Source organism: Solenopsis invicta, chromosome 3 (genome assembly GCF_016802725.1).
Source record: "Solenopsis invicta isolate M01_SB chromosome 3, UNIL_Sinv_3.0, whole genome shotgun sequence".
Taxonomy (NCBI): Eukaryota; Metazoa; Arthropoda; class Insecta; order Hymenoptera; family Formicidae; genus Solenopsis; species Solenopsis invicta.
Genome location: NC_052666.1, coordinates 7,311,449 through 7,455,627, shown reverse-complemented (window position 1 = coordinate 7,455,627; position 144,179 = coordinate 7,311,449). Strand labels below are relative to the sequence as shown.

Sequence of the window (144,179 nt, the reverse complement as noted above, 5' to 3'; positions counted from 1 at the left end):
TATGCTGTGAATTTTAGAATAAATACCTTAGTTGTTGAATCAATTGCAGGGATCCTTGTTTGAGAAGTTAAATGTGGTTCAACAACATTGATAACGTAACTTGCTGCGGCTTTACTCAAACAAAACAATATAATAAATTGATTATTAGGCAATTCAAAAGGATCATCTGTAATATGGAATATTCTCTTTCGTTGTTCCGCTATTTCAGCATTTTCTAATGCATTTATAACTAGCACATTTAATATTACGTCTTCTAGACCAATTTTTAATAATTATATTTTTCTGTATATGTAAAGATGATGCTATTCTTCTTCTCTGTCTTTCCTATTCGCATAACCAAAGTTGGATAAGTTAATATATATATATTTTTTCTTTAAACTTAATTAAGCTAAAGTTAATGGCTTATAAAATTAATTTATTTACGTTAAATACTACACGAATAAAAATTAATTTGTAAAAAGTTGCGTTAAGATTAAATTAAGTTAAATGAAAATTTAATTTTTTAAAAACATTATTTATATAATATTAAAATTTAAAAATTTGTAAGTTTTTAAAGTTATATTACTCACAACACTCTTCTTCTTCTCCTGGCTTCATCTTTCCTCTCCGTTGCTCAAGACCGAATCCCACTCACAACACTCACAAACGTATACGTTTCGAGAGAAAAGTATGGTATGACCCATTCGTTTCATTGCGAATGGTAAGTTGCGTATGCGACTGTCAAAAACCGTTCTAGAGATTTTTTATTGCGAGTATTCGCAACTTGATATTTGCGTATACTCAACTATTTCAAGAATAGAGATCAGTAGTAAGGCGGGTTCAAAGCCATGGGGCAATGAGGGGGGGTGAGGGGCGAGGGGGGAATGTAGGCGCGGGGGGTACCAGCGGTACATACCGCGGAGTGGGTGGTGATCCGCGAGGTCTGACGTGGGAGGTGGGGGTCAGTCTGCTGTACTGACCTGGCAGGTGAGGGTCAGCCCGCTGAACTGACCCGCCGTTGGGAGTCAGCCCGCGGTCCTACCCGGGAGTAGGGAATGATAAAGGGAGTGGGTGATGATCTTCAAGATGCAGTGGGTGGTGTCACCCACTGATCTAGAGGTGGGATTAATTGACAGGTGGGGGTTACCCGAGCGGTATGTACCGCCGAGGATGAAGATGATGTTGGGGAGAGAAGGAAAGCCCGCAATTAGAACCAGCGTGTATTTTTAAAATACCGCAGCGCGTATTTTCCGCGGCGGTTCTCCGCGGCGTTTCCCGCGGCGGTTCTCCGCGGCGTTTCCCGCGACGGTTCTTCGCGGCGTTTCCCGCGGCGGTTCTCCGCGGCGTTTCCCGCGGCGGTTCTTCGCGGCGTTTCCCGCGGCGGTTCTCGCGGCGGTTTTTCGCGGCGTTTTCCGCGGCGGTTTTCCTCGCGCAATTTTCGCGGGGCCCGCCGCCGTCCGCGCAAAGAATAAATATAATAAATTGTATATCCCACCCAAAAGTTTCCAGCCGCGCTCGGATGAAAAGTAAAAAACAAAAAATGTTATTGTAACCCCCTGCAAGGCGAAGTTGCGGACCCCCGTAGAGGTCTGGAGTCGTTTTGGGGCCTCCCGAGGCTGCGGAACAGCCTCCGGGGCAAGGGTGGGGTTCCCCTCGTTAAACAAGACCCCATTAATGGATAACTACATGGGCAAAAAGAAAAGGAAAGTACCGCCCAAGGGTAAACGGACACCCCAGGGCCGGCATGGGGGGGGGCTATTGTCCCGGGTCCCCCCTTGTCGACATCGAGCGACGGGCGGTCGAGCGGAGTGCCTGCAGGCTCCGCCGACCATAGGGTGACTGCGGAGACCAGAGTGTACGACCCTGAGTACGGCCCTCGCAAAACGTACTCAGCGGCGCGTTGGAAGTACCTCCGGAGAGTCATTCGGAGGACACTCGGACGCGACCATGTGCCAACCGATAGGCAGGTGTGGCGCGCGCATGTGCTCGAAGTTGAGGCGCGAGACAGGGAGCGGCGGGAGTATTGGAGCTCTGCCGATTCATATGAGTGGTCGGAGGACTATTCCACCTGGGAAGAGGAGGTTCATGCCTCCTCCTTGGGGAACGGGCGTGGGGTTGAGCCGGCTCAACGAGCCGTGCCCCCCCCCGGACGCCGGGGATGGAACGGTTTCTCGCTGCCCGGAGGAGGGCCCGGAGTGAAGCCGGCCGATAAGGCCGAGGCCCCCGTTCCTCCCACTGGGGAGCCTTTGGGCCGGTCAACCGGCGGACGCCGGTGGACCTGGCCTTGATAGGGAGGCGCGTCGATCGCGCTCCCTGTTTCCGGGTCGGTTGCTCGGCGGACGCCGCATGGCGGATGCCGAGCAACCTGGCGGGGACACGGGGGAGCATCGATCGCGCTCACGCTCGCCGATCCGCATCCGCGGGGGTGGCCTGGGGAGCAAGGGTGAGCCAACCACCCAGTGAGTCTCCTCAGGGCGCCGACGGGGATATGGATTGGTCCGACAATAAAGAGGGTGGGATGACTGGTGGCCCCAGGGTTCCGGTCCCCCCCGGCCGAGCCTCCGGAAGAGGTGGTGGTATCCCCGGATATTCCGGGACTACCTGCCGAATCCGGGGAACGGCGGGGTAGAAAGCGGGGTCGTGGCCGTCCCCGTCTGGGGACCTTTCAGGTCTCCGTCCCCGCTCTCGGACGGGGCGGACACGGAAGACCGCCTCCAGAGGGTACCCTTGGAAAGGTTTAGGGCCCGACGGCTCAGAGCCAACGTAACATACGTGACTCTGAGTCGGAGGGCGAGACGTCACCGGGGAGATTTAATGCGCGACCTCGGCAGCGCATCAAATCCTCCACACTGTCTTCACTCCCCGGAACAGAGACGGAGCTGACAGGAGTTAAGAGGTCATCTCTCGCAGCACGACGATCTGGCCGGCTTGGCCGACGGTTGGCTGCGGGAGGTGGAAAATGCCCGGACAAAGTGCATCAAGCTCGGCTGCATGGTCGGATGCATGGTGCTTTGTCCGGGCAGATCAAAAAGAACACGCATCTCGCCCGAGAGGCGGTCATGACCTTGGCTTATCGGGCCCTGGGCCGGCTTGGGCGAGATGACGGCCAGGACGAGGTCTCGGCAGCGGCGCGCGAGGAGGAGATACGATTCCTTCGTGCCGAGGTCGAGGAGCTGCGGGGGCAGCTGGGGGTCGCGAGAAGAGCACTCGTGCTCGGATCGGGATCCTCGGCTGCGTCCCGCAGCGATGGGAGATCGTCCCCCCGCCGACTCCGGCGGCTGTTCCTGCCCCCGACCCCTCTTCTTTCGAGGAGAGGGTGCTCAGGCTGCTGGGACAGCTGTCGGGCTCGGTGTGGGAACTGGAGAAGCGCCTGGCGCGGGTCGAGGAGGGGTCTGTCTCGGCCTCCTCCCTGGCTGGCGCCAGTGCGAAACGGGTAAGGGGGGGACGTCGGGGAGATTGGGCTCCGCGGGAGGAGTCCCCTGTCCCCGAACCCTTCAGCGGCCCCATGGTCTCGCCTGCTCCGGCTCCGTCCACGGACGGACCGTAGTGGGCGGCCGTAGTGGGCCGCAAGGCGAAGAGGAAGGCTGCATTGGGGGGGAGGGCGCCGGCGAAGAAGCCGGTCCCCGTCCCTGCGGCCTCAAAGACCGGCCGGGGTGGTCCCCTTCTCTGGCAAGGAGTTGCTGGTTCTGGTGTTTTGGCGAGGGGGGGGTGCGGCCCAGTCGCTCCCCCCTCCCCCTGGGCCCCGGGCTGGTGGTAAGAAGAAAAAGAAAAAAAAGAGACCAAAGGGGGGTGAACCGAGGGGAGGGGGCCGCCGCCGTCTTGAGCGGCGACCGCTGCCCTGAGTAATGTGGGGAGGCGGATCCCGAGGTCCTCCGTGGTTGCGATCACGGTGGATCCGGAGTTCGCCTCCTACACCGACATCATGCGGAGGTCCAGGGCGGCGATAGACCTGAGGGACATCCTCCCTCAGCCCGAATTGGGCCTCAAGTTTAGGGTGTCTCAGGTCGGGGGTGTCCTTTTGGAGATCCCCGGTTCGGAGAGCCGGCCGGCGGCAGAGCGCCTCGCGGCCGAGATGATGCGTTTCGCGGGGGGCCGGGCATCAAGATTACCTGCCCTATGCGTAGGGTGGGAGTCCGGATGTTCGGGTTCCTCGACTCCACGAGCCGGAGGAGGTGGCGGCAGCGCTGGCAGGCGCCGGGGCCTGCAGCGCTGCTGAGATTAAAGTCGGCAGGGTTACTCGCGGCCGCCGGAGCATGGGCTCTGTGATCGCACAGTGCCCGATCGCGGCGGCTGCGAGGCTCACCAAGGTGAGGTGAGTGGCCCTAGGCTGGGCGGTTGTACGCGTGGAGGAGCTTAAGGCGCTTCCTCAGCGGTGCTACCGCTGCCTGGCTCAGGGCCACATGCAGCATCGGTGTCCCGGTTACACAGACCGGGCCCGGTGCTGTTTTAACTGCGTCTGGGAGGATCACACTCGGGCTGGGTGCGCGAACCAGCCGTACTGTCCCGAGTGTGCCCTGCCGCAACAGGGCGGCCAACCACCGTCCTGGTGGTATGGGCTGCCCCAAGATACCCCCCATGCCACGGAGGGCTGGGGGGCCTCCTCCCTCTTCCCCGGATCCGGGGAGGTCGGAGGAGATGGAGGTGGAGCGGCCTCCGTCACCGCCGGACGCCGGCGCTGTTCACGGCGCTCAGGCGTCGGAGGCGACGGACCGGCGGAGGCCGAGCCGCCGATGTGTGTCGTTAGCACCATCCGCGGGAGACGCCCGGCTGCCGGGGCTCTCGACGGCGGAGTCCGGGGAGAAGCCCCCGCCGCCAAAGACACGCACGGTCGGACGAGACTGGCGCTCTGACGCGCTCGCTCGGGAACACGTTTCCGGGAGAACCTCCCTATGGCCGGGTGATTTCTTCATCCCTCCCCCCAACCCCGCAGAGGGAGCGGAGGGGGAGTAAGGCCTCGCGGGAGTAGGAGGCCTAAGGGAGCGCCCAGTGCGCTCCACGACGCCCGATTTTAGGTGGTATAGGAGTGCCAGCCCTCGGGTGCCCGCCCCCTAGATGCCCCTAGCGCTCGGGGGATGCAACGGGAAGGGGCCCAGGCTGATGGGGCCCGGTGCTAGGCAAGATGTCTCTCTCCCCTGGCGCCCGGCCCGGCCACGTAGAGCGCCGTGGACGGGAGTGAGGTGGGGTGGGCGGCAACGATCGCTCGTCCCTGGGCGTGGGGCTCGCACCGGCGATGTGTCGGGAGCGGCCCCATGGCCCTAAATGAGCGGAGGGTGTGATGCCTGATCTGCACCCGTGGTCGGGCTAGGCCCATCGCCGACGTATATCGGCTGGGCCAGAAAGTCAACTCCCAATCGACGAACTGGCGCGTCGGGGAGCTTCATGCTCCGAACCTCTGTGGAGGGATGTTGAGAGTATACCTTCGTATATCCCGGTCCTTCCAAACACTGGGGTGAGATGGGCTCGGTAGGTTTGTAGTGGGTAGGCGGGCCGGGCCTCGCCACTTTTCTGCTATGCAAGCGATCTGTGCCGGCAAAGGGTACCGAATCCCGAGTCCCACACTCCCGTGGTCTAGCCAACCCGGGGAGCTATGAGCATTTTCCCCCTGTTAAAAAAAAAGGCAAAGTTGCGGACAGAGAAAATGAAAATTTTTTAAATTTACCACTTTCGCCACCGCCACCATCGCCGCCGCCGCCGCCGCTGCCGACACCACCACCACACCACCACCACCACCACCACCACCACCACACTGCTATTAGTTTTTCAATCGTTCCATGGTTACCATGCATACCACGCAATGTCCCGTTGTGGTATCCACCAACCACAACAATGTAATTTCTGTAATATATCACACGTTGTCCACTTATGGTGAACACCACAACGATATATGGAACGAATTCCTGCTCCATTTTTTTTCTCGCGACCCAATTGCGCGACGGTATAATTACGACTGACGAAGAGCTCGCTCAGCGTAATGTAAATAACCACGTTTACCTCGTATGAAGGCTTATTTTCATCATCACCTATGATAAACTTGTCGATGAGATGTACTTTATTACTGTCGTACTCGTATCGTTCCTCGATAACCACTTAAAATTTTCTTTTCCATTCTTCTTCTCGCTGAAGGGTTTCATTGTCCACCTCGTCTTCTCCTCTAATGGGTGATGTTTGCCCGACGAAAGTAGCTAGCACCTGTGTTCTCTCGTGTCTTCTTTTACATATGCGCCTAGAATTTCTGCCTTTTTTTCGGATATTTTTGTCGTAAATTTCTTGTTCCTTTTTATAAATTGTCTTAACCATACTTTGTCATATGGTGGTTCGTCTTCCATGGCTTCTTTTACTGATTTCGGTCATTTATTAACTGCTACTACTAATTTTTTGGCTTTCCGCGTTGTCTTTCCACGTGTCTGGGGGTCTATTTGTGAAATAGTTACGTATACGCAAGTAGCAAGTTACGAGTGATCGCTATGGGAAATCAGTAAATCTCAGTAGTAAGACTAGGCGGGTTCAAAGCCATGGGGCAATGAGGGGGGGTGAGGGGTGAGGGGGGAATGTAGGCGGGGGTACCAGCGGTACATACGTGGGAGTGGGTGTGGCACTGGCGAGGTTCGACGTGGGAGGTGGGGGTCAGTCAGCATTAACATGGGAGGTCGGGGTCAGCCCGCTGAACTGACCTGCGTGTGGGAGTCAGCCCGCGGTCCTACCCGGGAGTGGGGAGTGATACAGGGAGTGGGGTGGTGATCCTCAAGATGCAGTGGGTGGTGTCACCCACTGAACTAGAGGTGGGATTGATTGACAGGTGGGGGTTACCCGAGCGGTATGTACCGCCGAGGATGAAGATGATGTTGGGGAGAGAGGGAAAGCCCGCAATTAGAACCAGCGTGTATTTTTAAAATACCGCAGCGCGTATTTTCCGCGGCGGTTCTCCGCGGCGTTTCCCGCGGCGGTTTTCCGCGGCGGTTCCCCGCGGCGTTTTCTGCGGCGGTTCTCCGCGCTCAATTTTCACGGGGCCCGCCGCCGACCGCGTTCGCCGCCCACGCAAAGAATAAATATAATAGATTGTATATCCCACCCAAAAGATTCCTGCCGCGCGCGGATGAAAAATAGAAAACAAAAAATGTTATTGTAACCCCGTGATTAGAGAAAATGAAAATTTCAAACTTACCACTTTCGCCACCGCCACCACCGCCGCCGCCGCCGCCGCCGCCGCCGCCGCCGCCGCCGCCGCCGCCGCCGCCGCCGCCGCCGCCGCCGCCGCCGCCACCGCCACCACTGCTGCCGAGGCCGCCACCACCGCCACCACACCACCACCACCACCACCACCACCACCACACTACTATTAGTTTTTCAATTGTTCGGTACCATGCATACCACGCAATGTCCCGTTGTGGTATCCACCACAACAATGTAATTTCTGTAATATATCATACGTTGTCTACTTATGGTGGACACCACAACGATATATGGAACGAATTCCTGCTCCATTTTTTTTCTCGCGACCCAATTGCGCGACGGTATAATTGCGAGTGACGAAGAGCTCGCTCAGCGAGAGAATCCTCCGTCGCATCGCGTATTTTGACGGCGGCTAATCTCAAAGGTATACGATTACATCGAAGACGAAAGATATATGATTACATTGTAGGCGAAGCAAACGCCGCTACTCTATGCTTGCAATTATATTATTAATTGTTTTTTCTACCTAATTTTTTATTCTTCCTGGATCCAATTGGAAGGCAGTATTCCAATACGCATAACTTTTCAAGTCTCATAGTTTTCTAGCCTACCGTTCGAGAGATATAGGATATTCTTTATTCAAGTTATATTTGCCGATGCAGCTCTCAGGCATGGCCTTGGCAATGCTCGATTCTTCCCCTGTCGAATGTTATCGTTCGCGTGACACAATCACTGTCAAGGCTATTTTATAAGAGACTAAACGCAACTTGTAACACTAATATGCATTATAATATGGGAAAGGTTTATAACGAGATAAACTCTTTTTTAAACGTTTCACAATTTTTTTATTGAGTATGTAATACATCGTGGACAACCATTCTATTAAGTAGTTAATGCATCGTATATAATAGTATCAATAGCGTAGGCTATTAATTCGCACTCAATTTGTGAACTCTTATTGTAAGATTTGCGCAATAGTTCTGTCGCGTCTGGTTTGTTCATGGCAAAGTTTTGATGCAGAAATGTTACAAAATATTTAAATTTCTCAGTCGCGGTTGCAATTCTTTGATGCAGCGTATAATATACGTGCTCCACACAGTGCTCTAGTTCAAACATGAATAGCATGGTTGTAGGCTTGAGGTAAATACATGCATCGAGTAAAGATAATTTAACAATACTTTGATCACGCAATTTCACGAGTTGCACGGTAAGGTCATGAATCGGTAACGATGGTGCTTCGGTTGACTGGACGAATCGCTTGAAATCCGCTCTTTTATCTAACAGACCTTTCCACGTTCTGTATGGTAGGACAATCCGGTTGCCGCGTGTACCCCCAACCCTTGCTCTAGTTGTTTAAGATACAATGGCGCATGCCACATGTGTCATTGAGCGAGATAAATAAACTTTCGATGCTCCGCACATTGGAGAGCGGACGTTACCTGAGCATGGATTTCCGCTCGTGGAATTTGTACGAGTATCCGCTTTTTCAACGCACTACCAAACATTCGTGAGCAATCAAGACCGCTACTCAGCTCGAGAAGCCGCGATACGTCATCTTCTCTCTGCAAATCGGTCGAAAAAATATCATGGCTGAGGACTCGAGCCGATTCGATCATTGCAATTTGACTAATGTGAAACTCTATCTGAACTCTGAGTGTTATCCGAGAGAGGATATGAATTTGAATTATGGTAAAAACAGATGGGCTATTGTGTACGACATGTACACGCGTTTCTGCAGAGCCTACCTCGGATACGAGAATCTCCAGCCGAGTCTCTCCATAACGGAGTTTCTATACAACGGTCCATTCACGGTGATCGACTGCTGTCGACAAAGCGAATCGATTTAAAGCGCAACCATCGACGTGCGATTGGAATTCGAGACTAATACTAACGTGCCGGCAAATAGTAGCGCCTATTGCCTTATAATACACGATCGCGTGATTCAGTATAACCCGTTGACAAACATTGTGCGCAAAATCACTTAATTTCACGCATGTATATATTTTACGATACATCGACGTAAACCACAGTCTTCGTTTCAGCCGCGACATGTCCGTACCAACGTTCGTGGATCTGCAAGGTTTCCCCCTTGAACGAATAAGTGGTTTCGTCGTAAAAGAATTTGCGGCGTTAAGAGGGGGAAACGTTCTCGCGCATTATATCTTTGACAATCCCCAGCCATGGGATTGGTTGATGAAATCCGAAAGATCCTGTGCTTCCTGGCTCACTGCCTGTCATCATGGGCTAAGATGGGGCACCGACGGAGTGGTTCCGTACCGGAAAGCGAAACAAATGATTACAATTGCAGTATTGGGTACTGAAAATTCTGACAACAAGGAGATTGTATACGTCAAAGGGCACGAGAAACGAGAATGGCTGGGAGAATTGCTTCTGGACAGTCGGCGAGAATACGCATATATCGAGAGCCTGGATGTGGATTACGAAAACGTAGATAATCTGAATAAACTAGATGATACTAATACTTTTCAATGTGGACAACACCATACGAATAGACATTGTGCTTTACAAAATGTATTCAAACTTTTCAATTGGTGGACACAATTACATGAATAAACATATGTAATATACGTTTTTTATTCCTTTCCCTTTCCATTACATCAACATTTCTCTATTACATCGACGTTTCTCCAACGTTTTTTTTTCATGTTTCATTTAGTGTTTCACGTACACCATGCACGTTATGTATAACGTTTTGTTCTTGTACAACGTTGTCGCGAAAACGTGTCGTGACATGTAATACCGACGATGTTGATGCAATTATTGAAAAGAGAGGGAAACTATCCCCTCTCCTTAAAAAAAAAAAATGCAGAAGAATAAACGTGTCGAGACATGTTCAAGGCTACCAATGAAATTGTTGGAAAGAATGGGGGAAACTATCCCCTCTCCTATAAAAAGATTCAGAAGCATAAACGTGTCGAGTCACGTTCAAGGCTACCGATGAAATTGTTGAAAAGAGTGGGGGATGTTATCCCCTCTCCATCTATACGTTTCCAATACAACATTAATAACTGCAAACATCACCATTTGGCAATCAGTATTGCATCAGTCGCTCGTTTGAACAGTTTTGATATCGCTCTTGAAATACATACAATGGCAAACTATTACGTTCCAACCGAGGCGCGTGAAAAGTCGTAAGTATCCTTTTTGTTATACGATATAAAACCTTACACTTTTTATTCATTTATTTCACTCATCTCCGTTTCTTTTTTCAGAGCGTCTTCGAATATACGATATACGCCACGTATACTGGGCAGAAGGTTCGCGCTAACATCAACTTCCTACAAATAGATTGATGTAGCGATCAACGTGGGATCTATTTCCTGCTCCGTGGAGATATCGCTCGGCAATACACGCGGCAACCGGATTGTCCTACCATACAGAACGTTGAAAGGTTTGTTAGATAAAAGTGCGGATTTCAAGCGATTCGTTCAGTCAACCGAAGCACCATCGTTACCGATTCATGACCTTACCGTGCAACTCGTGAAATTGAGTGATGAAAGTATTGTTAAGTTATCTTTACTCGATGCATGTATTTACCTCAAGCCTACAACCATGCTATTCATGTTTGAACTAGAGCACTGTGTGGAGCACGTATATTATACGCTGCATCAAAGAATTGCAACCGCGACTGAGAAATTTAAATATTTTGTAACATTTCTGCATCAAAACTTTGCCATGAACAAACCAGACGCGACAGAACTATTGCGCAAATCTTACAATAAGAGTTCACAAATTGAGTGCGAATTAATAGCCTACGCTATTGATACCATTATATACGATGCATTAACTACTTAATAGAATGGTTGTCCACGATGTATTACATACTCAATAAAAAAAATGTGAAACGTTTAAAAAAGAGTTTATCTCGTTATAAACCTTTCCCATATTATAATGCATATTAGTGTTACAAGTTGCTTTTAGTCTCTTATAAAATAGCCTTGACAGTGATTGTGTCACGCGAACGATAACATTCGACAGGGGAAGAATCGAGCATTGTCAAGGCCATGCCTGAGAGCTGCATCGGCAAATATAACTTGAATAAAGAATATCCTATATCTCTCGAACGGTAGGCTAGAAAATTATGAGACTTGAAAAGTTATGCGTATTGGAATACTGCCTTCCAAATGGATCCAGGAAGAATAAAAAATTAGGTAGAAAACATTTATAATATAATAATACAATAGTAAGCACATGTGTATATTACAATAGCGGCGTTTGCTCGCCTACAATGTAATCATATCTTTCGTCTTCGATGTAATCGTATACCTTTGTGATTAGCCGCCGTCAAAATACGCGATGCGATGGAGGATGCTCTCGATGAGCGAGCTCTTCGTCAGTCGCAATTATACCGTCGCGCAATTGGGTCGCGCGAAAAAAAAATGGAGCAGGAATTCGTTCTATATATCGTTGTGGTGTCCATCATAAGTGGACAAGACAACGTATGATATATTACAGAAATTACATTGTTGTGGTGGATACCACAACGGGACATTGCGTGGTATGCATGGTACCGAACGATTAAAAAACTAATAGTAGTGTGGTGGTTTTGGTGGTGGTGGTGGTGGTGGTGGTGGTGGTGGTGGTGGTGATGGTGGTGGTGGTGGCGGCGGCGGCGGCGGTGGCGGTATGGTGGTGGTGGTGGTGGTGGTGGTGATGGCGGCGGCGGCGGCGGCGGTGGTGGCGGTGGCGAAAGTGGTAGTTTAAAAAATTTTTATTTTCTCTGTCCGCAGGGGGTTAAAATAACATTTTTTGTTTTTTTATTTTTCATCCGCGCGCGGCGGAAAACTTTTGGGTGGGATATACAATTTATTATATTTATTCTTTGCGCGGGTGGCGGCGCCGCGGAGAACCGCCGCGGAAATCGCCGCGGAGGATCGCCGCGAAAAACGCCGCGAAAAACCGCCGCAGAAAACTTCGCGGAGAACCGCCGCGGAAAACCGCCGCGGGAAACGCCGCGGAGAACCGCCGCGGAAAATATGCGCTGCGGTATTTTAAAAATACACGCTGGTTCTAATTGCGTGCTTCCCCTCTCTCCCCAACATCATCTTCATCCTCGGCGGTACATACCGCTCGGGTAACCCCCACCTGTCAATCAATCCCACCTCTAGTTCAGTGGGTGACACCACCCACTGCATCTTGAGGATCACCACCCCACTTCCTTTATCATTCCCCACTCCCGGGTAGGACCGCGGGCTGACTCCCACGCGCGGGTCAGTTTAGCGGGCTGACCCTCACCTGCCAGGTCAGTGCAGCAGACTGACCCCCACCTCCCACGTCAGACCTCGCGGATCACCACCCACTCAGCGGTATGTACCGCTGGTACCCCCCGCGCCTACATTCCCCCCTCATCCCCCCTCATTGCCTCATGGCTTTGAACCCGCCTAGTCTTACTACTGAGATTTTCTGATTTCCCATAGCGATTACTCGTAACTTGCTACTTGCGTATACGTAACTATTTCACAAATAGCCCCCCAGACACGTGGAAAGACAACGCGTAGATCCAAAAAATTAGTAGTAGCAGTTAATTAATGACCGAAATCAGTAAAAGAAGCCATGGAAGACGAACCACCATATTACGAAGTGTGGTTAAGGTAATTTATAAAAAGGAAAAAGAAATTTACGACAAAAATATCCGAAAAAAAGACAGAAATTACAAGCGCATATGTAAAAGAAGACACGAGAGAATACAGGCGCTAGCTACTTTTGTCGGGCAAACATCACCCATTAGAGAAGAAGACGAGGTGGACAATGAAACCCTTCAGCGAGAAGAAGAATGGAAAAGAAAATTTTAAGAAGTTATCGAGGAACGATACGAGTACGATAGTAATAAAATACATCTCGTCGACAAGTTTATCATAGGTGATGATGAAAATAAGCCTTCATACGAGGTAAACGTGGTTATTTACATTAAAAATATAAGGGAAAATAAAAGAACAGGCCACGAGGGTGCATTCTCGAATATAAGATACGTAATAAAACTGCAACAAGGAATTATAGATTAGGAGATAAACTTGAACAAAATGACGAGTTCTAAACCACAACGGAAAATACACAAGAAGTTGCGGAACATTTTCCAAAACCACAAAAGCCACAATAAAAACAGCCTATGTAACAAACGTCAAAGCTACATAATTAATAACCACAGTTACACCATCATCATCATGAATGATCACTCCATATCCAGAAGTTAGAAGGGAGAAAGAAATCGATTACGAAAACAGAAAACGACAAGCAACGTCAAGGAAATCTAACACGAGCAGTGAAAAGGAAAACGGAATTACCAGATATGAGAGAGCCGAGGTAATAAAGTCCGAAAAGAAATCTTTAATCGCTAAGGCAAAACAATGTGGTGAAAGTGGAAGATTTGTATCCAAACAACTACAAATAATTAGCCAAGAAAATATTATTCAAAAATATACAATAAAACAAAGAGAACAGCAAACCAAATTAGAAAAAATTACTCTCGAATCAAGATTAGGAAGTAATTTGGCGGGAAAATTGCAGCCGCAGGTAAAACTACCTGTGGTTGCAATGCAGAGGCTGCCAAGGGCAAGGGAGCCCTCTATCGCAAACTGTCATGACTACAAGCCAGGAAGAAAAATCAATGAGCCAAATGACGGAGCTGGACAGCGATCTGGTCATCTCGAGGGAAAAAATAGTAAATAAACCATCACAGGATCTGCAACCTACAGGGAAGCCGGACAAATCTCAGGAGAAGGATTCAGAACGCTCGACGGAGGTCCCAAAGCAGGATGTCCAGAATAAAAGCAAAACCGAAGATGAAACGAACACCCTAGATAATAATTATGGTTATAATAGTTTATTTTTTCTAATCTAACCTACAAAGCTTACTTACAATATCTTAATGTTATGGCCACTAAGTTCATGGATTAAATATTTGAAAATCAATACATTAACTTTGTTTTTACACACACACACACACGCACGCACGCACGCGCGCACGCACACGCACACACACACACACACACACACACACATACACGTATACACACACCCGCACGCGCGTACCCAGGCACGCACGCACATATAGTAAAAAAGGCCATCGCGTAATAACAGCAATAATAACATTAAATATTTAGTTTAAGTATATAGTGCTCGAATTATTAGTGTTAATATCATATAATGCTTTAAGTTTACCGAATTCATTAATATATGAAACAGATAATTTTTTATAATAATTATAATTTGCAGTAGCTTTTTTTTATTTACACATTGTATTTTATGTTATAACCAGTTGGTTTTTTATTAACAAAACAGTTTTAGCCACAATAATAATATTTCACCACAACAAAGATTTGTGGATACCCTACAATGGGTAAAGAGTTAATAGGCGACACAACAGATGGCGCCAATACATATACCACTGTATGAGATAAGAGACAGTCCCACGTACGTCGAGTGCCTGCGGAAGACTGCAATAAGACTCAACCACTTTAATATAAAGAACGAGTATATTTTTGTAAGAGAGGATACAAATCGTATGAGCTTGACTGGTGCTCGGAGAGATCTGAATAACGCAGACTCGTTCGCAGGCAGCATGTCGCTAACTGTTGCTAACTAGAAACTCCTAGCTTGTTCCTACTGCTGCGCTAAGGAAGAATGATGGTGATAATCCCCATATACTCCCCCCCGAGTAAAAATAAATTAACGTTACGTTAAATAATAATATTATAAAGCGAACGTAACTTCTTTTTTAGGACGCGAATACGTTTTTAATGCAGGACGTTCGACGGTTGACAAGTTAGATTACTACTTAATGTAGGGTTGGTGAGATCATCACGAATACAATATGCCGGTTTATGATTCTTCATGGACACACTGTGTTGGGTGTTGTTTACATCAATGTCAAAAACGCGGTCGGAAACACGCTTGATTACTTGATGAGGACTAGTATACGAACGATTTCTTTGTGACCCCTACGCAGAGAAATATATGCGAGCACGAATTTAAATTCTTGAAGCAGAATGCGCGTTTTTTATACTTGTGTTCCACCGCACTGGCTTAATTTTGCACACGACTTCTCGGAATTCCTCAACAAACGCATGCGGATTTGGCGCAAAGTCGTCGGGTAGTACAAGTTCACCTGGAATACGTAGGGTGGTTCCGTATACAAATTCCGCAGGCGACGCGCCGGTATCAAGGCGGACGTGCGTAAATCCAGCAAAACAGTCGAAAGCACACGCGTTCAATCTTTATCGGCGTGACAAATGATCGCAGCTTTAAAGTTTCTGTGCCATTTTTCTACTAAGCCATTTGCAACCGGATGGTACGCTGTCGTGTAAATGCGCTGACACCCGATTAGTTGAAGAAGCGATGCAAAAAGTTGCGACTCAAACTGACTGCCCAGTAGTAAGAGTTTGAGGTGCTCCAAAATTGACGATCCAGTGATCGTAGAAAGCTTGCGCGACTGTTGTTGCCTCTATGTTTTTAAGCGGAATAGCTACTGACCAGCGCGAATACCTGTCAACGAGTATTAAGCAATATCTATAGAAGTTAGATTCGGACAGGGGACCCAATATATCTAGGTACACGTGCTCGAAACTACCATCCGGTGCGACAAACTTCTCCGGAACAAAGTGGACATGCTGCTAGATTTTCGATTGCTGACAGTCTATTACATTCGATTGTAGACAGCAATTTTTTCCATTTTTACCATTTGGTGATGTCGCAATGCATATTCGGTCACACGTAGCGTTGGCGAATTACACGATCTGTGACTTTAGGACCCGGATGAGCTGTGTCGTGGAACATGTGGATAACGCAATTGCGTAGAGATGCCGGTATGTAAGGCCGGATGGCTTTTGTGACCAAACGATAGTTTGATCTTTAATAAATCTTCTTATTTACTTACTATTTCGCAGTCGCCAGGTTTGACCTATTAACTACTAAGGTATTATTTTAATTTACTGTTCTTTTACGTTTCAAGAATTCTGGATGCTGATTGACCAGGCTCATCCTTCCTCTCAACGCTCGTTGTTACTTTGTTACGCAGCTATTTGAACTTCGTCGATTCACAGGTAATTGTTTATTTCTTTACTGTTTATGCGTTGGTCTAAAGTTCGCGCATTTATAGTTTATAAGTAGTCACATAGAAACAGGACGCATTGGATCGGGTACGCAAGTGATTTAAGCACAGGTCACTTATAAAAGATGATTATTTATTTCACACGCGTATACAAAATTATTTAAAAAATATCAACATTGTTTTCTTTGATCACAATAAAGTTCGCGTCTTTCTCCTCTATATCAAAATTAAATTTTGAAAGTAATCTTAAATTATTAATTAACCATGCAATCTTACATGCGTTGATGCAATTGTTGCATCATAATCATCCATGTCCGCTGACATTGCTGATGCCTATCTCTCGGTTCCTGCCCGACTGACTCTCTCCTACCTCCTTTTTTTGTGTGTTTTTTTTTCTTCCTCATTCTCAACACAAAATACCTACTAAATCCTCGCGGCCATGTTTATGGATTATTTTATTGCACCATTTTGTTTAGCATAAAATACAAATTCAATTTTGATAAACATAAATACTGGTGGTCACATTATCCATCTTGTGGTTTACTATATTAATTTAACTATGTGTAAATACCATATTAAAAAATAAAATCTAACGGTTATCTTTTTGCGGTTAATTTGTGCAAAACTATTTAAACATAAGTATTTGTGGCTAAATAAAAAGTAAAAAATAAAAAATAAAAATAAAATGAAATAAATAAAATAAAATAAAAATAAAAATAAATTTAATATTAATGCTGCTTTGTGGCTTAACATGAAATAATATCTTATTTGTGGCTAAATATACGTAAAAGGAAAGTAAATTACATAAGCTATGGTATACTTAAAACTAATTTGTTGAGTTGTGGTCTTTGGTTTCTTGGTCCCGGTCATACGCTGCCACAGGCTGAACAGCAATACAGTCCCTCTGCGATTTTGCAACAATATTGCAGTCGTCATGTCGTGTTTCGGCAGATAGCTGTTCTTCGCCCTTAGGTGCCTGTTCTGCGCGGCTGCCAATCCTTGTCTGCCTTGTTCCATCCTCTAACACATTGTCGGGATTATTTGGGTCAGACGCTCCTCTGAACACTCCAAGTTCCGATATGACAGCGCATCTACTTATTGCCAACACAGCCTGGCTGTACTTTACCGGTAATCTCGCAATATAATGTAGTGTGGGTCGGACCCCACTGTATACGTTTCAAAAAAAGCGGAAAGTCCGCGAATGGACCGTAATTCGTCGTCTAGTTTCTGCTGCTCAGCGAGCTCGATTTCGGTGAGCAAACGAATAGGTTTAACACGGGACAATGAGTCGGCGTCAACATTGTGGCTACCCATAACGTGTTCGAGTCTCGTAGTGAATTGAGAGATAAACGAAAGCTGCTTTAGTTGACGCGGTGACGCTATTTCCAAACGTTGTAAAAATGCATAAATGAGAGGTTTGTGATCCGTTACGACTTTAAAATTGCGGCCTTCTAAAAGATGCCGGAAGTATTTAATAGCTTTGTTAATGGTTATAAGTTCGCGATCGTATGCGCTGTATTTGCATTGCGCTACCGTGAAAAATGAAAGAGGTTTCCATGCGTTATCAAGATATTGCTCGAGCACGGCTCCCATAGAGAAGCGTCGAGCGTCACTTATTTCGCATTTTGACTAAATCGGCTAGATGCAAGAGCATCGTCGCGCTGACCAGACTATTTTTGCATTTATTAAACGCTTTCTCTGCCAATGGTGTCCACGCAATCATTTCTTCGTCGTTTCTTCGAGAATCGCAAAGATATACGTTTAACGGCGCTTGTTTGCTGGTGGCGTTATGCAAAAGTCTGTGCTAGAAATTGACGAGGCCTAAAAAACGACGCAATTCGACAACTGTGCGTAGTTTGTGAAAGGTAACGACGGTTTGTAGTTTGGTAGGAAAAGGCTGGCATCCCTCGCTATTAATGACGCAACCAAGAAATTCCATTTCTTATTGCGCAAACTGGCATTTCTCGACGTTGAGTCGCAAATTATAATCTTGTAAGCGTTGCAATACACAGGTGCTTTTTGTGCTTCTCGAGTGAGGACGATGCTATGAGTACATCATCTATAAACGCGAAAATAAATTCCAAATTGCTCAGTGCGCAAAATATGTGACGCTGAAAAGTCTGACTAGCATTTCTAAGACCGTAAGTCATAAACTTGTAACTCAAAAAGGCCAAAAGGCGTAATAACAACCGTTTTGAGAATATCTTTGGGCGCCATTGGAATTTGATTGTACGCTTGCAAGAAGTCAAGTTTTGAAAAAACGCTTTTACCACGGAAGTTGGACGAGCAGTCGTGCAGATGAGGGACGGGAAATCTGTCAGGTGTGGTTACCGTGTTGAGACGACGATAGTCGCCGCATATTCTTCACGATTCGTCCTTTTTTTTACCATGTAAATGAGACTTGCCCATGGACTACTGAACGGTCTGCAGATACCAAGCTCCGTGAGCTGCTTAAATTTTTTTTTGCTATTTTTAATTTATCCGGTTTTAATTTATCCGGACTTAATCTTCTAGGAGGCTCAGCCACCGGTTAACCGGTAGTGCCAATATGGTGCTGCACGTTGCAGTTGCTTGATAGAACTAATTGCTTAAGCCCTGTAACCTCTGGAAATTCTGCTAGAAAATGCGCGAATTTCGTGCCCGGATTGACTGTACTGATTGCTACGGCAGGCGTTTCTCTAACGATACCTGAAGTAAACACGCTGTTACGCTGGTCGATCAGTCTACGACCTTTGAGGTCTGGTAAGAGACCGTAGTGTTTAATCAGGTCGGTCCCAATGATCGGGTATAGAACCGATGCCACACAGAAATTCCACGTAAGTAGGCGTAAGCCGGGATGTAACATACGAAACATTTGATCATACGTTGTAATTAACGTGTCATTTGCCGCGTACAACTTGAAATTGCCGGGTGTTTTGTTTGAGGTGTTGCCAACCGTAAGTAAAGATATTTCCGCTCCTATGTCAATTAAGAACTTAAGAAATTAACTCCTCCGTGACACGATCACGAATATGAAGGCGTACGGAAGAGTCGAGGTCTGCTACGCTAGCCTCCAAGATAGCAGTCCTACTTATTCCCTCTTCTTGTTAGCTGTGGCTTTGTTTTTAGTCCACTTGCATAGAAATTTATCAGTGCCTTTGCACATGTGCACCTTTTCACCAAAAGTTCTATACGGCCAGCAGATTTTCGGGCGCCTACTGTTTGAGCGTTCACAACTTTGGTTTAATCTGTTCCTGCTTCGCGACCTACTCGATCGTTTAAACTGAGTCGAAAGAGTTGCGAGCTCTGCGGCGAGACGGTCGATCTTGCTTTCAAGATCTGTTGACTGCGATGTCTTTACGGACACGCAATGCCGCGCATTGCGCAGATTCATTGGACGTTTCCACGATTTTGTCAGCCATCTTGGCTAATTTATCTAGATTTGTGCAATTTGAAATCGCGAGAATTCCTTGCATATAGGGCGTTAAATGTTCGCAAAAGATTGTTTTAATTACAGCGTCGTCGCAACGTTTACCGGCATTAAGGTTTTGTAGACGACCAAGAATCTGCGAAGGTTTCCCAGAGAGTTAGAATTTAACCTTTAATTAACTGACGAAGCTGAGTTTTGGTTGACGCTGAAAAGGTTTCAATGATGCGCACTTTTAATTTACTGTAACGCTCTGTTACATCCGCTTCCGTGATAAGATCTCTGCAACACGCGATTGCTTTGGCATCTAACGACATAATTACATGATGTGTTTTGGTTTTTTGGTCGATAATGCGGGCAGTTTTGAACGTTGCCTTGACTTGAATAAACTAAATGACCGGATCTTTTATCAAGAATGGCGGAATCTTAGGAACTCTGTAAGAGTCACGGAGCGGTTGCACTGGCCTGTCCTTGCATTTGCTACAGAGTGATTTGCATTCGCAACAATTGCTCCTGCAACTCTTCTACGGTGGGAAGAGGCATTATAATTACGATGCGTTAAAATATTTTTTCAATACGACGCTTGCGAGTTGATATGATCGCTATTATATGGTTACCCTTGGTAGTGACTGTGTAACGACCGTACTTCGCGCACGGACGGTTGGCGGTGCGGGAACGGGCGCGAAAGGTCGCGAAAGGCCTGGAGGAATTAGACGTGTGTTTTAAGTTGGTAGATACATATACGTTTATTTCACGCGGTTAATTTTACATTAATTCGGTACATTCACGGTTACGGTTACTAGTACGCAGTACGATCAGCGGTACGAGACTCTAGAAATCCGGAGATGCGATCGGGCGGTGATTGAAACGCGGATTTTAATTAACCATCTAGACGCGCGGACAGACGTGACACAGAAATTCGGAACTTATCGATATATACAAGTTTGGCATACGCGGTATGGGAATCTATTTACAAAGGCTTGGGCGTATGCGGTACGGGAATCCATTTACATAGGCTTCGGCGAGCGCACCTGTCGCGCGAGACGCGGTTCGCGGAACTTCGTCGGGTGTTTTTCTCCGAATCGCGGCGGCCTTGCTATTGTGACCGTGACGCTCGTGTGAGACGCGGTGCGTGGTGCGGTGAGCGGTGCGGTGAGCGCGGCGCGTACACGGATCCGTGCGTTGTTGTCGGTTCGGCGCGCGGCCCGTCGCGAGGCGGTTAAGACCGCGAGTGATTACCGGGGGACATCCCCTCACGCCAAGTGCGCTTGGTGGAGGCACGGAGCACCGTACCCCCGTACGTGGGGTGGCGTCGGACTCGGGAGGCTGGTTGGATGGACGGTCGCCTTCGCGTCAAGTGGCTTGACAGGGCCCAAGTTCTTCTTGAGCACAGGTCGACGAGTCGGGAAACGGAGCTAGGATCGGAGGCGGAAGCGGTTGCTAGCTAAGTGGCTTAGCGGAGACCGAGGCGCTCGATCTCGATGGCAACCTAGGACTCCTAGTCGGCGGACCAGCCAGAAGCGGAAAAAGGTCGCTGCCTCCGACGACCGTTGCCTTATATACCCGAGGATCGAGGGATGTGCGGCGTGTTACGGCGGAGCGGTCCGGCGGCAGCATCCCTGCCACTCGATCTCGGGTCTCTCGCTTTGGACCACGCGCGTAGAGCGTGGCTGCGGACGGCGCGGGAACGAGAGTGCGTGCGCGCGAAGACGAGAGCGCGAGAGCGATCGCTCGTTCGCTCTGATATGACAGCATTTATTAGGCGCTATGTGCCGCTAATTGCCGTCCGGCGGATGTTCGGTCGGACGGTTAGGTGGTCCGGGGTTGGGGGTCCGGGGGGTCGGAAGGCGGTTCGTTACACCACCCCCTCATTTAATAAGGCCTGAACATAGAGGCTTACTGCCCGTGTTTATCGTTGGCGGTGTTCGGTTTGGGTCTTCCGGGTCGTGGGTAGGATTTCTCCTTACAGGACCGTAATTTGCTGGTCCTGTCGAAGCGCAGGTGCCAGCGTCTGTCCCCGATGCAAGGTTTATATTCGCGGGCGGAATGTACCGCAAAGTGGGGTACATGTACGACGACCCCGGGTTCCACCTCCACCGGGATGTCAGGTGGCGGAAGCGGTCCCACGATTGTCAGCGGGGTAGGCGTACTTCTGGGCGGTGGCGGTGGCGGGGTGACCCGTGGTGTTGGCCGGGGCACTTCCTGCGTTAGCCACGTGAATTTCTCCCGTCGCCGCCGATCGGACGGTTGATTCAGCCGTCCGCGGCGGACCCCGACGGTGGCGGGCGGTCTCCGGGTGTTCGGGAGGACTGGGCGGCTGTCGGTCGTCGTGATGCGGTGGCAGATAGCCGGCGGTAGCACGGGTCGGCTTACTCCGTTCATTTCGGACTTTGCCGGATCGTACGCTTCGGCGGTGGTCTTCCCTAGTCATGCGTCGATCGCTGCCAGAATATCGTTCTCGCGTTCCATGGTGCGTCGCAAAATGAGCGGGTCAGTGCTCAGTAGCCGTCGTGCCACCTCTCTGTCGTCGCTTGTTGACGCCTCTCAGGAATTCGGCGGTTGCGGTCGTCGAGCTTTATCCGTTTTCTTGTTTGTCGCGCTTATTCGGTGTCGGAGTCAGATTCGCTCTCTTCTCCTTCGGCATCCGGGGGAGGGGAAGGCTTCAATTCTTGAATGTGTACGTGTCGGTACCATTTTCCCCCCCGCTTCGGGCGGTCTACAATCACCGGCGAAATTATTCGCCGCACTTGTAACGGCCCTACGAATTTCGGCGCGAGCTACACTAATGGAATTTAAAAATACATTAATTGAATTGTATAAATGCAGTATAAAAATGAAACTAATTTCTAACTAATTTTTTAAATAGTTTTATGTTAGTTCTCTTGTTGTTAGTTGATGAGCCGGCGTTAGATAGTGAATTCGTAATAAAATAAGCTTTATTTTGCTTATAAAAAAATAAAAATTTTGAAAAAAAATAGGTAAGTGGTGGGAAAAAGTATTAAAAAAAACTAAAAAAAATTTTTCCGCTGTTATAAATTACTCTTCAAGCCATTCAACTTTCATTTAAAACATTTTTTTCTATTTCTTATAGTTTCGACGGCATACGCTTCGAAAAAAAAACACCGATTTTCTTCAAAGGGGTGTTTCACTCCCTTAAAGTGCGTATGGGCACGTATAAAAAAAATACGTGTCCCTTATTTTTATCTGTACTACAACATATTAAAAACTCGTTTTAATCTGAGGCGGACACTTCCCTGTATTTCCTTGTCAGTGAGAAAAGTTGCACAACATTCAACATGTAGTACTGTTAGTAATTTAATCAAGTGAGTTTATACAATTGAAGTTAAAAGAATTTTAAATAACGAATGTAGCGGACGGATGTTAGCGCTAAGATACTCTTCTTTGTTATCGTTTCTAGGATAATCGTCATCATTTCGTTGTCAAGTTTGAATTATAACTGTTCTCACATAATTTAAAAATAAATTGTATTATTTTCAAAAGTGATTCTAAGATAAATAATTAAATAGTTTCTAAATCAATAATTCTAACAGGTTATGAACCCAGAAGCTTAATCGCCCAAAAAGAAAGGAATTATTTAAAGAGTCGAGAAAATACATTTATTAGTGTGAAGAATGTCTGAATCAAGTTCAGCAGTACATTTGGCCTTTGAAAAATTAGATGGCCGAGAAAACTACAATAACTGGAAGTTTGGTATAAAGATGACTCTTATTCATAAAAATTTATGGGGTGCGATTGAAGGATACCCAGATGAAAATACTTTGTCAGTGGCTGAGAGAACAAGGAAAGATCAAAAGGCTCTAGCAATATAAAATATGCCTAATGGTGAAACCTTGTGCTTATCCTTACGTTTGATCGGCGGAAAACGCAAGAGAAGCTTGGTTAAATCTTTAAAAGGCTTATGAAGATAAAGGTTTATCAAGAAGATTAAGGCTACTTCGTACACTCGCCGGGAGTTGCAGAACTTTAAAAACATGGAGATTTATGTAAATGAAATAATGTCTGCTTCTCAAAAATTGGCTGATATAAATACTCCGTTAGATGATGAATTCCTTGCAGTAATAATGCTGAGTGGTCTTACGGAGGATTACGATCCAATGGTAATGGCTTTAGAAAGTGCTAATATTAAACTTACAAGTGATTTTGTAAAAGCTAAGTTATTACAAAGTATTAAACATACTTCTTCGTCAAATGACACAAATGATAGAGCGCTTTACACAAAAAACAAAGTCTTTAACAAGAAAAAAGTTGTATGTTTTAGATGTTACAAAGAAGGTCATTTTAAAACTAAATGTCCTCTTAATAAATCATATAAGGACACGAAGAATGTTAAGGATAAAACTTCGAATTTTTCAAATAAGTCCAAGGATAAGGATAAAGCTTTGCTTGTATCATGTAAGAATACTGGAACATCTGAAGATTGGTACATAGATTTAGGCGCATCTATTCATCTGACAAATAAAAAAGATTGGTTCCAAGATTTTGATGAAGAAAATGGGCATTCTGTGGCAGTCGCAAGTGGACAGACACTTAATTCACAAGGCAAAGGAAATGTATTAATATCAACTAAAAATGGTGAAAAGAAGATTTCAAATGTCGTCTACGTTCCAGATTTAAAAACTAATTTTTTATCTGTAAATAAGATGGTAAATTATGGTCATGTTGTAGTCTTTAATTCAACAGGGTGTTAAGTCTACGATGCTGAAAATTGTTCGATAAAAGGTAAGATTGTTGTTACAGCATCTTATCACAACGGTTTATATCGCTTAGATATTTCTTAGATTGCGAATCTTGCTAAGTACACAGATAGCGAAGAGATTTGGCACAAGAGGCTTGGACATCTAAACAAAATTAGTACCAATTTACTAAAGAAAAATTTTGGAACAAGAATAAATTTTGATGACGAAAGGAGTGAGCAATGTGTCGTTTGTTTGAAAGGCAGGCAGACGAGAAAACTTTTCAAAAATATTAATGCAAAAGAGCAAGTAATTTATTACAAATAATTTACTTGGATTTATGTGGCCCTATGCCAGAATATTCGTGGAGCGGAAAAAGATATATTCTGAATTGTATAGACGATTTTTCCCGAAAGATTCACGTTTATTTCTTAGTTTCAAAAACTAAAACCAAGAAATAATTCCCGAGATTTTTTTGAAAAAAATGTTTTTTAAAATGTTACACAAATATTGTTTTGTTCATTGAAAATATGTGGTGTAATAATATTTATGTAAATATTTTGGAAAAATTTATAACATTGCAATGTTGCTGGGATGTTTTAATGCAATATTTCAAAAAGCGGACATCTTAATGTTGCTGCACTCTTCTAACAATGTTGCAGCAATGTTTTGCAATCAAAATGCAATATTACAATGTTTCAATGCAAAGTTCCTGCATTCTCTCTGTGCTGTCTGGAGTAGCTTGTATGTATGAAATGAGACCAGCCGGGACTTCAGAAAACTCTAACAAACAACATTAACTGTGTGTTATTCCAGTCAAAAACCTAACAAAAAAGTTTAATAGGTAAACAGCTGTAGTAGCTGTACGTGTATAAATTTCGCTTAGCTCATGCAGACGATGGCAAACAGAGCAGTGATTGCGTCCAATAGTAATTGATAGGTCTTTTTGCAGATGGCAAAATAATCCAAAAACAAAGACAGATCTATGCGTTGGACAAAAAGCGATAGCTAGGGGTTCTAATCTTGAAATTATGCGATTAATGTTCGTATACGAAAATGGAAAAATAACCAATAGGAGAATATCATTAAATAATTCCATTGGTTATTCTGCCATTTCCGTATACATGTACAACAATTAATTGCATATTTTCAAGAATAGGGCCCCTCGAAAAATAATTTACAGTGCCGACGTCGAGGAAGTTCTTTGGTTACTGTAGCATTTTCTTAAAGTGTCAACATTTACTTTTAAAATAAATTTTGTTTAACGCCGTACGTTTTTCCTTTACCGAGTTAATGTTATTTTTGGCACTTTAACCTCATTTTTCTCAAAAATCTGACGTGACAGAACAATTTGCTTTCCAGATGCGTGTTTAGCGCGCAAAAATACATGAGAAATGAAATCTTTTATTCAAACAATAGAAACCACGTCGGCCTAAGAAATGTTGGTTGTGGTGTGACTATACAAAGATTATCTCGGTAAAAGAAAAACGTATAGAGTTAAAAAAAATCTATTTTAAAGGTAAAAGTTGACACTTTAAGATGGCATAAGCGGAAGTAAAAAAAAAATTTACTTTGCTAGCAAAAAAATCACGAATATGTCAAAAAACGTCGATTTTCATACCTTTAACCTCACTCTTCTTAAAAACCTGACGTAATAAAACAATTTGCTTGGCGAATTCGTGTTCAGCGCGCAACAATACATGGAAAATGATAAAGTTTATTCAAACAACAGAAGAGAAGTTAAAAAACGGAAATGTGATCAAGCAGTTTTCATATTAGCCCTCATTTTAATAATCATTTGAACTTGATATATAAAAGCAGCTCGTCGTTGAGGAAATCAGTGTCACTTTTCATTTGTAATTTGAATGCTATCATAGTGATATTATACAGATAGTGATATTAAAACCAGGTGCAATATAAAAATATAAAACAATATAAAAATATAAAACAATACAAAAATATAAAACAGTATGAAGATATAAGTACATAAAATAAGCATAACATTGTTCTAGATTATCTACATAAATAATTAAAATCATGGATGACAAAAAAGTATGGAATGGTACTGATTCCGGCGAGGAGGTCGTTATTTCTGGTATTGCTGGTAGATTTCCAAATTCAGATAATATGCATCAGTTACGAGAAAATTTATTTAACAAAGTGGATCTTGTTAGAGAAGACCATGGTCGATGGAATATAGGTAAATAATTTGGATGTAATTATATACAATAGTTTGAAGTAGTGAAGATATTGGAATGTATTAGTATAGTGTTCTCTGTTTCGAAACGTGCCCTTTCTGATTGTACTGCGGTTCAGTCGTTGGCTTGCTTTAAGTTATTATACGCCCCGAAAGTTAATGCAAGCATAGCCACAGCCGAGACAAATACGTAGTAAGAATAAAGCCATAGTAATTCGAATAGATAAAGAATATTTCTTCCCTTCACCTTTTATTAAAGCTTCTCTCAGGGCCTTTCTAACAGAAATATTTATGTCTGTTAAAATATATCACTTCTGAAATTGTATAAAATACGTACATAATTCAATTTATTTTTGCATTTATTTTATCTGGACTCTTTCTTAATGTTTATATCCATTTGTTTTTATGTATCAAACACAAGTTTACCTTGTGGAGAAACTAATTCTAAATTAATGTATCAAATTATAACAGATTAATTTTATTAAGAAAGCATTCTTCGGTTGCAGCTAGATCTTAGTGCCTATATTTATTCGTGTGATTTTTACATACTTCTTTGAATTCAACCAGAATGTGCGCCGAATTTTTTCCGGTCATAAAACACTAATAAATATAAGCACAAAGATCTAGCTGCGACCAAAGAAGGCTTTCTTACTAACATTATGTTGTTACACTATCGGTCCAAAACATACTTGTAAGCTTAATTTTAATATCGAATTACTTTTACACTTTTTCTAGTATCTATAATTAAAAAAATAAAGTAATTAGTAAATAATTAAAAAAATAAAGATTAATTTTAATTAAAGATTTACGTTTTCAAATATTGTAAACTGCATTTGTGTGCGATTTTTATTTCACGCTGTACAACTTGGCAAAGTTTTTATAAAGGTGGACATTTGTCGGATTTTTTTTACGAATTTTGTAAAGCTTCACGGCGTAAAATAAAAATTCCACAAAAATACGGTTTACAGAAATCAAAAGCGTGAATCTTTATTTTTTATTTTTTTTTGTTGAGCTTTGTACGATTTTTATTTACTGAATTATTCAACATTGAAGGCCATTTTTGCTTCAATGTTGCCTAACTCAGTGAAAACAAATTGTTCAACGTTAATTACAGGTAAAGGTCCACGCTTTCAAATGTTGTAAACCGCATTTGTGTGCAATTTTTATTTTGCGTCGTGGAGCTTTGCAAAATTTCTAAAACATTTTGAGATTTGACGCATCCCCATTTGAATCCGCGTAACTTCGTAAACAATCTGTAAATTGTTTAATGACTTATCAATCTCAAAACTAAAGATTTCGAGCTTCAAATGGCTTTTCTTAAATTCTTTTTATATTTTTGGCAAAGTTACATTCTCTTAAATTACGCCTATTTTTCGGAGTCAGAATAAGTGGTCTCTTAATTTTGCTGTCGAGTGTATAAAAGGTACTTGAGCCGAATAAAGTCCAGTACTAAATAAAACCTACTTTTAAATTTATCATTTAAAAATGGGCTTGATGTTTAAAATATAAGCTTAAAAGATATATCATAGAAAGTAGATAAAGAGAGAGTAGGAAATTAATACCGGTAACAACACGTTTATTTAGCGCAACAAAAGCTTGTAATAAAGTGGAAAAATCAACCGTTTTTATAAAAAATTTATTGTGAATTTAATAAATTATTTTATGATTTATTACAACATATAATATTGTTCAATTTTCTGACTATAGAAAGAAACAGATATACAATATATTGATTTTTTTGGAATGAGTGTACTTTCTTATAAATAATGTATTATTAAATAAGGCCTATTTATATATTTATTATTATAGCTATTGCCATTTGTCTATTATGTATGTGGCTTGCAACAGAGAATAACGATTTTCAATACGCTAACATTCCATAAGTTAAAATTGCATTAAAATAGCCAGAATTTCTTAAATTTAAAATATTAATTATAGACAAAATTAAAAATAATTGTGATGTTTTACAATAGATTTAAATTTTTTTTGTATTTGTTATTAATAATCGTTTTAACAGTGAGTTGAAAAATAATGTTTAATTCCTTTGTTATTTTTAAGGTTATTCAGTTTAGGTACTTCACGTCCGATTATTATGAAACTAGTCTCATTTGACGCGTTTTCACTCAAAACGAACGAATCTGGCTATAAAAAGTGTCGCTCTGCCCCGCGAACCGTGATATCAATCGTTAAAGTTGGCGATTGTGCAGGTTAGGATACATGTCATTGGCGTATTGTAACGAACTGAGCATGCGCTGTGATAGAAATGTGTATGAAATTTGAAATGTTTTTTTATTAATAATTACATCACTCCCACGTTTACTATACTTGATTACGCAATGTATATTTTATCCACTCCCCCCTGTTAATTATAAAATATATTATAAAAATGTTTAATAAAGTGTCAACACTGTATTAGATTAAAGAATTTATTAGTTTTCGTGCAATGTAGATTTTTTATTAAGGCATTAAAACAATTTATTTTATAAAATATATTGTTTTAAAGCCTTAATTGAAAAATTTACATTGCACAAAAACTAATAAATTCTTTAACTCAACACAGTGTTCTGGCAAATACATTCAAGTGTAGTAGATGTAGCAGTGATTAACATTTCAAATTTCGTGCACATTTCTATCACAGCACATGCACAGTTTGTTACAATACGCCGAGATGACATGTATCCTAATCTGCACTATCGCCAACTTTAACGCTTGATATCTCGGTTCGCGGGCAGAGCGACACTTTTTTCTGCCAGATTCGTTTGTTTCGAGTAAAAACGCGTCGAATGAGACTAGTTTCATAATAATCGGACGTGAAGTACCTAAACTGAATAATTACCATTTTTAATTTATTTTTAATTCTGGCCTTATTAAAAGCACAAGAATTTAATAAGGCCCCATGTCAGAGTTTAAAAAAAAATTTTTTTTTTATTAAAAATGTTTTATATACATGATAATTTTGTTTTGACGAGTGATTGAAATAAACATTTTATTTTTATTTAGTTTATTTCAATATCTTTGTAAATAAAATTTATAAAAAATAAAATATGTTAGGTGGGCTGTATTTGGCTCAGGTACCTTTTATATATACTAGAACAACACGAGCGTGCGCTACACGCGCGCAATTTACTTAATTTCATGTTTACATATAACTAAATACAAATAATAAAAATTACAAAACGTAACTAAACATTTATGATTAAGAATCACAAAGTTCACGATAACAAATAACAAATTATCTTCTTGATGACAGATTACAAATAAATAAAAATAGAATATGATTTGATTTATTATTAAACGTCTATAAAATTATCATTAATAAATAAAATACATTAATATCACATTCTTGTAATTGATATGTATAACATTTTTGTCTTTCATATAACAAATTCTATAAAAAATTTAAAATATAAACACGTTATAATTATTTATTTTAAAATTATTTAATATACAACAACGTTTGTAGTTAGCACGTGAAACAATTGTATTTTTGTATTAAAAAAAATATTATACACGAGTCATCAACAAAACCAAGACATCAGTCTAAGCACACGAGATGATCATAAATTAATAACATTTGAATCGATCAAGTTCTACATACTCTCAAACGATACCTTGGAAAAAGCTGTATGATAAAACTGTCATTACTTTTTCTATCCGTGTTCTACGGGTGGAGTAATGAAAATTTTAATCCTCTGAAATTTGATTTTCTGAGGTGCACTGGTATCACAGAAGTATCAGTGGGGATCACACAGTGGTCATTAAAAAAATTTCAAACTTGTGTTCAATTGTATTCTTAATTTCTTTCGTCCGTTATGTAAAAGTATTTACATTCTTAGCCGTCTTTAAATCCTTTCCACTTTCTAGTTTTTTTCTATTTATACGCTCACAATACTTTCTTCTTCTTTATTACAATATTTCACACATTTCTTAGGTTCACATTATTTATATTTAACCTGAAGTAGAATGAAAATCATATGTTAACTGAACATGGACTAAAAAAAAAAAACGTCAGCGAGACATAAATTAAAAATCATACGTCACCCCGACGTAAATAGAAAATCATACGTCAACCGGATATGGATTGAAAAAATACGTCAACCGGACATAGATTGAATAAGCCATAACAGCACTGCCGTGACGGCACTGCCGTGACGGCACTGTCATGACGGCATTGCCATGACGGCATTCCATATTATTCTATTCAAAAGTCTTTAACTTTCAAACATCTTCAATTTTTTCTTCTTTTCATTTTATTTTTATTCTACAATCCCTCGATCCTTCCTTTTACCTTCCTACCTTTTTACACTATTTTATTCTACTCCTTTTCTTTATATTCAATACGCATATTTAAATATCTTTAATAAAATAGATACTATTTCATTGCCATGACAGCATTTCCATGATAGCATTGCCATGAAGGCATTGCCATGGCGACATTGCCATGGCGGCATTGCCATGGCGGCATTGCCATGGCGGCATTGCCATGGCGGCATTGCCATGGCGGCATTGCATGACGGCATTGCCATTACGGCAATGCCATGACAGCATTACTATATTTTAACCGGACATACATAGAACATCATACGTCAACCAGACATGAATTGAAAATCACACGTCAACCGGACATAGATTGAAAAAAATACGTGAACCCAACATAGACCGAAAAAAATGCAACAACTGAACATAGAGAAATATGTTTAAAGACTTTTTTTAGCCTTTTTATTTTATTTTTTACTTTTTATCTTTTCAGTTCCATTTCCATTCTATACTCCTTCGATCATTCCTTCCTTTTTTCTTTCCTTCCATACATTATTCTATTCAAAAACTTCATACTCTAACATTCATACTCCAACATCTAAAATTTTTTCTCCTTTTCATTTTATTTTCATTCTACAATCCCTCGATCCTTCCTTCTACTTTCCTTCCTTTTTATACTATTTTAATTTACTCCTTTTCTTTTTATTCAGTACACATATTTAAATATCTTTAATAAAATAGAAAATAAATAAATTTCCAATTTTATAAATTCAACATTTTTATCCCTTAATTTTCTGAACTTATTGAGTTAGAATTTAACCAATATTCAATAGCATTCTTGATTTTATTCACTTTTGATTTAAAAACCTTTCTTTCTCCAGTACCTTCAATTCCTTTCTCCTTTCAATTATATTTTCATTATATACTCTTGCAATACTTCCTTCTTCCTTTCTACCTTCCTTTTTACACTTCTTTATTTTATTTTTTTTCTTCTTTTATTTTCATCTCATATCTTTTAGAATCATTAATAAAAGAAATAATATTCTATTAAAAATTTTTTTTTTTATAATATATAATATATAAAAATATCATGTAATATTCAACTATTATTAAAAAAAACACCTTTAAACTCGTATTCAATTGAATTTTTAATTTCATTCATTTTTAATTTAAAAAATCTTTACCTTCTCCAACCTTCAATTCCTTTCTCCTTTCAATTTTACTTCAATTATACACTTCATCAATCTTTCCTCTTTCCTGACTTTCTTTTTATATTATTCTGTTCCTCTTCTATACTTTATAATCAGTTCACATTTTGAAAAATATTTACTAAAAGAGATAAAATTTTATCAGAGAAAAATTTTAAAAATTTATAAATATTTGCTAAATTTGATAATATTCTATTAGAAAAATTTTTATTTTTTTAACACAAAATATCAAATATCACATGATATTTACCTATTGTTTCTTTATTTAAAAATCTTCAAATCATTACCTTCTCCAACTTCTTAAATTCCTTTCTCCTTTCTGTATTAGTGCCATTTCAAAACTCTTTTTTCTTCTCTCATTAATTTATTCTTATACTTTTTCTAATCCAACCTCACAATAATAATGTTTATACACAAAAGAACATTTTAACAACAATAATGTAATAAATGTTAAACGAAATCGCTATCTGAAAATAAAGTACAACACAAAGTGTCAATTTTTTTAAAGATAATTTTCACAACCATAAATAAAAACGTTTAATAAAACTTATCTAAAACAATCATGAAATCCTCCAAAGGAAAAGAAAACTCTTTAGACGCAAGAAACAAAACCAACACAATAAATAAATTTGTAATAATTAATTTGATAATATAATAATATTACACTATTAACCTCTTTATGACTACTAACCTCTTCATGCATGTAACAGTTATTATGTCTATAACTGGCAACACAATCTCCGCTATGACAGCCGTTCACGAAGTTAGCACAGCGATAGTACCAATCAGCACTTTGAAAAGCGATAACAATAAATTCGAGAATTCGAGAATCGATGCAATACATTTTTTCAGAAAGGATATTTATATGTACACACACACACACACACACACACACACGCGCGCGCGCGCGCGCACGCACACACGCACGCACGCAGGCACACACAAGATGTAAATTTGACCGTGCAAACTTTACGTGGTATATCTCGGATAACGCTAATACCGGCATTATCGTAACTTTTAAACCTCACAACTCGAAAAGTACTTAACGAAAATAAATTTTTTTGTAGTGTTTTGACAAGGTTTCGAGATAAGTTATAAGAATATGCAATAAAAAATAGGTAGTTTTATTGAAAAAATTGAAAGTGACTTTCACATTACTTTCAAACAGCTATTCAAGGTCCAATTAAGAATACCATTTTATGATCCCCTTAAAACTATACAACTTTTGTTTAAAACATTTTCTTGTCAAACGCAAGGAAACGGAAATATTTGGTGTGAGAGATTAAAATAGTACACTCTGTGTGTATACAATATATGTTACTGTAAAAACCCGAACTACGGTAAATCCTAAAATTTTCCAGTAAAACCTAAGATTTACCAACTCTTAATAGTAAAAGTCCGAACAGTTCTATGATCATCGTTGATTTCGAACTTTTACCACCATTCACTTGGTAAATCTTAGGATTTACCTCAAAGGCACGGTAAATGTTGAAAAAGACATGTCATAACGTGTTTGGCGCATCGTCTTGTACTCGTGGGCAGTCTGTAAGCGTTATGTTTGTAAGAAGATAATTTTATTTGTGTTATTTTTTACTATTCTAGAAGTATTTTAAATATATTTTAAAATGACTAGGTACTAAAAATTAATAAATAAAAATACCAAATGAAGATAATTTAAAATAGGTAAGAATTTGAGTGATTAGTAATATAAATGATTAATAATTACTCTCATATGATACATAAAAATATGTAAGGTTTTGACTGATAGTTAATTGAAGTAAATGATTAAGAAGTACTCATTGTTTTATTCCCAAAACCAATATTTACCAGCCGTCAGTGGTAAAACCCGGCATGTACTAAATTTTAATAATAAAACCCGTAAAAATCGTCCCTTTTTTATAAATCCTTACATTTACCAACTCATGTCGGTAAATCCTAAAATTTACCAAATGAATGGTGGTACAAGTTCGAAATAAACGATGATCACAGAACTGTTCAGGACTGAACAAGACTTTTACCATTAAGAGTTGGTAAATCTTAAGTTTTACTGGAAAATCTAGAGGCGCGGTCGCGACTTGCGCCTATGTAGGAGAAGCGAGTCGCAGACCGACCCTCTTTTACGCGAGTCAACGAGTTCCATGCATACAAGATTATCAGATCTCAGTAACGGCTGAACCGATCAAGTTCTGAGTAGACTCAAACGATAGCTTGGCCCCGACTTGTATAATAAAAGTGTTTTTATTTTTTTTCTCCGTGCCCTACGAGCGGTGATATCACGACGCAAAGTCCAAATTTGAATTTTTACATTTAAGAAACGTCATCGTCGCCAAGATTTTCTTGTCCAGTACATATTTTCGACACAGAAAGGCGTTCGCTGTTATATTATATTAGCTATATTCAATCAATCATGTCATGCACCTTCATTTAAGCTGAATAGTAGTTGTCACCTAACGCAACTGACTATTGCGTCACGGCGATTCCGGTGGAGCGAACAATCTTTTAATCCGTTTTCGGCCCGGTTAAGAATAATCAGTACAAAATTACCGTTTCAAACAAAGGTAAGAAAAGGCATCAAGTGTATGCGCGCGCACCTAATAACATTTACTTTTTTCTGCAAAACTCAAGTGGTACTATCTCTGTGTTAATTGAAAAACTTACTATGCCAGCGCATGTCGTAATATCTTGAACTTTAATATACCTTTGTGAATTACAATATTACATTTTATTCCATTTTTTTTCTTATAATTTTGCCAAGTTAAAATCATGTCTTTTATTACAAAAAAATATAAATTGCTTGACACTGCAAAACGCATGATATTAAAATTACTTTTTTAAAAAAAGGTAAAGAAAGGCACCAAGTCTGCATGTGCGTGCACTTTATCTTTATTTTTCTTCTAAACCTAAGTGATATTATTTTCGTATTTTTACAGAAAAAATTTTTTATGCTAATTTAATTCTACAAAATCCTAGTAGTACTACTTTGTACTTTATATTTTCATTGAAAAACTTTTTATTCTAATCCAATTGGTATGTATTTGATTCCATAAAACCTAAGTAATAGTGTAAATCGTGTCTTATTACAGAAAAAAGATACACATTGTTTAACACTACAAAACACGTGATATCAGTACAAAATTATCTTTTCAAAAAAAAGGTAAAAAAAAGGTAAAAAAGCGCCTATGTCTGTTGCACGCAACTTATTTTGAAATTGTGTAATCTAATAAAAATGATATACGTTTATTAAAAAAAAAAAAATGTGTGAAATCTTTTAAAGTGCGCCTGTTATAAAGAGAATATACTTTTTCTACAAAATTAAAGTAGTCGTATTTGTATTTTCTTTGAAAAACATTCCTATTCTAACTCAACTAGTAGTATCTTCAATTTTTATACAAAACCCACGTGGTACTATCTCTGTATTGTCATTGAAAAATCTTTGTATTTTAAAAGTCAAGTGATAGCATCTTTAATTCTCCTTGAAAAATTTTATTTTAACCCAAGTAGTATTTCCTTAAATATTGTGTAATTTAATTCAACCTAAATGCATTTTTCCAAAAAATCTTTTAAACAATCAAAGTACTATTTTTGTATTTCCATTAAAAAATCTTTCAATTTTAACCCAAGTGGTTGCATTTAATTTTAATAAGTTTCAATGAAATATATAACATTTAATTTAAAAAATTAAAGAGGAAACGGTACAAAATGAAAAAATTTTATTAAAATAAAAAATTTTTAATGTACATACAAAAACATGGCGCTGCTAGATAGGAAAAGCAATGAGAAGAATTGAATAATTTCTGTACAAAACCTAATTGCTACTATCTCTGTATTGTCATTAAAAATCTTCCAAACCAAGTGGTATTTAATTAAAAATAAATAATATATTAGAATTTTGTAATCTAATTTAACCTAAATAATTTATATTTTAACAGAATCTTTATGTTTTTTTAATAAAATTTAAGTGGTATCTTAAGTTTAACTTACGATTAGAATTACTTAACCCGGCGTGAATGTGGTGGGGTATGACATACCCCACCTGTTGTTTTTATCGATATATTTTTTTATTTGTCATTGCGACATTTTAGCAATTTCGAGCAGCTGGAGCTAAGGGAGTGTGGGAGGGGATAGTGACGTGGTCGCAGTGTTGCGTCAGCTTGCGCTCATGATACACGCGTGTAAACGTCTTTGGGGTTAGTCACACCCCGCCACATAGCTCGTGTGTGCATTTCGTGACAAAATTATTTAGTGCTTATTTCGCTTTCTCTGCTTAATATCGGCTTTTTTTAGCTAAAAATGGATGTGGAAAGTGATGAAAGGCGACTTAGGTCTATGCTGCATGAGGTATTAGAAAATTCTTCGGACGAATCAAGCTCGTCAGAAGTATCTGATAATTGTAGTGAACATAACCTCGAATCTGATACGGAACAGGAGATAAATGATGATCAAGTAGAAAGTGACAGTGATGGGGATTCAGACGACAATATCACACTTTCATCTCTGAGAACACGTCGCTCCTCTGTCCAAGTTCATGCACCTCATTACAAATGTAAAGATGGCCAAAAGTGGTACAAGCAAGCTCCACGAACAAATATACGAACTCGGGCTGAAAACATAATTAATGAGAAGCCTGGAGTGACAGGAGCAGCAAAAGAGGCAAAAACTGAAGTTGAATGTTGGAAAATTTTTTTCACCGAGGAAATGAAGAATGTTATATTGATCCATACAAACGAAGAAATCTTGAGACGACAAGCAAATTGCAACGATCCTAAAAGGCTATATTACATGAAAGAAACAACAGCTACAGAACTTGATGCGTTTATTGGGTTGCTATACATTGCTGGTCGAAATAAATCAAGCCGCCAGAATCTGAACGACTTATGGAGGACGGATGGAACAGGAGTCGATATATTTCGGACGACTATGTCATTGCAACGATTTTACTTTTTGCAAAATTGCATTCGCTTTGATGACAAATCAACGAGGGAGGAGCGAAAGAAAACTGATAACTTGACTCATATAAGATGGCTGTTTGACCAATTTGTTCGGTGCTGCCAACAATCCTATATAGCACATGAGTACATGACAATTGATGAGATGTTATTGGCGTTTAGAGGGCGATGCTCGTTTCGTGTGTACATACCAAGCAAACCTGCTAAGTATGGCATCAAAATTCAAGCACTTGTAGATGCTAAGTCTTTTTACATTTTTAATTTAGAAGTTTATGCAGGGAAGCAGCCTGCAGGGCCGTACGCTGTCAGTAACAGCGCTTTTGCTATAGTGGAAAGACTAATTCAGCCCATTTCAAAGTCGAATCGCAATTTAACTTTTGATAACTGGTTTACTAGTTACGAATTGATGATGCATCTATTAGCTGAGCATAGGCTGACTTCCACTGGAACAGTTCGCAAAAACAAAAGATGCATTCCACCTGTTTTTTTGAAGACCAGAAAAGAACCGGGAAGTTCAATGTTTTGTTTCCAGAAGGATATTTCTTTGGTCTCTTATGCCCCTAAAAATAATAAAGTGGTAATTGCAATGTCTACCCTTCACGATGATAGGATTGATGAAAGCACTGGAGACCAGAAAAAGCCGGAAATTATTACGTTCTACAACTCAACAAAAGCAGGAGTCGATGTTGTTGATGAGTTGAGCGCTACTTACGATGTTTCGCGCAACAGCAAACGCTGGCCAATGACAATCTTTTATGGAATACTGAATATGGCTGCTATCAATGCAAACATAATATTTCAAGAAAATGTAAACAAAAACACTACACGAACAGAATTTCTCCGTAATATGGCATTAAGTTTGGTGTATACGCATTTGCGACTACGAGTAAATAAAAAAAATATCCCCGTAAACATACGTCAGAAAATTTTTTCTCAAATCAATGAACCATTGCGCCCATTACTCCAAAATACTCCTGGACGTTATTTTAGATGTCTTGACTGTTCACGCCGCAAAGATCGAAAGACTAAATGTGCATGTGCATGCTGTGAAAAAGCCATATGTTTGGATCATGCAATTTTTTCTTGCAAAGACTGCTAATTTCGATTCTAGTTCCTAAGATGTTTCTCAATGATATAATAAGATTTTATATGTTTAGTTTGCTCAAGATCTCATGTTGTTTATGTTTTTAGAGTTTTTTTAGTTTAAGTAAAAACTTATTAATCTTAGTGGCTCTTCTAAATGAGCGTTTTGATTTTTGTAACCAAAAACCAGTGCCATTGCTATCTCAAGTAATTGTATTAAAATACAATTAATATTATTTGCTTGTTATTGAAATTGTTTCTTATATTATCCCCTTTTATAATATATTGCAGTTATTTGACGTGATTCTGGTGCATTTAAAATTTTACAGACACTATTGTGTTGGGGTATGTCACACCCCGCCACATACTCAAAGTAATCTTTTTCCACCACACTCACGCCGGGTTAAATGTTAAAGAAACTAAAACTTATTTCGCAAATTTCTTTTATAACACATTTCTTACAAGTGTTACATTATTTTATATTTTCTTATGTCTTTTCTGCTTTTTCTATTTAGCAGCGCCATGTTTTTGTACATCAAAAATTTTTTATTTTAATAAAATTTTCTCATTTTGTACCGTTTCCTTTTTAATCTTTTAAATTAAATGTTATATATTCCATTGAAACTTATTAAAATTAAATACAACCACTTGGGTTAAAATTAAAAGATTTTTCAATGGAAATACAAAAATAGTACTTTGATTGTTTAAAAGATTTTTTGGAAAAATGCATTTAGGTTGAATTATATTACACAATATTTAAGGAAATACTACTTGGGTTAGAATAAAATTTTTCAAAGAGAATTAAAAATGCTATCACTTGAATTTTTAAAATACGAAGATTTTTCAATGAAAATACAGAGATAGTACCACGTGGGTTTTGTATAAAAATTGAAGATACTACTAGTTGGGTTAGAATAGGAACGTTTTTCAAAGAAAATACAAATACGACTACTTTAATTTTGTAGAAAAAGTATATTTTCTTTATAATAGGCGCACTTTAAAAGATTTTACACAGTTTTTTTTTTAATAAACGTATATCATTTTTATTAGATTACACAATTTCAAAATAAGTTGCGCGCAACACACATAGGCGCTTTTTTTACTTTTGTTTTGAAAAGTTTTAGGATTTACCGCAGTTCGAGCTTTTACAGTAACATATATATATATATATATATACATATACACATACATACATATACAGAGTGTTTATTAATGGTTGTACCCACTTTTTACCATAGGAGCATAATTTATTGTCGGATATGTATTTCTAACATATTATTATATTATTATATTAAAAATAACAAATGCGTGCTCCTAAACCAAATCCAAAAGGGACACTCCTGTGCCTTTGATTGTAAAATTAAAGATGTTGAAACTATTAAGAATTTGGACTCTCGTGCCTGAGCCTAGTGGCCTGATAGTTCTAAGATACGGATGCCATCTCTAGGCTATTGTGTTCAACCCTTTTTTATGTATCTCTCTGCGCATTTTGTCAGTTGAACACCGACCTGCGTTTGTAACGGTTGCGTACATGCAACGGACGTATTGCACGTATATTAACATAATGCCAATTGTTAAATAAATATCCATAGAACCTTAACAGGTTATGGGCCCAGGGCGCGTGAGTGCATAATATTTTGTGAACAATTGGCATTTTGCGTTGTATTTTGGATAAAATAAAACATTTTTCCTGCGTACGCGTCGTGTGAAACACGTGGTCGAGCTCAAGATGGCTAGTGATGAGATTTCGCTACGTAACATCGTGAAGTTCAACGGTACGAATTTCCAACCGTGGAAATTCCAAATGAAAACATTGTTCGATTACAATGATTTATCGGCTATTGTCGAGGGAAGTGAGATGCTTCCTGAAGAAGCTACAGGCGCGAATGCGGCGGCGAGAAATGCCGAGCGCGTGGCCTGGAAGAAGAGGGACGCAAAGGCGCGCTTCCTCATAATTACGGCGTGTGACGAGATACAAATGGAGTATCTTACAGTGTGTGATACTGCTCATGATATGTGGAAGAAATTATCGACGATCCACGAACAGCGATCATCAACGAACAAGGTGTCGTTATTAGAGGATTTCCATGGGTACGCGATGGAGCCGGGCTGCACTATGGCGCAGCACGTGGCGCGTGTGCAAAATCGTGCCTTCCGGCTACGTGATATCGGGAAGGAGATCGACGACGACACTATCATGGCCAAAATTACGTCGACGCTACCGTCGAAATATCGTGCTTTTAAGACCACATGGGCCAATGTTCCGGAGAGTGCGCAGACCATCTCAAATTTGCTTGATAAATTACTACAAGAAGAAAAGAATGTACTCAAGGAGGAACAAATCAGTGAAGGGCTTGCTGCTATGGTGGTCAATCCAGCGAAAGGCACGAGGGGCAACGCGGAAAATAAAGGCGGGAATAAGGGCAAGCAATTCAAGAAAGCCGAGAAGAAAAGAAATGCTAGATGTTTCCGATGCTCTGAAAAGGGACATTTCGCATGGAAATGTCCGACGAAACCGAAGAAGAAGCCTGCTGAAAATGGCGGTGCTTCCGGTAGTGCATCGAGTGGCTCTGGTGCAGCGTGCGCGTTCGCGTTCCCGGCCATGTTTGATCATGAGAATATGGCGTCGGAAGACACGTGGTTTTTGGACAGTTGTGCATCACTACATTCCACGTTTCGTCGAGAGTGAATCAGAGACTATAAAGATGGAGCACTTGAGAACATAAAGGTGGGCAACGACGGAATTTGTCCTGCGAAGGGATATGGCTATGTCGAAATAATAAAATGCGTCGATGGAAAATACGAAAAGGCTCGCATCGATAATGTGTTTTTTGTGCCGACTTTGCGTAGGAACCTTTTGTCTGTGGGACGCTTAACGGACAAAAACATATGTGTGACTCTCACGGAAAGGAAAGCGGAACTAATGCACAATGGCGTTAAGGTAGCTGAGGGTGTGAAAGCGTCGAATAATGTGTATTGCGTAGCATTTAAGACTATTCCTTGCAGCGAGGCGAATGCTGCAGAGTGTAATTCAGATTTAAAGACGTTACACGAGAGACTCGGGCATGTGAACGTTGGAACTATTGAGAGGATGGTCAAACACAAATTATTGCTGTCGGTCAATCTCAAGGAGGTAAAGTCATTCTTTTGTGAACCATGTCAAATGGGAAAGATGCATCGAAAATCATACAAATCGACCGAGGTTAGACGTGATACTAAACCCGGTGAGGTCATACACAGTAATGTGGTGGGACCAGTGGAAGTTGAGTCAATTGGTCGATCGCGCTGGTATGTAAATTTTAAAGACGATGCTACTGACTTTCGCGTGATTTGCTTTATGCAAAATAAATCTGATGTATTTGAAAAATTTAAAATATTTGAAGCTGCGGTGCGAAATCGCTTCGGAAGATCTATTAAAATACTTCGAACGGACCGAGGTCGCGAATACGTCAACAATGAAATGAAAAGATACTTGGAGAAGAAAGGTATTGAGCATGAAGTGACAGCACCGTTTACTCCTGAGCAAAATGGCAAGGCAGAGCGTGATAATCGGACGATTGACGAGTGCGCGCGTACTCTTCTCCACGCAAAAAATCTACCGAAGATCTTGTGGGCAGAAGCAACAGCTTATGCAGTATATATTCTCAATCGTATTGCTAATCGGAAGGACAGAGATGTGTCACCTTACGAGATGTGGACTGGAAAGACACCAGATTTATCGAAATTGAAAACGTTCGGTTCCGATGCATATATACATGTTCCAGGTTTATTTCGTAAGAAATTTGACTCAAAAGCTCAAAAGGGGATCTTTGTAGGTTTTCAAGGCGAATCAGGGAACGCAAGAGTGTATCTGCCAATAACGAGAACTATCAAGGAGTCGAAAGACGTGACGATACACGAGAAAGATGTTCCAGTGAGCGACAAGGAGGCGGCGGAAGTACAAGTAAAAATTCCGATTAAAGAGGATGTTGGTCCTATGATGGAACAAGAAGTTCAAGGAGCAACTATGCTAAAAGAGCTTCCGATGATTGAAGACGAACAGGCTAAGAAGGCGCATAATCTCTTGATGGAGGAAGCAGCGAGTGAAGGTGTACGGCGTTCGCAACGGGAACGCAGAGCACCGGTTCGCTATGAGGCGTGTTGGGCAGCGATTGAGGAGCCGAGAACATTCGTCGAAGCTATGACGGGGCCAGACAGTGAGAAATGGGAGAGAGCAGTAGAAGAAGAACTACATGCACATGAAGAAAATGGTACGTGGAAAATCGTGAAAGATGTTGGGCAGAAGACGATAACATCCAAATGGGTTTTCAAGGTCCAAGATTTAAAGGACGGCCGGCGTTACAAGGCTCGTCTTGTCGCACGAGGTTTTATGCAGACGCCGGGAATAGATTACAATGAGACGTTTTCACCGGTGGTACGTTACGACTCGTTGCGTAGTAGTAGCATAGTATTGCTGGCGATGGTGGCACAGCACGATCTTGAATTAGTACAATTCGATGTCAAAACAGCCTTTTTGAATGGAAGGCTGAAGGAGAATATTTACATGAAGATTCCAGATGGTCTCAAAGTCGAGGACGACGAGAAGGACTGCGTCCTGAAATTGAAAAAATCGCTCTACGGGCTGAAGCAAGCGTCGAGATGCTGGAACGAGACGTTCAACGAATTCCTGTGTAATTTCGAATTTGTGAAAAGCCAAGCAGATCCGTGTGTGTTCAATGGTCGCGTCAAAGGCAGTGCGGTGATTTTAGCTCTGTATGTAGATGATGGATTAATTTTATCGAAAAACAGTGACGCTATAGAATATACGATTAAGGCTTTGAGTGATTTTGTAACCATAAAGATTCTAGACGTGAGTAATTTTTGCGGGATGCAAATATATAGAGACTCTAAGAATGGAATTGTGTTTGTAAATCAAGAAAAATACATTGAGAAAATGTTGGATAAATTTGGAATGAATGAGTGCAAGAATGTGAGCATACCGATCGATAAGGCTTCGATAGACAGTGTTCACGGCGGAGATACGAATGATTCTTCTAAAATTCCATATCGCGAGGTAGTAGGATCGATAATGTTTATAGCGGTTGTTAGTCGACCTGACATTGCATTCGCGACGAGTTTTGTAAGTCGGTTCTTGTCAAACTACAATAAAGCGTGCTGGGTTGCGGTGAAGAAAATTTTGCGTTATCTATCGGGTACGAAAAGCGTAGGCATAATGTATTGAAAAAACAAATTCGATGTGCTTGTGAGCTATAGTGACGCGGATTATGCCGGAGACTCTGAAACGCGCAAGTCGATGAGTGGTTGCATGAGTTTTCTAGCTGGGGGTCCAGTGATTTGGTCCTCACGTAGACAGGATTGTGTTGCTCTAAGCACCACTGAATCTGAATTTATAGCGGCGAGTGAAACAGTGAAGGATATCGTGTGGTTGCAAAAATTGCTGACCGATATCGGGTACGAGCATAGAATGCCGGTCGACTTGCGGATAGACAATCAGGGTGCTATGAGACTCGCAAAGAATCCCGAGTTCCATAAGAGAACCAAACATGTTCACGTTAGATATTGTTTCATACGTGACATGTGTGAAAAGAATATTGTAAACGTGACATATATTAAAGGCGAGGACCAGGTAGCTGATATTCTGACAAAACCTTTGGCGCGTGTCAGATTTGAATACCTGCGAGACAGAATGAATGTAAGAGTGAGAGAGTCAAATTCTGGAGAGAGTGTTGAAACTATTTAGAATTTGGACTCTCGTGCCTGAGCCTAGTGGCCTGATAGTTCTAAGATACGGATGCCATCTCTAGGCTATTGTGTTCAACCCTTTTTTTATGTATCTCTCTGCGCATTTTGTCAGTTGAACACCGACCTGCGTTTGTAACGGTTGCGTACATGCAACGGACGTATTGCACGTATATTAACATAATGCCAATTGTTAAATAAATATCCATAGAACCTTAACAAAAGATAATCTGCGTTGGAAGAAATAATAATAGATTCTATACGTAATTTGTTTCTTCTTTTGATATCCATTGTAATTTAAAATAGGGAATTGAAACAGTTGCTAAAGTATAGTATATTTATGATTTTGAGTTTCAGATTTGTACGATCATTAAATTCTCTTCCTTTACAACACTGATATTTATCTTTATTTTTAATAAAGTTAAATCTAATTAAAATTAATCAGTAGTAAAAATTTATTTAGGTAATTGTGCACTGTAAGTGGCCCAGTTCCAATCACATTGACTTTGACATATGTTATAGAAGCAAAGATACTGAACAACTTTTTCTAATAAATTAATTGGCGCTTTTTTACAGATTTCAAGATATACTTAGAGAAAGAAAAATCAGTTTTTCTTAATTATTTCAGAAAATATTCATTTTACAAAAAAATGTGTCAGATAAAAAATGAACCCACATAGAAATTGACCTCCAGTGGATGTCCATCGCCCTTCCATACCTCCATGGGACGTCTATCTCCATGGTGGAAGTCAGATGGACGTCTATTAGAAGTCCATGAAACCTCCATAGCTCCATGGGATTTTACTTCCATCATGGAAGTTAGATGGACGTCCATTAGAAATCCATGAAACCTCCATAGCTCCATGGAATTTTACTTCCATCATGGAAGTCAAATAGATCTCCATTAGACATCCATCCAACCTCCATAGCTCCATGGGATTTTATTTCCATCATAGCAGTCAGATGGACATCCATTAGAAGTCCATGAAACCTTCATAGCTCCATGAGATTTTACTTCCATCATGGAAGTTAGATAGACATCCATTAGAAGTTTTTAAAACCTCCATAGCTCCATGGGATTTTACTTCCATCATGGAAGTCAGATAGATCTCCATTAGACATCCATCCAACCTCCATAGCTCCATGGAATTTTACTTCTATCATGGAAGTCAGATAGATCTCCATTAGACATCCATTCAACCTCCATAGCTCCATGGGATTTTACTTCCATCATGGAAGTCAGATAGATCTCCTTTAGACATCCATCCAACCTCCATAGCTCCATGGAATTTTACTTCTATCATGGAAGTCAGATAGATCTCCATTAGACTTCCATTCAACCTCCATAGCTCCATGGGATTTTACTTCCATCATGGAAGTCAGATAGATCTCCATTAGACTTCCATCCAACCTCCATAGCTCTATGGGATTTTATTTCCATCATAGAAGTCAGATGGACGTCCATTAGAAGTCCATTAAACCTCTATAGCTTCATAGGATTTTACTTCCATCATGGAAGTCAGATGGACGTCCATTAGAAGTCCATAAAATTTCTATAGCTTCATGAAATTTTACTTTTATCATAAAAGTCAGATAGATTCCGTAAAGCGTATAATGCGCATGACGTTATTCTTGTTGATCACTAGAAGTTAAACCCTTAAACAAGGATAAAATGTTATATTACGTATATCATGCGCTCTCTTTACGGAATTTGATCATTATCTCTTTATCAAAACAATTATGCAACTAATTTGTTTATAACAATTATAACAACTATGACAATTAAAAAAGCGTCATATATGTTTTTTTAGTAATTCTTTTTTGGTGAATCGATCGGCGCAATCAATTCTCCTCTACAGTCAGTTTTGACAATTTGTTTATAACAACTAATTGCAAAATTAACTTTGGCAACGGACTTTTTACGTCATTAATGTTTTTTCATGCTTTGAAACTATTTCTAATTGTTGTTTTTTGACTGATTTGGCCATGGGAAGAAACAAGTTTTAATTATTTATATAATTTATATTAAAAATATCTAAGGCTAAATAAACAAAAGGTTAATAAGAGTGTTCGCGCGATACCCAAGACGCCAATTTTTTCTTGTTCAAATCAGCTTTACTTCAAATATAACTTTTTATTAACAATCTCACAAGTGTACGTTTAGCTCAGTGTTAAGATACTAGGTTATCATTTTGAAGATCTTAGGTTCGAATTCCGCTGGCGCCGATGCGTTTCAAAAATTTATAAAATAATACGTAATTGTCATTAGTAAATTAAAATGTTATAGGTGAAACAGTGAATACAGATTAAGCTATAAAAATAATAAAATTTGTTTAAAAAAAAATTTTTTTTACCGTCCATTAGCAGAGAGGAACCTGAGAGCGGTCACGCTTCGATTTTAGGTGCGACTTTATTTTGAGAGGGCCTCTGTGATTCACGAAAAATGGACCTTGAACTACGTAGCCAAGGTCCATTTTCCACGTCGGTAATGTCCACGTTTTCGTGGTTTTCAGCAGCGCTATGTCGATATTACGGTTCTCCTCCGTGCTATGTGCAGGAGTGAGAGATGCGTTAGTCAGATAAAGACGGACAATCGGTCTCTGTCCGTCGTCTGTTTAGACCATCAGTTCGAGAGAGAAAGCATCATGGTGGCAAACACGGAGCGAGCTGCGATGTTATCTCTACGGATACCTTCCTCTCCACTCCCCTCTCGCCCATCTCGTTTTCCGCGCTACGTTTTGGCCGTAAAATTCAGAAAGAGGATTTCGGACGATTTCTGGACAGGGACGTAGAGAGACCGGAAAGCGCCCACTTTTTATACATGTCTTATATTTTGTTACAATGGCCTATGCGTACAATTCTTACACAAAATAATTGTAATCACAATGAATCAAACAAGTTTATACAATATATATATATACATATTCCATTTAAAAAAACGTATACATTTTCCTTTAGGTATCTATTGCTTTAAAAATTCTTTTTCTGTGAATTGCTGTCTATTTAAGATAAAACTATGTAAAAATGTTTACATCTGGAAACGTAAGAATATCACGAAAAATTTCACTTTGAACAAATTATTCATAAGTCTTTCACATATGTAAAAATATTTAATTCTATTTATATGATATACGCAGTATAATTTTTTGGAAATGTTTTTGCAAGGCAAATGATAACAACGAATATATAAACCCGTGTGATTTTTACAATTATTTTATAATCATATGCATACATACATGCATACATACATACATACATACATACATACATACATACATACGTACATACATACATACATATATATATATGTACACATGTGTGTGTGTGTGTGTGTGTGTGTATCTGGCCAGAATCCAGTGTCATCTCTTCATCGTCACGATACAGCAAGACAGAGAGTAAACGAAAAAGGATAAACGCTATCAACGTGCCTGAATTGGAAGCTCTATGCTTTTTTGTTTACTTTCCGTCACGCTCTATCGAGGCGACGGACAAGTGCTTTGACTCGCGAGCATTATACACACACAAGCTTGCCGGGTTTTCGGCAAGCTTGTGTGTGTATAATGTTTGCGGTTGTTCCTGTAATTTAAAAATCTGAATTGTTATACTAATCTACTTAGAAAACAATAAAAAATTAGAAAATATAATATTTATTTTATTACGTTGTACTTTACATAAAATTATACAATAAAAGATAGGATGAAAGGTGTAGGCTAAGCGTACAAAATAAGCGTACAAAATAAAATAGAATATACAGAATAGATATAAGTATAGAGCTAAAAGTGTTAGAAATAAAAATAAATAAATAAGTTCCTTTCTACATATATTTATTTTTTATTTTAACGTTTATTTTTACATAATTTTAATCTCTTTTGCTTCGAAAACGTTTCTTTTTTTTTATAAACTGCTAAAATGACAATTCATTTCGAATTCGCAATTATAAATATGCATGTTTTTATTCATACTCGCTCATTATCACTCGCACATAGTATACAATAAAGCACATGTTAACATGCAATAAAATATATATATAGAAAATATTCTCTTTCATTTATCTTTAAAAAAAAATTCTTTGTGTCACACACAGTACACACACACATACACATACACACAAACACACGGCACGTGTATGATGTACAGATTGAAATTAATATAGTTACGATTTAATTGTAATAATATTCATTTAATTGTAATAATTTACATAATTCGTAATAAAACTTATATACACACATGCGAATTAAATTATGTTTGCATCATACTCGTACATGAGAATCTTAGCAGCTTAAATAGCTGAGCCCCTTCACCACGTCAAGGTGATTCTCATGAAGGGGAAAAAATGGGAAGCAACATCAGCTAGAAATGAAATTTGTATTTTTTTTTTAAATATAGAAATAGAGAAAGAAGACGTAAGAAGTTAGAAAGGGCGTACCTCCTCTCTTGGTTTGTTAAATATAATCTATGTATCTATTTTTAACGTAGAACGCAAGTTTACAGAAATACGAATTTCTTTAAAACTATAAAATTCTACTTAATGTTGGTATTTTTGTTACTAAGCATGTCATAAAGATCGCAATCACAATTGAAATAATTGCATAAATCTAAGACTAGCAGATGTTATCACAGAGAAGTTTACTATGTATACTTCTTTGAAATAACTGATATAATGATATCAGTTATTTGTGTTTGTTTTTCTGAAATATTTTGTATATTTTAATATACATGTGTATTAAAATATTTTTGTATTTTATTATTAAATACTGTGATTTGTAAAAATCACGGTATATAATATATGTATATACATAATACATACATATTAACATATGTATATATTTGTATATGCGTCTGTGTATAATTTATTACCAACATAGAATGTACTTAATGTATTTCCTTTCATTCTTTTTTACTTTGTGTCTTGCATTACATCATTAGTAATAAATAAATGTATGATTTTACAATTTCGTAGCATGATCACATTAGTTTGTTATTTGTCCTGTGATAACATCTGCTAATCTAAGATTTATGCAATTATTTCAATTGTGATTGCGATCTTCTACGAGATTAAAAAATGCATACTTATTTTACACATTACTCGAAAATAATACTTGCTGCACAGTAATATGATTTGTAAATATATTCCACTCTATTGAGCTGTTATATAAATACAATCTACATAATACACATGCAGCAATTTATTTTCTGCAATGATAAAACTATGAAGAAACTAAGAATAAAAAGAAATGGAAGGAAATACTTTGAGATATATAAAAATTATTTATTTTTCATTTTTATGCGTTTTACGTTATTTTATTTGTTCAATAATTTCTGCATCTTTTTACGGGATACCTTGTCTGTTTTTTCAACACGATTATTGTATCGTGTACGTGAATATAGTTTTACACGGATTAAAAGTTGCAGTGCTTTCAATCGATGTTTATAACATGAATTATTTTCATGAAACCATTCTGTATGCGTATTATTCGTGACGTTTATGCATTCCTTTGTAATATTTTGTAAAATAGATGTAGACGCCCAATAGCGTTCCCAGTTGCAATCAATTGCATGTAATTGAATTTCAATCACTTTTGCAAAAAGACTTGTCGGTCGTAATAACTTTTTTACTGTAGGAGCATCTTCATCAGGATTTGCAAATTCTCGCAGCTCTATATATATTTCGTTTGCTGTGGCGTCATCCATTGGCGTTTTCGTCATAATATTACGACAATTATCGCATTTAGTTTCCGCAATGCTTTTCCGTGCTACGTATCCAGCAAAATATGCAATAGCATTGTAATCGTAACTACTTAATAAACTTTGATTTCCAACGTTATCATATTCTTCAAGAATATTCACATCATCACTAAGTAACTCGTCCTCAGGATCGATTTCGTGTTGTACAGAAATATTACTGTCAGTCATTAAAGTCTCTATTGACTTAATTAACTTTGTCGGTGAATTAATAAGACACTCGGCTTCTGGACACTGTACATTGCCTTTGTCACTTGTATGGATATACCCTACGCATATAATGAGTCTTACATTACATCGGATTACTCTTGCAGTTGGATTATTATTAAATCCACCACGTTGTCTAAATTTTGAAAATAAGTGTTCAACAGAATCTTGGTTACACAATCCTGTCGCAAGTTCAAATGTTTTATTTTCCATTTTTATATCATTATATGTTCCTAAGAGAGCTTGTACGGTCACAATAAATCCTTTTAAACATGGAATTTTCAAGATTTTTTCAGGTGACGTCGACCATTTTGAACACCATGTGACAAATTCTCTTAACAAATTTACAATATCAGGATGTTTATCAGAAACTAATCGTTTTCCACCAAACTTCATATTATAACTATATGAATTGCAAGCATCAATTACATTATTCATGCATTCTGTAAAATTTGCCGTCGCTTCCCATGTACGAGGTGTGTTCAAAAAGTATCGCGAATTTTGAATTTTCGCGGGTTACGTATATTCGAATTTCGATCTTTTTGTGGCGTTATGTTGGTACTCATGTCTCTCACTTATGCCGACAAGCTCGGCCATTTTGAATGTTCACTTAATTGTTGACAGCTGCTTTGCTTGCACGTGTTTTGGATCGTCTTCGATTTTTACCTATTCAAAAAAATGGATCAAAGAACCTATATCAAATTTTGTGTGAAAAACGAAATTAAGTGCGCGGATGCATTCCGAATGTTGACTGCGGCATACGGAGAAGCTACCTTGGACCGAAGCAACGTTTATCGGTGGTACAAAATGTTCTCAGAAGGCCGAGAAGATGTGAACGACGAAGAGCGTGCCGGACGCCCGAGCACTTCAACAACAGACGAAAAAATTAATGAAGTGGAGAAAATGGTATTGGCCAATCACCGTCGAATCACCGTTAGAGAAGTTGCTGAGGACCTAAACATATCGATTGGCTCGTGCCATTCGATTTTTATCAATGATTTGGGCATGAGACGGGTCGCCGCGAAATTCGTACCAAAATTGCTCAATTGCGACCAAAAACAGCATCGCATGAACATTGCTAATGAGATGTTGGACTCTGTCCGCGACGACCCAAATTTGCTCCAGAGGGTCATAACTGGTGACGAATCGTGGGTTTATGGTTATGACGTGGAAACCAAAGCTCAATCATCTCAATGGAAGCTGCCGCACGAACCAAGACCGAAAAAAGCGCGCCAAGTTCGGTCGAATGTGAAAGTTTTGCTGACAGTTTTCTTCGATTGCAGGGGCGTGGTGCATCATGAGTTCTTGCCACAGGGTAGAACGGTCAATAAGGAATATTACCTGCAAGTTATGCGCAATTTGCGCGAAGCAATCCGCCAGAAACGCCCGGATTTGTGGAAGAACAAAAATTGGCTTTTGCACCACGATAACGCCCCTGCTCACACATCGTTGCTTGTGCGCGACTTTTTGGCCAAAAACAACACACTAATGATGCCGCAGCCACCGTATTCCCCAGATCTGGCCCCCTGTGACTTTTTCTTGTTCCCTAAACTGAAGAGGTCCATGAAAGGACGACGTTACGCTACGCTTGACGAGATAAAGACGGCATCGAAGGAGGAGCTGAACAAGATAAAAAAAAATGATTTTTTGAAGTGCTTCGAAGATTGGAAAAACCGTTGGCACAAGTGTATAATATCTCATGAGGATTACTTTGAAGGGGACAAAATAGATATTCATGAATAAATAAATAATTTTTGAAAAAACACAAAATTCGCGATACTTTTTGAACACACCTCGTATCACTTTGCAATTCTCCTCCATAGCCCGCTGTTCTCATTGCGGCTGTAAACCTATTACTCAATATTTGGAATGATCTTTTGACGTTCATTGATTGAAATTTATTGGGGTAAAGATGTGCCTCTGTAATGTGTGATAATAAATTTGATCCTCCTTGTGCAGCATTATCAATGCGCCATGTCTCTTCATAATCGCTAAAAGATGCCACAACTTCTTTACCGCAATATAAATACTTGTGTGTTCTTAGTAAACTCACTAATTGTTTTACTAAATGTGGAAAATCAAATGACGCGTAATATTTTTTTCCTTTATGAATTAAGTATGGATTGTCTGTGCTTACACCTAGTTGATTATAAGCACTTTGATTTGATGAGCCTTGATCACATGTCAAAATTCGCACATCAGCATCTGTATTGCTCAGTCTGTCCAAACATTCTTTTAATAAATATATTATTTCTTCCGCTTTCATGCATTTTCCAAGAAGAAAATATGCCAATGGTTGACGCCACGGATTACGCGCGTTAATACTGTCTAAGCAAAAGACAAAAACACATTTAGCATTTTCGTTTCTTCTTCCCAAAGGTCCAAGATCTACAAGTCTTTCTACTTGATCTAAATGATGTGAGTATTCTTGATAAGATTTTATTGCCATTTCGTCCCATTTTAAGGCACATACTCTCTCTTCCACAGGTAAGTCTGCGAGTTTCTCTTGTAGTTTTACAAAAACAAAATCACAAAATCCTGGCATGATATTATATTCTTCATGCCATCTTCTAATGGTTCGTTCAGAAGGGAACGTGCAACCTGCCTGTCGTAAGCGGCGCAACGCAGAAGCTGAGTAATAAAAAAACTGTTGCGCAAGGTTTTTCTCTTCTTGCGTATATGGCGCATTTGGTGTATGCAATTGCAAATTTATCATTGCCTGTACAACAGGATGTAAATTTTCTTTCTCTATCAGATTTTGTAGAATTCTTTTCTTGCTCCTTTTAATTGTTGGTTTTCTGGGAACTTTTCGTTTACGCAAACGATATTTTAAATGTTTTATTATTTTATGCAAACGAGCAATTTCTTGCTTTAAAATATTCACTTCTGATTGCGATTTCTCGCTTGCATTACATATGTTTGTTTTTTTAATTATAGGTGCCGCGTTACACGCGTCTTTTATCTCTGATGGTTCCCCATTAATCCATTCCATTAAATTTTCTTCTTCATCCGAAGTATCAAAATGAATCTCTTTTGCACGTTGGTACGTTTTAATATATCGATTACTCGGAACATCTATTTCTTCTACGTTAACGTTATTATTAATTTTTTCTGACACTATTTGTGTGTCATTGTTTATTTCTCCTATACCTATTTCAACCGGTATTTCTAATAATGTTAAATTTGGATTTGTACCTGTATTTCTTGTTTCCGATTCTTGTTGTGAGTATTCCTTGAACTTTATTGGAACAGCATCGCGTTTCAATGTTTTAAAATTTTTCTTGCTTGTTGGTCCTGTCTTGAAGGAACTTGGATCAAAATGATCTTCACATAGACCAGCACGACGCAATGAGTTGGCAGTCCATGTTTCCAATGTAGTATTTCCTGAAACAAAATTATAAAACGATATATTAGTAAAATGTTACACAATTGGTGTGCCGTAAAAATTGTAGAAAATTTAAAACTAAGCAAAAAGAGTTATAAATAAATATAAATATGTGTACCGCATAAAATGAATATATGTTATTTTTAAAACATTAAAAAAAAATTGAGTAAATGATGTTGGAAAGATGCAACAGAAAAGTATAAAGTTAGTCTCTTAATAATTTCAATTAAACAAGTTAAAAATACATTTTCTTTAATTTCTTAAATTTTCATAATTTTTAATTTCTTAAATTTTTTAAATTTAAATTTGTATCTTAAAAATGTTTTAAATTTTCTAAATGTGTATTTTAATGACTAGAAAGTTACTACTTTTTTTTATAATTTGTTGAGAATTAGATTTGAGAAAAAATATAACTATTTATTTGCTATAAATATTTGCTAAAAATAATTCTATTTATTTGCTATTATCGCAATAATAACAATAGGAAGCTAATGATTAACGTATGATAAGTGTATTTTGGCGTGGGGCAAATTTCACATACGAATCCGACTATACCCGTTATAGTATAAAAAAACTGGCATTTCTAGACTTCTAAAATGTAATAAACGGTATAGCCGAATTTATACATGAAAACTCCCCACCCGAAAATAGATTTATCATACGTCATTCTTTAATCCTTTATGAAAGAAAAATTTTCACCAAGTTTTAATCCGCTATCTTTACTCTTGCGATAGTAACAAATAAAAACATAATTATTCAATTACATTTTTTCCAATCTTCTGATTTATAACAAATTATTAAAAAAATCATTTCAGTTATCCAGTTAAATATTTTTGGACATTTTTAAGATGCAATTTCTAATTGTAAAAAATTCAAGAAGTTTAAAATTGTTAAATTTCAAGTGCAATTGTTAAATGACAAAATTTATGTTTTTTTTTTGTTACATCTTTCCAACATTATTTACGTCAAATTTTTTCAGATTTTAAAAAAATAAACGTCAATATTAAAATATAAAAAAAAATATATTACGTAAGTTTATATGCAAAAAATTAATCTGATTATTTAATCCACGTATTTTCTAACATATTTTATTTTATTTATTGTTCATAATAATGAATTTTGTATTATATTACATAATTTGAGTTTTATATGTATATAAAAAAAAAATTATATACAGATTTAAAAAAAACAATGAAAACTCATTTATTTTCTTGAAATTGTATTTGTCTTGCTTTTGAGAAAATAATATATATATAATTAATTTTACATATTATCTTTATTAACTTTTCATACATTATGATAAAAATAGTACGCTAATGTAAAATAATTAATATGAATTAAATAATAATTGTTTAATCTTCATAGCCATCATCATTAATTACAGGATTTACATTTTCAAAACAAAATATTCTACTTACAGGAGGAAGACGCGGTGACTCACCCTACGAATTTGACCTTAATATTTTTAATTTTTCTGGAAAGAAAAAAAGACTTACGTCTCCCGGCGTTCAAACGCCGGGAGACGTAAACATTTGTTTATCTCCTGAATAATTAAAAAAATTAGGTTCAAAATCCTAAAGTGTCACTGCGTCATCCCTTGTTAATATTTCTTGTCTTTTAATTTTTGAGATATTGACTATAAGATAGATTAAATTACTTCAGATATATGTAAACAATATCCGATAGTACGATTTTTATAAATATGCTCCATTTTCGAGTTCTTGATTGAAATATTACTTTAAACAAATGTCAATCAATTAATATAATAAATATGATAAAAAACTTACCGCTATTACGTATCCATAATTGACATCTAGCGTCAGTAATAACAGGAAATCTATATAAATGTGATCCCGTTGAAAATCTTCCGTTACGGCAATTTTTGTACATACACTTGTCGTATATACGTTTCACACAGTTTTCACTCATTGTTACACTGTTTTGTCAACAAAACTCTTTGCACAAAATAAAAGAAAATAATATAAATTAGAGACAGAGCGTAAACTAAAAAGAATAAGCGTAAACAAACTCGATTTTTTTCGTAAATCAAGCAGTTACTAAATAAATAAAAGAAAAAGAAAAAAGAAACTTATAATTGCAACCAAAAATGCGATTTGGTACACGAGTAAAAGAACAGGCTATCGAAGTACTCTGTCTCACTATCAAATGCGGACTGCGCCGAACAATAGCGTGCTTCGTCGTCACGTAAAGTCGTCGCGCTGGTTTGTTTTTCTTCTTTTCTAACGCTTATTTTTAAACGTTTACGTTTAAACGAAAAAGACGAATTGAACCAATAAGATTCATTGTATCATAATTTATATTTAAAATCTAAAAATTACAGCTTAAATAGGCATTTTTTTATAATTAGGGAGTTTTAAGAAATCATATATACAAATCAATTTTCTATACATGTATTATGCTTATAAGTTTATTATAATTCACCAAATTTTTGTATGATAATGTTATAAAAAATTATATTTAAAGTAATGCTGAAAAAGAGACAAATATTCAATAATCATACATAATGTTATTAATACAAATATACGAAATCAATCTTCTTCCCAAAGATTTATAATAAATACAATTATCCAGATTTTTTTACATACTTTGAAATATTTCAGAACTATTGAAAAATTCTGCATCTTTTTTCCAAATTTTTCATATATCTAAGTTTAAGAAACATTATAACAATAAGAACACTTTAAACTTGGTCTGTATAAATTTTAATAATATTGTTTGTGTGTGAATAATTACTAAATTTAAATCTTTATTAAGTAGGAGAAAACGAAACGCTTAAATGTTTCTCGAGAAAATAGAAGTAAATAAATAAAGAATAGTAAAAGTAAGTTTACATAAAATTATTGAAGAGTACATATTAAAATTGTAAAAAAAATTTTTTTTAGATTAATAAAATTTTTCTCAGAATTTTTCATATTATTTTTCACACTTTCTATGTAAATTTCAAAATTTTTCATTTCTATATAATTTTAAAACTGTATAAAATTTTTCAAATTTTTCTATATACAAATGTTAAAATATTTTTTAATTTACATCTATAACAAATTCTGAGAAAAGATGTATATTATTTCAGTATTAATAAAAAGGATTTCAATCAATTAAAAAATTCTGTGAAAAATTTTCACGACGCAAGATACTCTAACATGCATAAAATAAAAAATCGTATGTAAATTATGACGATTATGACAAAAATATAATATAGCTACGTGTATTAACTATTTTTCTATAAAAAAAGCATTCAAAAAAAGATTTCGATCATTCAATGTTCGACTGTCGACTGTGAAGGTGACCATCGCAAGGACGAGCATCGCAAGGCAGATCTAGTAAGTATATCTATGTACTTAAAAAAATATACGACGGCGACGGAGACGACGAATGATACGGCCGAGTCGACGGCGATGACGACGACGGCGACGGAGACGACGAATGATACGGCCGAATCAATGGCGGCGACGGAGATGACGACGGCGACGATGTCGACGACAACGGCGACGATGTCGACGACAACGGCGACGATGTCGACAGCAACCGTGCCAACGGCCAATCCTGGTCAACTCATAACAATAAATGTAAGTGTTTACTAAAGATAAATGTTACTAAATGGAAAGCATCCTATGTTTTTGTTTGTGAGTTATATATGAAATATCAAATTTGGTCACCGCAAAAAAATTCTTTCTTGGTTCATGCTGTTTTTAAATATAGAAAAAAATCTAATAATTAGCAGCGTAAAAATTTGAGCACAATTCTATTATTGGTTTAGAAATTACATTACATTATTATTTTGTTTATTGTACAGATGAGCATTTTTATAAAATTATAGAGCTTTTTATTTTTTAAATTATTTTTATAATTAATTATTTCAATTTTTATTTAAAATGCTTTAACGTAATTCTTGAATTTTTTGTTTCAGACTGCTGATCTACAAAATATTATTTATGCTGCTCTCGCGGGCACTCGCGGGAGAGGACGAGGAAGAGGACGAGGAAGAGGAAGAGGAAGAGCAGGAAGAGGAAGAGCAGGAAGAGGACAAGGGAGAGGACAAGGAAGAGGCAGGGGTGGGGGTAGAGGTAGAGGAACAGTGATAAGAGGAAACGGAGGAATTCAAGTTTATTTTTATAACCAATGAATAATGTAAAAAATAAAAGTTAATATAAAAATAAAAATATAAAAAATAAAAGTTAATATAAAATAAATATAAATGTATCTATAAAAGAATTTTATTGTCAAATTAAATTATCGCCCTCATCCATATCCATATGCCTTCGCCGCTCACGTGCTACCTACATTTTACTCCTGCCTTTTCCATAATTGTTATGCCTCTGTTAGGAACAACCGCAAACATTATACACACACAAGCTTGCCGAAAACCCGGCAAGCTTGTGTGTGTATAATGCTCGCGAGTCAAAGCACTTGTCCGTCGCCTCGATAGAGCGTGACGGAAAGTAAACAAAAAAGCATAGAGCTTCCAATTCAGGCACGTTGATAGCGTCTATCCTTTTTCGTTTACTCTCTGTCTTGCTGTATCGTGACGATGAAGAGATGACACTGGATTCTGGCCAGATACACACACACACACACACACACACACACATGTGTACATATATATATGTATGTATGTATGTACGTATGTATGTATGTATGTATGTATGTATGTATGTATGTATGTATGTATGCATGTATGTATGCATATGATTATAAAATAATTGTAAAAATCACACGGGTTTATATATTCGTTGTTATCATTTGCCTTGCAAAAACATTTCCAAAAAATTATACTGCGTATATCATATAAATAGAATTAAATATTTTTACATATGTGAAAGACTTATGAATAATTTGTTCAAAGTGAAATTATTCGTGATATTCTTACGTTTTTATCTGTAAATAGACAGCAATTCACAGAAAAAGAATTTTTAAAGCAATGGATACCTAAAGGAAAATGTATACGTTTTTTTAAATGGAATATGTATATATATATATATTGTATAAACTTGTTTGATTCATTGTGATTACAATTATTTTGTGTAAGAATTGTACGCATAGGCCATTGTAACAAAATATAAGACATGTATAAAAAGTGGGCGCTTTCTGGTCTCTCTACGTCCCTGTCGAGAAATCGTCCGAAATCCTCTTTCTGAATTTTACGGCCAAAACGTAGCGCGGAAAACGAGATGGGCGAGAGGGGAGTGGAGAGGAAGGTATCCGTAGAGATAACATCGCAGCTCGCTCCGTGTTTGCCACCATGATGCTTTCTCTCTCGAACTGATGGTCTAAACAGACGACGGACAGAGACCGATTGTCCGTCTTTATCTGACTAACGCATCTCTCACTCCTGCACATAGCACGGAGGAGAACCGTAATATCGACATAGCGCTGCTGAAAACCACGAAAACGTGGACATTACCGACGTGGAAAATGGACCTTGGCTACGTAGTTCAAGGTCCATTTTTCGTGAATCACAGAGGCCCTCTCAAAATAAAGTCGCACCTAAAATCGAAGCGTGACCGCTCTCAGGTTCCTCTCTGCCATTAGATGTCCACTGAAGGTCCGAACCTCCACGGTACAGTCGTGTTCATTATAGTTGCGACACTATTTTTTAGATGCGTTTCTGAACGCACAACTATAACGAGAACTGAGAACATGATTGGTTCTTACTTGTGGATCCAACCAATTACGTTCGCCGCTCGATGAGCAAGGCTACATTCCAAAAACCAACGAAAAAAAAGTGTTGCAACTATAATGAATACGACTGTACACGTCCATTAATAATCTAAGTAACGTCTGCTGAGACTCCATAAAGCCTCTACTAATAATCCACGTGACGTCGGTTTGTCATCTACTAAGACTCTATGAACCTTTTATTAATGATCCACGTAACGTCTAATGGACATCCGTTGTTAACGTCTAATGGACGTCCAATGGACGTGCGCAATGCGGAACTGTGGATGCCTAGTGGCCATCCATTGGATGTCCACGGGACGTCCACTGGAAGGTCCGAACTTCCACGACAAACGTCCATTAGACGTCCATTGGAGGTTTTAGTTCTATGTGGGAAGCTTGTGTCAAGCTCTACAAATAAGGTTGTATATCATATTTTACCTAACTCTAATAATTTGAAAGTTTTAATCAAAAAGCCATTTTAAAAAAACTCTGACAAATTCAAATTTTCACAAGTCGTACAGAGAACGCGTGAGGAAGGGAGGAGCATTCCCTCCTCGTATTTTTTCTAACCTAACCTACCACGTCTCAGTTGGTCCACTAATGACGGGGTGGATGCGGGAGGGGGTGGGCCATAATTTCTAATCTAATGTGGCAACGTGGTCAATTGGATATCCTTGGCTAAATCACAACTAAAATAGGATTAAGGTAGATTTAAAAAAATTCGGGGGAGGGGTGCCGGGGAGGGGCAGAGCCCCTCCCTCGCCTTGCGTACATTTCAAAAACGCAAAACTACTTAAAATAAAAAAAAATTATAATAAAACAGTTTTTCTACTATAACAACTGCAGTACTAAAGTTAGTTAAAATATGCATATAATCTTTTCTATAGAGCTTATCATAAGCTTCTTTTTTTGTTTGACACATTTTTTTGTAAAATAAATATTTTCTGAAATAATTAAGACAATTTTTTTTTTTCTAAGTATATCTCGAAAACTAGAAGAGAACGGCAATTAATTTATTTAAAAAAATTGTTCAGTATCTTTGCCTCTACAACATATGTCAAGGTGAAGGTCAATATGAATGGAGCTGGATCCTTTATAGTGCACAATTACCGTTATTTATAATCTATATATTCAAAAATAAATTTTTCATTATTTTTTCTTTTTAAAATAGAAAATAAAAAAATGGTCATTACATATAATAAATATTAAATAATCATTTTATTTTATTTTATTTTAAATATTTGCGTATTTCAAATTTAAATACAATCGACTCTTGATATCCAGTAACCATCCTACAATGTCAAAAAAATCTACCAAATTAATTTTAACAATTGCTACTAGAATGTAGCAATTATATAATACATGAAATTGTGACATCATCATGACACCTATCTCACAATTCCTTTTTCCACTGTAATTATATAATATATTTATTTCAAAATCGAATCATAAATTTTATATAAAAACAAAAACAATCAAGGTTCATGTGAATTTATCGATCTTTTTTAGAGCATTCGGAAATACCAAAATGTCTGGGAACAATTAATAATGTGGAAAAATTTGATGCGGACTTTTTTGGACTTTCCTTCGAGCAAGCACATGCATTTACGCCTGAGGCGAGATTATTAATGGAACATGCTTATGAAGCAATTATCGATGCGGGGATTAATCCAAAACAATTGAAAGGAAAAAATACTGCTGTAATCATAGCAGTAACTTATGTAGAAACGCAAGAAAAATTTATATATGAGAATCTTCAGGTAAAAAAATTATTAATTAATTAATAAAAACATACTAGAAAAAAAGTTATTGGATTTGTTATTTCTGTATTAAAATTTGCATGATAATGAATTTTTATAATTAGCTACGCGGTCAAAATATGATGGGATCTAGCAAATCTACGTTAGCAACAATTCTTTCATCCCATTTCGATCTGAAAGGACCATCACACACCATTGATACAGCATGTAGTTCAAGCTTTTATGCCCTGGCCGCCGGATATGATTATATCGTGTCGGGTACTTGCGAAGATGCGATAATTGGGAGTGCAAATATATGTTTTAATCCTTGGCTAACCCTGCAATTTTTACGTCTAGGTATTTTTCAAACAAACTGCTTTTTTAATACACGTATAAAAACGCATAAAAATTAAAGAAATACGTTTTTCTCATAACATTCACAAAATAGTACATTGTACAACATGGGGCCGAGCTTTGTCGTTTTCGAATGAAAACAATATTTTCAGTACAAGGTATAGCTACGCGCGTGGAGCGCGCGTAGCGCAGCCGGGTCCTGAAAACAGCGTCTAAAGTCGAGAACGCGCTAAGCCCCACGTGGCATACAGTATTTTACGCAAAGGAAGTACGTTTTTTGCGGCATTCGAGGGAGAACTAGCGTGTGGCATTTTCCTGTCACTGCCTGTCCCGGTTATAGGTTATGAGAGATCAATGTACTACTTTCTCTCATGCATTTTGACTTTACGCTCAGCGCATGCGTCACTGAAATGTGCGGAGTCACATGACAAAAGTGCGCATGCCGTACCGTACGAGAATCTTAATTTTGCCCATTTTGCCGTTCACGGATGGCAATATCTCCCATCCCAAAGATTGCCCATTTACAGCCATGTTACCAACTGTCCCAGAATGTCGCAAAGACGTGCTTCTTTGCATAAAATAAATTTATTCAATTTTTATCAAGCTGTGTAACTTCGGTGAAACATTTCCAATAAGATTTTGCTAAACTAAAATATTGTTTTTTGAGACAAATGGTATTTTAATTTTTCTGGGTAAATTTATAGATAAACTGCGTTTATTCATAATTAATTTCATATTTATGAAAAAAAATGTACAGAAAATTATTTGTGTAGAAATCTAAATTTATATTTTTGTTTCGATACGGCGGAAGAGGGGAAGGCGAAAATTTTTTGAAAATTTATCATTTTCAATATATAAGGTAATTCAATATAAATTAAAACTTGATTATATATTTTGTATGTCTGAGGTGTTTTGTCATTTGACGGTCACTGCAGACCCTTCGACATCAAAGCACACGGATATGCACGTAGTGAAGCAGTGGCAGTGGCATACCTTCAAAAGGCAAAGAATGCGAAAAGGATTTACGCCATATGTCCACATATTAAATTGAACAACGATGGCTATAAAAAAGAAGGAGTAACATTTCCATCGTCGCATGTGCAAAGTACTTTACTGATGGAATTTTACGATGAATGCGGAATACCAAACTCATGTTTGGATTACATTGAAACACATGGTACCGCTACCAAAGTTGGCAATTCTCAGGAAGTCAATGCGCTTCAGAACGTTTTGTGTAAGAATAGAGAAACACCATTAATGACTGGTTCTGTAAAATCTAATCTTGGTCATCCTGAATCTGCGGCTACTTTTTGTCAGATCGCCAAGGTAAAACAAATAATTTTCGCTTTTATTTATTAATTTCAAGCTTATTTTTAATACATTTATTAACAAAAGTTAAATACACATACACAAACAGAAGTAAATATACTTGTATGAAAATTATTTGACAAATTATTTGAACTAGAATAAAGATAACAAGCTGATGCTGTTTGTTATCATTTTAGCGTCAAAATGATAATAAATAATAATTTGCTTACTATCTGGCAAGGTTCATTAACCCTTCGTGATCCAACTTTTTTTTTGCTTTTTTCTTAGTTCAGTCGAATCATCATGGTAATAGTGTTTTTAAAAGTGTTTTTGGGCTATAGAAAATCTAAAAAAAATTCTGGTACACTCTTTTCCAACTTTCAAGAATATAATTTAACAATTATTTGACCCGAAACATTTTTCACTGTTTCTTACGTGTCCAAATTTGAAAAATCGGCAAAATTTGTTTTGCACTAAAAAATTTGCAATTTTTTAATACGTGAATAACAAAAAAAAACTTTCCAAATAATCAAAAATTAGTACTTTTAATGTTCCTGATTAAACTGAGAACTTCAAGCTGACGGTAGTGACGTAGTCGCAAAAAAATTGAAAAACGCTGTACAGTTTTGCGCCAAGTGAACATGCAGCGAGAGAGATTAGAATAGACGTGAAATGTGATAGGTTAACGATGAAATTTTGTCTTGCATGTCATTTCATAATTGTGTGTGTGTGTGTGTGTGTGTGTGTGTGTGTGTGTGTGTGTGTGTGTGTGTGTGTGTGTGCGAGCGCGTGTGTAAAGTAAATGATTTTATTAAAAAAGAAAATATGATACGAGTTTGTCAGAGAGCAATAGAGGCGTAAAACTCTCCGCGTAAGCTGGGAAAAGAGTGACTATCCGTGGAGTTACCTCAGGTCCTGGAAGTTTTCCGCAAGCATTTTCTCTTTTATTGCTGATAGATGAACGCGGATGTTCGCATAATCCGACCCAACAATAAGATTCTCGCTTAGCAAAAGATGCTGTGCTTGGTGGCAACAAAAAATAGGCTTACACATGTTCCATTTTAAAAATCCCTAGTAAAGTTTTGGATAAAAATTTAATACAAATTTTTCCGAGCCATTTCAAAATCTGTGTCCGTTATAAACCAAAATTATTCAAATCAAGTTTGTAATCCTTTTCGATCCGTGCATCAACCTAACCTCTATCCGAATAAATTCAAGACTAATCTTAATAGTTTTTTTAATTTTTCTCAATTCGTGAGTCCAATCTAAACGAATCCGAGGCTTGTCCAAACAAGGTTTTCAATCTTTAATTCTTAAATACATATTGAAAATTTTCCTAGATTTTCAATAGTTTACTGTGTGAAGACCATACCCCGAGCGTAAGCTTGGGGTGTTAGTGATAAACGCGGTAGGGGGAAGGATAAACTTGATTGTTTCCGGTACGGTTTGGATGTGTTTGGCATTACCGAACATGTTCATTCAATTCAATTCAATTTTTTTCTATTCAATGTGTAAAACTTTTTAAATTTAATATAACAAATTAATTAAATGTTAACTGTCATATATGCACAGAAATAAATACAAAATTTGTTTTGTAAGAAATAGTAATACCCAGTGAAAAATGGTATATTAATTGATTCGAAATTGATTTTGTTATGCTTTATTATCATTTATCAGTAATTCAAATATTTTAAAGGTTAAGATCATAATTTTAATTAAATAATATTGCAATACAAAAGAAAAATCAAAAATTTTTATTAGGTATTTTTAATACTATTAAGTTATATATTTAAATCATTTATTATATTATTTATCGATGTGTGTGCGTGCGTGTACGTGCGTGTTCGTGGCGTATGCGTGTGGGTGTGGGTGTGCGTGTGCGTGTGTGTGTGTGTATGTGTGTGTGTGTGTGTATACACAGAGTGTCCCCTTGTAAATGATCTAACCAAATATCTGAAAAACTAAACCCAGTAGACAAAAATGTTTCAAACAAAAGTTGTATGATTTTGAGGGGGACATAAGTGTCATTAATCATTAATTTGACCTTGAATAGTTGCTTAAAGGTCACATGAATGTCATTTTCAATTTTTTAAAAAAAACTGCTGATATTTTATTGCATATTCTTGTAGCTTATCTCAAAACCTTTTCAAAACACTACAAGAAAGTTTATTTTCGTTGAGTACTTACAGTGTACTGTAACTTTCAAGCTTTACAATTCGGAAAGTACTTAACAAAAATAAACTTTCTTGTAGTGTTTTAAAAAAATCTCGAAATAAGCTACTAGAAAATGCAATAAAAATATAGAATGTTAGGGAATTACTAATACCCTTTAATTAGAGAACTACCGATATTCTAATATTATATCCTTTATTGCATATTCTTATAGCTTATTTTGAGACTTTTCCAAAACACCACAAGAAAGTTTACTTTTAGATACAATGTTTTTAAGGCAGTCGTAGCTGCAGTCGTATGAGTCGGTCCAATTTCTATTCCTATGACTACGACTATTATGACAAGCCAATCAGACAAAACAACGATTCGCAAGCACGGCAAAGTCACATGTATTAACATACGTACATACGTATAATGAACAAATTACAGCTTGACAATTCATATTTAAAGAAAGAATAAGCATAGAAAACAGACTATTCCTGAGCTGAGAACTTTTCATTTTTGCGTCTGTTTGTGACTTTACGAATTTATGTAGGAAGTATTCATATTGCGACTGCGTCTCCGTCTATGCGACTTGAAACTACGACCGCGTCTACCACCTTAACGACTTCTATTGTAGACGATCCTTTAAACAACCGCCAACGGATTTAAACGGACTGACAGTGACGAAATGCAACGGACTTTCACTTATGAGCCGAATATTGTCGAGTTTGACCGAAATTTATTGACTTTGTCCTATGCTTCCTCTTACGTCAATTATCACACACTCCCTCGCATAAAATAGCAGTTTACACTCGGTCTATAGTTTCTTAAGTCTATGATGAAAACGGAATGAGAAAAAAGATTTGGGCTAGGTGGAAAAAAAGTTTGAAGTCTTCTCTATCGACTACTACGATTGACCAACTTCATTGCTTAACTAAAATGGCACAAAAATAAAGTTTTTTCGGGAAGTTTTCCCAGACCCACTTGAATGAATAATTCAAAACAAACTTTGTAACTGTTACGTCTGGCGAGAAAATTTTCATTTTTCCGCGCCATCCGTATTAATAATAACCTAATCAGAATCCGGAAACATCCTCCGATCAATTAGATAAATCCCGCATCAGTCGATATCGCTCGATTTGAAATTTTATACGGCTTGGCTACATCGTGCCGCCCCCTCGACGCGCAACACCCGCGAGCGTCCATCGGCGCGACACAAACATTGTGCGCGCCGACCCCTCGGCTCGCGACCCCTCGGCTTGCGACCCCTCGGCTCGCGACCCCCTCCGATACCAACAAGCTCCGCGCGTTGGAATTCTATTCATCTTTCCAATTTAATACAAAATATTAAGAATGGCAAATTTATAATTATCTAAATGTGATCCACTCATGGACGCTTCCCACTGTCGCGCCATGCAACTCCGATCGAAACAACTCTAAAATCACGGCCAATAAAAATGGCAAATAATTTTGAATCAGTTAATCTCCTACGAACGATAATTAAACCTTAACTTTTTATACGTAAAACTATTGCATGTGCTTGGCGCTATCGCCTCGCACACTCTCAATTCTAATATACATTCTATTAAATTCTATTAATTTTATGAGCACTGGATTTCGCGTCGGGGCTTGGTATGCGGTGCCCCCGCGAGTCGCGATACCCGGAGAAGTCTACAAGCGCTCGCGCGAAATAGGCGCAAGCCGCGCGGTCGTGGAAAGGGACGGGTTTCTAAGGGCCACACGTTACGAAAAACTATCGCTCCGAATTTTCCGCAAACCTGAGGAATCGTCCCGCGATACCTCTTGCCCATATCCTTGCCTACATAAGGAGCGAAATCGGAGCTCGAAATTCAGATCAGTCTTGTTGGTCGAGCGAGAATCGCTGCCATCGGCGATCACCAACGTTCAGACCTCCAGGTACGATCTCATCGACGGGTGGTCTTACTCCTGTCGAAGACGTTGGTCTTGGGGGTGGCCCCGGTCGGATCGACTCTTTTCCACTTCCTCCTTTCCACCAGAGATCCTGAGGGTTGTACCTCACCTAGCACTAGCTAGAGTGTGGCCTCACTCGTTTCTCTGCCTCCCTCCCTTTCTTCCGAGCGTTGGAGAAGACTCGCGAAAGCGACTCTCCAACGTCTCCTCTCTCCCCTCTCCTACGGCGTCGAAGAAGACTCGCTAACGCGACTCTTCGACGTCTCCTCTCCCTCTCTCTTTCCTGCGGCGTCGAAGAAGATTCGCTAACGCGACTATTCGACACCGTCCTTCTTCCTTTCCCAACCCGTCGAGGAAGATTCGCTAGCGCGACTCATCGACGCTTTCATCGTCCCCTCTTTTTCCATATAATTTCCACCTTTAAGGGAGGCGTTCTAACGGGTAACCACTCCCGACCCAGCGGATTCGTCACTCGTTACATATACTCGATCACTAATCTATTTCACTAAATTTCGTAGATCTTCTATACCGAGTTCTCTCTCTCTCTTTCGCGTTAAGATCGGTAAGTTACCTGATCATATACGCATTAACGTGGCAATCCTTCACCCATATTAACTCTACCATGTCTCGCTTGAAGCACGTATGGGCAAACGCAGGGCACACCGCGCGTACGCCGGCGGCAGAAAGCGCTTCTTTCGCAAGATGACGTTTTACCCGCAGCCCCCATATGTAACCATCTACTATTCCGTAATCACGAAAATACATATACATATTCAGTTTAATCATTACACGCTCTGTCATTCATTTAATCCCATGCCAAGCTCAAGCACGCACGCTACAACTCCAGTAGCGTTAATAAAACGCTACTACATTTTCTAAACCTACTCATAAATCACCTAATAATATATCTTCCTACAATACCTCCTACTTCCCATACAAAGAATTTGTCGCGTATCCGGCCGTGTTATCACACAATTCGGAGCCGCGACTGGTGACAGCTGCCTTAAAACCAAAAGTAACCAACGAAGCAGATCTACGTCCCGGGATCGCAACTTTCGCGAATCCGCGGACGCAACAAGTAGAATGTATAAGCCGGTTCAAACCCTGGGATCTCAGGGGGGTGCGGGGAAGGGGGGAATTTTCGGGTCGCGCGGGGGACCTAACCGGCGATAAGGTCCCGCGGGTGGACCAAACCGGGTGGGGAGGGGGAGGGGGGGCTTAAAACGGGGTCACACGTGTAAACCTAACCGGTAGTTCTGCGTAATCAATGTTTTTATAAACAGTGATAACGATTCGAGGACCATGTTCTTGGCCGATGTTTAAATAAATTTGACACCTTTGAAATGTGTCGCGTGGAGGCAACTACTGACCATTTAATGTAAACATGGACCATGTACTTGTCACTCTGTTTACATAAACATAATAAATCACACCGCGAGGAGGTGAGTATGGCAGTACTTTGAAATCGGAAATGGTTTTGCGTAATCAATGTTTATATAAACAGAGATAACGATTCGAGGACCATGTTCTTGACCGACACCTTTGAAATGTGTCGCGTGGAGGCAACTACTGACCATTTAATGTAAACATGGACCATGTAACTGTCACTCTGTTTACATAAACATAATAAATCACTTCGCGAGGAGGTGTGTATGACTGTTCTTTGAAATCGGAAATGTCTGTCATCACGAGGGAGATAAGCGATACGATGGCGAATATTTTGTGGGGTGTGCGCGGCTATTTCCGCGGGGCCCGCCGCCGCCGCCGCCGCCGCCGCCGTGTCGCCGCGTACGCGGAGGGAATGCGCGCTGTCTAACGCGAGGTCCGCCGCCACCGCCGCCGCCGCCGCCCCCCAACGCTCGCTATCCTCTAATAATTTTTTGGTCAAGGTGGATGCAAGAGAGAGAGAGAAAAGCGCTGAACAACTCTTTCAGCTGTGCTAATAACGCGTTGAAATATTATTTAGATTTGTTTACGTGAGCTCTCTTTCATGCGCGGTTGTCGCCCAGTGGCATGTCTAATCTTGCAAGATATCTTTCTTAGTAAAGAGAAGCGCCGATAGTCCGGCTTCTAATGACACGTGTAAATAATATTTAGATTTGTTTACGTGAGCTCTTTTTCGTGTGCGGTTGCCACCCAGTGGCATGTCTAATCTTGCAAGGTATCTTTCTTAGTAAAGATAAGCGCCGATAATCCGGCTGCTGCACGTTGAAACAATATTTAGATGATGCAAGAGGGAAGCGTTAATATTTCGATCGATTAAACAAAACTCATGTTTCGGTTATAAGTTTGGCGAATGTATTATACGATCAGTCTCGATGTGAACACCGAATCAGTCGTAATAGTTACTCTCTAAAAAATGGTTGATCATATTGAAGTTCACATTAAACGCAGTCAAAAATGGAATTTGACGACGCAGTGTTTGATATAGACATAAATCTATTTATAGATTATGATCAAGAAGAAATCGTGTACGTTCTCGATAATGTGTTTATGCCGGAAGAAGAAGAAGAAACCGATGTTCCACGACGACGAGTATCGTCGATAAAATTCCTTCGCGATCGAGAATTAGGAATACGTGGAACTTGTGAACGTGCCGTGAGACAAAGTGTCATTATTAACTCAGAACGTGTTTGTAGATTGTCAGACTACAGGAAAAGAAAATTGTATTTGCTCATAGTGGACCATCTGTGCGCGTTTGATAATTGTGAAGAAATGCAATTAAACAAATACCAGTGGGCAAAAAAAATTTACCAGAATATCTCTATATACGATATCATTCTGCAGATTACGATTCCCGCTGGTCATGGACAGTGCATCAAATTTCTTACAATAAACGTGTATACACCACCACCACAGAACTGCGACGATAAGCGCGAACCTGCAGTGATTAATTTATTTAATCGGTGGGTTGAAAAGAGAAATAGAGAGCAGGATGATCCTTGGTGGAGATACGCTATACCTCCTGATTTTTGTGAATTAAAATATATAAACGGACACTGTAACGTTCTAAGCGCACAGCGAATTTGCAAATCATGTAAACAAAATACGTGCAAGTGCTCCGAGAAAGCGTGTAATACGGACTAAAAAACTGAAAAAATGGAAAATACTGAGCGAGTGGAACGCGAACTGCTCGAGCAATGCTCGCAGATTGCAAATTTAGCTGAATGTTTCGAGTGATTGCAACGATGTGACAAGTGCCTCGCGCAGCTCGAAGAACATTGTAGTGCCAAACGTCCTCGACTCGCCGTGGGAAAAAGACAATCACTTGTGTCAAGAATCGCGCGACTCAAAGGTGAAAAAGCGCAGTTAGAAAGACGTTTCGTGCACGTTGGTGGCAATTATGCAAGCACTAGCGCTAATGATAAGAAATCGCTCATATGGCGTGAGATCGAGACCGCGTTCAAGAATCGCATTGTAACTGGCGCTGTTATTAACATTGATTATATGGAGCCGCGATATTTTTTGGAGGACGCCAGTGATTTGGTGATTGAGAGAGTGCAAGACGCTATCGCGAAACATGATAGTGTAAAGGTAAACACCGTATTTAATGGTGAATATGTTAATAATCATGATGAACGTAATATTAAAAATATCGCTACGAGGAACAATGAACTTTATCGATCGTCAAATTTGCGCGAGTGGTATCAGCAGAGTGTCATCGATGTCACGTTGGCGATGCTCGACGAATTCCAAGAACACGATAGTGGTTGGGCTCTTACGCGAATACTGAATTTAACAGTAAACATTATTAAACATAATCCCATGCACGTGGGATGTTGCATCGAATTGCCGCGGGGAATAAAGAATAAACGTGCCGTGATTAATGTGCAATCGAAAGACAATGCGTGTTTCGCGTGGTCGGTAGTGGCCGCTCTGTACCCTGCCGAAAGACATGCAGACCGAGAGTCGTCATATCCGCATTACTCGACTGTTTTAAATGTTAATGACATAACATTTCCAATGAACATAAAAGACATTGGAAACTTTAAACCATTAAACGACGTGTCGGTAAATGTGTACGGTACCGAATTCGACAGAAAAGAAAAGAAACTAGACGTATTCCCGATAAGGCTCACCAAGGATAAGAAGGAGAAGCATAACAATCTACTGTACTTGGAAGATGAACGTGATAACAGCCTCGGCCACTTTGCGTGGATTAAGAACTTATCACGACTGGTCAGTTCACAGCTGAGCAAAAACGAACACAAGAAATTCATCTGTGATCGGTAAGTGTAATAATAAAATCTGTTAAAAAAAATATTTATCACTTATAAAAATTATTTTAATTTTAAAAAATCGTCTTCTATTTTTTTATAATTGTCTGCATTACTTCAGCTCAGAAGAAAAGTTGCAGTCACACAAAGTGGATTGTCAGCAATTAAACGACTGCGCCGTTCTACTACCGAGCGAGGATAACAAGTGGCTTGAATTCGATAATTACAACAACAAGGAGCGTGTACCCTTTGTTGTTTATTCAGATTTGGAGTGCATACTGCGGAAGATTGACTCAGGAACAGAGAACACTTCAAATTTCCCGTATCAGCATCACGAGGTATTTAGTGTAGCATATTATGTTAAGTGCTCATACGACGACGCGTTGTCAGAGTATCACTTTTGTCGCGATAACGATTGCGTCGTGTGGTTCGCGAAAGAACTCGAAAACCTGGCGCATAGCGTGAAAGCTAAAATATCCGCCAATGTTCCTATGGAATCATTAACTAAAGAGCAGCAAGAGGCATACAGTAACGCGAGGAATTTTTATATCTGTGAAAAACCGTTCGCACCGAATAGTATACGTGTGCGCGATCATTGCCATTTGACAGGGTCTTACCGTGGTCCAGCTCATTCAGATTGTAATTTAAATTACAAAAATTCATACGTTATTCCGATCGTATTTCATAATTTATCTGGTTACGATGCACATTTCATCATAAAAGAAATTGCCACCACGTTCGAAGGCAAAATCGATTTACTACCGATAAATAAAGAAAAATATATATCTTTTACCAAATATGTTGAAAATACTTGTGATAAAGACATAATTTTCAAAAATACACGAAATTATATACGGCTACGGTTCATCGATTCGTACAAGTTTTTAAGTTCAAGTCTTGACAAATTGGCATCGTTTTTAAGTCTTGATAAATTAAAAATTTCTCATTCGGAATTTTCCTCGTTATCAAACGAAGACTTTGAATCGTTGACACGCAAAGGTGTCTTTCCATACGAATATGTGGATAATGTTGACAAACTGTATGAAACTCAACTGCCACCGCGTGAATCATTTTATAGTTCTCTTACCAAGCAGACAGTATCACAGACAGATTATGCTCATGCTCAGAAAGTTTGGCAGCGGTTCTCAATCAAAACCCTGGGTGAATACAGCGATCTATATCTCAAGACCGATGTCTTATTATTGGCTGATATTTTTCAAAACTTCCGCGAAAGTAGCATTAATAGTTATAGTTTTGATCCCGCGCATTATTACACATTGCCAGACTACACTTGGGATGCAATGTTAAAACTAACACGCGTAAGATTTGAGTTGCTCACTGATATAGACATGATCTTATAGAACGCGGTATACGCGGTGGTTTGAGTCAATGCTCCGGTAGATATGCTAAAGCCAATAATAAGTACATGCGTTCTTACGATCCATCGAAACCATCGTCTTATCTAATGTATTTTGACATAAACAATATGTATGGTTTTGCGATGTGTCAACCAATACCATACGGTGAGTTTCAATGGATCGCAAACGTTGACAATTTTGACGTGAACGCAATCGCTTCGGATTTGCCCACTGGGTATGTGCTAGAAGCCGATCTCACATATCCACAATGTCTGCACGATCGACACACTGACTTACCTTTCTGCCCTACACACGATAAACCGCCAGGACCACGGCAGAAAAACTTCTCGCAACGTTGTACGATAAAAAGCGGTATATGATACATTACCGTTATTTGCAACAATGCACGCTCAATGGGCTTCGCGTAACAAAAATTCATCGCGTATTACAGTTTGCTCAATCTCCATGGCTTCGCGATTATATAGAATTGAACACAAAATTTAGAATGAGCGCAAAAAATGATTTTGAAAAGAATTTGTACAAATTGATGAACAACGCCGTGTTTGGAAAAACTATGGAAAACGTACGTAATCACGTAGACGTAAAATTATTGACAAAATGGGAAGGACGTTACGGTGCAGAGGCAATGATCGCTAAGCCAAATTTTCACAGCCGCAGCGTCTTTGCGGAAAATTTAGTTGCCGTCGAACTGCGTAAACTCGAGGTGAAGTTTAACAAGCCGATTTATGTGGGTATGTGCATACTTGACATATCAAAAATCTGCTTGTACGAATTTCATCACGAATATATGTTTCCGCTATATAAAGACAAGTGCAAATTGTTATATTCAGATACTGATAGTCTTGTTTATTTCCTCGAGTGCGATGATATTTATTCAACGATGAAACGTGATATAGCGAGATATGATACAAGCGATTATCCCGCAGACAACCCGTACAGTATACCTTTCGCGAATAAAAAAGTCCTCGGTCTAATGAAAGATGAAAACAACGGTGCGATCATGACCGAATTTGTAGGGCTTAGAGCAAAGGTGTACGCCATCAAAGTAGATGGTAAAAAGGATACCAAAAAAGCGAAAGGTGTGAAAAACAATGTAGTAGCGCGAACTATTACTTTTGAAGATTATATGCGATGTTTGAACGATGAAATAGAATTAACTCGTAGCCAATCGTGTATACGTTCGAAGCTACATCAAGTGTTTACGGTTTCAGAATCCAAAGTGGCGCTCTCGCCATATGATGATAAAAGATACCTTGTTCCATCATCATTAACAAATACATTACCATGGGGACATTGGCAGATACAGTTATAATCATAAGATGTTCTCACATTTTTACAAATATTATGCATTTTAATCTTTTATTGTATTACATTTTTTGTATTTCTTACACGTTTAATATGCTAGTATTATTTTATATAAGTACGTTATTCATACTTTATATTTTGTTTTATATTCTGTATGCTTCATTTTATACATCTTATGTATTGTTTCATATATGTTACACGCTTAATATATATTTGACGTTTTATGAATAAGATATTTTTGATATTCTTCAAATTTTAGATACACGTTTTTTAATAAAAATTTTTATATGACATTTTGTATTAATAAGGATAGAAGAAGAATAAAGACCTCAAAATTGTTTGTATTCATTTTATATATTTTGTGAACGCTTATATGATATAAAATATATACATATTTAATTGAAATAAATCAAATAACATCTTTTTTATTTATCCATGAGTTGTGCGAATCATCAAATCCCAACCACTTGACGTAAACCTTGTTTCCTTTCTTCTTTATTATCTTCTCTACCAGGTATACATTTGGATGAGTCGTGCGATGCAACTCGTACTCATAGAAGGCACCCGCTATTTGTTTACCGCGATAATCTTCCAGGAGATAAGTTACGGGATTAGTGCGCTGTACTTTAACGATCTTAAACACCTCGGTGGTCCAATTGGGGGTGTACCCCTTAGAGAATGTCGTTTTGTGCTTGCTCACGCGCACCGAATCGTTTACTTTGAATTTCGCGGGTCCCATGATTTTTATGTGAGAGTATACAGTGCCCAGGAGTTTTTCAGCAACTTCCGAATTAACGTCGACTGGTCGCATGCCGATAGTACGATGTCTGCGGTTGTTGTAATCCGACACCAGACGCGGCAGCTCGTTGACCCAATTGTGCAACCCGTTAAGTGTAAACATACACCACATATCGTTCTTAAGTGTGCGATTCCATCTCTCTATTATCGATGCTTTTAAAACCGAATATGTAGAATAATGTTTAATGTCATGCTTTTTCAAGACTTTTTGCACATCGGCGTTATAAAATTTCTTTCCCATATCCGTTTGTAAATTTTTCGGGCATCTTCCGCTCTCTTGAATTATCTTGGCGATTGCGTCAGCCGTCTCACGCCCGGCCTTACTCTTGAGCGGTACTGCCCAGGCGTATTTACTCAACGCATCGATGACGGTAAGTATGTAATTATGACCTCTATTGTACTTTGAATAGGGACGCATCTCGACGATATCAGCTTGCCAAAGATCGTTGAATCCTTTGATTATAACACGTCTTCTAGGAAAATTGCGTCTAGCTGACGCGTGTAATTCTTCGACGATTCCTCGCCTCTCGGAGCTTATTGTTTTCTTCGATGAACTCATGTTTCGGCGCGTAAACGAATTGCATTACGACTGACTCGTTTAGCGGTTACACGATGTAATTTATAATGTCGGCATTGCAAAGTTCCTCTACTTTTGTTTAAAAAAACGTTTTTTCTCCATTTATCAATATTTTCTGTCTTCCTTTAATAATTTTTTTTTGTCTTCCGGTTTCTGTCGATTAGATAATTTTTCATACTCATTTTTGACTTGATCTACGGCCATTCGATAACCATCCTTCACTCGTTCTTGTGTCTTTTCATAGCTATCCTGAGCCGATCGATAATTGTCTGACAACCGTTCTTGAAACGTCCGATTTTTATTTAAGAATCGTTCAAAGTCATTCGTTAAACGTTCGTAACCGTCTTTTCGACGTTTATTGCTGCTCATTTTTGTCGTCTATCTCACGTCCTTCTCAAACAAAATCAACCTCTCGTCTGACTCGTTTCGTGGGTATACGATTTAATTTATAATTATGCCAGCTTCACGAAGTTCTTCCACGATGGACAACATCTCGTTGCTGTGAGCGTCGTTGCCCGCTCGATGTGAAGCGTCTAGCAATCGTAGACGATCTACTAATTTGTTGAGATCGTCCCAGTGCACGTAATCAATCGCGTTGTCGTTTTGTATCATAGCGCGAGGTAATCCCTTTCCGGATTTATTCGTTCTCTTTGGTGTAGATTTGATTGACATCAATGGTGCGATCACGTATCTATACTTGTATCCTTTGTTGCCTCGTAGTCGACTCTCCGCGGTGTAATTACGTCTATGTACGTTTGTAGTCAACAATATGCTTTTGTACTTTTGCAAATCGTCCTCCTTATAGAGAAAATCATCGGGGAGTCTCTTAAAAATCAACTCGTAAAGACCGGGTGTGCCAGCGTATCGCACGCCATCGATAATTATGTTATCATTGATGTCCACGTCAAACTTTTTATTACCAAGCATCATTCCATCCTTGTCGAAACAAACACCATACACGGTGTCTATAATTTTCTTTTTTCCACCACCGCTGAAGAAATCTCCAATGTACTTTTGACCGAGTGGACCAAAATGCTCAGACAACGTTTTTCGACCTTCCAACGTTTGCATCTGATGTTGAACAGACGTTCCAAACGAATCGTCTGTGGTTTCGAAAACGTTCTCGAGTGCCTTGTTAGTTAATGTTGCAGGACCAATCATCGTACGCGGTGTTGACGTTATCGCTGGTGAATCGATTGCGTCGTACGCTTGTTCAAAACGTTGCTTTTTGCTCGATGTTGCTTTCGACAATTCGTAAGATGCACCATCATCGTCATCGTTGTCGCTCGGTCTTTTCTTAATTATTCTTTCTTCCTTGATTTCTTCTTTTTTTTTAATCGGCTGAGATTCCTCGACAATCTGTTTCAGAGGTGCGACGATGGGCTTGAAACGTTTCTCCATTGCAATTTCCTCCTCGATCCTGCCGGTTTTTAAAGCGCGATGTTTCTTGCGGATCGCATCGCTCGTTTTTTCAATCTCCCTCGCGAGTTGCTGACGATGGCGTATATCTTTGTTATTTTCCGCCATGTTAACGTTCAACGTTGACGTATCGATAATGACTAATCGTTTCGCGGTACCGCGAACTCGTTAAATCCTTTTCTGTATCGTCCGTTACTAAGCGCGCTGTCCTTGTCTATCACTAGAAATCCATACTTTTGTTGCCAACAAGCACGGCACAAAGCACAAAATTCGTCATATGACATGTCGGTGTTTATGTGATCGTTGTAAACGTGTTTAAGGTTGGTACCATCCTGTTTAAACAGAATTAGGAGATTGGCATTATCGCGTATCAGATGTTTAGGTATCCTCGCGTACGTTTGACAAAGATAAAAGTAGTCGACATTCGAGTGGCGGCCCATTGAAAAGTATTCTCTCACCGCATCCTGCTTATCGCATGCAACGTCGTCGAAGACGAAGATTGAATTCGGAAGCGCCTCGCTCGGTGGAATAACGTCGCTATTATTGGAAAACGTAAAGTAGCCGATTTCGTCGATCGATTTCAACAGATTTTCGAGATATTGATATTTAGGCTGCTGCAGCGACTTGGAATAAATATAAACATTCTCGAAACGTACACCATGCAGACTCTCGAGCAGGCTTATCAGAACATCAGTTTTGCCGCACGAAGATGGTCCCGCAATTATTGCGCGGATGGTACTCGGCAGCATTTCACCGTGTTTCCGCAACTGCGCGTTGTCCCCCATCATTCGCAATTTCTCATCGCAGTTTGTGACGCGTATCGTCAGCGACTGCCGCACGAATTTCATGTTTCACACTAAACTCGCGTGACGCGTCGAAGGCCTATTTATAGATGTGTGAAATCTTGAGTAGCTCAGTATCAAAAATGTTTCTCGCGCTGTCACATCCCAGCGATATTCTCGACCTAAGCGCTGAGCAGTTGCAATATATACCTAAAGTCGTACTGTTACGCGTGTGCGGTAATTACATCGACCACGTTTGGGAACGGCTTCCGAAACATATACAGGTGGACCCGGTAGTTCAAACTTATCGTCGCTGCGACGAGCATTATAATCAACCTTGGCAGCGTACGCACATCGACGGCCCTGCACCGAGGATAAAAGATTGCAGCGAATGTCAGCGTCGAACAAAACCGGAAGTTTGCTGAATCGAGCGATAAACGCGCTTCCTTTCGAGTTACATATCCCCGGTTACCAGTTTTGCGGTCCGGGCACTCGGCTGAAGAAACGATTAGCCAGAGGCGACACGGGCGTAAATCCATTGGACGCAGCGTGCCGCGAACACGATATTGCGTATTCTAAGAGTAACGAACTCGTCGATAGACACGCTGCTGACGATATACTCGCAGCGTCAGCACGGAAACGCATTACCGTGAGAGACTCGACTTTGGGCGAGAGAGCCGCCGCTGCAGCCATCTAAGCAGCGATGAAGGCCAAGACCAAGATCGGCATGGGTATGAATGCAAAGACGAGAAAGAGGAAAACGACGACGACGAAAAAAAAAAAACGAGTACTTCCGTCGGCAAAACGAGGCGGCATGTTACCGATTCTGCCAATGTTGGGCGTTCTAGGTTCTTTGATCGGTGGAGCTGCAAATGTAGCGAAAGCAGTAAGCGCCCGCAAAGATGCGCGACGTCAACTTGAAGAACTGCAACGTCACAATCGCGCGATGGAACAAGGTCGCGGTCTATACTTGGCACTTTATAAATACGGACGAGGAATTTATCTCGGGCCGTATAAACGCGGACAAGGCGTATCAACTAAGAGAAAAAAAAAACGTCGAAAAGACGATAAAAATGCCTGCGGGCGTGACCACCGACGTGCAATTAAACCAGCTGGAGAGACGTATGCGCATACCGTATTTTAGAGGTGTGTACATGCGTAATGCTTTACCGACGAGTGGCGTACGTCGAAACGAGAGCGGTATCGTTAATTTGGACGGTATCGTTAATTTGGACGATTTGGGGCCCTGGTACGCACTGAGTGTCTTACGCAAAGAGGGGCAACCGCGTTGTGTATTTCGACAGCTTTGGCAATCTTCGACCGCCTCGAGAGTTGGTGCGATATTTCGGAAGCAATGTTACGATGGAGTACAATCAAACGTCTTATCAGACGTGCAATCAAAATTTCTGCGGACAAATGTGCCTGAGATATTTACAAACTGTTGACTTTTAAAAAGATCGATGAGGTGTCGAAGAGTCTCAGTATTCGTCGAACGCTTTTTCCATCATGTCGTTTACGCTAATGCTAAGCGGAAAGAGCAGCGTTCTCGCTGCAAATTACTCTCCGGCGATAGATTTGACCGATGCCGAATACGAACTCGGTTTAACGCTTTTTGAAACTTATAACACGATGCCGAACGTAAATGCCTCAAATAATAAATGTTATTTCGGCAAAGACGATGTGGAGATTACGATACCCGAGGGATCATACGAGTTGCCGGCCATAAACGAATTTTTGAAACGCGCAATCTCGCAGAAACGTCCACGACGCAACGCGCCAGATGCCGGTGACACGCTAGTTGTCCGCGGCGATATCGGCGTGATCAATGATGACAGCGAGGAAGCGATAGTGATTCGAGCTAATCATAACACGATGAAATGTGAAATTAAATGCGCTTACAAAATAAACTTTAACAAAGCCAACAGCATTGGATCGCTGCTGGGATTCTCGAAACGTATACTGCAACCACGTAGATGGCACGAATCGGACATGTCAATTAATATTATGAACGTAAATATTATCCGCGTCGAATGTAGTATCACCGCAGGTGCATACAATAACGGTGCGCGTGTGCATACGATCCATGAATTTTCTCCGAGCGTGCCTTCAGGATATAAGCTCAGTGAAAGGACTGCAACAGTCATTTACTTGCCAGTGATCATACGAAGCGTTACGGATCTTACCATACGCATTGTCGATCAAAACGGACGATTGCTGGATTTTCGAGGGGAGGAAATTACCGTCAGGTTGCACGTTCGAAAACGATAACGCGACACATGAGATGCTTGTGTTGAGTGGAGCTGAGCGAGCAAAGAGAGATAACGCATTCTTTACAAGACCGGTTACATCATCATTATCATCCTCATCATCGATTGATAATCGGACTCAATCAACTGAGAAGAGAAAGAAGCTCAGTGTATCAAACGTTAAATTTTTACAATCACTGGGATTCGCGGTATGACAATCTTGATTAAAAAAGAAAAAATGACTGATATTCTAAATATCGGAGACGAGCCAATCTTTGACGATCGAATTGTCAAGATTGAGACCCATGCTTATTCGCCGTATGCAAACACAACGTACGGGCACAGCGACGAGATAAGAATACCCATACAGTAACAGGATTTGTATACATTGCCGTACGAGAGCTTTCTATATGTCGAAGGGAGGCTGACAAAAAAGAAGAAACCTGAGGAGGTCGGCGGTGACGTGGTTTTGAGAAATAATTGTGTTGCGTTTATGTTTGATGAGATAAGATATGAACTCGACGGTGTCGAGATTGATCGTAATAGAAACGTGGGTATAACTAGCTCACTCAAAAACTATGTAACGCTGTCATCCGACAAAAACGTGATTTTGCGAAATGCTGGCTGGCAAGAACAGTTGACTACCGCTGATGGCTACTTCAACTTTTGCATTCCGCTTTACGTGCTGTTGGGATTCTGCGAGGATTACCGTCGAGTAGTGATCAACGCTCGTCACGAATTGATCTTTATACGAGCGCGCAACGATAACAATTGCCTAAAGGGCAATTCAGCGGTAGAGCCTGTGATAGAATTGTTTAAGATTCAGTGGCGAATGCCGCACGTAATACTGAATGAAATAAATAAACTTTCGATGCTGCGCACATTGGAGAGCTGACGATACCTCAGCATGGCTTTTCGCTCGTGGGATCTATACGAGTATCCGCTTTTGCAACGTACGACCAAGCACTTGTGGGCTATCAAGACCGCTACTCAACTCGAGAAGCCGCGATATGTCATCTTTGCTCTGCAAACCGGTTGAAAAAACGTCATGTCCGAGGACACGATCCGATTCGACCATTGCAATTTAATCAATGTGGAACTGTACTTGAACTCTGATAGTTATCCTTATGAAGATATGAATTTAGATATTAGTAAAAATAGATGGGCTATTCTGTACGACATGTATGCACGTTTCTGCAAAACTTATCTCGGATACGAGTATCTCGAGCCGAATCACACAGTGACAAATTTTATACGTCACGGTCCTTTCATAATAATAGATTTTATTCGGCAAGTTGAATCAATCAAGAGCGCAACCGTTGACGTGCGATTGGAATTTGAGACAAAGGATAACGTATCAGAAAATACTAGTGCCTATTGCTTGATAATCACGAACACGATCGCGTGATTCAGTACAACCCGTTGACAAACATTGTGCGCAAAATCACTTAATTCCACGCATATATATTATACGATACATCGACGTAGACCACAGTCTTCGTTTCGACCGCGACATGTCCGTGCCGACGTTCGTGGATCTGCAAGGTTTTCCCCTTGGACGATTAAGTGGTTTCGTTGTAAATGAGTTTGCTGCTCTTAGAGGGGGAAACATTCTCGCGCATTATATCTTTGACAGCCCCCAGCCATGGGATTGGCTGATGAAATCCGAAAGATCTTGCGCCTCCTGGCTCACTGCCATACATCATGGGCTAAGATGGGGCACCGACGGGGTGGTTCCGTACCGGAAAGCGAGACAAGTGATTACAACTGCAGTACTGGGTGCTGAAAATCCTGACGACAAGGAGATTGTATACGTCAAAGGACATGAGAAACGAGAATGGCTGGGAGAATTGATTCTGGACAATCGGCGAGAATACGCATATATCGAGAGCCTGGATGTGGATTACGAAGACGTGGATAATCTGAATAATCTAGATGATGCTAATACTTTTCAATGTGGGCAACACCGTACGAATAAACATTGTGCTTTACAAAATGTATTCAAACTTTACAATTGGTGGACACAATTGCAAAAATAAACATATGTAATATACGAGATACATTTTTTTTTTTTCCCCCCTCCATTACATCTACGTTTCTCCAACGTTTTTTTCATGTTTCTCACGTTTAGTTTAACGTTTTTCATGTTTAGATTAACGTTTTTTCATGTTTCACGTTTCATGTACGTCATGTTTCATGTATGTCATGTTTCACGTTTCATGTACGTCATGTTTCATGTACGTCATGTTTCATGTACGTCATGTTTCACGTTTCATGTACGTCACGTTTCATGTACGTCATGTTTCACGTTTCATGTACGTAACGTTTCATGTACGTCATGTTTCATGTACGTCATGTTTTACGTTTCATGTACGTAACGTTTCATGTATGTCATGTTTCACGTTTCATGTACGTCATGTTTTACGTTTCATGTACGTAACGTTTCATGTATGTCATGTTTCACGTTTCATGTACGTCATGTTTCATGTATGTCATGTTTCACGTTTCATGTACGTCATGTTTCATGTACGTCACGTTTCATGTACGTCATGTTTCACGTTTCATGTACGTCACGTTTAGTTTAACGTTTTTCATGTTTTTCACGTTTAGTTTAACGTTTTTCATGTTTTTTCACGTTTAGTTTAACGTTTTTCATGTTTTTTCACGTTTAATTTAACGTTTTTCATTTTTTTTTCACGTTTACTTTAACGATTTTTCATGTTTTTTCACGTTTAGTTTAACGTTTTTCATGTTTAGATTAACGTTTTTTTCATGTTTCACGTTTCATGTACGTCATGTTTCATGTACGTCATGTTTCACGTTTCATGTACGTCATGTTTCATGTACGTCATATTTCACGTTTCATGTACAACGTTGCCAGACCGCGAAAACGTGTCGTGACACGTTCGAGCGATAACGATGATGATGAAATTGTTTGATAGAGGGGAAAAGTATCCCCCACTCCTTTACAATTGCAGAAGCATAAACGTGTCGTGACATGTGAAAGCGATAACGACGACAATAATGAAATTGTTGAAAGAGGGGGAAGCCTCCCCTCTCCTTAAAAATGCAGAAGCATTAATCTTCAAATAAGCATCATAATTTCTTACGACATCTGTATTGCATCAGAGGTTTGAACGAACAAACAAACAATTTGCAATGTACTTTGCCGAAGGAAGTAACACATTGTACAGTGGTGAAGTGAAGAAGGAATGCAGTGGGTAAGTTTCGATATTCTAATAGCGTTTATGCAACGTTGTGTGATAAACTTTTGATTTTCTTTTACAGCATTTCGACGGAGCGTCGTACAGCGCGCTTATTGAGCAGACGTTACGCTTTGACAGCTACGAGTTACAAGTATTTGGAGATTGGAGTTAACGTTGGTCCACCGAGTTACGTGGAGATCGCCGTAGGAGATCATCAAGGACGAGAATTGATACTGTCTGTCGAAACGTGGAAAGGACTCTTCAAGCAACGATGGAATATTTCCAAATTGATTTGAAATAATTATAAGGACAATTTTATAAGCGTCGGACCGTTAACAATCAAAGTTAGTGTGATGAATGACGTTAGGCTCATACGTCTCGAATCTTCTAACGTGTATGTGACAGTGATTGAATCCACGTTACACCGTATGTTCAGTTTGTAGTGTATCAACGTAATGTTCGAGCGCTTAGTTAGAATCGTTGATACAGTCGATGTTAAGTACACGCGATTCTTAAACATTGCGTCCAATGTACAGAATCCAGAAAAAGCAATTTGCGAGAGCAATATCTTTGATATGCGTCAACTCGTCGATTGTGAGCTGTTAGCTTTATTTTTTACTGCATAAACAATGTATTCAAAACAGACAATAAATTGTTTATTATTAAATTTAAATTGCAAACTTTTTTTATTTTTCCTCTTCCAAAAAAATCCACAGTTATACATTAGTATCAATACCACGATATTTAGTTTTGAAATATTTTAAAAAGAATGTGCGAAGATACGAGAGTAATATCAGGCTAAAAAGATGCGAGTATATGAGAGTAAAGTCAGGCTAAAAAAACGTGTGTTTCAAATGCTCAGTCGTAGGCTAAAAAGATGCGAGTATACGAGAGTAAAGTCAGGCTAAAAAAAACATGTGTTTCAAATGCTCAGTCGTGGGCTAAAAAGATGCGAGTATAAGAGAATAAAGTCAGGCTAAAAAAAAACATGTGTTTCAAATACTCAATCATAGGCTAAAAAGATGCGAGTATACGAGAGTAAAGTCAGGTCTTAGCGACGGAGAATGCTCTAGCTCTTCAGTCTCAGTCTAGCTCGCGCGACTGTAACAACACAAAAATGGGTTACGGTCCAAATATGCCCGTGCAAATATCGCTTCCGGAAATAGAATTAGGTTTAGTGGTGCCTGAGCCGCGTCAACCTATAAGTTTCCGGGAGTTGGTAACACGTTTTCGCGAGCTGGGTGCCCGTTTGCGTTACTTTAGGCTGGAAGGACCAGCCGTTCGCCGTCGTGCTGCGGTCATAGACAATGATGTAAATTGGTGGCCCGATGGACCAATTTTCCATGGTGGTCGCGGGAATGACCGCTTGTTGCCCTTCTCCGGTATGGACTTGCAGCCTATACGCCGAACTTATCTCGATCGCTACAACGCGCTTCTAGGCGGTCACGGGGGTGGTCGATTAAACATCCCCCGTTTAGACCTGCCCATACGCCCGCCTCGTCATCTACATGATGCTGCCGAAGCTGCTCCTCGTGGTCAGGGGGCAGCTTTATTAGATTTTATGCGACGTGAGAGGGCTCAAGGTCAGGCTGGACCTTCACGAGATCGGGCTTCGGACGACGAGAAGGAGAAGCAGGAGCAGGAGGAGGACAAGGAGGAGGACAAGGAGGAGCAGGAAGAGGAGAAGGATAAGAGGGCTCAAGATCAGTCCGGACCTTCTCAAGATCGAGCTCCGGACGAAGAGGAGGAGGAGGAGGAGGAGGACAAGGAGGAGGACAAGGAGGAGCAGGAGGAGGAGAAGGATGAGAGGGCTCAAGATCAGTTCGGACCTTCTCAAGATCGGGCTCCGGATGAGGAGGAGGAGGAAGAGCAGGAGGAGGACAAGGAGGAGAACAAGGAGGAGCAGGAGGAGGAGAAGGACAAGGACAAGGACAAGGACAAGGAAAAACAATAGTGATAGTGGTAGTGGTGCTGGTGGTGGTGGTGGTGCCAGCGGCGGCGGTGGATCGCCCCAGCGGACCCCGCGTTAGACAGCGCGCATCCCCTCCATGCACGCGGCGGCGGCGGATCGCCCCAGCGGACCACGCGTTAGACAGCGCGTATCCCTTCCACGCACGCGGCGGCGGCGGCGGCGGGCCCCGCGGAAATAGCCGCGCACACCCCACAAAATATTCGCCATCGTATCGCTTATCTCCCTCGTGATGACAGACATTTCCGATTTCAAAGAACAGTCATACACACCTCCTCGCGGTGCGATTTATTACGTTTATGTAAACAAAGTGACAGGTAAATGGTCCATGTTTACATTAAATAGTCAGTAGTTGCCTCCACGCGACACATTTCAAAGGTGTCGGTCAAGAACATGGTCCTCGAATCGTTATCTCTGTTTATATAAACATTGGTTACGCAGAACCATTTCCGATTTCAAAGTACTGCCATACCCACCTCCTCGCGGTGTGATTTATTATGTTTATGTAAACAGAGTGACAAGTACATGGTCCATGTTTACATTAAATGGCCAGTTGCCTCCACGCGACACATTTCAAAGGTGTCAAATTTATTTAAACATCGGCCAAGAACATGGTCCTCGAATCGTTATCACTGTTTATATAAACATTAATTACGCTGAACTACCGGTTAGGTTTACACGTGTGACCCCGTTTTAAGCCCCCCTCCCCCTCCTCCACCCGGTTTGGTCCACCCGCGGGACCTTATCGCCGGTTAGGTCCCCCCGTGCGACCCGAAATATTCCCCCCCTTCCCCGCACCCCCCTGAGTTTAAACCGGCTTATACATTCTACTATTTCCTGTAGCTGATTTCGAGAGTTTTTTGCGACAATCTTCTGTCAGTCGTTTCTATTTCTTTTGAACATTCATTGCTGCTAGCTTTCTTTCTCTGTTTGTTTTCCTTTGCACTGAAAAAAATGTATGCACTCCAGAAAAGAATTACTTAGTTTAAATAACTAATTTGGTTACATAGTATTAATGATCAATTAATTGGAATCAAATTAAAATATTATTCAGAATAATTTGCTGTTCCCTAAAAAATAAAAAAACTAAGGTTTGATATACGCAAAGTGAAATGTAGAAAATGTTTACTTAAATAACTATTTCATGTATTATTTTTAAATTAAACTCTGGTAAAATTGAATAACTATTTATCAGAATAAATACAAAACTTTATTTGAATAAAGTTTAATTTAAGCAATTATAATTTAAATCCTAACAAACTCTTATAAATATGTCAAAATATGTACTTGAATTTAACTAATTGTTTCATGAAATCTTTTATAGATTTCTAATAGAATAAAAATATTTACTTTGGAATTAAGTATCTATAGCAAAAATGAGAAAGCATTATCTTATTTTAAATTAATTAATTTTTTTAAACGTAAAAGGAAAATTGAATTCAATGTCTATTTCAAACTTATTAGATATTTATTGAAATGTACCTAATACATTACTTATTTGAAATAATTAAAAATGACTTAAAATTAATTTTATACTAATTTTGTTTTATTTATTAAGTCTCAAATTGAAAGAAATGTTGTTCCAAGCAAAACAAAAAATCATTACATGCAAATGAAGTCACATAGCAGCAAAATGATTATTAACCCAACTAGTGGGGTACAAATGTACCTCAAGCAATTTTATCGGTTGGAATTGTGTCAAATACGTTTGTCAACAATTAATTTTAATTATTTACTTTTTGATCAATCATGATTCACTTTAATATCATTTTGATGTTATTGTGACTTGTTCTGCTTGAGTGTCATGGAATTCAGACAGGTAATGTATCCAAAAGTGACGGGCGCTGTAAAATTATTCAATAATTATCAATAGTCATGCGAAAAAAATACACTTTGAAATCATGGTGTATTGATGTATTGTATCATATTATATTGTCATTTATAAAACAGATAAAAAATCAACGTAGAAAAAAGTTAATAAGTTAATGTTTAAAAATAACTAATTGAAGTTAAAAATTAATACATTTGGGATTAACTAAGTTAAGTTAAAAGTAATTAACTTTTTAATTTTTTGCTTAACTTTTAATTTTTTAGTTACTACCCAAGCCTGCGTATGAGAGATAATTATCATATTGTATTTACTCTAAAAACTAAATCGCCAACAAACATAATCAAATTATCAAAACAATGCATTTTCGAAGCAGTAACTTTCTTACCCTTTATTACTTTATGTTTTTTTAACACAGGAGTTATTTTATATCACAACTTGTACTGACAGTACAAATTTTTCCATTTAATATTTTAATAATTAAAACTTATGTTTATCAATAAGATTTCAAAACTTTAGCCATATTGGCAAAAGCTTTCACGTGTATCGTGCATAGGATTGATTGCTTATTATTTTATGTGTAGAGACGTCATTAAAAATGCACTTTTCTATTATAAAAAACATTTAGAAACATGTTCTGAATTATTATCAACTGTCCTTAAAATTTTGGAAATTTCTAATGTCATTGATTGTAATACTTTCTAGTTGCTAGACTACAACAATGTTCCACAACAATACGATTGATAAAAATTTTTGCTATAGTCAAGAATGATATTTAAACCCAAATTATCTTCTACTATATAACATAATTTAAAAATATTTTCTTCCCTTTACCATTTTTGTTTATAACAATCTCGTAAATTACAAGCTCTTGAATTTTATTAGTAATAAAATTATTAATAAAAATTTTGTTATTGCCCAACAATTTATTAACCTTAATTTATGTAATTAAACTGAAAATGTCCCACATAGCACATAATATTGCAGTGATATCATAGCAATATCACTCTTTCTTTGCAATATTACAAATGAAATATTGCAGAAATATCACGAAATATTACTGTGATATCACAGTAATATCAAAATATCCGCGAAAACGCATCACAGTAATATTACTGTGATATTTTACAATATTTCTGTGATGTTTATGTAATATTTAAATGATATTGCAAGGAATTAAATAAATAAATTATTTTAATTTCTTTTATTTTTATTGTTATTTTTAATATTATTTTCATATTGTTACATGTAATTTATATTAAAAATAAAAAAAATAATTATACTTATTAAAACGAAACACAATAATGTAAACGTAATAAATGTTTAATTTACACAAAAATATCTCTTGTGTCCTTTTTCATTTTTGTTAATAAAGATTTAATTTGAATTATAATGTTAATTTATGTTCACGATTAAATAAAAATACAAAACATTATTTACATGTAAAAATATAAAATTTTATTTGGAACAGCGTTCCACACACACACGTCACGTTGGGAAAAAAATCAGAACGAGTATTCGTCTCCAAATTACAGCAAGCAACGATTTTCCTTAAAATCTCACTAAAGTGTGAGCTAGTGAGTCGGCCGCGGTGGCGTCTAGAAATAACACCTGTGGCTGCACTCGACTTACGAGAAGGTCTCCAGCGGCGCGGTCACCTAGCAGTGGTGCCAGCACTCATTTGTTTGCGTGGAGTCTTATACACATGGCGGGACCGCATAGCGGCTGTGCACGCGCTCGCTTGTTTTGTCGTATGTTGTGACTGTCGGTGACCGAGCCGCAACATTATATAGTATACATACATATAATTAATGAACATTGTAAAATACCTAATTATAATGGAATATATATAATCATACTTTTTAATAGAATTAAAAAAGAAAAGTTAAGTCTAAAGAAAAATTTGTTGGAAATTTAATATTTTAATTAACTTGAAAACCTTTTACTGTGATGTATAATAGTCTAATCCATATTAATGAATAAACTATTTTACAAAATAATGTACCAAGTAGTAAATATTAAACGACGTAAAAATGTATATTTTTTTCAAAAACTTCTAAATATACCTTAAAATATTTATTGCTAAGTGAATAATAAATGTGTATTGACAAACTTTTTGTAAACATATTCTTTAAAAAAATTCCTCATGATGGAAATTTTTAAAAATTAAAATCGATTTATGTGCTCCTGCAAAAATTATAAATACCAATAAGACAAATACAAAGGTTTTTCTGTAATTTTTTAATAAAATCATTATTGATCGAGTTGTAAAGCGATAATTTAATTGATAGATTACATAGAAGAGCGTACATTAGTTTACATATACAGTTTAAAGATAAACTAACAAAAAAACCTACCCAACTGTTACACTCCGATTTTGATGAGCTTTGAATATGTTGTAGTCTAGGTCAAAATAAGAGACACGTATTTTTTTATAAGGGCCCATACGCACTTTTAGGGGATGAAACACCTCTTTGAAGAAAAAGACTTTTTTCTTTCGAAGCGTATATCGTCGAAACTATAAGAGATAGAAAAAAATGTTCTAATTAAAAGTTAAATGGCATGAAAAGTACTTTACAACAGTGATAAAAAAAATTTTTTTTTAAATTTTTTTTATACTTTTCCTCATCACTTACCAATTTTTTTCAAAATTTTTATTTCTTTTTATAAGCGGAATAAAGCTTATTTTATTACGAATCCAACGATGTATAACAAAGTTATATTCCGACATTCCCATTTGCCAAAAATAATTAAAAACTTTTCTATACTCATGGTACGCGCACCCGTCCGTGTGCTACGGAAGTGTCCCTTTCCGATTTTGACGAGTTTTTAATATGTTATAATATAAATAAAAATATGGGACACGCATTTTTTATACGCCCATATAACCGTTAAGGAGGTGAAACACGCTGTTGAAAAAAATCGATTGTTTAATTTCTGAGGTAATACTGTCGAAACGGTAAAAGATATAAAAAAAAGTTTCAAATAAAAGTTTTATGGCTTTCTATGTACTTTATAACCGTTCGCTCAGGTTTTTTGAAAATGTCATTTTTCTCAAAATCTTCTTCCCTCCTCTTCTAAATTTTTGAAAAATTTAAAATTTATCTTATATCAAAAATAAGATAAATTTTAAATTTTTCAAAAATTTAGAAGAGGAGGGAAGAAGATTTTGAGAAAAATGACATTTTCAAAAAACCTGAGCGAACGGTTATAAAGTACATAGAAAGCCATAAAACTTTTATTTGAAACTTTTTTTTATATCTTTTACCGTTTCGACAGTATTACCTCAGAAATTAAACAATCGATTTTTTTCAACAGCGTGTTTCACCCCCTTAACGGTTATATGGGCGTATAAAAAATGCGTGTCCCATATTTTTATTTATATTATAACATATTAAAAACTCGTCAAAATCGGAAAGGGACACTTCCGTAGCACACGGACGGGTGCGCGTACCATGAGTATAGAAAAGTTTTTAATTATTTTTGGCAAATGGGAATGTCGGAATATAACTTTGTTATACATCGTTGGATTCGTAATAAAATAAGCTTTATTCCGCTTATAAAAAGAAATAAAAATTTTGAAAAAAATTGGTAAGTGATGAGGAAAAGTATAAAAAAAATTAAAAAAAAAATTTTTTTTATCACTGTTGTAAAGTACTTTTCATGCCATTTAACTTTTAATTAGAACATTTTTTTCTATCTCTTATAGTTTCGACGATATACGCTTCGAAAGAAAAAAGTCTTTTTCTTCAAAGAGGTGTTTCATCCCCTAAAAGTGCGTATGGGCCCTTATAAAAAAATACGTGTCTCTTATTTTGACCTAGACTACAACATATTCAAAACTCATCAAAATCGGAGTGTAACAGTTGGGTAGGTTTGCTTGTAAGACGCACGAAGCTTTATGGGAATATGCGCAAACGGAGGCTTGTTGCCAAGGAAAAACTCGCGAGAAAAACGGAGTAAGCGATGAAAATAGGGCAATCGCAAAAATGCGATGAAAACGAATCAAACTCAAAGAGGCGCAATGGAAACCGAGCGACAACGATGACGCGCGTACCGAACAATGCCGCCCCCCTTGAAAGGACCAACTTCAAAAAAAAAAAAAGGTGTGACAAGTACGCGCTTAACACTCTAGCTCTCGCGCGGGAATATGCTATTTGACAAATATGAATGAATTGTGATCAAATTTAGAACAAAAGTTTAAAAATACATTGATATTGCCGTAATTCAATTGTCTATTGGCAATATCGCAAGCCGCGATAGCGGACGCACGAAAACACCTTTGGCAGTTTTAATAGTGGCTGTTCTCGCCACCCCGTCCGACCCTGGATGAGTTTCCTGGACGCGACCCAGAACCCACTGCATTGGTGCTAAATTTTGTTGTCTTACTAGCACCATTTGATTTGGTGATAATTGCGCTCCCTTGCTACTCCTCCACTTAGTGCGTTCCTGTAAGGAGTGGAGGTACTCTGTACTCCACCGCTGCCAAAAGTGCTGTCGAAGCTGCTCTACCTTTGCCAGCGCACGAGGCGGTTCTCAGGAACGTTGCTTATGTCGCTGTAAGGAAAACTGTTTAGAGCGTGCCGACCAGAAAATGACCCGGTGTGATAAATTCTAAGTCGTTTGGATCCGAACTCAAAGGCGTGATAGGGCGTGAATTTAAAATCGCCTCGATTTCGCAGAGTGAAGTCTGCATCTTTTCGAATGTTAAGTGAGCATTGCCTATGATTCGGGCCATGTGAAACTTCGCAGACTTAACTGCTGCCTCCCAAAGCCCGCCGAAATGAGGGGTGTTAGGAGGTATAAAACTCCAAGAAATTTCCTGATCATAGAGGAATTGCTTAATATCTGATTTGTTGCTCGTTATAAATTTTGTAGAATTCACTAAGTCGGTTTTGTGCGCCCACGAAGATGGTTCCATTATCGGAAAACATATGAGCCGGCCTCCCCCTTCGCGAGATAAATCGCCTGAATGCTCCAAGGAAAGCTTCGGTCGTGAGATCACTTACGAGCTCAACGTGAACCGCCTTCGTAGTAAAGCACACAAATATCGCTATATAGGCTTTGTGATTTCGCGAGTTTCTTCTCTTTCCCTCTCGCAAGATCACTGGCCCTGCGTAGTCGATTCCGCAGCGAGAGAACGGCCGGGATATCGTAACTCGACTCGCCGGGAGTGAGCCCATGACGGCTTCCGACTGACGTGGTTTGGCTTTAAAGCACGTAATACAGTTTTGAACAATTTTTCGGGTTGTTGATCGTATTGCCAACGGCCAATATCGCTGTCTGACGGCCGCCATGGTGGCCAGCGTCCCTGCGTGCAAGTTGCGAACATGCTCATGCTCTATGATAAGTCTAGTTAAATTGTCGCTGCGCGGCAGTAATATCGGATGACACGAGTCGAAAGATATGTTAGCATTCTTTAATCTATCACCGACCCGCATTAAACCTGCCTCGTCCATGAATGGAGACAACGATAGTAAATTACTTGAGATACTAATGTTGCTCCCATCGCTCAAAGCTCTATATTCATCGACGAATGTCCGTTTCTGTACGGATCGACACATGATAGAGAGTGCGAGTGACTTCTCGTCTGGGGATACCAAGCGAATAGGCTTGTCCGGACGCCGATTTCTCCGAAATCGCAAACAATACGAGGTGTGTTCAAAAAGAATCGCGAATTTTGAATTTTCGCGGGTTACGTATATTCGAATTTTGATCTTTTTGTGGCGTTATGTTGGTACTCATGTCTCTCACTTATGCCGAAAAGCTCGGCCATTTTGAATGTTCACTTAATTGTTGACAGCTGCTTTGCTTGCACGTGTTTTGGATCGTCTTCGATTTTTACCTATTCAAAAAAATGGATCAAAGAGCCTGTATCAAATTTTGTGTGAAAAACGAAATTAAGTGCGCGGATGCATTCCGAATGTTGACTGTGGCATACGGAGAAGCTACCTTGGACCGAAGCAACGTTTATCGGTGGTACAAAATGTTCTCAGAAGGCCGAGAAGATGTGAACGACGAAGAGCGTGCCGGACGCCCGAGCACTTCAACAACAGACGAAAAAATTAATGAAGTGGAGAAAATGGTATTGGCCAATCGTCGAATCACCGTTAGAGAAGTTGCTGAGGACCTAAACATATCGATTGGCTCGTGCCATTCGATTTTTATCAATGATTTGGGCATGAGACGGGTCGCCGCGAAATTCGTACCAAAATTGCTCAATTGCGACCAAAAACAGCATCGCATGAACATTGCTAATGAGATGTTGGACTCTGTCAGCGACGACCCAAATTTGCTCCAGAGGGTCATAACTGGTGACGAATCGTGGGTTTATGGTTATGACGTGGAAACCAAAGCTCAATCATCTCAATGGAAGCTGCCGCACGAACCAAGACCGAAAAAAGCGCGCCAAGTTCGGTCGAATGTGAAAGTTTTGCTGACAGTTTTCTTCGATTGCAGGGGCGTGGTGCATCATGAGTTCTTGCCACAGGGTAGAACGGTCAATAAGGAATATTACCTGCAAGTTATGCGCAATTTGCGCGAAGCAATCCGCCAGAAACGCCCGGATTTATGGAAGAACAAAAATTGGCTTTTGCACCACGATAACGCCCCTGCTCACACATCGTTGCTTGTGCGCGACTTTTTGGCCAAAAACAACACACTAATGATGCCGCAGCGACCGTATTCCCCAGATCTGGCCCCCTGTGACTTTTTCTTATTCCCTAAACTGAAGAGGCCCATAAAAGGACGACGTTACGCTACGCTTGACGAGATAAAGACGGCATCGAAGGAGGAGCTGAACAAGATAAAAAAAAATGATTTTTTGAAGTGCTTCGAAGATTGGAAAAACCGTTGGCACAAGTGTATAATATCTCATGGGGATTACTTTGAAGGGGACAAAATAGATATTCATGAATTAATAAATAATTTTTGAAAAAACACAAAATTCGCGATACTTTTTGAACACACCTCGTATGCCACAATACGGCTTATCTTATTGAGATTAGAGAACTTGCTTGTTAATTTGCTAACGATACACTCACCAATGACGGATGCGACCGCAACGGTCTTCCTTCTTTCCGGCATATCCTCGCCCATGTGAACGAAACTGCTACTCGGCCAGAGATTATCATCGAGCTGGAGGAAATCGGGACCGTGCCACCATTTAGCGATATGTATTGTCATTCGGCGATTAATTCCATAGGGCTTACGCCGCGGGAGAGAATGTCAGCGGAATTATTTGACGAAGAAATGTGACGCCAGCTTCCAGGATCGGTCAATCGCTGTATCTCGCCCACTCGATTGGCAACGAAAACAGCCCACTTTCTAGAGGAAGACGTTATCCAGTTTAACGTGATCGTGGAATCCGACCAGAGAAATGTTTGAATGCGTGCGAAACTTAACGACTCTTCACCTTGGTTATCAGTCTTGCCAACAGAACGGCAGCGCATAATTCCAGCTTGGGCAGAGACACGGCCTTGAGGGGAGCAACGCGAGATCTCGAACATAACAGTTCAGATTGATATTTGCCTAGTCCAAGCTCGACGCGAATGTATACGCAAGCTCCGTAAGCTCGTTGACTAGCGTCGCAGAAACTATGTACTTCAATGACGGTGGAGTTTGAGTTTGGCTTGACACAGCGTGGAATTTGCAACTGATTGATGTGGGACAACTGTGATCTAAGTTTTGACCAACGAGAATGAATATCTTGAGGTACTGATTCATCCCAATAGACCCCGGACTGCCACAGCTCTTGTAAAATGAGTTTTGCCGTAACAATAACTGGGCCGAGGAGGCCGAGAGGATCAAACAACCTTGAAACTTCTGATGAAAATGACACGCTTGGATACAACGTCAAGAGTAGTATTAAGCTTGCATGAAAAATGAAAGGTGTCGCTGATTTGATTCCATTGAATTCCTAGAATAGAGAAATGACTTCGATCATCTATGTTGACTACTTCGCCATTTCTGTTGTCGACTGCTTCGAGCAATTTGCGACAATTAGAAGCCCACTTGCTCAGCTCGAAAGAGCCTCGACGCAACAATTGAATTGTTTCATCCCGAATACGACTGACTTCCTCAATCGTATCCGCCCCTGATAGCATGTCGTCAACGTAAAAATCACGCTGGACACAAGTGGAGCCAATAGGATAAATGGAAGCATGTTGTTCGGCCAAATTCTTGAGGCATCTGGTTGCCAGGAATGATGTCGATGATGTACCGTATGTCAAGGTCGATAATTCGTATGTCTGGACATCCGAATTGGGATCGCTGCGCCAAAGAATTCTCTGCAGGCTTGTTTGTGAAGGATCTACCAAAATTTGCCGGTACATTTTGATAATATCGGCAGAAATTACGTATTGAAAAATACGAAGACGCGTCAGGATGGATGCCAACTCCTGCTGAATGACTGGGCCCACCATCAAAGCATCATTTAGAGAGATACCGCTGATCGTTTTGCAAGAAGCATCAAATACAACGCGCAACTTTGAAGACTGATCGGTTACCTTGTATACGCAATGATGAGGCAAATAAAAATTTACTGATCTTTCTTCGGGCAGTGCATTTATCAATCGCATGTGACCCAGCGAAAGATATTCGTCAATGAATTGTGAGTATTGAAGTTTTAATTGAGGATCGCGACGAAAACGTCTTTCTAGTGAGAATAATCGTTTGAGGGCAGCGGCTTGAGAATCTCCAAGCTTACTGATGAGATGCTCCTTGACGGGGAGTTTGACAATGTACCGACTTTGCGAGGTCTGTGTGACATTGCTGATGAAATGCTGTTTGCAAAAATTTTCTTCTGATGTACGAGTATCTGAAGGAATAATACTGTCGTTCAATTGCCAAAACGATTCAACTGCTCATGTAATTGAGTATCTGTTGCTGAAGCGTGAAGAGAATGCACCCTTGAAGGCAATGCGAGGCCTCGCAATCGCCCTGCTAAAATCCAGCCCAGCCGCATCTTTTATAATATGGGATGATCTCGTGTGGCCCTGATCTGTCCAATACACAATAGCTCCCAGAATAAGTCATTTCCTATTAGAACGTCAATTTCAGATGACACGTCAAAGTGAGGATCGGCTAGCTTTAAATTCTGGGGAATGAGGAATTTATTGCGCTTCAATGAGAGTGCCGGCATTCTGTCTGTCACTTTGTCCGCGACGATGCACTCTAGCTGTGTATGAGTTTATGCGCGATTGCAATTTCAAATTGACCTTTTGATTGGCTGTAGAAATCGTTCCGTTTACCCCTGAAATGGTTATGTTAGACGGACGCGAAATAATCCCGAGAGTATCTAAAAAGTGTTTTGAAATAAGATTAATTTCTGATCCGCAGTCCAGAAGTACTCGGCATGAATGAGGTGAGCCATTTATGTCGAAGGCGTGAACGACGGCTGTTGATAGTATACTAAAGCTACTGTTAATCGAGATCAAGCCGTGCGTCCGTGCCCGATGCATGCGCCGCTAGAACTGTGGCAGAACCGGACGGCGTGGTATCATCAGGATTTGCGTTGTGCTCAGATGTTTCCGATGCGGAGCTGGATGAGTGTAGCAGAGTATTGTGTTTGGCTTGACAAACCCTGCAACTACCCGAAGCACATTTATTAGCTACGTGCGACGTGGATCGTAAGCAATTCGCGCAAATCTTACGGCTACGTATTTTCGTGATTCTACGCTGAACTGGAAGAGCTAGAAATTGTTTGCAGCGGTAAATTAAATGTTCGCCACTGCAATAATTGCACTTTGGACGTATAGTTGCTGTACATGAGGAGTGGCGTTTGGAAACTGACTGAGATGCCTTTGAAGTCGGTGCGCTAATTCCGTTAGTAGCTTCGAGCATCTGACATTGGTGAGTGGTAAAATCAAAAAATTGCTGGAGTGTTGGCAATTCAGCGCCGATCAATGCCGACTGCCATTCTCTGAGCGTAACCGCATCAAGTTTCGAGCTAAGTATGTGTACGAGTAGGTCGTCCCAATGAGAAGTTGGACGTCTTAGAGCGTGGAGAGCATGCAAATGTTTTGCGGCACCGTCCGCAATTTTTCTTAACTCCAAGTGGTTTTCCTTCGCCATAGATGGCAATTCCATTAATGCCTTTATATGATTTTGAACAATGATTCTCTTGTCGTATCGATGCTTGAGGAGGGTCCATGCGACCTCATAATTCGTATCCGAAATTTCCAAAGAATTAATTACGTTACTCGCGTCACCAGTAAGAGACGCCCTCAAATATTGAAATTTTTTAATGTTATTTAGAGTAACGTTGGAAAGTGTGAGTGATACAAAAGTGTCATAGAAGGGAAACCACTCGTCGTATTTCCCGGAAAATGTAGGCAGATTTAATTTAGGAAGGTGGACGTGCGTGACCGATTCAGCTGTATCGCGAGAACTTATCGAGACCGGAAAGGATGGACTCGGCGTACGCGTCGCCAACATGGCCTTTACGACTAATTAGCGAGCCTTAGATGATAACGCATAAAATTGGTCTTCGAATGTCACGCGATCGACAGTCTCCGATTCATCGGCGAGCTCTATTCGCGTTTGTACCCTATCATACTCCATCCAATAATGATCTAGCTTTATTTTTCGTTCCTCGAGTAGAGCGATTATTGACGGAGAAATTGCGACTACTGAGTCTACATATGTCTTAATTCGTGTACACGAACCTTTAATGATGGAGCGCTGCTTCTTGAGCGCGGCGATATCTTCGTTCGGCATAGTGAAATGAAAGACGCGGGCGCACGCGATGCAAAAATAAAGGAGAAACGGCTCGGCAACAACAATAACAACAGTTTCCCTTACCTTACTAAATTATCAATTAATAATTAATGTAAGGGCCGAAAGGTTCTCCCCGTGGATGACGTCGTCGTCTGAGACGGTCTCCTGGTGAATGCGCAGATTGTCGGGATGCTCGTTACTGGCTGCGTGCAACGCCGACCGCTGAATGTCCGTGCCTCTTTGCTCGATCTGCGAAGTCGACCGCTGAGAGCCCGTGCTGCTGCGTGAAGATATACCGATCGCTAGACGCCGCTGAAGAATCGTCGTCACCTTCTGGGAGGGCTCCCTGGAGAAACGTAGTCCAATCGCCCAGATGCCTGCTTCCCGATGCTCTGAACTGTAGCTGCGCTCAGGAAACGCCGGCCGCCCCGAATGTGCGTTCGGCCGGAAGAGTTGTATTTGCTGCAGTGTACGTTTGACTGCGATGTTGTTTAGCCGTGAATTCCTCTGACCGGAAAATGACGCTCAGGAGATCGTGTCGTGTTGATGGGCAATTAACAACCGAAGCCTTGACCCGCTGGAATCCGCTGTAGCCGATGTTCTGATATTGTGCAGAATAATCCGGAGCGAAATATTCGGCTCGAAGGACCATAAAAATGTTCGATTCGAGAATGGCTCTCAAAATCTGGGGCTTGTGCCCTGTTCGCGCGTTTTGCACCAAATAACTCACAAGAAAACGCGCGGTCGAGAATTGCTGGCTAATTCTCTAATTTCTTTAATAAATTTATTTAAAAAACATTGAACACACTACAGCTTTTGCGAAAACGGTGTACAAAAATATTGACACGCCTGAAAAACTTAAATGAAAAAATGTACAGATACGTCCGCACGCATCGGTGACTGAATTATGAATAATTGTGATCGCGGAGCGCGAGAACAGCACAGAAATCGGGATCAAAAAAGACAATCGGAAACGCGAATATTTACCTGTCTAAGACGCACGACGCTTTATGGGAATATGCGCAAACGGAGGCTTGTTGCCAAGGGAAAACTCACGAGAAAAACGGAGTAAGCGATGAAAATAGGGCAATCGCAAAAATGCGATGAAAACGAATCAACCTCAAAGACGCGCAATGGAAACCGAGCGACAACGATGACACGCGTACCAAACACTAACAGATTGATATCCACTGCGGAATTTACATCTTCGCATTCAAAAATTATGAAACATCACACGGGATACATTTTGATTAAACTTAATATAGAATTTAACTATAATAATAATAAAAATAATAAAACTGAAGGGCCGGTCCTCTGGTCGAAGATCCGCCTACGGCACGCAGACAGTCCATTGTGTCACCCTCCAGTCGTTTGCCACCTATGGGAGCCCCGATTCCGCCCAAAAGAGACTCAGGTCTCTCATAGGTAGCCTGCTAATCGGCCCTGGCTCGGGAAATGTCGAGCCTAGCAGTTTCAGTCTCAGCCACGCATAGGCCGGACAGTCACAGAGAATGTGGAGACTTGTCTCCTCTTCCTCCCCATCGGCCCTACACTCGGCCGTATCAGAACGGCCCAGCCTGTGCATGTGGTAATTGAGGGCTCCATGGCCAGTCAGTATTTGCACAATTAGCCTGGCGTCCCTTCTGCTCAAGGACCTTATGTCCCCGACTAGGCCCTCACTGGGAGTTTCCCCTAGTAGAGCACAGGCCTGTCGACAATTGGTCCTCAGCTCATTTTTCCAAAACTTGAGGTGCTCGTCCCGTAGCCAGGCCCGAAGCCTCTCCCTGCCAAGGCAGAAAAGGAGCCCCAGCACCGGTCCCGGCCCGAACACCTCCATTCTTGATGCGGCCCTGGCGAGCCGACCGGCCTCCTCATTGCCCTCAATCCCCGAGTGACTGGGGACACAGGTCAAGGTCACGATAACTTCTTTGTCCTTCGCAAGCTTCTCCAGTGCATTTCTGCAGTCCGACACCAGCCGCGAGATGTAAATCAGAGCTTTGAATGCCTTGATAGCAGCTTGACTGTCCGAGCATATTCTCACACGCCCACCTGTCTCCCTCACTTCCAGGGCCAATTGGGCACATCTCAGGATCGCCACGATCTCCGTCTGGAAAACTGTGGCGTACCCATCCAGGGGCAGGCTTTCCGCCACCCTCCTCTGTCGGCAAACAATGCCCGCGCCGGAGCTCGTGCCCGTCTTGGAGCCATCTGTAAACCAGACGTCCCCGTCCCAGGCCTGAACCGATGCCCAGAGTTTAATCTCGACCGCGAACCCTGTGACCTGCACTTTAAAGCGCCTGTCCAGGGCTCGAACTGCTGGCATCCTGTCCTGCCTCATTCTGAAGATGGAGTCGGTCAGCACGCTGCCGGGGAACTTAGTATGCGCAGTCCCCTCCTTCCACTTCAGTTCACAGGCAAGTCGGTGTGCAGCGATCGCCGCCGTCCCCACCACCACCTAGTGAAGTGATTCAATCCCGAGCAAAATGCTCATAGCTGCTTCCGGCGTGGTTCGCATCGCACCCAGGGCCCCTCTTAAAATCAAAGCCCTGATGTGCTCGAGCGCCATCACCGCCGCTTTCTTCCGCACCCTAGGCCACCACACAACTGCTGCATAGGTGAGCCTGGGTCAAAGTATTGCAGTATAGATCCAACAGACCATCCTGGGCTTCAGCCCCCACGTCTGGCCCACGATTCTCCTGCACATCCAGAAGTAAGAACACAGACTATTACAGCAGCTTTCAAGATGTTTCCTCCAGGATAGCTTCTTATCTACGGTCACTCCCAGATATTTTACTGACTCCGCTGGGGCTAGCCTTGTACCTTCAAAGATGGGCACCTTTATAGCGCCCACTTTATATTTGTGAGTGAAAACAACGATCCCCGTTTTCAGGGGATTCACTGACAAACCGGTCCCCCTGCACTATCGCTCTACTGTTCTCAGTGCGTTCTGCATAAGCTCCAAGAGAGGCCCGAGAAAGGGGCCTTGCACTAGCAGAGCCACGTCGTCAGCGTAGCCCTGAACGAAGAAGCCCCTCTCACTCAGCCTCTCAAGCAGCCCATCTACCACCAGGCACCATAGCAGTAGAGAGAGTACCCCGCCCTGGGGGTACCCCCTCTCCACCCATCCACTGACCCTCGCTGTTCCCAACGAAGCTACAACTCGTCGCCCTAGCATGCCCCGGATCCACTCCACGAGTTTCTCCGACACACCCCTGTGCAACGCTTCTTCACACACCACTTTGTGCGGGGTGTTGTTGATAGCACCCTCTATGTCTAAGAAGGTGCCCACCGCATTGCCGCCCCTCTCTAGTTGCCCCTCGATAAATGACACAGTCGCATGAAGAGCCCGTGGAGTAGCCCATGCGGTATGCGTGCTGCACGCAGTGCAAGGGGCGCCGCAGGAGGACAACGTCCCTTACATACGCGTCGAACAATTTCTCCAGAGTCTTCAGGAGAAACGAAGTCAGACTTATCGGTCTGAAGTCTTTAGCAGAGGAGTAGCTCACTCTTCCCGCTTTTGGGATGAATACCACTCTCCCTAGTTTCCATGCACTAGGCGTATGGCCCAGAGCCAAACATGCCCTCAAAGTCCTTGTCAGAGGTCCCACGATCAGCTCCAGCCCCTCCTGTAGAAGAGCCTGAAAGATTTTATCTGGTCCCGCCGACTTAAAGGTTTTGAAGGTGTTTATCGCCCATCTCACTTTTCCGGGCTTGACAATGCTGTCCGCTAATTCCCAGTCCGCCTTGCGAGTCCTGCGCGAGCCCGCCGCATCATGGGCGAATAGTTCACCGTGCTCCTTGCGAAAGCCCGGAAAGCTGACCTCCAGCAGGTGCACCAGACACCGCTCCCCGGTTACCATTGTCCCATCAGGGAGACTAATGGAGTCCAGGACGGAGTCTGGGTTTCTGGCTAGGATCCTGAATAGTCTTGCGGTCTCGGGCACGCCCTCTACCGACTCGCAGAACTCTCTCCAGCTCTTTTTCTTTGCCCTTACCACAGAGTCTCTGTAGTTTTTCTGGGCCCTTCTGTGAAGTTTCCAGTCCGGCTGGCGGCCCGTGTTCCTGGCCCTATTCCAGGCTCTCCGAGCCGCACTTCTGAGCTCCTGCAGCTTGGGACTCCACCAGGAGTTGCCCCTGGAGTTCTTAACCGCCCTCTCTGGACAGTTCCGTTCGTAGCTCTCCACCAGAGCCCTCTGCAGATGATCCACGCAGAGCTCCAGTTCCTCCTCGTTCCCGTGCCACCTTGGGAAGCCCTCGAGATGGCATTTCAAGTCCACCCGATAGGAGTCCCAATCGGTCCTTCTGGGGTCCCTGAACGTCGTCACCTCGCTTCTGGCCCAGGCCAGCTTGAAGGTTATTTGCCTATGATCTCACAGTGAAGTTTCGCGCGAGACCGTCTATCCGACCACATCCCTCGATATACACCTAGAACAGACAGTAAGATTGAGAACCTCTCTCCTCACCGCCGTGCAAAAGGTAGTCTTGTTACCTCTGTTGAGAATCTCCAGGTCTGTCGACGCTAGAAATTTTAACAGCCTCCTACCTCTATCGTTGGTATCCGTGCCCCCCCAGACCGTGTGGTGCAAGTTAGCATCGCAATCCACTATCAGGGGAAGCCGCTCACTCTGGCAGTACTCTACCAGTCTGGTCACCGGTTCCGGCGGCGGTGGGGCCCCCTCGTCGTGGGGAAAATACGCGGAGCACACCACCACCCTCCTCCTGCTTCCCAAGGAATCGGCAACGTCAAGCTCGACCGCTACCACATCTCTGGAACATAAATGCGGGATTAGTCGAGCGTCAGCGCTTTTCACCGCTACGCAGGCTCTGGGCTTTTCGGCTGTTGGAGGCTTAAATAACCTCCCGCATGCTGCCACGCCACTGATACGGCCCCGGACGAGCCAAGGTTCTTGTATCAGTGAAATGGCTGTGTGCACCGCAGTTTGTTTCCTTGACAGAATCGCCGAGGCCCCTTTGCTGTGTTGCAAGTTGATCTGAGTAAAGGTCACCTCAGGACGATCGAACTTTATGATTCGTCCACAGGGGGCCCCTTCTCGCCCTTCCTATTCCCACCTTGGGCCCCGCTCACCTTGAAGGTGACCTGGTCGAGCCCGAGGTAGGGCTTGAAGTCTAGCGCTTTCAATTTGAAAACGCTGGACTCTGGAATCCTGAGAACCAGGTTCCTACCATCCCTGGTAGCCCCTACGTTCTCAGCCATAATCTTCCAGTTCCCGGTGCTGAGCCCAGGATTCTGCCTCTCCAACCGCTCCAGGACTGCGGCCGGTTCATCGGGAGCCCCCGGGACCCAGACCACGGCCCTGTGCTGCCTTTGAAGCACCTCCGGCCCCACCACCCTGAGCTTGGCGTTTTCCCAGTGAGAGATGTTCCCCATCTGCTCAGTGAGCCAGATTAGGGTTGCCTCATCCCTGTTTAAGATTACCGCGGCCCTTCCCCTAAGGCAGGTGCGACGGAAGCATGGAATGGGTCCTTCCCGGATCCCACTGATTACCCTGCTGACGGCCAGCTTCAGGAGAGCCAGCCGCTCGACAGTGATTTCCTCCTCGGGATAACCCTCGGGGATGATAACCCTTGTTAAAGGGTCCACCGCCTCGGCATAGGTCTCAATGTGTTGAGCCCTGTGTTTCTTAGCGGGTCCTTCCGCCGAAGGGGGAGTGTCCGTAGAGCCCTTCCGACGTTTGCCGCCGGCGTGCCCCTCCGTCTACGTCGGCGTTGCTACCGGGGGGGTCGCGGTGCCCGTGGAGGTCCCGCACTGAGACCTCTCTCGTTCCCGTTTAGACCTCCTTTTCTCCGCACCAGAGCGGTTCCTCTTGCCAAGAGGGCCCGCCGCTGGCGCTAAGTTTTTCTCTGAGACGGTGGCAGTGGTGCCTCCGGAACCCGGGCGAGCCCCATCCGCACCCACCGCGTTCGCCTGAGAGCCGGAGCTGACTGCGTTAGCGCCTTCAGAGCCCAGATGAGCCCCGTCCGCAGCCCCTTCCGCCGCCTCCGCACTGGAGGTCCCGCGCTGCGATCCCTCCATCTCCTCTACAACGTCTTTATGGTACTTTAGAGTTTCCATTTTGGTCCCACGAGTACCTAGGGAAATAACCGCCCACACAGAGCCCCGGATGCGTGGGTAAGGCTACTTACTCTGGGGTGTCGCCTGGCTCCCCAGAGGCATCGTTCAAGACACTGCTCCCTCAGTGCCACGCAGCCGTCGCCACGATAGCTTACAGCTTGGCTTAGGGAGTTGGTCCGCGGTAGCGGCCTTCCTGACCCCACGCAGGGTTTTACACCTGGGAGACCAATTATAACCGCCACTAACCGGAGGTACCCTAATCCCGCGCAGGATTTTATCCCTGGGGGACTCGGGCCCCTCCGGCCGTTCTCCTATCCGCCACCCGGAGACGCGCCCGGTAGGTAGCTCAACCCCCGGGAATTTAACTATACTAAAAAATAATTTTTTGGCTCTATATCTTAATAAACGCTTTTCAGCACTTTTTTATCTTTGCACAAAAAGATTGTAATGTATAAGCGACTTTTGAGATCTTTTGCGTACACTGATTACACATAATAGAATAAGTACTTAGAAAATTGATATTAAAGCATTGAATTTATATTACATACCTCTGAAAGATGGTTGTCTATATCATGGTTGTCTAATACATCATGGTTGTCTAATACATCATGGTTGTCTGCATCATGGTTGTCTACATCATTGATTACATCGGTGGTTGTTTCACATGTAGAAGTCTAACAGGGTACAATATGATATGAATTTTTATTCAATAATGCACAATAATGCACAAAGAAATTATTAATATATCCTCGAATCACTCACTTGTAATGGGTCGTGTTCTTCATTTGTAATCTAAAAGTCACATAAAACAGAATAAATTTCAGTTTTTAATATTTACTTTAATTATCAAAGAATTAAATACCAATCTACGTACCTCCTTTTCATTATTGCATCCTCCCGATTGATTGCTCTACACAAATACGTACATATTAAAATTTTAATACATTTATTAATTTATTAGTTCTAAGATCTAATAACAGAAATTAAACAAACTTCTGAATGATTGAGATCGAATATGAAGCATTCTTCAGGTTGAAAAATCTAAAAGGGTTACATAACATATATTTCAGTTAAACATGTTTAATAATAATTTTCGTAATAAATTATAAATATTGAAAACTACATTTTTGCTTTCATGCTTATTTCAGATATTATTATTTATCTGAACATGCAAAAATGAATTGTAGTTATCGTTATAACGATAAATACTGTTATAATGTAAGTTTCAATGATTTATTTGTAATATACTTAAAATGTATAGAATACCTTCGAATTACTGCAACATTTTTCTAGTACTGGTTCTATACATTTTCCTACTGGTTCCGACGACTGTGTGTCAGGAAATTCGGGATTCCAAAATCCTTTTCAGTAAAAAGATTATATTATATTTTACATGTCACAGATATGATCAGAAAAATGATGAGAAACACGTTATAAATATACCTTCTGGTGTTATTGGCCTTTCGTACTTTCGTCGATGTCGTGAGCATTTATTTTTTCTCTTCTGCAGTTCGTCTTTTGACAGCGACAAATTCTTGTAATACTAAAAAATCGCATGCAGAATCAGAAAAATTAATATTTGTCCATATAGAAATATTTGCTTTACGTGTATATATATATATATATATATATATATTTTATATATATATATATATTGTATAATAATATTTTAATATTACCTTTTCACATTCCCAGCAATCCGAACCACTCAATTTGCTCTGTCAGCTTTGCGTCGTACATTAATATGCTCTCTCTTCTTGTTGGGACTTATAAACTGAGATTGCTGCAATCAATTTCCAATTCAAATTATACAAAATATTTATACAGTTGAAATATTGATAGCAAAATATTATACATTTTTGATACTCAATTTTGTATGATTTTAATGTAAAAGTTATCATAAATCTTTAAAAAATTGAACAGATTAAGGTCAATACATTAATTACAATTAAAAACAAAGTAATAAAAAAAAAGACGAGAGAAAAAATACACGAAACTGAAACAAGACAAGAAAGTAAAATGACTTCCTGAAATCAAAAATGTGTGCCTATCAAAAAAACTAAAACAATTATAAAACAAAAAGTAATGAAAAGAACATTGAGTTTTCAGAAATACACTTTTCAGAAATAAAAAATAAAACAAAAAATGAAGTTAATTTTTCTTTTTTATAAAGTTATAAAGTTCTATATTATTGCTGACAATATTAATTAATACATATTTATTCAAATACTTATTTAGGTACACATTTATTTAGGTACATACATTTTATTTGTATTTGTAACATTAATATCATTTGTTTCTTTACTAAGAAATAAAGAGTATTGAAAAAATTATTTATAGAATAGGTTTTTATCATATATAGAATAGATTTTATAATTAAGAAAAGAATTTTACAAATTTAGAATAAGAGATGTCATAAAAACATCGTAATTGGAAGTTAATACAAAGCACAGTATCCGAAGTAATACAGAATAAATCAAATAACTTTCATTTAAAGAATCTACCAATAAACCAAAAGATTGTAATACAAAAAACATTAACTATAATTTAATTACTTATAAGAAGCATAAAAGAAATAATTAAGTAACATCATGTTAATTATAACAACATTTTGATGAAAATTTTGAAATATATGTACCTAAAATTTGTATTGCAAACATTTTACGTCATACCTGTTCATTAACATTTTCATCGACATCTTTCATTGTAGACTGCGTCAACTTATCCAGTTTTGCTGTTAATATTTTTTCCAAATCCTGAAACATGAATGTCAGTGTATAAGATGTATATAAATGTATATAAGATATATTATCAACAAATCTGATTATTATTATTTATGTAATAAAATATTGTGCATTATACAATTTGAGCAAAAAAATATTAACTTACGGAATTCTTTTCTTGTATATTTTTCGAAGATGCCTTACTATTCAGTGAATCATCAATGATTTCATCAGACGATGTGCCACCACTTGATGCTGTTATCATCAAGCGTTCCGGAATACTAGACAACCTTTTCAAACTTTTTAGTCGCTTTATAATATCATTTTTCGAGTCTGTAAAATAATAAATCACACGTTTAATATTTGTTTGCGGTAATTAAAAAAGACTAATGTTGCAAGTTTTGTGGTATCTTGTGATATACTACTGATATTATGTGACGAGTTTAATAAAAAGTCTGTTATTTTTTTCTACATATTTTTGAAACGAATAATTTTATTCCTTTCAAAAGTATGTATAAATAATATACCTCTTTATTAAACCTATCTTATAGTATCGATAATATATATAGAGTGTTTTTTTTATGAGCGAATTCTTTGAAATATTCTCTGTGTATATGTTACGAGCAAATTCTGCACAGTGGACAGTGTTGACATTGTCCGGGCAATGTCGACACTGCCCGGACATTGTCCGGGCAATGTTGACACCGTCCGCTGTACGGACTTTGCCCGTAACATATATATCATAGAAACAAAATATTATAGAAGTATGCATTACGTACCTTCTAATAACATAATTATTCCTGAGCACATTTTTCTGTTCACCTCCACATGATATTTGATATTGTTCTTATGTGTGTTTTTTGAAAAATTTCTGATTTCTGAAGTATGCATAATTATTTTTTTCCCTCTGTTGGGACCTTCAAGGAGTTTCACATACGCATACATTTCTTTGATTACAAAAAATTCAACCTCACAACGGAAACTTTATGTACGTACGAGGTGTGTTCAAAAAATACCGGGAATTTTCGTTTTTTGAAAAAAAATATTTATTTATTCGTCTACATTAATGTTGTCGCCTTCAAAATAGTCACCATTAGATATTATGCACTTATGCCAGCGCTTCTTCCAATCCCCGAAACACTTCTCAAACTCGATCTTTGGGATGGCCTTTAGCTCTTTCAGCGATGCGCTTTTAATGTCATCTATGCTTGTAAAACGACGGCCCTTTAAGGTTCTCTTTATTTTTGGAAATAGGAAAAAGTCACACGGAGCCATGTCTGGCGAATATGGAGGCTAGGGCATCATTACAGTATTGTTTTTGGCCAAAAATTCACGAACAAGCAATGAAGTGTGAGCAGGTGCATTATCGTGGTGCAAAAGCCATGAATTGTTTTTCCATAAATTCGGGCGTTTTTTTCAGCGACTTCTCTGATTGTGATTCGGCGATTGTTCATAACCATTTCTTTCACTTTTTCGACGTTTTCATCGGTTCTTGATGTGCTGGGGCGTCCTTGGCGTTCGTCATCTTCAACGTCTTCACGGCCATCTTGGAAACGATTATACCACTCGTAAACTCTTGTTTTACTCATAGCAGACTCACCATAGGTCTTTGTTAATATTTCACACACTTTGTTACACTTTATGTTATTTTTTACGCAAAATTTGATACAAATTCTTTGATCCATTTTTTTTCAGAAACGAAAATCGCCGAGCTCATAAAAAAACGTGTAATCTTAGCGGCTGCCACAGACAAATAAACAATGAATACAGCTCAACATTTCAGCATACTTCAGGGGCATGTATACCAACATAAACAAAAAAAATTTTGACTGTCGGACTCTCCAAACCCGCGAAATTTAAAAATTCCCGTTACTTTTTGAACACACTTCGTATTGTAACAACCGGGTATCGCGAGATTAACATTAAACGATACGATTTCAGATTATTCTATTTCAGAATCAGAAATTTGTCTACGCTGTTATGCTTCTGTCGCTGTACCGGCATCGGCTCAGTATCACGCAGTGAAATAACGGTGTGTGATGGTGTGTGATGGTGGAAGTGGAAGTGTGGAACAGTGTGGAAATGGCTAATCGCCGAGTGCCGTGCTTGCTGGTACAAGGCCGTGCATGCTCGATCGCTTGTCGCAACTAGTCGCAATTCGAGCACCGAATCAGAGCGAAGCAGAGCGAAATAGCTGCTGCGCACGCATAGCGGCTAGTATGGCTGAATATGGCTGTTGTGTAAAAATAAAGGTTAGAGAGTGTAAAGATCAATATACATACATACACGTACGTTGGTTTTGTACAGTAAAGCTGTTGAGCTAATGCAGTTATAATCAATCACTGGTATTTGAAAAAGTAACATCAAGAAACAGCTTTTGTCAAGACGAGGCTGGCTGGAACAGTAGAGATTTCTCGGCCCCGTACGTAGTAAGAGACAATTTTTAATTTTGACGGCGGCTATCTTATAGTACTAGTCCGCAAACATATGTCGGAATTTTATCCGGTCATAAAAAGTCCTTAAGCCTTATGTAAAATTTAACGGAGAATAAGACACATCTCAAATAATTTCCCAGATTTCAGACTCATACACCGGAATCTGGAATCAAGGGTGAGCATCTTTTTCATCTTGGCATTAATCTATATAAAATAAAAGTACCTAGTGTAGAAACACTATTATATTTTGTCGTTATTGGTAAAATGTTACTAAAGTTTTTGAGTGGATCCTTTTGTATATCTTTTATATTCAAAGTATTATTTCTTGTATTTAAACTCGTACCAACATAGATAATATGTTAAAGTTAGTAAAGGGATTCTTGTTGCATAAGCAATTTGCGAATGCTGGAATACATATAATAGATAAGTAATCTGAATAGATATTCAAGCTGGATAAGAATTGTTAAATATTTAAGTATTTAAACATTATACGAAGATATTGAACACTTTCTACATTTCAGTGAACTCATTCTAGATTCCTAATATCATAACGTTTTATGATGAAGAGTTTTACGTGATCAGTTATTTTGAATATAAATCAGAATCTTTATGATGTAATAAGTAAGTGAGGTTCCCATATGATTGGGTTATTAAAATTGCATTCTACACTGTAGGCTTGTATGGGAGCTATTAAAAGTTATTCTATTGCTTTCAATTGAAAGCGGAAATCAGGAAACCACGATTAAGGATTAAAGATCGGTGTACTTGAAATATCGGATTATTATCACACGAGCAATATTGTTTGTATACACCACTTTTATAAGATCAGGTAAGTGTCAAAAATAAGTTGTACGTTATATGTTATGCTAAAAAAGTTATACAGGCTGCATATACAATACTAAATTAAATCTTTTATAACCACAGACATTTTTATTATCACAGACAATGGAAAGTACATCAAATACAAGTGACGACGATATCCAACAAACATGCCAGGAAAATCGTAAAAAGATAAAACGGTATAAAATAGGTTTATACAAAAACTATAAAAAATCATACAAGTATAATGTATCTTCACGCACATCAGCAATATGGGAAGCCCTTGGTATAGCTCGACATTGTACTGATGGTGAGTAAATGCCATATATATACTATATATATATATATATATATATATATATATATATATATATATATATATATATACAGGGTGTTTCAGACCACCAGTACACCCCTTTTCTCTTCGCAGGATTAGGACCAATCAAAAATATGTTCAGACGAAAGTTGTAGGGTTTCAAAAGATCTATTCAATGATCTTATCAGTTTGACCTTGGATGGCGTCGCCAAGGTCAGATCGAAATCACATTAAGTTTTTTAAATGAAACACCCTATTTTTGATTCCAGAATCTAATAGCTGGTGTCAAGACCTTTCCAAAACACTACAAGAATGTTTATTTTCGTTGACTACTTTCCGAGTTGTGCGGCTTGAAAGTTACACTACCGCCAACACCATGTAAATAACAATATAAAATCACGCGTTACGCAGAAAGCCGTGCAGCCGACACAAAGAAAGTAAACACGCGAGCCGGGCCAATAAAAACAGATAATGAAAAATCGTGAAAGTTAGCTGTCGCGACCGTAGATAGTCACATACATATGTATGTCATAATATTATGTAATTACATTATTACTTTAACGGTAGCACACGAGCAATAACGAGCGCGACTTTCTGCGTAACGATGTCTAACTCGTGATTTTATACATATTGTTATTTGCATAGGATGTAGTAGAGATGTATTCACCACAACGCTATTGTGACTCAACTCAACACGAGTGACAATAACTCTCTCAAACTTGTCACCTACGTCTTCAATAACCGTCATATCAGTATCAATCGCGCAACAAAAATCCGACCCTCTTTATTAGTCTAGGTTTATTTAGCCATGTCCTATTCCAATGAAGAAGCATATGATATGCTGCTAATTTTAGGTGAGTGTCGAGGTACATTCATTGCAGCGGAAAGATTGTGGCGGGAACGTTATCCTGATCGGACTCCTCACTCGCGAAATGTTTTTTCACGTTTGGCTAAACGAATCAAAATTAAAGGTGTCGTTCAGCCTCAACATAACAAAGGTACACAAATTCGTCGTCCGATTATGGATGAAAGAACAGTGGAAATTCTTGCATCGACAGAATTGAACCCTTATGATTCTTTAAGACGACGAGAACAAGATTCTGGTGTTAGTAAAATCAGTGTTTGGCGCATTCTAAAAAATAACAAATTTCACCCTTACAGAATGTCTGTTCATCAAGCGTTGAATTATAACGATATTAGACAGAGACTTGTACTTTGCAACTTTATAAGACAGCAACCACTTGATTTCCACTTGAAAATTTTATTTTCTGACGAATGTACACTTAAAAGTGATAGATCTGTTAATACTTGGAACTCTCGTTATTGGGCACAAAATAATCCTCACTGGTTGAGAGAAGTAGATCATCAAACCATTTGGAAAGTCAATGTTTGGTGTGGAATTATTGGAAGTCAAATCATAGGTCCTGTTTTCTTTGACGAAAATCTAAACGGTGATAGATATTCCGCCTTGATAATGACAGATCTTCCTGTCTTACTAGAAAATATTCCTCTGCAATTGCGCCTGAACATGTGGTTCCAACAAGATGCATGTCCGTCTCATACATCGAGAGTTGCTCGTGCGGCATTAAATACTATGTTCCCCGACAAGTGGATAGGCAAATACGGTCCAATCAATTATCCACCCCGATCACCAGATCTCACCGTCCTTGATTATTATTTCTGGGGAAGGATAAAAAACTTGGTCTATCATGAACGTCCGACTACGAGGGATAATATGATTCGTAGAATAAGTGAAGCAATTCGATCCTTACGTGCCGAGGAAATTCTTCGAGCAACCAATGATTTTCAAAATAGAGTTGATGCTTGCATCGCAGAGAATGGTGCTCACTTTGAACATTTAGTCGCTTAACAAAACATACACTCATTCATTCCCGAACGTGAGAGGCAAGAGGACTCACGTGAATCAAGCACCCCAAACGTGAGAGGCAAGGGGACTCACGTGAATCAAGCACCCCAAACGTGAGAGGCAAGGGGACTCACGTGAATCAAGCACCCCAAACGTGAGAGGCAAGGGGACTCACGTGAATCAAGCACCCCAATGGGATGAATTTCTCGTCACGTCCACGTCGTTCATTCTGGATAATGCTAAGCACGGGAAAATGCATACAGTTAATCTGGACATGATTGATCATCAAACATAATCAATCCAGTTAATAAACAAAAGCAGAGTACATAAAACTTTGACTCCCCTTTTCCTCCCCCATACACATACGCATGCACGTATGCACACACCCACACACAAGATTAAATCCGACTAAGTAACCACCACATGGTACATCTTGAGTAATGCTGATGCTGGCGGTAGTGTAACTTTCAAGCCGCACAACTCGGAAAGTAGTCAACGAAAATAAACATTCTTATAGTGTTTTGGAAAGGTCTTGACACCAGCTATTAGATTCTGGAATCAAAAATAGGGTGTTCCATTTAAAAAACTTAATGTGATTTCGATCTGACCTTGGCGACGCCATCCAAGGTCAAACTGATAAGATCATTGAATAGATCTTTTGAAACCCTACAACTTTCGTCTGAACATATTTTTGATTGGTCCTAATCCTGTGAAGAGAAAAGGGGTGTACGGGTGGTCTGAAACACCCTGTATAATATTTTATTAGTATTTTTATTGTTTATTCTACATATTTTATATTATAAAATTTTGATAAAAACGATTTTTCAGATACTAAAAAGGAATATCAAAAATGCCAAGTCGTTATTCAGAAGCTAAACGTACAAACCAAGACAAAACGCCAACAGAAACGAAAACCGTTATTTACTATTAAGTAAGTCACAATTTTAACCACTTTTATAATTTAAAAAAAGTTGAAATAATTTTTTTAATTGCTAAAATCTTTTTCAGTTCTAATAACAAAAATATTCCAGCCAAATCGATTAAATATTAATAATAATTATAAAAAAAACAGGAAAATTAAAAAGAAACAAGAAAAAGAAAATATCTAAAAAAAATATCAAAACAACAAAAGCCAAAAACTTCCCAATATAAAGTTGTGTTATTGTTATAAAACCTGTTCTTTAAGTTAAAAGATTTAATTATTTGATAAAACATTTAACGTGATAGATTTGTTTAAGAAAAGTAAAAATTAGATAGATTTCAATTTTATAAGTTCTTCGTTAGCTTTTTTTTATTACTACACGTTGTTTTGTTTCATATTGCGTAGTAATGTGTAATGTAGTACACACACTAGTTCTAATCATACTGCAATATAAAGTGAAAAATTAGTTGCAAAATAATTGTTAAGTATGTTGGTTCAATAATTTATAACATATTCAAAGTACAACAGTATTTTTCACGCTTTTTAAGAGGAATATTAATTTGCTGGATGTTATTGTTTTAAGTTTAATTAGTTTTTCAACAGTTTTTATTAAAACACGTTGCGATTTGTTTTATATTGCGTTGTAATTTGATATGTGATAATAATTATATTACAATATAAGGTGCAAAATTAGTTATTACATACGTTGGTTTAAATATTTCATAACATATACGTTTATTGTACAACAGTATATTGCGTTGCAATAATTAGTAATGTGATACATAATAGTCGTAATCGTTACGAAGCTCGCAGAGACAAATTGATGTGTTGTAACTTTAATAAAAAGAATATGTACCATCTTCTAAGCAAGCATATTTCTAGTGTTTACTTAGTGTTTGTATGTTACATTTAAATAATTAAAAATTATACTATTTCTTGCATAACGTATTACATTTTTAACCTTTCCTATTGTATTGTCCTGTAATAAGATATATTATTGTTTTTAGAGCGTCTCAGTGTAAATTCTTTCCATATTCTCATTTTTGCAAAATATCATTGCGCCTGTATGCCTTTGTGAAAAGAGGAAGTAAAATAATCAAGAAGACATGTATTAGAAGTTCAAACAATTACATTTAATATTTATATGTAACAAATTCTTTGAATTTTAATTAAATATACACAATTTTTAACTAAATATAGAAAACTTCTAATGCTTTTATTATATATGAATAGTTCTACAAGCTGAGTTATAGAAGTGACAGATTAGAAGTATTCTCGTATATTCATTTATTCATTAAATACTTGTTTCAAACGTTAATTCATTAAAAATTCAAATTGCATTAACGACAGAATCAAAATAAGTATGATTTAGTGGCAGATCAGGAAAAACGATTCATAGTTTCACTAAGTAAAGTGACAAACACATTTGAGGAAGAAGGAAAAATAAAAACAGGTACAATGACTCGCATTGAGCCTAATTAGCTCATGACCATATTTATATACACTTTTGTCTAAACAGTTGAAAAATTTGTAAAGTAAAATTTATATGTATGATACCTCGCTTTCAGCATTTACAAAACACGAGGATTATTAAAGTATTAGGAGTACAAATTGAAAACCGCCGTTTTTTGTCAAAATTTGAGGATTGATTGTTGAAAAATGGTTACATACTTATTCTTGAGAGTATTGTCCATCGCTGGCCACTACTTTTTCCCACCTTTCGGGCAGCATACGAATCCCGCGTCGAAAAAACTGCTCGTCTTTTGCGGCGATCCACGAATCGACCCAGTTTTTAACCTCTTCGTAATAATGGAAGTGCTGCTCAGCCAGGCCATGCGCCATTGATCGGAACAAGTGGTAATCCGAAGGGGCGATGTCAGGAGAATACGGCGGATGAGATAAGACATCCCATTTCAATGTTTCCAGATAGGTTTTAACGACCTGAGCAACATGTGGCCGAGCGTTGTCGTGCAGCAACATCACTTTTTCGTGTCTTTGCTCGTATTGTGGCCGTTTTTCCTGCAATGCTCGGCTCAAACACATTAGTTGTGTTCGGTAGCGAGCTCCTGTGATGGTTTCACCCGGTTGCAACAGCTCATAATAAATCACGCCGAGCTGGTCCCACCAAATACACAGCATGAGCTTCGAGCCATGGATGTTTGGCTTGGCCGTCGATGTTGATGTATGGCCGCGGTAGCCCCACGATTTTTTTCGCTTTGGATTATCATAATGGATCCACTTTTCATCGCCGGTTACAATACGATGCAGAAAACCCTTCCGTTTTTGCCGTTGGAGCAGCTGTTCGCACGCAAAAAAACGCCGTTCGACGTCTCTCGGCTTTAATTCGTATGGCACCCAGTGTCCATACTTTTGGATCATTCCCATGGTTTTCAAACGATGTGAAATAGTTTGTTGAGTCACGCCCAATGAATCTGCAAGCTCCTGTTGCGTTTGAAATGAATCTTCATTCAGTAATGTTTCCAATTGTGCGTCTTCAAACTTTTTCACCTGTCCGGGACGCTCCTTGTCTTCTACGCCGAAATCACCACTTTTGAAGCGTTGGAACCATTCTCGACACGTTTTTTCACTAATGGAAGCCTCACCATAAGTTTTTACAATCATTCGTAGCGCCTCAGCCGCAGATTTTTTCGAATTGAAGGCAAAAAGCAAAACTTCCCGCAAATGACGCTTATTGGGCACAAATTTCGACATTTTCGATCACAAAAAAATATATAACGCCGATAAAAATTCACAACTGCAATGATAAGGAATTGTTGCCAGATGCCCAACCTTACATTTAAAATTTTTGATCTAACGTTTGGCGCCAGCATTTACCGCTGGCGCCATCTACTGGAAAACGGCGGTTTTCAATTTGTACTCCTAATAAGTAAATATTTAACGTTCCGGTAACTCTCATATTCATTTTATATGTTTTTAATATTATTTTCATTAAATGTACCAAGAGACATGATCTCATAAACTTACGTCTGTCAAACAGCATGAGAACGAGCGAGCATGATATATACATTGACAAGACCTGAATGCAACGTAAATATGCTGTAATTAACAGACATCTTATTTATATTGCTTGCATATAATATTTTACGCTCGTTCATTTAAGGTGAATATGAGAGTTACGGGAATGTTTAGTAATTATTTGCTTTAACGATCCATGTGTTCTGTACGTGCAGAAAGTGACATATCATACATTACACACATATGGATTTTACTCTTCAAATTTTCCAACTGTTTAGATTAAAGTATATATGAATATACCCACAAAACATTAGGATATATGGAGTATATACAATGTATATACACCCATGTATATTATACGTCCATGTATGTACAGTGTATATTGTTTTTTATGTAATATACATACATGGTATATGTAATGTATGTGAAATGTTACCACATGTACGTACTTTTGCAAATCGTATGTATATACACACGTATGTACATAAGATATGATTTGCACTACATCTATGTATATATGTGTCATACACATACCATGTACGTACATCCATGTACATCACAAAACATTAGGATATGCACAGCATATGCAATGTATATACGTGCATATATATTACATATACACTGGATATTCTTTTTTATGTAATATACATACATGGGACATGTAATGTATGTGAAATGTTACCACATGTACGTACTTTTGCAAATCGTATGTATATACACATGTATGTACATAAAATATGATTTTCTCTACATCTATGTATATATGTGTCATGTACATACCATGTACGTACATCCATGTATATACTTTGATACTGGAATGTACATACATAGAATATAAAATAAATATGCAAATTTTTCCAAAATAATGTACATTTTTTTATATACAGAGAGGAGAGTCCCCTATTATGAGATAGACTCCTAATATGAGATAACGGGATTTCTATAAAATCTATATAGTGAAAAATTCATTATTAGTTTAGTAATCCCACTATCTCATATTAGGAGCCTATCTAATAATAAGACTCTCCTCTACTTGCACATAAAATATACATGATTTATACCATGTATGGGCATATCAGAGTTTTCGTATATCATATGTATATATGTGTATATATATATATATATATATATATATATATATATATATATATATATATATATATATATATATACATACATATATATATTTACAAATATATGTAAATGTGAATTTAGGTCTACGTATTAAAATGAATATACAAGTTATATAATACGTAGAATAATATAAACAGGATTATTTATTTTAATCTAATCAGATAATTTTTGAAAAAATATTAAGTTATTTTTAAAAAATATTTCTAACAAAATATACTATTTTCAGAAAGAAATGTTTAGTTCTATTTGAAATAACCAAATTAACTTTGTAACGATACGCCCCTCCACCGTCCGTGCGCATCCGTTCCGGCCACCAAACACCGAAAGCCGAGTGCAGCCGAGGACCACGTGCGCGCACAACCGAACTTCGCCGTGCAACCACGCGGCGACACGCGCGCCGACCGTGGCGTTCCGTAACGCTCCCACTCTGGCTCAACCGACCGAACGCGCGGATTGGCTTGCTCGGCCGCGCGTTCGGATATATAAGCCGGTAGTGGGAACACACAGGGCAGATCCGTCCGACTATCCGACCCGTCCACAGACCGAGCATTCTCGATCGCTCCTTAAAGACGAGCATTCTCGTCGCACTCCGATATCCTCGACGGGCATTCCCGTCGCTATCCTCGGCCGAGTATCCTCGACCAGTCATCTCAGATATCCTCGACGAGCATTCCCGTCATCATCACCGGCCGAGCGCGGCCATAGCCGCTTCGACTGCAAGCGACCGGCCCGAAAGTTCTGCTCGCAGTGCGGCAAGGATGGAGTCCTGACTAGGGAGTGCCATCCCCGAGCGGGAAACGCGCCACCGGCCGAGGACGCGTCCGCCCCTCGGCCCGCATCCGGATAAAATACCAGCCGCGACCGCACATTACGGTGCGCGTCGGACCGCGCCGATTCTCGGCCCTGCTGGACACCGGGGCCGAGATCTCAATGATTAACCGCCGGGTCGCCGAACACGTCAAGACCTTGCGCATTTGGCCGGAGGTCCAGAACGAGACCATCCACCTGGCCGACGGGACCACCGCTACCACTCCGGGGCGAGTCCGTCTCCCACTACACGTTGCCGGGCGGAAGCTGGAGCACACGTTCCAGCTCCTCCCGTCCCTGGAGAGCGACCTGCTGATTGGGACGGATTTGTGGTCTAAGCTTGGTCTCACCATCCCACCACCGCCACCCCCTCAAGCCCGATGACGCCGAGAGCCTCGACCCACGCATGGGGTCACCGCCGGGATGACCGAACGCACACCGCAGGAAGAGCGGGAACTACAGACGTTTCTAGCCACCGAGCTTGCTAAGTTCGAACACGTTCGAGGACCCACCGACCAGGCCGTGCACCATATCCGTGTAAAGACCGAACACCCCATTAAACAAAGGTATCGGTCACGGAACCCCGCAATGCAACGGATCATCGACGAGGAAGTCCACGCAATGGAGGCCGCCGGGGTAATCGAGCCTTCCAATAGCGCGTGGAGCTCCCCGGTGGTCATCGTCAGAAAGAAGGACGGCCGGCACCGCTTCTGCATAGACTTCAGGAAGGTCAACGAGGTGACCGAGCGGGACGCCTACCCCTTGCCGCATATCACACCCACGCTGGACAAGTTGCGAGGAGCCAAGTACCTCTCGACCCTCGATCTAGAGAAGGGGTACTGGCAAATCCCCCTAACGCCGGAGAGCCGTCCCATCACGGCCTTCACCGTACCGGGTCGCGGCCTGATGCAATTCACGGTGATGCCGTTCGGCTTGCACTCGGCCCCGGCAACCTTCCAAAGACTTCTCGACCGGATTTTGGGGCCCGAACTCGAGCCGCACGTATTTGTGTACTTGGACGATGTTATCATCGCCAGTCCGACCTTTGCCGACCACCTAAAACACCTAGAGGAGGTGTTCCGCCGCCTGCGCGAGGCACGCCTAAAGTTAAACCCAGAGAAATGCTACTTCTGCCGCACCGAACTAAAATACCTCGGGCACATCGTGGACCGACGAGGTATCCGCACCGATCCAGACAAGGTCCGGGCCGTCACCGAGTGGCCAACTCCCACTAACATCCGCCAGATCCGCCAGTTTGTGGGGCTGGCCTCGTGGTATCGACGGTTTACACCGAACTTCGCCGCCATCGCGGCACCCCTTACCCAGCTCACGCGGAAGAACGCTCGATGGCGTTGGGGTCCGGAGGAGGAGCACGCCTTCCAAAGCTTGAAAGAGGCGCTAACCACCGCACCCACTCCCGCGTGTCCGGATTTCTCGCGACGATTCCTGCTGCAGACGGATGCCAGCCAGCACGGGTTAGGCGCCGTCCTGTCACAATACTTCGAAGACGGCGAACGCGTCATTGCTTACGCAAGCCGCTCATTGAACGGAGCCGAGAAAAATTATAGCGCGACCGAGCTCGAGTGCCTGGCCGTAGTGTGGGGAATCCGACACCTGCGGGGCTACTTGGAGGGCTACGAATTCACGGTCATCACCGACCACCAGGCCCTCCAGTGGCTACGTCGCATGGATTCTCCCACCGGACGACTCGGGCGTTGGGCACTCGAGCTCCAACAATACTCGTTTGACGTACGGTACCGAGCCGGGAAGCTCAACCGCGTGGCAGACGCACTTTCCCGCCTGCCCTCCGTGTGTTGCAACCGAACACTGCCCGCGTGTACCTGGTACCGCCGACAGTTCCGCCACGTGCGTGGGCGCCCAGAAAACTTCCCTGACTATGAGATTCGGGGGGGGCCGACTCTACCGTCGTATCCTTCACTCAACCGATTTCAAAGACGAGCCGGCCGAGGCTCAGTGGAAACGGTGTATCCCGCGACCGGAGCGACCGACCATCCTGACCCAGGTGCACGATGCCCCCACCGCCGGGCACTTGGGAATCGCAAAAACTATTGCCCGAGCCGCGCGGCGTTACTATTGGCCGGGGATGTTCGCCGACATCGCCCGGTACGTCCGAAACTGTCGGAGCTGTCTGCGGCACAAACACGCGCAGACACGGCCAGCCGGACTCTTGCACACGTCCCATGTCGACGCGCCGTGGACGCAAGTCACGATGGACTTGGTGGGACCCCTTCCGCGGTCCACTAGTGGCCATACGTGGCTACTAGTGATGCAAGACCGCTTTACGAAGTGGGTCGAGCTAAGCCCACTGCGGCGAGCGACCGCGGCGACCATTGCGCAACACGTCGCCGACCGCATCATCTACCGGCACGGATGTCCCCGGCAGGTCATCTCGGACAACGGTAGGCCGTTCATAGGGCGACCAATGAAAGCCCTGTTGCAGGAACTAGGGGTAGAACATCGTACCACACCGGCCTACGCCCCTCACTGCAACCCCGTTGAACGAACGAACCGGACGATCAAGACAATGGTAGCACAGTTCGTGGGGAACAACCACCGCCTATGGGACCAGCAACTAGGCGCCCTGCAGTTCGCCTACAATACGGCTCCGCACGACGCTACCGGATACTCGCCCGCCTATTTAAACCACGGGCGCGAATTGGAAGAACCGACCGGACTCCGCGATCAACGGCCCGTACCGGCAGCAACACCAACCGCCAATCAACAGCGATTGGGGGAGGCGAACCAACCTGGCACGTGCCTTCAACCGGCAAGAACGGCACTACAATCTACGTAGGCGCGCATGGAAACCGGCATTAGGGGACACCGTATGGAAGCGAGAACATCTGCTATCCAATAAAGGCCAGGGGTTTAACGCCAAATTGGCTCCTAAGTATGCCGGACCGTTCGAAGTCCGCAAAATACATTCCCCCGTGATCGTGGACATCCGAGACCCGCAGGGCAAATGGCACCGTCGGGTCCACGTGCAAGACCTCAAGCCGGGCACACGAGAAGCCGTTGCCGAACAGACCGATGCAGAGGATGCCGAAGACGAACAAAACGATCACACCGGAGCAGACGACGACCGAGCAGACGACGACCGAGCAGACGGCGACCGTGTGGACGACGACCGGGCAGATGACGCCGCAAGAGTATCGCGAGTATGTAAAGTGCGGTTGGCGACACGCCGCTGCACATTGCGTTTCGATCGCACCGGGCGTTGCCACTACGTGCGGGAATTCCCGGCGTAGTGGCCAAAGTTCGCCACTTAAAACGGGGAGGGGTGATGTAACGATACGCCCCTCCACCGTCCGTGCGCATCCGTTCCGGCCACCAAACACCGAAAGCCGAGTGCAGCCGAGGACCACGTGCGCGCACAACCGAACTTCGCCGTGCAACCACGCGGCGACACGCGCGCCGACCGTGGCGTTCCGTAACGCTCCCACTCTGGCTCAACCGACCGAACGCGCGGATTGGCTTGCTCGGCCGCGCGTTCGGATATATAAGCCGGTAGTGGGAACACACAGGGCAGATCCGTCCGACTATCCGACCCGTCCACAGACCGAGCACTCTCGATCGCTCCTTAAAGACGAGCATTCTCGTCGCACTCCGATATCCTCGACGGGCATTCCCGTCGCTATCCTCGGCCGAGTATCCTCGACCAGTCATCTCAGATATCCTCGACGAGCATTCCTGTCATCATCACCGGCCGAGCATTCTCGACCAATCACGTCCGAGATCCTCGACGAGCATTCTCGTCATCATCACCGGCCGAGCATTCTCGACCAATCACGTCCGAGATCCTCGACGAGCATTCTCGTCATCATCACCGGCCGAGCATTCTCGACCAATCATGTCCGAGATCCTCGACGAGCATTCTCGTCATCATCACCGGCCGAGCATTCTCGACCAATCACCGTCGTCCTCGGATACCGTTACCGTCGAACCGACAAACTTCGTAACCCATATCGGCAGGGCACAAGCAACCTGTCGATCGAGCGCCCCACTTGCACGGGGCGCGCTCGGGCGAATCGCGGCGGCGACCGCGCCGGCAACGACCCGCATTTGCGCACACGCGTACACGACCGCGTTAGCCAATCCCGCCGCGCTCCGCGACTCCCCGACCGTACGGGCAAGCCGCCCGCATAACTTCCTAGTTTAGCCGAAAAACTTTGTACATAGATAGTTCTAGCATTAGATATAAACCGCGCCGCGTAGCTGGTAAGCCGAGTACCAGCCATATTGCAATCTGTATACTACTGTTATCTCTAGCATGGTCTCTCTTGCGATCTCTATGTTATGAGCGCGATCATTATCTTTTATTTTGATATCTCTCTATTTCGTTAGTTATGTTTATTTCCGTTCCTGTTCATTCTGTCAACTCTTTTTGCAACTGTTATTATCAATAAAGCATCCACTGTCTTTTGCTACGTAAAACACTGGGTATAGTCATTGCGGACACCTGACCAACCGACGAGCCTTATCCGGTCCGATCCCGAAGTTCCCGCACCGCACCGAACCGACCGAAACCGCGTACCGTTACAACTTTGATATGATTTTGATAATTTTTGTTAAAGGCACAAACCAAGATTGCTCATCATTTTTTGAACAATACAACTTCATAAGACATTTTTTTGAAAAGTAAATTATTTTTCCAAAAATTACCTATACTCTAGGGAGAATTGGCGGACAGGTCGGACAAAATCTCGTCCGTTTCGCGCAGGTAAGGCCCTCTCTTCATAGGTAACATTATAAAACTTTTGAATGTAGATTTGAAATTAATTTATTTTATTTTAACATACTTGAAATATGTAAAACATAGATATGTTTACAATATATCTGTACGTTCGTTTCGTTTCACGCAATATAGAAATAGAATTTCTACTAAATTTTAAATCAAATTAAACGTATGTATTGCAATAAACAAATTCAGAATTTTATAATTAACATCAATATTATAATTATCATATGCACATAAAAACATATAGGTTTGTTTACAATGTATCTGTACATTCGTTTCGTGTCACAAAATATGGAAATAGAACTTCTAATAACTTGAAATCCAATTAAACGTATGTATTGCAATAAACAAATTCAGAATTGTATAATTAACATCAATATTATAATTATCATATGCACATAAAAACATTTAGGTATGTTTACAATATATCTGTACATTCGTTTCGTGTTACAAAATATGGAAATAGAACTTCTAATAACTTTAAATACAATTAAACGTACGTATTGCAATAAACAAATTCAGAATTGTATAATTAACATCAATATTATAATTATCATATGCACATAAAAACATATAGGTATGTTTACAATATATCTGTATATTCATTTCGTGTCACAAAATATGGAAATAGTTAATAATTGTTTAAAATATAAAAAAACTTAATATTTTTCACAAATTAAATCTATTCTCGATTCACAATTTGCAGTAAATTTGCGAAAATTTATTATCCAAAAAAATACGCTTAAAAGAATAAAAAAAAAAAAAAAATAGAATACCTTCCAAACAGCCTAAAAAATCGAGGATCTTAGAAGATGTAGTACATATCAAAGAAATCAAAGAAAGTTAACGTGTTAGAGAGAAAGTATAAAAAAGACGTTCCTATCTTTTTTTCAACTGTAAATTTTCCAAAGAACATAACTAAATGTTTTTCAAATTTGTTTGCATCTTTTAGTTTTAGAAGAATAATAAACTCAGAAAATAACTTATGTTAAAAGACAGGATTAAAAAACAAACCCGCTTTCTTCCTCTCTTATTCGATAAGCGACTATTCTGTATCACTAAGTTATTCATTTCACATCTACCATTCTATCCAATTTATTTATATAATGCATTATAGAAATAATCATGTTCCGTAATGATTTGCGTCTTTTGATTTTATCAAAAAATCACTCTACTGGCAAACAAATCCGTTTTCACCATTCGCGAATCTCATACAAGAGGCGAACCGAGAATTACATCGAGAATATCATCTGCGTCACTTGCCACTGGCTCTACATAGCGTTATTATAATACATGTAAGTATACGATCGTACTCCAGTACACTCTATAATAACCAGTATCTTTGTACTTAAAAAAAAAACTAGGTTTCAAGCAGTATTTCTAAGGGCACTAAATCTAGGTCAGGGGCGCGGAAAACGGCACTAAGGCCGACGCCCTGGCCGAAGGGATCAGGGAGGCCCTCGGAGAAAGAGACGATGTGAGGGTGGCTCGACCGTGCAAGACGGTCGAGCTACGCCTGAGTGGCCTGGACGACTCGGTCACCTCGAGCGAGGTGGCCGAAGCCTTGGGAGCTACTGGAGGATGTTCCCCCCACGATATCAAGGTGGGGGAAATCCGAATGGCTCTCAATGGGCTAGGCACTTGCTGGGTTCGGATCCCAGCCAAGGCCGGTAAGGCGGCTCTGGCCGCCCCCCGCGTTAGGGTGGGCTGGTCGAGCTGCCGAGTGGCGCTGCTTCCCCCTCGGGGGTTGCAGTGCCACAAGTGCCTGGCCCAGGGCCACGTCCAGGCCAAGTGCAGCAGTCGGATCGATAGATCCGGCTGCTGCTACAGGTGCGGGGGCCTTGGCCACCTGGCCAAGGCCTGCATAGCCAAGGCGGGCTGCCCGGTTTGCCGTGACGCGGGCAAGCCCGCCGAGCACAGGATCGGTGCTAAGGGGTGCCTGGCGAACAAGCCGCAACGGGCGCCCCTGAGCACCGAGGACCGGAGGGAGGCGGGGTCATCTGTGACACCAGTCCCATCCCCGCCCTCCCCCCCGGTCCCCATGACAGTAGTGGAGGAAGCTCCTCTCCCGCAGAGGGAGAGGAGCCACAGAAACGGAGGCGCGGAGACCCGCGACAACGAGATGGAGGTGGAGGAGCCTCAGGGGACAATCGAAAATGCCCCCTAGGCTCCTCCAGGCCAACCTCAACCACGCCAGGGCTGCGCAGGACATGCTTGCGCAGTGCCTGGCGGAGGGAGGTGGCGGGCTGGCCATCGTCGCCGATCCTTACAGGATACCCGAGGGCAACCCCAACTGGGTTGGAGATCCCTCGGGGAAGGTGGCGATGGTCAGCCATCACGTGCCGGGCGCTCAGCCGATGATTCCGATATCGGCCGGAGAGGGCTTCGTGATGGTCGAGTATGGACCCATCGACGTTATGGGATGTTACTTCCCCCTAGCCTTAACAGGGGGGAATACGAGGCGGCCCTGGATGCCATGGAGAGCGAGATTATAGCTCGCTCTCCTAGGCCGGTCGTCGTGGGGGGAGACCTCAACGCCCACGCTGTGGCTTGGGGCTCCCCTCGCACAGACCTTAGGGGCCGCCTCGCCCTGGAGTTTGCGGCGGGGCTCGGCCTGGTCCTGTTGAACAGGGGCCGGGTCAGCACCTTCGTGGGGGCAAGGGGGGAGTCCATCGTTGACGTGACGTGGGCTTCCCCCAACGCCCTTAACAGGGTGAAGGGATGGCGCGTGGAGACGGGCTCCTTGGGAGAGCTGTCTGATCATAGGCTAATCTCCATGGAGCTCGTCTCCCCCCCCGCGGAGACGCGCGAGTCACGCCGCCGCAAACGCGATGGACGTCGATGGGTTCTGAGGAAGCTCGACCCGGAAGCCCTCGAGGTCAGCCTCCTGGCATCTACCTGGCCGGGAAGAGAGGCTGACCTTGGAGCCGAGGAGGAGGCGGAGCGCCTATGCGACATGATGTTGCACGCATGCGACGCCTCCATGCCCCGCAGCCGACCAATGGCGCGCCGCGCTGTCTACTGGTGGTCCGCGGAGCTCGCTGAACTCAGACGAGCCACCGTGGCCGCCAGGCGGGCGCACACGCGCGCCAAGCGGCGGGGCATGGAGGAAGTGCTGACAAACGCCACGGCGGTCCTCAGGGATGCCAGAAAGGCCCTGAGGACCGCCATAGCTCGGGCGAAGGCCGCGGCCTGGCAGGACATGCTCTCCGAGCTGGATCGCGACCCGTGGGGCAGGCCATACCGCATCGTGACGAAAAGGCTTCGCCCAATGGGCGCCTCCAGTCTCGGAGACGCTGGACCCCCAGTTCCTCCAAAGGGTGGTGGACACACTGTTCCCCACCCGGGGGAGGGACATCCCGGAAAAGTCCGGCCCTCCCCCAGAATGGACGGAGGAACTGGAGGTGTCCAGGCACGAAATGGTCGCGGCCTTCGCCCGCATCAGGGGCAAAGCGAAGGCGCCCGGGCCAGATGGCATTTATGCCAAGGTCTGGGCCAGGGCGTCGCCCATCGTAGGGGAGGCACTTCGTGCCACGTACACGAAGTGCCTCCGAGAAGGTACCTTCCCCAGGAGGTGGAAGAGGGCCCGGCTTGTCCTCCTCAAAAAGGAGGGCAAGCCCGCGGAGAGTCCCTCCGCGTTCAGGCCCCTCTGTATGCTGGATGATGCGGGCAAGATTTTCGAGCGAATAATCGCTAACCGCATCATCCGGCATATGGCCCGGAACGGTCCTGAGCTGTCCCCCGAACAATACGGGTTCCGAGAGGCGCGATCGACAATCGACGCGATACGTCAAGTTCGGTCCCTCTCGGAATCCCTAACGGAGGACGGGATGGTGGCGTTGGCGATATCATTGGATATCGCCAACGCTTTTAATAGCCTCCCCTGGGGCGAGGTAGTGGCGGCGCTGAGCGAGCACTTTCGCTTGCCGCCCTACCTCGTCGCCATCGTTCAGGACTATTTCCGGGAGAGGGAGCTGGAGTTCCGCGATAAAGACGGACTCCAGCAGCGGAGGGACGTGTCCTGCGGCGTTCCACAGGGGTCTGTGCTGGGCCCCCTGCTATGGAACGCCGCATATGACAGAGTGCTCCGCACGGCCCTCCCCCCTCGCTGCTACGTCGTCGGCTACGCCGACGACACGTTCATAGTAGCGGGGGGGACCTCCTGGGGAAGAGCAGTCGCCAATGGCGACTGGGCTGTGGCCTGTGTCGTCGGTGCCATTAAAGGCCTGGGCCTGAGGGTGGCCCCGGAGAAGACAGAGGCCATCTTCTTTCATGATGGCTCCTCCGGGGTACCGCCCCAGGCCTTCGTCCTGGTGGACAACACCCGTGTCCAGGTGGGTGCAACCCTGAAGTACCTTGGGTTGCACCTGGACGGTCGCTGGGCCTTCGCTGATCATTTTGATCAGCTGGCCCAGCGGTTGGGCAGGAGGGTAGACGCCCTCAATGGGTTGATGCCCAACCTCCGGGGTCCGAGGATGGGTGCTAGACGCGCGTACGCCCTCGCGGTCATGTCCGGGGCGCTGTATAGCGCCCCGGTGTGGTTCCGCGAGGCGCTGGCCAGCCGCCGCATCAAAAAGGTGCTGCACGACGTGCAGCGGCGGCTGGCGAGAAGGATAACGCGCGCGTTTAGCACCGCTCCCAACGCGGCAATCATGGCCCTGGCGGGGCTCCCCCCGGCGGAGTATACGGCCGATGCCCTGGCGTGGACTTACGCCAGGGCAAAAGCCATCCGCCTCGAGGGGGGGGTAGTTACCCCCAGGGCCGCTGCGTTGCTACGGGAGAGGGCCCGTCGGCGGGTGATGAGGGCATGGAAAAGGAGCCTCATCGACAACCCGCCGGCGGCCGGATCTCGGATCTTGGAGGCCGTCCTACCACACCTGGACGATTGGGTGGGCCGCCCGTTTGGCGGTTTGTCCTACAGGACGACACAGGTGCTCATCGGGCATGGCTGCTTCGGTGAGTACCTGTGCAGGATAAGGAAGGAACCGACGACACGGTGCCATCACTGTGGCGCCGCCCGGGACTCCGCGCAGCACACGCTGGAAGAGTGTCCAGCGTGGGAAGGGCTGCGCGGAGTCCTGAGGGCCGAAGTGGGAGATGACCTCACCCTGCCGGCCATCATTGGTCAGATGGTCGGCAGGGAGAGTGCCTGGAAAGCGGTCTCCTCCTTCTGCGAGCAAGTAATGCTGCAGAAGGAGGAGGCCGAGAAGGTGAGAGAGAGGCGGCCGGGGGGACGAATGCCCCCTGGCAACGCCAACAGTGGCAGGGGCGGCAGGGACGAGAGCCATGACCCAACTTGGCTCCCGCCCCGGCCGCCTAGGCGAAGAAAAACTGCCCCCCGTCCTCCGGGCCCTAGTGGCCCTGCTGTACGGTGGCGGAGGGGCAGAAGAGCCGTGGCGGTCGCCCCCTCCCTCCCCACTATCGAGGAGGAGAGGGACGACGGCGACCGCCACGGAAATGATGATGAAAGGGAGCGACCCCCCTCCCCTACGGCTGCCGGCCCAGCTTTTGGGACGCGCAGCCGTGGGAGGAGGGCCCCCCACCGTATTAGTGAACCCGGCGAGGCAGACCCGACCTGACGGTCCGGGGGGGTCGACTCCGTGACGTAACGCGGAGCCGTACCCCCCCCTGCCTCGCCGGGGAGGGGGGAGTGGGAGGATTCTCCCCCTCCCCCCCTAGGGTAGTCAGGAGGGCCGCGCCGCCGCACAGGGCGGCGCGAAGAGGCCCGGGGTTACGGCGGGGGCCGGATACCCCGGGCTCTACCCCCAAACCAACAGGGGAAGAGGCGGGGGGGCTGGTGTCCCCCTCCCCCGACCTAGGGCTGCCAGGCCCAAGAGCCCTGCCGGGAGTGCCCACGTGGACGCTCCCGGCGCGACGAATCGGCCCACGGCCGACCGGGTCCGGGGGGCTCCGGAAGTATGCTGCACGCGTTCCCGGAGCCCCCCAGTCATGGACCAGGGCAGGACACCCGGAGAGGTTTTAGTGGGTATGTCGCCGCCGACACGTCGTCGGCGGGGAAGAGCCCCACATAACCACCAGGCCTCCCCCGAGGCCTGGGGTATGCGGTAACGCATTTCCTCTCCGTTACCAAAAAAAAAAAAAAAAAAAAAAAGGGCACTAAATCTAACATGAACATAGTGTAAGACACGATCGTCTGCAAGTTTCTTAACTTAATGTGTGTCCGAACTTTTATATATGGTATCTTCTTTGTATATACATGAGCGGAGCTGTTCGAGATCCAAATTATGTGAACATAAAAGTCTTGTAAACCAAGGTGTCAACGCGCCTCTACGAGTACGAATGAATAATGAAACGCAAATTAAAAATAGAAAAAAAAGGAAAATAAAATACTTGGTAAAGGAGCTAAAGTATAAAAATCGACAAGACGGTCTGGAACAGCTCTATGATGTGGCGATAAAAAATTTGTCCGGTTCAAAACCGAAATCTAAAAAAAAAACTCACTGCTTTTTTGTACAGCACTACTGTAGGCTGGAATTTAGGCTCTCTGACAAACGATAATTCATCATCTGATACAGTAGACTGATGGGGCTACTCGGTTGACTGTTCATACTGAGATTACTGGAGCCACGGCCGCGCGTTTTCTCCTCTGCAGAATGCCCTTTCTGACTATGTAGAAGCGAATAGTGCTGATCGATATCTTGTACTTCTCTGAGGTTACTTGAAACGTCATGTCGCGTGCCATCATGTCCGAAGCTTGCTTGAATTTCTCTTCCAAATGTCTTTGTTGTCTTTGATAACCTTGAAGGATGGTATTTAGCTTGTTGCCAATGTTCCGTTTAGACTTTAACTTAGAATTATCTTCGATCGCGAGGCTGCTAGGATTGTTACTGGATACCATTCTAATGGAATATGGTTTGACATCCCGCTGTTGTACGAACTGCTCATCGGGCTCCATTTTTACCATACCCGGAGTTTCGGTCAGAGTCGCCTCAGAAGCATTGAAAGCCTTTTCTAAATATTGTTCTCTAAATGTAAAGTCGTACGGCAGCTATAAAATATTCACAAATTAGAAAACATCTTAATTTACAACTCTTCAATATTAATAATATTGTCTAATGATCAGATAATAATATTGTCTAGAATCAGAAAACTTACATTTTCTTATTTCACTTTTTGAATTATTCATTAGGCTGTGTAGCTTGTACATCCAAATTTTCATCGACTGCTTCTATTTCTTCATTAATTATTTCTTTATTTTTATTATTATTAAAGCGATCCTTGCTCCTAACCAGCCATGCTTTTATAAAATTTATTATTTCTATGTCTGTACAGTTTTGAGCATTTTTGTTAAGTCATACAGCAGCTATAAAATATTCACAAATTAAAAAACATCTTAATTTACAACTCTTCAATATTAGTAATATTGTATAATAATAGAATCAGAAAACTTGAGAATGATAGAATAAAAACTATTTAATAACATAATAATATATAGAAATTAAGCATAATAAAACTTACACAAAATAGTAGTTGCAATAGCTAAATTTAAAAAAATTTTTTTCTTTTTAGCTCCTTCCCAGGAATAACACATGCCAACTTCATTAGTAAAAACACGATACATTATTCTTCTAACAATTTCTTTCACATTAAATCCTCCGATACGACTTAAATTTTGAGACTGCAATAATGGAAAAAATACAATTATTATTTATAATAGTTAATTATAATATATATATTTTTTTAGATAATAGCTTACAATAAGTTCTTTATTAAATTACTGTTATTATAATAAAATTATCTAATATCGTTATTAGGTTACTATAATTTTAACCTTCGGTCGAACACACATATATAATGCGCAGGTTTTCTAACAATGGCTATGACTACATTGCAATGTTACTCTATTTATAATATCTCTAAATCGCAAATAACAAGTTAAATGTAATTTAAATTGTTTCTTTTTTGCTTTTTTTTTAAATGAAAATTATCATTTTAGCAAGGTAGATAAAGTACCTAAAAGATACTTGCGCCCATCGGAAGATTAATTAAAATTTATTAAATATTTTTAATATTATATAAATACTGTTTTAAAGATCAATTTTTATAGCACATATATATACACAAATATTAATATATCATTACATTTTATATATTTTAAAAGAAAAATTTTTCTTACCAAGATTGTTTTATTTTTTTCACAACTTAACCAATTCTCCAATTGAACTAAAGATTGGTCATTGACTGGAAGTGATTCTAGGATTTCTTCAGGAATTTCGTAAGATATACTCGTCGATGTTTGTGTTTTATTTGCTGTATTATTTATCAATACGTTTACACATTCAGAAATACCATCCAGTTTTAAATTGAGGACATTTAATTCTTTTAGAACTTGTTGTTCAAATTCTAAAATGTAAATATTAGTCGTAATTTTATATTGTACACATATATATAAATTAGCATATGTAATAATATATAAAATATCTCTTACTAATGCTATGTTCATAAATCTTCGATTTATGGTGCAGTGTTGCATTTATTGTAGAAGTAGAAGTAGCACGAGAAGTAGAAGCAATCTCAATATCTTTATCTAAGCCACTCTCTTGAAAAATATAAATTAGATATAACTTTTCATGTAATGGAAATATATTATTATTTTGAAGAAATTAGCTTTCATTAGAAAATAACATGGTATAAACGACGTATTAATCTGATACGTATCAAACAGACGTATCAAATAAAAATAGTATTCATCAGCACATGTGTAACACTATGAACATTTAGGCTACGTTCCATGTATAATGCGCATGGCATATCATTCCAACAAAACATTAAGATATACATGTTATATACTATAATGTATATTCAAATTATCTATATGAAATGTATGTACATTTAATATTATGCCGTGTACGTACATACAAAATACATTAATGAATATACATAATATGCCATAACGTATATTCAATTTTGTATATGAAATGTATATACATTCTATATACAGGATATTATTTTCCTCTTATTGGCGAAAAAATACATACTCATAGAATGTCCGATACAAGGACGAATACATCATGCGCATCATGCGTGAAACATAACGTAGCCTTACTTAGTACGCGTAAATTGTATATGACAATGTGCATCCAGATTATTGAATCAAACAAAACTTCGAGTCATGAGCATTTCGGCAAGTATTTGTTACGTGATTTGGCAAAAGATAAAGAAATGCTCGCCAAAATGCTAATGGCTCGAGGTTCGATAATCTAGACGCACCTTTACAAATATTATATTTGCATGCAAATGAGTACTTACTGTACTTGAGAAGGCTTCTCAATTTGATGACAGTCGTTGAGAAGACCAAGCTGCACAAACTGATACTTCTTTCCTTGTTTGGGCCCTGGATTTCAGTCCCACAGGGGACTAAGTACCAATAGTTAAAAATCAGGAAATTGCAGAGGCACAAGACGCACACCGACCACACCATCACACGCACACCGACCACACCATCACACGGCACACGAGACACGAGACACGAGACACGAGACACGAGGCACGAGGCACGAAGCGCGCGCGAGATCGCAGGATAGAGAAACAAAAGTAAGCACGCGCGCGAGACCGCGGAATAGAGAAACAAAAGTAGACACGCGCGCGATTACAGAAAAGCGGGATTGGCTACCACGTTGTTGCCATGCGCTGGTTGCCGCGCGGCAAGCGTTGTCGCACCCGTGTAAAAATCATAGATCTGAATTTATAATTTCTCTTATGAGATTAGACGTTCTTATTTTATGATTGTCGTAGGTCTTAAATATAAGCTGCGTTCCGAAATTCAGTACTGGCAGTGAATTTCGGAACACAGCCACAATAAAGAAATATTAGATATTAAGAAACAGAGTTATAAGTTATAAGTTTAGAATCAGATTTCTTAATAGACATTATAGATGAATAATAAGTTATAGTGTGTCTTGTACACGATGTATATACATAACTTCCGACATTCTATGTATATGTATTTTTTCTCCATTATGTGAAAATAATATTCTGTATATAGAATGTATATACATTTTATATACATAATTTGAATATACATTGTAGTATATTATATTATATATATATATATATATATATATATATATATACTATATATATATATATATATATATATACATATTAATGTATTTCGTACATGAAAAAAACAGTCTGGTTATTGCACAGTCATGAGCTAAAAGGTAGCAACACTTTTTTTCGATGAGTTTCGGAACTTAGCTTTGTTCATAGAGCGGATGAACGTATAACTGGTTAGATCCATAAGTATAAAAAACCAATTGCTCGATGATTAGACTGTATTCCAAAACTCATTGAAAAAAAAGTGTTGCAACCTTTTAGCTCATGACTGTACACAGAAATCTGGTGATGCTAATCAAATTTAATAAAATATGGAACAACTATTTATGTGGATTCTTGAACTGCAGTACAATAATTGACATATCAAAGTAAAGCAATCATGTCAACCATACACATACCTATTATACAAAGATACTAGGATGATGTATTTACAACAAGATTATTTACTAAATTATTTACAACAAAATATTTCTGGTTATGTGAACCATATCCTTTTTTTCCGTGTACAAAATACATTATTGAATGTACATATTATATACCGTAATGTACATTCAAATAATGTATATGAAATGTATATACGATGTATATACAGGATATTATTTTTGCATAATGGAGAAAAAATACATATATATAGAATATTCGACGTTATGTGAGTTGCATCAATGAAATTGGCGTGATCTGGTTGTGGCAACCACAACTTGGTTAGGGGATCACTTACCATGGAAAAACTATCTATTCATATAGTTAATCGCGGTGCTACAATACAAGCAGCGATTTCAGAAAGCAAAAGCAGATGCAGAGATTATTACATCCACCATCCACGTACGTGAATCTACGTGAAGTGCAGATACGTGTATGTATATGTGTCTAAGGTCCGTATTCATAGTCATTTCTCAAATTTCAAATTTCGGTCTGTCTTTGTCTCGCATACGGTAAAATGTAGAACGCGAAACAAAGACAGACCAAGAGCTGAGATTTGAGAAACGACAATGAATACGGACTTAACACATCTGAAAGCTCGTTATATCAGCTTCATCGCGATCGTTTCATTACGTATATGTAACATTCCGATATTGCTAACGCAGCCTCTTTTTGGGACTGTTAGGTTAGGTTAGGTTAGGTTAGGCGCAAAGAAAATATCGGATCCCTCATTTTAGTATATCTCGCAAGTTCTAACATGTGCGCACTCGTGATATACATGTACATACACAAATCGGCATAAATGATGTACTGCGCTGACGCTAATTGTACTGCGGTTCAAGCATCCCCATAAATAGTTGTTCCATATTTTACTATTAAATCTGGTTAGCATCACCAGATTTCTGTATACAATAACCAGACTGTTTTTTCCGTGTATATACGTACACCGCATAATTATATTAAATGTACATGCATTTCATATACATTATTTGAATATACAATATAGTACATAATATGTATATCCATTAATGTATTTTGTATGTATATACAGTGCACAATGTTTAATGTATATACATTTCATATAAGTAATTTAAATATACATTATGATACATGATATATACGAGGTGTGTTTAAAAAGTATCGCGAATTTTGAATTTTCGCGGGTTACGTATATTCGAATTTCGATCTTTTTGTGGCGTTATGTTGGTACTCACGTCTCTCACTTATGCCGACAAGCTCGGCCATTTTGAATGTTCACTTAATTGTTGACAGCTGCTTTGCTTGCACATGTTTTGGATCGTCTTCGATTTTTACCTATTCAAAAAAATGGATCAAAGAACCTGTATCAAATTTTGTGTGAAAAACGAAATTAAGTGCGCGGATGCATTCCGAATGTTGACTGTGGCATACGGAGAAGCTACCTTGGACCGAAGCAACGTTTATCGGTGGTACAAAATGTTCTCAGATGGCCGAGAAGATGTGAACGACGAAGAGCGTGCCGGACGCCCGAGCACTTCAACAACAGACGAAAAAATTAATGAAGTGGAGAAAATGGTATTGGCCAATCGTCGAATCACCGTTAGAGAAGTTGCTGAGGACCTAAACATATCGATTGGCTCGTGCCATTCGATTTTTATCAATGATTTGGGCATGAGACGGGTCGCCGCGAAATTCGTACCAAAATTGCTCAATTGCGACCAAAAACAGCATCGCATGAACATTGCTAATGAGATGTTGGACTCTGTCCGCGACGACCCAAATTTGCTCCAGAGGGTCATAACTGGTAACGAATCGTGGGTTTATGGTTATGACGTGGAAACCAAAGCTCAATCATCTCAATGGAAGCTGCCGCACGAACCAAGACCGAAAAAAGCGCGCCAAGTTCGGTCAAATGTGAAAGTTTTGCTGACAGTTTTCTTCGATTGCAGGGGCGTGGTGCATCATGAGTTCTTGCCACAGGGTAGAACGGTCAATAAGGAATATTACCTGCAAGTTATGCGCAATTTGCGCGAAGCAATCCGCCAGAAACGCCCGGATTTGTGGAAGAACAAAAATTGGCTTTTGCACCACGATAACGCCCCTGCTCACACATCGTTGCTTGTGCGCGACTTTTTGGCCAAAAACAACACACTAATGATGCCGCAGCCACCGTATTCCCCAGATCTGGCCCCCTGTGACTTTTTCTTGTTCCCTAAACTGAAGAGGCCCATGAAAGGACGACGTTACGCTACGCTTGACGAGATAAAGACGGCATCGAAGGAGGAGCTGAACAAGATAAAAAAAATGATTTTTTGAAGTGCTTCGAAGATTGGAAAAACCGTTGGCACAAGTGTATAATATCTCATGGGGATTACTTTGAAGGGGACAAAATAGATATTCATGAATAAATAAATAATTTTTGAAAAAACACAAAATTCGCGATACTTTTTGAACACACCTCGTATACATAATATATACCAAAATGTATATTCAAATCATGTATATGAAATGTATGTACATTCTATATACAGGATATTATTTTCACATAATGGAGAAAAAATACATATACATAGAATATCCGATGTTATGTGGGTAATCATGAAACAGAGAGCTAATTAGGCCCCATGGGAGTAATTAAACCTGTTTTATTTTTCCTTCTTCCTCGAATGTGTATGTCATTTATACTAGTAAAAACATGAATCGCTTTTCCCGATGTGTTACTAAGTCATACTTATTTTGATTCTGTTGTTAATGCACTTTGAATTTTTAATAAATTAACGTTTGAAACAAGTATTTAATGAATAAATGAATATACCAGAATACTTCTAAGCTGCAACTGTATAACTCAACTCCCAAGCAACACAGTTAGTTTAAGAATACGTTTAATAAACGTTGAAAATCAATTTTATACGTATAAACTGAAAAATAAACGTTTAAAATTTGAGACGTTTTTTGTACCAATTTAATAAACGTTATAAAAACGTTTTATAAGACAATTTTTAAACGTGTTCTTTCAAATGTAATTATATAATTATAATAATTGAGACGTAAAAAGTATAATATAAATAAGATATTTCATTATATTTAAAAGTTAATAATCTTCAGAGAGTTTACATATAAATTTTTTGTGATTTATAATATTGTCATCAAAATATCTCTTTATTTAAAAATGGCACACAAGAATTGTCAGCGTCTCAGCGTGTCACATCGCATTAAAATTCGATTTAATTATAATTTATGAAATCCTGTAATTTCGGATTGAAATGGATTTAACAAGTGAGTGCTGGCGCCACCGCTAGGTGGCCACGTCGCGGGGGATCTTCTCGTGAGTAGAGTGCGGCTACAGGCGTTATATCTACAACAACGTTTACTTTACAACGTTTATTTAACGTTTTTTTTACTAGTGTAAAATACCGTTTTTATACGAGACATTTCGACCGGTTAATAAACGTATTTTTATACATCACAAAAACGTTTCGGCTAAACGTTTATTAAACATTTATTAAACGTAACTGTGTTGCTTGGGCTTCTATAACTCAACTTCTATAACTCAACTTTTAAATTTAATCATATTACAGGCATTTGAAGTATTCTCGTATATACATTTATTTATTAAATACTAGTTTCAAACGTCAATTCATTAAAAATTTAATTTGCATTAACGACAGAATCAAGATAATTATGACTTATTGGCAGATCAGGAAAAGCGATACATACTCGTACTTTGACACATTCGAGAAAGGAGGGAAGATAAAAATATGTTTAATTATGCGCATTCGGCCTAATTATTTCATGTCCATATTTATGTACATACTACACTTCTATTAAAACATGTGGAAAATTTGAACTGTATCATTCATATGTGTGTAATATATATCTTACTAGCAGATCGTACAGAACACGTAGATCGTTAAAGTAAATAATTGCTAAACGTTCCAGTAACTCCCACATTTGTTTTATACGGTTTTAATATTATTTTCATTAAATAAATCAAGGGACATAACTTTATAACCTTACATCTGTCAATTTGCATGAGAACGAGCGAGCATGATATATACATTGACATTAGCTGAATGCAATGTAAATATGCTGTAATTAACAGACAGCTTATTTGTATTGCTTTCATGTAATAATTCACGCTCGCTCATTCTCATGCAGTTAGACAGTTGTAAGGTTATGAGATTATATCATTTGATTGAATTAAAGAAAGAAATATTAAGACAATATAAAATGAATTTGTGAGTAACTGGAATGTTTAGTAATTACTTACTTTAATGATACACGTGTTCTTTAAATGCTGAAAGCGAGATGTCACATTAAACATATATGGATTCTGCTCTTCAAATTTTCCAATTGTTTTGATAAAAGTGTATATGAATAATGTGACCATGAAACAGAGATAATTAATATTAATGCAAGTAAATATATCTGTTTTTATCTTTCTTCCTTCCTCAAACGTGTTTGTCACTTTTACTTGTGAAAATATGGATCGCTTTTTTTCATCTGTCACTAAATCTTACTTATTTTGATTCTGTCGATAATGCAATTTACATTTTTAATGAATTGACTTTTAAAACAAGTATTCAATAAATAAGTGGATATACAGAAACACTTTTAATGCCTATAGTATATATGTTTAAATTTAAAAGCTGGATTATAAAAGTGACAAGTTAAAAGTATCCTTGTATATATTTATTTATTCATTAAATACTTGTTTGAAACGTTAATTCATTAAAAATTCAAATTGCATTACCGACAGGATTAAAATAAGTATGATTTAGTGGCAGATCAGAAAGAGCGATTCATATTTTCACTAGTAAAAGTGACAAACACATTTGAGGACGGAAGGAAAATAAAAACAGGTATAATAACTCGCATTAAGCCTAATTAGCTCTGTTTCGTGACCATATTCATATACACTTTTATCTAAACAGTTGGAAAATTTGAAGAGTAAAATCCATATGTGTTTAATGTATGATATCTCGCTGTCAGCATTTACAAAACACGTGGATCGTTAAAGAAAGTAAATACTTAACGTTCCGGTAACTCTCATATTTATTTTATATGGTTATAATATTATTTTCTTTAATTGAATCAAGCGACATAACCTCATAACCTTACATCTGTCAAACTGCATGAGAACAAACGAGAATGATATATACATATTGACATTACCTGAATGTAATATAAATATGCTGTAATTAACAGACACCTTATTTATATTGTTTTCATGTAATATTTCACGCTTGCTCATTCTCGTGCAGTGTGACAGATGTAAGGTTATGAGGTTATATCACTTGGTTTAATTAATGCGTATAATATTAAAACCATATAAGAAGAATGTGAGAGTTATTGATTTAGCAATTATTTACTTTAATGATCCACGTGTTTTGAACGTACTAGAAGTGAGATATCATATATTAAACACATATGGATTCTATTCTTTAAATTTTCCAGTCGTTTAGACTGAAATGTATCTGAATATGATAATTAAACAGAGCTAATTAGGCCTAATGCGAGTAATTAAATCACTTTTTATCTTCTCTCCTTCCTCGAATGTGTATGTCATTTTAGTGAAAATATGAATCGCTTTTCCTAATCTGCCACTAAAACATAATTATCTTTAATTAAAATATCTCTACACATTATTTAATCATTTAAAAATACATAGAATATACAAAAGACGCAATAAAGATCGTTAATATAGTCTTTTTTTTTAACGTAAATGATGTCGTAAAAATAACAAACAGTTAACGTATATACATAATTTTAACAAACAAAACAAAACAAAAGTTACATAATTTTACTTTTGCTGTACTATCCCATTTATGCATAAATGCTTATACATAAATACCAAAGCATTTTATCCAAAAATAAGTGTAATATATACGTCAAAGTGTTAATGTAATCTAACGTATTGTTGTACCGGCGGGTGCAACAAGATAAAATTTTCGGGATTCGGTCCGTCTGAAGGGTTAGGACCCACGAGGAGGATACTTGGAGGAAGACGCGCGGGGTGGCAAATAACACTTTTCACCTTTTTACTGACACTTTTATTCCCCAAACTTTATTATAAACGTTTTCCACTTAATACAATCAAATCGCGGTGCACGGATCACGCGTTGTCGCGCATTCGGCCGCTGGATGGTTTGCGGGGTGTCGGGTGTCCGACTTATCGCGGAGCGCGCGCGTGCCGTTCGTGCTTTTCATAAGAATCTCCCGCTGCCCATAATTAGGCAGCCTAACTTATAGTTTCTGTATTTTTGATATGGTGGGGTATTAGGCCCTCGCGGTGACCATATATGGTCATGCTCGCGTCAATCGTCGATGCTTACGCTGCTCGCGCGATTGACCAATTCTGCAATCTTGCATTTCCGCTGCAACGGGTGCTCGTGGCGTGATTGTTGCTAAGCGGATATGCAAGACAATTAAGGTAGCTAATGAGGCTACAACACCCCTCCCCCGTTGTGAAAGAAAAACGGAGGAACGGAGTTTTTCTGTAGTGAGAAGAAAAGTTTGACTTAGAAACGTGTACTATGTCTATGTTTTCTACGAATTGGTCTTGGTAGCCGGAATTCATCGTCGGCGTCTTCTACTGTTACACGTTTTTTGGGTTGACTCCGCTTTTTTTTCTGCATAATATATATTATTATTCCTATGGCGATTATTACGGTTAACAGTATAGCTGATCCGCTAGTTGCCATAGGGTAAATAAAGGTTTCTGATTGAAAATACGAGCTATTGTCTAACTCACTGTTTATTTTTTTCAATTTCGTTTTTAAGTTCCTTAATTTTGAAAGGTCTTGAATAATCTTTTCTATTTCCGTTTGCTGAGGCATGTTTGTTTTTATCTTTTCTTCTAGTACTGAGATATTATATTCAGGTAAAAATGATTCTAATTTTGTCTCGTTTAACATACTTTGCGTTTTTAACGTTATTTCGTGAGTTATTAATTCACAATTATTTTGTAATAAAATTTTCCCTGTATTTTCAATCGTATTCTTTACTTGCCCGTGGTCTTTACATTAAATAATTATCGATTGTTTTATCGGTGATGAATACAACCACGAATGTGTATCATGTAACGGTATCCAAAAGGTATTATTAGATTCGACATATTTAATATTACAGTTTTTATATTGCGGCTTACTTTCTACATAGATATCTGTTTCGCAAATCGGGTTAGTGTTTGCGCGACGTATTGAAAAATTTTGCTCGCATATATATTTTCTGTTGGTTTCTTTACATGATCGCCAGCTATCTTTTGATAATATTATATACGAACGCACTTCTGTGTTTATGGCGATTAGGGGATTTTTTATTTCAATTATAGCAAACAAGTTTCCATGGGTTGGCACAGGTAACGGGGTTACATTTAGTATTTCGTATTGCGTGTGCGATATTAGAGGGAATCTTAATACTGTAAATATATTCTCGTCGTTACAATACGCATTGACTGTCGTGATCTTTTCAATTTCGGACCATTTATTTTCTCTGATTCTAAATGGGAAATATAATCCTTCTGGTAATTGAGTGCTCGCATCTCTTAGATTTTGTTTTATATTCGCAATTGGTACTAGTCTTGGAAGTATTATTCCCTGCTTTACTAGAACTAGGTAATCTAATATATCTTTTGTATCGCGTGTTAAGTCTGCTAATATTGTATTTATTATAATAAAACGTTCATGTAAGCTATTTTGGCGCTCGTTGGCTGATAATTGTTCATTTAATTTTTTCGTGATGTTTGCGAGAAGGTATTCGTTTTTCTCTATTGTTTTTTCGGTATTGTCGATATGTCCTATCGTTTCCTCTAATATTTTAATTTGGTTTTTAAAGGCGTGTTGTGTCGTCTGTTGTTCGTTATGTATTTGTGTTAACTGTTCTATAATTAATTTTTCGTCGTTAGCGTCCATTGTCCCGAATAATGTTTTCGCGACGGTGCCTAATCCGTCTATTAGTCCTCTTTTCTGAATCTTTGACGTTTGGTATAGCGAGTTAATTTTTATTATTTCTTTATTTGTTTTTTCGTAACTTCCCTGTATTGCTTGGTCAAGGCTTTGACACATACCTTCGTGTATAAGTGGAATGGTCTGGCACATGTTTTCTGTTTCCTGTATGTAAGTTTTTATTTGTTTTGCCCTTCTTGTTAATGATGTAACGTTTATCTGGATTACTAATTTCCATGATGATTGCGATGGATAAAGATTTCCGATTCTTTCGTAGTATACTCCTGGGTGATGGTTAAAACTTTCGATGTGAGGGGATTTTTGCAGTATGGATTTCTCCTCATTGGTGAGTTTCTCCTTTTTATTTTTAATTTTAATAGTCTATATAGGCTTTAAGTCTATTGACGTGTGTTAGAATCTTTCTCCGCCCCTTTTTTATTGTATAATTAACATCGGAATTTTTCTCTAAAATTATATACGGTCCTGTCTATAACGCGTCGAGTTTTTTCGATCGTCCGCGTCGTAGCGTCTCGTCGTGTAATAATACTTTATCGCCTATTTTAAAACTTATTTCCTTTGATTTTTTATCTTGATATTCTTTTGCCTTTTGCTTCTCTTCCTTCAAGTTTTCCTTTGCGATCTGGTTCGTTGCACGTATTCGTTCTCTTAATTCCTTGGCGTAATCTTCGTAGGAGTACGTGAATTTTGGGGGGATAGTTAGTGTTGATGGTAGGGTGGCTTGACGTCCATAGATTAGTTCAAATGGTGTATATCCTGTCGCTGTATGAGGAGTCGTATTGAATGCAAAAATTGCGTAAGGTATCCACTCGTCCCAGTCCGTCTGGTCTTCGTTAATATAATGACGTAAATATTCCGTAAGAGTTCGGTGAGTGCGTTCTAATGCTCCGTTGCTCTCTGGATGGTAGGCTGTCGTTTGAATCTTTTCGATTTTTAATAATCGACACACATTTTTAAATATTTCGCTGACAAAGTTAGTTCCCTGATCTGTTAATATTTTCTTAGGTATTCCGTGTTCAAGTACTATTTTTAGTGTGAATTCTTTCGCGACTGTGTTAGCTTCTTGATTTGGTATGGGTATTGCTTTACTAAATTTCGTTAGGCAATCCTGAAACGTTAGTAAATATTTATTGTTGTTGTCCGTCACAGTTAGTGGTCCAACTATGTCAAGAGCGCATTTTTCGAATGGGCCCTCTGGTGTATCCGTTATTATTAGAGGTGCCTTTTTTCTATTTTTTAATTTATTTTTTTGGCAAAGTTCACATTTCGAGATATATTTCTCGACATCCGCGGTTATTCCTGGCCACGTATATCGCATTCGAATTCTCTTTAAGGTGCGATCTATTCCTTGATGCCCTCCTATTGGTGCATCGTGATACTCGTAAAGGATTTCCTTTCTTTCTTCTTCATTATCAATTCTTATTGGAGCTATCGTATTCTCTTCTCTTTCTTCTTCTTCCTCTTCGTTTATGACGTTGACCGTGGCGATCACATTTCGGCTCAACGCGTCTGCGTTTGCGTTGGCTCTACCTGACTTATGCAGTATGACGTAATCGTATTCTTCTAATTTTAATCTCCATCGGATTAATCGCGATCCCGGGTCGTTTACACTAAATAACCATGTTAATGGTTTATGATCTGTAATTATTTTAAATTTTGTTCCGTAAAGGTATGGTCTAAAATGTTTTACGGCCCATACGATTGCTAGTAGTTCCTTTCCTGTTGTACTGTAATTCTTCTCGGCGCGTGATAATACACGGCTCGCGTACGCGATCGGGCGGTCTTGCCCTACCTCGCCCTGTGATAACACTGCTCCGACGGCGTAATCTGATGCGTCCGTCGTTACTATGAATTCCTGTTCGAAGTCGGGATATTTCAAGACGGGTGCGGTAGTTAATTTAACTTTTAGTGTATCAAACGCGTTTTGTTGTTCTGTTGTCCATGCAAATTTTTCTTCCTTTTTTGTTAAGTTTGTTAAAGGTCGTGCAATTTTTGAGAAGTTATCAATAAATTTGCGGTAATATCCGGTTAGTCCTATAAATGATTGTACATCCTTGACGCTTTTTGGTACTGGGAATTTATTTACTGCGTCTAATTTCGTTGGTTCGGGCAAAATTCCGTTCTCTGTTATAATATGTCCTAAGTAAAATACTTCTTTGCGTAAAAATTCGCATTTTTCTGGCTGTAGCTTTAATTTATTTTTTCGTAATCTATCGAATATTTCCTTTAATCTTTTATTGTGCTCTTCCAGGCTGGATGCGTAAATTACAATGTCGTTCAAATATACTAGGCATTGCAGTCCTTGCAGGCCTGCTAGTATTGTATTCATTAATCGCTGGAATGTTGCTGGTGCATTTTTAAGTCCAAATGGCATACGGTTAAACTCGTAGTGTCCATAGGGTGTAGAGAATGCAGTTTTATGCTTATCTTTCTCGGCCATTGCTATTTGATGGTAACCCGATGCAAGGTCCAGCGTGGTAAAATATTTCGCGCTTCCTAATTGATCTAGTATATCCGTTATATTTGGTATAGGGAATGAGTCTCCTATTGTACGGTCATTTAATTTTCTAAAATCCACAACAATGCGAAGTTTCGATTTGCCTGAAGCGTCTGCTTTTTTAGGCACTACTAATAAAGGCGCGTTCCATTGACTGCTGCTAGGTCGTATAATTTTTTGTTCTAGCATTTCACTGATTTGTTTGTTTACTTCTTGTTTATGCTTCTCGGGGAGTCGGTACGGGCGTACGTTTATGCTTGCGGTATCGGCTTGTGTCGTTATCTCGTGCGATACTCCGCTCGTGCATGATAGTGGTTCTCCGTCGAGATGAAATACGTCGCTATATCCTTCGCATAACGAAACCAGTGTTTTCATCTCTTCGTCATTGAGATGAGAAATTTTTAAGAGGCTGCGGATTTTTTCCTGACGACAGATTTTTGTCTCTTCTTGTTTCGCTACTATATTTATAGGCTTCTCAATAGGCGTTATTAATTCTTCAATTTTAATGTGCGGAACTTCCATTTTTATTTCGTTCTCAGTCGTGTTTAGTATGCTTACGGGGCATTCAAATTCGCGGGGCTCTACTAAGCAGCTCCCGATAAAGACACCGGGTGACGGCTCTTCTGGTTGCGTCACACCTATCACGTTTTGATCGACCGTGACCTGCACAATCGTTTCACTTCTCGGCTTTAATGTGATTTTTCTATGTGGATGCAATTTAAAATAATTATCCTCGATTTTAATCAGTTTATAACGGTAATCGCATGTGCCTACGTACTTCTGAATAAAATCTGCTCCTAGAATTCCGTCATATTCGAGCGATGAGTCGTCTCGCGTTACATAGAATGGGTGCGTTAGTTCGCGATCTTTTAATATAATAGTAGCGTAGACTTTTCCTATTGTTGACATGGCGTGTCCTGTAATTCCGGTCAATTTTATTTTTTCCTCGTGTACTAGGGCGGTTTCCTTAAAATTCTTCATTTTTATCATTGAGATAGCCGCTCCTGTATCATAAAGCAAATCAACTTTATTTCGCTTTACCTCGCGAATCGGTAGTGTAACTAGGTCCAATGCAGTGTCGACTGGTTTCTCTCGCTTCATGTGAGAAATTTTATATTCCGATATGGGACGTACTCATCGTTTATCTTCTTCCTTTTCGTCATTGCTCTCGTCTTTTTCCGAATTATCTTTTCGTTTGTACCTTTCTACGGCTGAGTTTTTATCATAGTATTTGCGTCGTGCCGCTTGATTGACACTCGCTTCTCTTTGTCTCGCATTCTCTCCGCTGGGTCGACCGTGCAGCGACCAGCATTCGTCGCGCACATGTCCAGACTTTTTGCAGTGTTGACAGAATTTATTCACAACATTTATTCGAGAGGTTCCTTCCGCTCTCGGTAATACAAATTTACTTCGACATTCTCGTGCATAGTGCCCCATCTTCCCGCATCTTTGGCATTGGGGACTCGAGTTTTTTGTTTGTCGGCCGTCAGTTGCTCTCGACTTATTTTGATAATTATTTCGATAATTTGATCCCTTTACTTTTTCTTCTGCGCTGGCTCCGGCCATCGTTTCTTGCAGTGTATTGTATTTTTGTGAGCGTACTATTAATCTTATTTCTTCATTTAGCCCGTGTTGATAATTATGCAGCGCTTGTAATTTGATCATTTTTAAGATAGCTTTTTGGTGCTCGGGCTCGCGTGTCCCTTCTTCTATCATG

At 40.3% G+C, this 144,179-nt stretch overlaps 6 protein-coding genes across 7 annotated transcripts; 2 read left to right on the top strand and 4 right to left on the bottom strand.

Annotated features, from left to right (window-relative positions):
* Positions 1–26,022: 26,022 nt before the first annotated feature.
* Positions 26,023–90,549, top strand: LOC113005576 (fatty acid synthase-like). Its single transcript, XM_039447500.1, has 7 exons — positions 26,023–26,225; positions 26,329–26,516; positions 60,269–60,519; positions 60,624–60,855; positions 61,760–62,178; positions 87,508–87,639; positions 90,415–90,549. Exons 2-7 carry the CDS (start codon positions 26,354–26,356, stop codon positions 90,547–90,549), a joined length of 1,332 nt encoding a protein of 443 aa, XP_039303434.1. The 5' UTR covers positions 26,023–26,225; positions 26,329–26,353.
* Positions 90,550–93,371: 2,822 nt separating this feature from the next.
* On the bottom strand, positions 93,372–95,114 carry LOC120357334. The gene is made up of 3 exons (XM_039447499.1): positions 94,985–95,114; positions 93,909–94,790; positions 93,372–93,796 (listed from the first exon to the last, which is right to left on the bottom strand). The coding sequence occupies exons 1-3, from the start codon at positions 95,112–95,114 to the stop codon at positions 93,372–93,374; spliced, it is 1,437 nt and encodes a 478-aa protein (XP_039303433.1).
* A 281-nt stretch (positions 95,115–95,395) lies between these two features.
* On the bottom strand, positions 95,396–96,409 carry LOC120357333. Its single transcript, XM_039447498.1, has one exon. The coding sequence runs from the start codon at positions 96,407–96,409 to the stop codon at positions 95,396–95,398; it is 1,014 nt and encodes a 337-aa protein (XP_039303432.1).
* A 6,827-nt stretch (positions 96,410–103,236) lies between these two features.
* LOC105204278 (DNA endonuclease RBBP8-like) lies at positions 103,237–106,297 on the bottom strand. Its single transcript, XM_039447497.1, has 10 exons — positions 106,267–106,297; positions 105,654–105,820; positions 105,437–105,520; positions 104,444–104,482; positions 104,208–104,307; positions 104,031–104,125; positions 103,758–103,805; positions 103,639–103,674; positions 103,527–103,556; positions 103,237–103,438 (listed from the first exon to the last, which is right to left on the bottom strand). The coding sequence occupies exons 1-10, from the start codon at positions 106,295–106,297 to the stop codon at positions 103,286–103,288; spliced, it is 783 nt and encodes a 260-aa protein (XP_039303431.1). The 3' UTR covers positions 103,237–103,285.
* Positions 106,298–117,186: 10,889 nt separating this feature from the next.
* LOC120357332 lies at positions 117,187–128,066 on the top strand. The gene is made up of 4 exons (XM_039447496.1): positions 117,187–118,517; positions 118,621–119,574; positions 119,742–119,942; positions 128,000–128,066. The coding sequence occupies exons 1-4, from the start codon at positions 117,187–117,189 to the stop codon at positions 128,064–128,066; spliced, it is 2,553 nt and encodes an 850-aa protein (XP_039303430.1).
* LOC105205137 lies at positions 127,988–130,969 on the bottom strand. Of its 2 annotated transcripts, none has more exons than XM_039447266.1 (6): positions 130,793–130,969; positions 129,972–130,082; positions 129,660–129,886; positions 129,002–129,161; positions 128,639–128,846; positions 127,988–128,531 (listed from the first exon to the last, which is right to left on the bottom strand). In XM_039447266.1, exons 1-5 carry the CDS (start codon positions 130,962–130,964, stop codon positions 128,836–128,838), a joined length of 681 nt encoding a protein of 226 aa, XP_039303200.1. In that variant the 5' UTR covers positions 130,965–130,969; the 3' UTR covers positions 127,988–128,531; positions 128,639–128,835. The 2 variants fall into 2 exon arrangements, with proteins under 2 accessions (XP_039303200.1, XP_039303201.1); XM_039447267.1 differs by having other exon boundaries at positions 127,988–128,471.
* Between the last annotated feature and the right edge of the window lie 13,210 nt (positions 130,970–144,179).

What these genes read in the sequence shown, in the direction of transcription:
- LOC105204278 (XM_039447497.1), bottom strand. Translation starts at nt 106,297, where the DNA reads ATGTGCTCAGGAATAATTATGTTATTAGAAG. An exon ending in AATGTTGCAGTAATTCGAAG is followed by an intron (nt 103,806 to 104,030) that starts GTATTCTATACA and finishes TAACCCTTTTAG; the next exon opens with ATTTTTCAACCTGAAGAATG. An exon ending in GATGCAATAATGAAAAGGAG is followed by an intron (nt 103,557 to 103,638) that starts GTACGTAGATTG and finishes TGTGACTTTTAG; the next exon opens with ATTACAAATGAAGAACACGA.
- LOC113005576 (XM_039447500.1), top strand. Translation starts at nt 26,354, where the DNA reads ATGGATGACAAAAAAGTATGGAATGGTACTGATTCCGGCGAGGAGGTC. An exon ending in TTATATATGAGAATCTTCAG is followed by an intron (nt 60,520 to 60,623) that starts GTAAAAAAATTA and finishes TTTTATAATTAG; the next exon opens with CTACGCGGTCAAAATATGAT. An exon ending in CTTTTTGTCAGATCGCCAAG is followed by an intron (nt 62,179 to 87,507) that starts GTAAAACAAATA and finishes TCCAAATTACAG; the next exon opens with CAAGCAACGATTTTCCTTAA.
- LOC120357332 (XM_039447496.1), top strand. Translation starts at nt 117,187, where the DNA reads ATGACCGAACGCACACCGCAGGAAGAGCGGGAACTACAGACGTTTCTA. An exon ending in AGAACGGCACTACAATCTAC is followed by an intron (nt 119,575 to 119,741) that starts GTAGGCGCGCAT and finishes CGAGACCCGCAG; the next exon opens with GGCAAATGGCACCGTCGGGT. An exon ending in ACGCCGCAAGAGTATCGCGA is followed by an intron (nt 119,943 to 127,999) that starts GTATGTAAAGTG and finishes TTTTTTGTACAG; the next exon opens with CACTACTGTAGGCTGGAATT.
- LOC105205137 (XM_039447266.1), bottom strand. Translation starts at nt 130,964, where the DNA reads ATGGTGTGGTCGGTGTGCGTCTTGTGCCTCTGCAATTTCCTGATTTTT. An exon ending in GATTTATGAACATAGCATTA is followed by an intron (nt 129,887 to 129,971) that starts GTAAGAGATATT and finishes TTTACATTTTAG; the next exon opens with AATTTGAACAACAAGTTCTA. An exon ending in AAAAAAATAAAACAATCTTG is followed by an intron (nt 129,162 to 129,659) that starts GTAAGAAAAATT and finishes CCATTATTGCAG; the next exon opens with TCTCAAAATTTAAGTCGTAT.
- LOC120357333 (XM_039447498.1), bottom strand. Translation starts at nt 96,409, where the DNA reads ATGTTGGCGACGCGTACGCCGAGTCCATCCTTTCCGGTCTCGATAAGT.
- LOC120357334 (XM_039447499.1), bottom strand. Translation starts at nt 95,114, where the DNA reads ATGCCGGCACTCTCATTGAAGCGCAATAAATTCCTCATTCCCCAGAAT. An exon ending in CTTATTCTGGGAGCTATTGT is followed by an intron (nt 94,791 to 94,984) that starts GTATTGGACAGA and finishes TTATTCCTTCAG; the next exon opens with ATACTCGTACATCAGAAGAA. An exon ending in AGTCAACATAGATGATCGAA is followed by an intron (nt 93,797 to 93,908) that starts GTCATTTCTCTA and finishes CATTTTCATCAG; the next exon opens with AAGTTTCAAGGTTGTTTGAT.